This window comes from Zonotrichia leucophrys, chromosome 2 (assembly GCF_028769735.1).
Source record: "Zonotrichia leucophrys gambelii isolate GWCS_2022_RI chromosome 2, RI_Zleu_2.0, whole genome shotgun sequence".
Classification (NCBI taxonomy): domain Eukaryota; kingdom Metazoa; phylum Chordata; class Aves; order Passeriformes; family Passerellidae; genus Zonotrichia; species Zonotrichia leucophrys.
In genome coordinates this window covers 48042660-48169089 of record NC_088171.1, presented here as the reverse complement: position 1 = coordinate 48169089, position 126430 = coordinate 48042660, and the positions used below count along the sequence as shown (strand labels likewise).

Genomic DNA, 126430 nt, shown 5'->3' with positions numbered 1-126430 from the left:
TCCCCTCTCACATTATAAAATGTGCTTACTTATCTCCAGGGAGTCCCATCAGCTCCTTATGGCTCAGCTCCTTATGTGTAAGTAAGGGTAATATTCAAGGGTTGCGGTTCTTTTTAAAGGAAATATTTTCAAAGGCAATTGCTAATTTTCCTTGCAAGCCTGCTAAGTATTATCACACCATATTCCCTTTCCCTCGCTAGGAGGTTTGGAAAACATGGCCTGAAATCTGTTCCCTTCAAAGGCTCCCAAACCACCACTGTTCTCCTTTGCCCTGTGCATCTCTGACAACCCTTGTACAGCATCAGTAGGGGGAAAACAGCCCTCAGCCATCACTGGCAGGTCTATTTCAGTACTGAATAAATCTCACATTTCACAGAGCTGCAGAACCAATGCAGCTCTGAAGTTTTTTTGCAGCACTCAAGTGCCAGGCCTGTGAAGGTGGATGCCCTGCCACCAGTTTGAGAAGCAACTTAAACACCAAGGTTCTCTGAAAGGAGGGAAAGATGGAAATCATTTATGCTGGAAACTGGGATGGAAATCTGGAGACCCATGAGTCAGCATGGAAGCTGAGACACCTTGTCTAAGCCAAGAGAAAGGCAAAAGGAAACAGCTGGAATAATTCTTTTGTCTGGGTTTGTTTGGGGGTATTTTTGTTATTTATTTATTTTGTTGGTCAGTTTGGGTTTTTTTAAGGGAATAGTCATTTAAAAGTGTCTTAATAACTTCTGCAATACATTAACAGAAAATTAAGTTAGAGGGGTTTTTTTCAGTATGAAATTTAAAATGAGTGTCTGAGATACAGAAAGGAGAATCTATTTTGGCTTTGCTGAACAATTAGAGACTTCTCACAGTCTATATTAAATCCAGAAAATCTGGATATTGAATTTTAAACCCTTTCATTTACATTGATTCCATTGCAGAAAAATGTCATCAGGACTACCTTTCAAGGAATATTCTTACTCTTCCCATTAAAATTGTCCAAATAAATTTTTTATGCTGCTACTGAAATGGTTTGTATCCTCCCCAATCACACAGTGCCCCTGAGACACTTTAAACATCTTTTTCTGAGGTGTCTATGGACAAGCAGGGTGAAGTACAGCATTGTTTCAGCTCTGTAGAAGAAGGAAGTGAAGAAGCTGAGGCTGAAGTTGGAACTGCACTGGCCACAGCCTGAAGCAGGAAAGAGCAGGGGTAGAGGGCCCACAAGCAGGGCTCTCATGAGTGAGCAGGGTCAGGTTGTACAGACATGGTTTTGAAAAGAAAAAATTCCTGGAAAAAATTCCTAAAAAAGTTGGTGGCAGGAGAAATGCAGATGGTGGCACAGGAGGGGCTGGCATGAAGCCATGGTACTCCTGCCATCCCCCAGGGTCAGAGTGGGATGGACGCCTCCCTACAGGGACCTTCTCACTGGATCTGTGCAATCCCAGCTCCTCCAATACAGCAGAGCTGGGCTCATGGTCAGGCCTGTCCCAGGAGTGCTCTGAAAAGGACACTTGGAGGGTGTCACATTTATACTTTAGGGCCCAATTTCCATCCTGTGGCACATTCCAAGCCACAGGAGACCTGTCAGGCTGTTGTCTCCAGCTTACTGGCTTATTTCTGTCTTGTCTGACTTTTATCCTGCTCTCTACCACTCATCCGTCAGGCTGCTTTTTTTCTAATCCAAGTCCTTCACGTTCCATTTTATCTAAGGAATATATTCACTGCCATATCATGCATCTCTGAGCCTAGAAAGTAAATTTACTCCCACCCACCAAAAAATTCACAGGTGATCTGGAAGTCAACCTCTTCTTCCTCTCCTCCTGGCAGTGTTTTAAAGCTAAACTGTTCTGTATTTTTGATCTTCCCATAGAACTTTCAGCCAAGAAGCTTTTCCTGGCATGGGCAGGATATGTCACCAGAGGATCATGTGGAGAAACCTCCAGTGGAGATTCACTCCTCCATCTGTTGTCTCATCTCTGTCCTTCCCCATTTTCCAGTCTCTCTAGTGCACACTCCTCCAGCTCCCAGCACCCTTGGTCAGTAAAAGGAACAATGGCTGGGCACTTGAAGGAATCAAGTTAAGGTTCCCCCAAAGGAGGGGGTGCAAGGGTACCAAGGTGCTCTTTGTGGGAGCCTGCTGAGAATTTCAGGCAGTAAGAATGGGGGGAGGTAAATTCACCACCAAGCTGCAAGGCAGCTTCTCTTGTCTATGGACAAAGAAATAAGGAGGTCAGAAGGAAGAGCTTCCCTGAAGGCCACTCCCTAAAATCTGATGGGGAAGTGCTCTGAGACCCTGGTCCTCCTTGTGTTTTCACGTAGTTTGAGCAGTGTTGCAGTTCAGGTCTGTGCACATTCCATTTTTTTCCCCCTTTTTAAATGAGGTCTTCCACACAGCTGATAAAGGGAACTTTGGACATCCCTCAGGCTGGGAACATCTCATTGTGCAGGGTTATGAGATGGCCAGAAGGATGGGTCATGAAAGGGTCATCCAGCAACATATAACCTGTTAGTGTACACCTAACCTGTAGGTACTTCAGAGTAAATCCTTTTAGCTGCTTTGATTTTACAAAGCAGCTTTTTTACCTACAGATACAGAGGTAAAAATTGCTTAAGGCCTAAAACCCTAAAAACCAGCTAAGTAGGTAAAGGTTCTGTCTGTAATTGTGGTCTTGTCCTGCTCTGTGGAATGTGGGAAGCCACCCAGAACTGCTGAGTGGTGACAGTGAGAGCTGTGCTTGCCCTGCTGGCATGGCCCTCCAGTCACCCTGAGAGCAGCCAGCTCACAGAGACCTGCTGCTGCAGGCTGTTTCCCAAAAGAGCCCTGATTCACAGTCAGTGTGACTCCTCATGTGGGGAAGAACTTTTCATTTTGCTTAGGAAAAACAAAGAACATAAGCCTCCTATAAAGTTTTTCCCCTATACAAACTCTGTACAAAAGTGTTAAAGTCAGTGGCCAGGAAATGCCTGCATGACTTTGCCTTGCTTCCTGCAGCTAAGGAAAAGCTCATAACCTAAATATGGGACATTTCCACCTAATTTCTGAGTGCTTAAATTTATGACCTGACATGCTCCCAGTGAACAGCAGCTGCTGACCCTGGAGCTCTGCTTACCATCGCATCTGGCTCCTGCCCATGGCCAGTATGCTCCATCAAAACACCAGGTTTAAAACCAAAAATCAGCTCCATGTCAGAAGGCAGCATTTAGATGTCTAGGAAAACCTTGAAGTCCTCTGGACTGACCCTTTTCTGCCATTTTCTAGGAACACTGAGCACTGACTCCCCTTCGGGTTTAAGAGTGCCAAGACCAAGGCTGATTAACTCGTACAGCCAAGCCTCCACTCCTGCCTGCTGCATCAGGACCACTGCTGCCACAACCTGGTTCCTGGAAGTTCATCTCCAGGACAATTATTTCCTTGTGTTTGCTCCTCAGAGGTTTTTAACAAGTCTCTAAACCCTTCTATATCACTCTTCTTTTTTTAGATGGCTTGCAACACTGCAGTGCAACAACACTGCAAAGCCAAGTGACCAAATGGACATTAGTTCAAGTTAGTTAAGTAAGTTATTTTAGAAAGCCCACAGGACGAAGCAGAGGGTCTCCCATGAAGCAAATGTGTCAGGGCAAATAGGAAAGGAGAATAATTTGGCTGAGAATAATTTAAAAGCTTTCATTGAGAGGAGCAAAGAGGCCAAATGCTGGACATGGCCACCTCAGCCTTGCTGAGCTGGGTGCTGCTTTAAGCTTTTTCCAGGAGATGCTAAAAGGTGGAAACTCAAATGTGTTTTTCCAGGAGCTGCCTCCCCCTGCTAGAAAGAGGAGTGACCTCCCTGCAGAAGCCACCACAGGGATCATGTGCTGTGCATCAGCTGTCACCATGTCCCCTGGCCAGGGGAGGTCTGAGGCTGGCATGTCAGCCAGGGGACAGGAGGCAGCACTTTGCTGTAAGGAAGTGCCCAGGCTCCATGTGCAGTGGGCAGGGAAGAGCTTCACCAGCCTTCACTCTGCACAGCTGAGATAAATGGCCTTACAAAAAATTAAACCCAGACCAAATCATTCTCTAGCCATTGGTGACATTACTAATGAAGCAGGACCCTGCCTCACAAAATTTGGTCTCCTGAGGGGACCCCAAGATGTGTAAGGTGTATCCACACTTCTGTAGGAATGGTTCACTGCTTCTGTACCCCCTCCTTAGTTGCTGCCTTCCTTGGCACTGCCTGGGCACTAAAGCCACAGCCAGCTGGGCCAGCAGAGCTTGCAGTAGGGGCATCTTGAAATAAAATTGCTATTCAGGTTTGCTCCCACAGGGGCAGGAGAAACACAGCCACCACTTCAGCTTCTGAACAACTATAGCACAATAGAAGCTCTTGGGAACTCCAAAATCCATCAAACTCACAACCACCTCATCCTCCTCCAGGGTTGTCAGAACAAAGCAAACTTTTGAAAACCAGTGAGACACAGTGAGACACTGCTGATTGCCAACATGAAGTAACCAGGCACATACCTCATACAGATGCTCCATGCAAGGCAGAATCCCACCTGTAGGTATCCAATTCCTCCATCTTCCTCCCATCTTATCCCAATCCATCTTTTTTATCCACCAAGTAATCATCTTTCCAGAGCTCTCCACTGGGCTGAGGAACCTCTGGACTACAGAGCAGCCTCATTAACTCTCCTTACAGCTCACCCATGGGTTATGAAGGGGGCTCAGCTCATTTCCCACACCTGCAGCCCCTGTTAACTCATGAGCCAAAGCAAGGGCCCCTGCAGCACCTGTGAGCACTGTCACCTGCTCAGGAGGCTGCAGGTGTTTCTCTCAGCTTTGATGCCTCTGCACTTATTTACACACAGCAGAATAAATGGAATCTGGCCTTTCCAAGTGTTATTTCTAGAGCTATAAAATAATTTCAGCCTCCAAACAGATTTATAGCAGGGAAACACTAGCTGGTGCAAGAGAGGGAGTGTGTCTTGGGTATATTACTGCATCTCACCTCATGGAATATTCATCTGACTAAAGCAACTCTATTGCATCTTTGCCTATATTTTTCAGTTATCCACTGAGAGTTTTTTGAGGAATCTGGTGCTGCTCAAATTAAAAGAGGGCAGCAAAATTGTGCTTGATTGAAAAGGACAAAGTTGCAGCAAGGATTGAGAATGAAAGCTGGAGCCAAGGTCTCAGCTACTTTCTTTAATGACCAGAAATAAGTGCCTGCACCTTCTATTTTCAATAAGGAATGTTGAGCAACTAAAGGTACATTTTTTGGGCTGATGTTCTGAGTTCTTAGTCATTCTCTTGACCTCTTGAAATATCCTTGAAATCTCCCTCAGTCTGAGAGTCACCCCCACGCTATGCCACCTTTTTCTGGGTTTAATTTTGCACACAGATAGAAAAGCTGTTCAACTGTGTGTGCTTGCATGGGAATTTATTTAGTTGTTGAAAAATTAGTTATTATTGAGTCGTTAGAAATGAGGTGATATCTCAGAAAGTTACAGTAATAAAAATACTGCAAGAATATTTTACTGTTTTGCTCTAAAACCCTCAGTTACAGCATCTCCTTTGGTGTGGCACTGCTGTCAAGAGTAGTGAGCCATGCCAGAGAGCTTTCCTTTCCTCTCAGCAGCAAAATGTGTGGTCATCTGCAGCCCAGAGCAGCAGGCACTGGCTTAGGGGGCAGCTCAGCACCTTTCACACTCAACCTATTTCTTTTGCAGTTGCTAAAGTGCTGATGATCTGTTTCCCTTCTAGGTTGCTGGCTATTGATTGCTGCATGAAAAATCTCATGTGGGTGGCAAATTCAACGTTCCATTCCTGGCACTGCCAAGGCAGCGACTGAAGTGCCCCCACCCAGAACAAGCCCAGAACCCAAACCTCCTTGGAAGCAGCCCCATGGACAATGACCACACGCTGGATTTGTGGTGGTTGTGGTGAGTGAACCAGGCTTAGGCAGCAGTGAGGCTCAGGAAAGGGATGCATGACTGCCTGGTCTGCCAGAGGGACAAACTGAAACCCTGAAAAAAGCCAATGGACTTTTGGAGGTCAGTGCATCATGTGGGCCAGCCCCTGCAGGGATCACATGAATATGGGCTCATCTACAGACTTCCAGGATGCATGGCCTGCAGAACACCAACTTCTAGACAAAGACCCATGGCTACATCTCACTGATGCCAGCTGGAGGCACAGAGGGCTGTTCCTGTGGGATGCCCAACAGGGAGCAAGGCAAAGGGCACTGGAGAAGTGGACCTGGCTATGCAGAGGGACAAGTTGGTGCTTTCCCAGCTCCCGAAAACTATTGGGCAGGAAGAAAACCCAACACTGAATGTTGCACCAAACAAAAAGACAAAGTCAAGCTCCAGGAAGCTATTCTGGGGCAAAATGACCCTGCCAGCTGTGTAAGGAAGGAGGAAAGAAAGGATGAGGGGGCGCCTACGTGGGGCTGTGGAGGAACAGTGTCTCTCCAGGCTGGGGCAGAGGCACCACTCAGGTCTCACTGCAGATCACATAGGGACCAGCTCCAGCAGCTTTTGCAAGTGCTCAATGGCATTTGAGAGTTGCCAAGAATGTCCATCGTGTCTCTCTTATTACCTCAATTTACAAGCAGGCAAAGGAAAATAACCATCACCTGCCCTTCCCCCTCCCAGCAAAACCCTGTTCAGCTGCATTTCAGCAAAGAGCTTTTCCAATATTAAAAGTACACTTTATTTTTCTGTACAATTCTTATCCAAATTTCCAGGTGTGGAAATGTCCACTGTGTCCCCAGAAAAAGTTGCAGATTTATCTGCTGCCATGAGGCTCCGTCCAGAACTGTCCAGGAGGGGCTCAAAGCCAGGACCACCAAAATCATGTGCTGATGCTTTCTAGGTGCAGGGAGGAGAGCAGGAACTAGAGGGAGGGGAAGGCAGTCCTGCTCTGCCGTGGGGTCATGAGTGACCAGAGCCTTCCCTGGGTGGCAGGAGAGGCACCCTCGAGTTCACGTCATCGTTCGTGCTTCGTGTGGGAGTCGCTGCGTTCCACCGTCACCCCGTTCCCGTTCCGCGTCACCTCCTTCCTGTTCCAGTCCTTCTCCAGGTAAAACTCAGCCAGCACGGGGCAGTGCTCCGAGGCCACCCCACCCCAGGACCAGTTATCGGGGATCCATGGGTTTGTGAGCCCTTCTCGCACGACAGCCCAGTGGCCTGCAGCAAAGAGAGGCACAGGGAAACGTTAGGTGACACTGCCCAAAGTGAGCCTGACACAAATAAAGGTTACACGACTTCAAACAAGCAACTCTACCTGTGAAAACCTTTTTCAAGCTCCGGCTGATCCAGATATTATCCAGCGACTTGGACCCTTGTGGGTTCTTTGTGCTGATGTTGGTGAAGGTGCTGGAAGGGACCAGGTGGTGAAACTTCTCCTTCCTCAGGATGTCATGGTCGCTGCTGTCTGGGGCCTGGTTAAAATCTCCAAGGATTATTACATCTTTTTCTCCTGGAAAACAAGAAAAATAGAGAAGAATGGGAGGAATGGACATCCATCACTCAAGTACAAGAGGATTAATGGAAAGAGGAAAAGTACAAATACTGAATAAACAAAGTGATTGTATTCTGAACTCCTGAAAGAAATGCTGTTTAAAGCCCTTCTCACTGACTGTTCACTCATAGCCATTCTCTTCATGACAATAAAACCAGCCAGTATACATTTGATGCTTATTTTTAAATATAATCTCATTTATTATAGAGTCATAGAATCATAGGAAATGCTGAGTTGGAAGGGCCTCAAAAGGGTCATTGAGTCCAATTCCTGGTCCGGCACAGGACACCTCAAGTCGCACCATGTGCCTGAGAGCATTGTCCAAACACTTCTTGAACTCAGGCAGGCTTTGTGCTGTGATCACTTCTCAGGGGAGCCTGTCCCCAACCACTCTCTGGGTGAGGAACTTCTTCCTAATACCCCACATAAACCTCTAAACTCAGCTTCAGGCCATTCCTCAGGTCCTGTTCCGGGGCACAAAAGTGAAGAGATCAGTACCTGCCCCTCCTCTTGCCCTCTTGAGGATGTTCAAGATCACAATGAGATCTCCCCTCAGTCTCCTCTCCTCCAGGCTGAACAGACAAGTGACCTCAGCTGCTCTTCATACCACTTCCCCTCAAGGCCCTTCACCATCCTCATGGTGTTCCTCTGGACACTCTCTAACAGCTTAATTCTTTCCTTTGTTGTGACACCCCAAACTGCCCCCAGAACCCAAAGTGAGGCCACCACAGTGCAGAGCAGAACGGGACAATCCCTTCCATTGCTCAGCTGGTGATGCTGTCCCTGATGTCCCCCAGGACACAGTTTCCCTCCTGGCTGCCAGGGCACTGCTGACTCATGTTCAACTTGCCATCCACCAGGAGCCCCAGGTCTTTTTCCCACAGGGCTGCTCTTCAGCCTCTCATTCCCCAGTCTGTGCACACAACCAGGGCTGCCCCATCCCAGGTGCAGAATCTGGAACTTTCCCTTGCTAATCTTCATATGGTTGGTGATTTTCCATCTCTCTAGTTTGTTGAGGTCTCTCTGCAGGACCTGTCTGCCCTCAAGGGAGCTGCCAGCTCCTCACAGTGTAGTGTTGTTTTCAAACTTAGTATTTCTTCAAGTCCCATGTCCATTACTGAAGATGCTGAAGAGAACTGGGCCAAGGATGGCGCCCTGTGGAATCCCACTAGTGACTGGATGCCAGCCTGATGTCACCTCATTCACTGTAAATTTTTGGGCCTGATCTGTGACCTGGTTGCTCACCCATCATGTAACGTGGTTATCCACATGTGTACTGGACATTTTGTCCAGAGGGGCACTGTGAGAGACAAGCATTACTGAAGCCCAAAGATTAGTGTCTTTTCCTTGCTACTCCCTGTTAGCGACAAACTCAAAGACAAGCAGTTTTAGTCTCAGAAATTTTTAGAAATCTGTTCCCTTTTTCTGTTTCGTTTTTCTGCAAGAAATATCTTCTGGCTTTAACTTATGCAGACATTGTTTTAAAATATATTTTCTTTAAGATTCAAGAACACTTTTGTGAGGAACCCAGGAAGACGCAGCCTTATGCTGGTATACACCACAATGCCAAAAGTGCGGTGCTCATTCTAACCTCTGCATTAAAAAATCCCAAGGAATAGGACCAAGGAGCAGTCTGCAAACCTGATGGCAGAAGATGAGGTGAGAAACCACACAGACACTCCCTGCCTAGACCAACTTTCTTTTGCCTGGCTGACTGAAGGGATACTGCTCAACTTGAAACAGAAAATTCCTTCAGTTATGTTTTGTTTCCAGCCTTAATAAAGGAGAATAGAAACTCCAGACCCCAATCTCCTAGCCTCACAGATGTGGATGCAAACATCTCACCTGTGCCCTTGGGTAAGAGGACAAAGCACACACCTCTCAAACCACTGCCAGAAATGTCTGACAAGACAACTGAAGAAGAATGCTGAGAGCTGACCAGAGATGCTACCAAGGCACTACTTGGCACTCAAGAAGGATGGTGAAATGAGGCACAAATGCACAAAAAAAATTATCCCAAGTTGACTTCAGAGAAGAGATCTATGAATAGCCCATAGGCTTTTTCTTTCCTGGGATTGAAGTGTGAGAGGGGATGGGATGGACAGACTTTCTCTACCACACTCAGTGCTCTGGATAAACCTCCTCATTTTTTGCTGTTGCTGTAGAAGTCACTTTCCAGGAGAGGGAGCACAAGCTCAACAAAATCTATGCCACTCCTGTCTTGCAGTGCAGAAAAGATGAACTGGGAAAAGGCAAGAGAGCAAGCAAGATTGAAGGGATATTACTCACAAATACTTCAAAACATGGTACTTGCTAAGATGAAGAGGGGTAATGAATAGTTAGTGAAAATATTTGTGGTTTCTCTGCCCTTTCTAAGTCACAAATCATATTGTAAATAAATGAAATTTAAATACTATTCTATAAAGCATTCATTACAGCAGTCTTCCCACCTTTGAAGGAAAAAAACCCACCTGAATCTCAACCTGAGTTTTTTAAAGCTCCATCAGAGCCCAAAAGAAAAATCAGTCTTTTTCTAATGGGATGACCATGCCTACTGTGAGTTGGTAGTTGTGCATACATCTCATGACAAAGATCTTCTGCAAGATTTCTTGTTTGGCAGGACCAGGAATCCTGAAGTGTAACTTTGGTCCTTCCGTGCTAACACTTGCTTAATGGCCCAGGCAGCACTTGGCTCCTTCCATCTCCACACTATGTTGGAAAAGGCCATTACAGAAACCTCTGGAGCACATCCTTGGTATTTAAAAATGATAGACAGGCTGGGACCTTAACAGCAGTACCTTGATTATGCACAAAATCCAATCTATTCTATCCTAAACTACTCATGCTTTTTTTAGCAAATCTTCAAGACTACCTCCCTTACATAAAATATCTATGGAAAAACCCCACTGTACTTACAAGTGAAAATTTTAACTGACTGAAAATTTTAACCTTTCCATTCTGGAGAGGTTAGAAATAGCAGAGGATACATGATCCAGCACTTGGATGCGTGCTTGGAAGGAGGTAAGAAGTCAGCTTGCACCTGACTGCCCAGGGAGGAAATCACTATATTCTTCACCCGTTTAGAATTTGCATGCAGAATAACTAAGCATAAAATCATAACAAAGTGTAAAGTTGACAGAACAGGCTGGAGCTTGTTAAAGAAGCTGAAACCCCACTTGCCATTGGGGAGAGAAGGGAGTACTTTTGGTTCCCCTCTGAGAGGAGCTTCCATGGCTTCTCAGACTGCAGAGGAGTGGGGAACACATCAGGCAGCCCTGTGCTAAAAGCAAAGAAGAGCAAGCCACCAGTTTTCTAGACAACCACCAACTTCATTGCCCCTTTGTCCTGGCTCACTCTCAGCCCTGCTCCTACCTTTGCCAGCTCCTGCAACAACAACATCATGCATGCCAGCACTGCAGTTTCGTGTCTGTCTGTCTCCCAAGACCTTGACAGACATCAGCCATGAGAGGGAAGGAAGTGAACCCGCCTGGATGTGCCCAAGTGTGTGACTGTGTCTCACTGGACACTCCTGGGTCTCTCAGCAGAGGCAGGGAGCAGAGCTGCCCACAGCAGCTGCTGCTCTCAGAGGTCTCATGGATGAGCCCCAATGGCTCTCAGCCAAACTTAGCAAAAGTTCTGGAAGAAATCATGCTATTGCTCATAATGAGGGATGATAACTGATCAAAAACTGCAATCATGATGCCCACAGCTACAATCAGATGGAGAGAAAAACAGAAAATAAGACAATCCTATTGGTGCTGTGCTGTGATTCTCCTCTTTTGGAGAAAATTAGTTTAAGACTGGCAGGGCTTGATTCTGCTCCTCAGGAGCCAGAGGCTCCTCGGCTAATGCAATCTGGTCCTCCTCCTCCTCCAACAGACAGAGCAGCAGGAGCTCTCTTAACAACCAATCTTCTGCTGCAAAGGTCCCTGACACAGACTGCACTGTCCACAAGGACCCAGAGTCTCCATCTGTTGGGACGTGGTGGCATACAGCCCACAGCAGCCAGGCACGTGTCCTGTTCGTGACCTCTCAGCAGTGCTCACACACATTCACACCCTCTGGGCCCAAATGTGCCTTGTGCCTTGTCAATGGAGCACTCCTCAGGTGAAAAAATAAGTCTGGTCTGTTTGCAAAGGCATCTTCAAATTCACTAAAGCACCGGCAAATTTTGGCAGTGCCTGCGGGTGGCTCTTGGCCAGCAAAGCAAAGCAGAAGCTTAACTCAGCCCTCTGCTGCAGTGGCTGAGCTCTGGAGTGCCAAGGCAATCAGCTGAGGGACTGACAGTGCCTGCAGAAGGTCTGCAGTGCTGAAATCTGCCTCTCTGCAGGAGCTGGGAAACCCTCCTTTGCTTCATGGCAGGGCAAGGGGACCTCTGTAGGACACACTTCCTGCCATGCCCTTCATCGTGCTCTGGATGATCTCCCTCATGAATTAAACAGACTCTTAAATGCTCAAATCCTTCCTGGACAGAGTGACACACATATGATGGAAGGATGTGATGTTACATTGGCTGCTAAGAAGTCTTCTCAGAAGTCTTGTAAGCCCAGTCCCTGATGCATGGGTAACCCATGGAACATGGCCAAGCCAAGTGGGAGAAGATATCACAGAACCACAGCGTGGTTTGTGTTGGAAGGGACCTTTAAAGATCATCTAGTTCGAGCCCCCTGCCATGGCAGGAACACCTCCCACAGGACCAGAGCATTCAAAGCCCCATCCAGCTTGGCCTTGAATACAGCAAGGGAGGAGCATCCACAGCTGCCCTGGGCAACTTGTGCTTCGCCACCCTCACAATCAAGAATTTCCTCCTAATATCCTAATACCTCATCTAAAACTACCCTCCTTCAGTTCAAGGCCATTCTCCCTTGTTCCATTACTACATGTCCTTGTAAAAAGTCCCCCTTCAGCTCTCTCATAGGCTCCTTTTAGGTACTGGAAAACTGCTGTAAGATATTCCCTAAGTGTTCTCTTCTTCAGACTGAACAACCCCAGATACCTCAGCCTTTCTTCACAGGAGAGGTGTTCTGGCCCTCTGATCATCTTCACAGCCCTTCTGTGGACTTGCTCCAACAGGTCCATGTCCTTCCTACGCTGGGGATCCCAGAGCTGGATGCAGCTCTCCAGGTGGGGTCACATGAGAGACAGAATCCCCTCCCTCACCCTGCTGGCCACGCTGCTTTTGATGCAGCCAGGGATGAGGCTGACTTTCTGGGCTGCAAGTGCACATGGCTGGGTCATGTCCAGCCACTCATCCACCAGCACCTGCAAGCTCTTCTCCTCAGGACTCTCTCAATGCACCCAGCACCCTGCTCCCTGGGTCCAGCCACCACCAGGACATCCAGAATAACATCTGTGTGTGCCCATGGGCACCACACCGGAGCCAAACTGGGGGAGCTCTTGGGAGAAGACAGAAGAGCTGCTGCAAAGAGTTAGCTGTGAGCAGCTGACAGCCACTGCATCTCTCCAGTACTGATGAAAGGAAGAAAAGAGAGGGAAAAAGGATCCAGGACCCACCAATCTAATGGGAGAAATATGGAGATACTATACCCTGTGTTTAGGGAGGCTGTGGATAGTAAACAATGTTCCTCAAATGCTCACCTGCCTCTTAGTAAGAATAAAAGGTAGTAGAACAGGCATCTGTTAGCAAAATGGGAACAGAAACTCAAATGTACTGCAGTACCCACACACAAACCAGTTCTTACTGCCCATATTTTGTGGACTAATTTGGAAGAAACTGGAGGATGGTGGTCATTTTTAGCATGAAATTCATTTTGGCAGGGTAATTCTGTACTTCAAAGTCACATGTGTGCACTACCATTTCCTTAGGAGACCACATCCCACAAGTTTGGAGGAATCTGAATTTCTTCTTTGGTGAGAGACTACACCAAGAACAAGCATGCTCCAGTAATGTGCTGGCCATATGAAAATATTAAAACATGAAATAAAGAGAACACCAACAGTCTAAATTTAGATGCAGTGGAAGTGCTGCTCAGTTGACTTCAGAAGAGCTACACATTTATCCCATGTTTCAGTTCAGCCTTTGGGGATTAAACAAATGATCCTTTTGTTTACCTTCATCCTTTCCAATTTTAAAGTACGTGGACAAACACTTAAATCAGTAGCACTCAAAATAGCTCTGACTGGCTTCTGCAGCTCAAAAGGAACTACAATAGAGCACGCAGAGAAACTGCAAATACCTCTTGAGTTATACAAGAGGGACATTAACACTTCCGAGTGACCAAACTTGCTGAGCTGGGCCAAGTTGAAAACCATCACGCGAATAACCTTGCAACCCTTTCACATCTTTCTTGAGCAGTAAACAAAGGGCTGGACTTTTTCTGTTCCAATAACAAGATCAGCAATGTTTAGAATCTAAACTGCTTTGTTCTGCTTCGCAGGAAGTTAAACATAATTTGCAAGCTTCAAAGTAAAAAGCAAACTCACAGAAATGAAGTAAAGAAATCCAGCTGCCTATTTCAGTGCTCAAGCTCAGGTCTAAATTCTGGTGTCATTTCATCCTGGTGTAAAGCCAGAGCAACTTATTTCAAATCAATAAAATTATTCTACATATTACGTCCAGGTACCAAAGCAGGATTTGGTCTCTTTTTCCATTAGCAGCCATCTGCGAATTTACATTGGATTTTCCAAAGAGCTTCAAATTATTCAAAAATTAAATATATAGAACTACTTCTCTTGGAAGAAAAAAAATAAAGCTGTGCTCTTATATCAGGTAGGTGTCATTTCCACAAAGCATTTAAAATAAGGTCTCAACTCTAGTGACTTTTCTTTCCTTTGGCAGAACTTGCTGTCACAGTAGCACAAAACCAGAAGGAACTTAATTTGAAAAAATGGTGTCAAAGCCAGTAGGATCTCCTGTGCTGTTTGTGTTAATTAGGAAAGACTGTAAGACAATGAGCAAGGAAAAAGCACGTTTGTCACGCTATGCATCACACAAATATGGGTAAAAGACAATTGTGAGGCTGATAAGGGTATTTCTGAAATGCTCACTGAGACAAAGTTCAGTCTTTTAAAAATTCCTTCGAATTAGAAAGTGTGCATGTGACAGCTGGCAGGAAAAACCCGTGCCTTACCTTTCAGAGTCTCCTGCAAACTCTGCGCGCAGGCTGCCAGTTTGTGGCTGTCGTGGTTCTTGCCGCTGTTCTCCCCCGCGCAGGGCGGCAGGGCCAGGTGCAGGTTAACCACGGTCAGGTCATTCATTCCAACCTGGGGGCAAGGAGGGGAAATCAGTGCCTGCACGTGGGGAATGGAAGGTCACAACACAAAACCACGTGCCTGCTCCCAGCAGCTTCAGTGGTAAATCTGGAGCAGTAGGACTCACACTGCTTGGTGTGTCTCAGTGTGGGGAGGAAGAGGAGGGAGGCATTTGCGTTTTGCAGCTTTGTTTGCAGTAACCTCATACCCTCTCAGTTCTGGGGAAACTGGTTTGCATTAGCAAACAGCTTCCTTTCACCACTGTGGTGAAAAAGTCAGCAGAAAGAAGTCAGCTGCTTATGAAAATCAGTTTATGCCAAACCAGTTGTTAACAAGCTACAAATAATGTCATGGTCATTACAGGGGCTAATTACTGCTGTCTTGTGATTAGCCCTGCCTTGTCACAGAGACTAACCAGAAACTTAATGTACCTTGAAAGGAGCTGTTGGCTCCCTGCAATCTCCTGTTCACCTTCTGGGAATCACTTCAACCTATTTGTATGATCAATTATTACTAATACTTTATTTATTAATAATTATTCAATTAATGCTTCTCTCAAAGCATTACCAGAGATGTCAAGTTCCCTAAACTGGACCCTTTCATCACACCCTGTGTGGAGATGGGCTCTCTCTGCTCATATATTTGCTCCAGCATATGCCCAAGAACTGGTTCCAGAAGTGATTATGTTCTTTTAGATTGATTTGGCCCTAGTGAAAAAGCTTTAAAATGGAAACTCTGAAGTGTGACAGCAACAGAACATAGGCCAACCCAAGTCTCACTGAAGCACTGTGCCTTATACACAAACATACTCATATACATATATATATATATATATATATACATACACACACACACACATATATATGTGTGTGTGTGTGTGTATATAGATATACAAAATTAATCTCCATTCTCCCTGCACTCATCCCTCTTTGTGGCACTGATGAATCCCAGCCCTGTGGCCTGGCTGCTATTGCAGATCCACTGACCCTCAGGTTCTCAAATACTCCCTTGCAGCAGGGTTTGCTCCCATGGGAGCAAGGGAAAGGACTGATTGTGGTGAACTACCACATGTATTAAGGTGCATTAAGCACCTATCCATAACCAAGCCATGGGACAGTGATAAGAAGGGCCAGAGGCTTATGCAAATTTTTATTAGTGAGAAGGCTGTGTCTCTTTTCACCATAGCCAAATTCTTTATAGTCAAAGTTCTGCAAGGTTGGACTGGCACTGTGGCAGTTACCTTGAAATGTGCAAGATAAGGGTGAGGATATGAGTGCCTCCCGTTGCCATTGGTCTGTGCAGTCTCCTGAGACGAAGCATCTTTCAGCTCAATGCCAGCTGTTGTATCCCAGAGGAAGCCAGAATATTCAACTCCCTGGAATTAAAAAGAGAAATGACGGTCACAAGATGGTAAAAACAAAACATTCTGCCCTAAGGCAGCCCCATATCTATCTATCTATCTATCTATCTATCTATCTCTAGGCATGGTGCCTGCCGAGGGCAGGAAGCCCAATTGGCTATGCCCAAGCATAAAGCAGAAGCAGTTTCCTGGGCTTTTAGTGGAAGATACAGAGGACAAATAGGCTTCTTCAGTTCACCCCTACCAAAACTCCCACCAGATGTGGGAGGAATGCTCCCTGGGAAGCTCCACTGACTTCACTGAAGAGTGCATGTGCCAAGCTGAAACACTCAACACTCTGCTACTCACAGCCCCTCACATCTGCACACTGGCTATTGGACACCCAGCTAATTCCAGCACTGCTCCAGTAAAGCCAGGGACTTAACAGTCTGTTTTATCTTCCAGAGGCAGAGCATGGTCAGGACCACTGCAGGGCTGAAGGATGCTGCCCCTCGTGTGCGTGTTTGGGCTGACCTGTCCCCATTTCCTCCTACTCCAGGCAAGGCATTGGATACCTCTGAGTGTGGTCAGTAATGAGGCAGTTTGTTGCCCTCATGATTAATTGTCTAACCATGAGTTTGGTGCCTGGAGGTTTCACCGGGTGACTGCTAGGGCTTGCAGCAGACAATGCTGTGCACAGTTGTTCCTTCTCCCCAGGCTCCACACCATCTCACTGCCTTTTTTCAGCTGCAAGCTATAAATATCCTGGCCCCTTCAGCCTCTTAGTGTGAAATCTGGTCTAGACCTCTCAGCCCTATCAATTTCTCTGTCTTTTCCGGCTTGTATGTTTCATACTCAGCTCTCTGCTCCTTTCAGCTCTGCTTCTATCATCTTGAATGGGATTTTTTTTGATCACTTTATGACGTGGAATTGGCATTTTCAGAAAGCTGTCTATGCTGGTGACACCACCAGCAGTATCTAATTCAAACACTGTCAGCCTCTTCTCCCATCACCCAGACACCGTTTCCCTTGGCATCATTGAGACCCACTTCCCTTAGCAAATCACAATTAAATCTATTCTAAGGGAGAGTTTTCTCCATTTCAGCTGCAATAAAAAAGTGTTAACTGCTCTGCTGACTTCCCAAGAGCCTTGAAGGGATTCAGGCTGGATCAAATTCTTTGGTAGCTCCTTCGATAAGTCACCTTTAAAATACTGATAAAATTATTCTACCAGTAAGAAGCCTAAGGTCTAAAAACTGATACAGGAAAAGATGTGAAATAATAAAACTGCTGTCAACAGCTGTTGGCTATTTCCAGGCTCCATTTTTATCTACATGGCAGTCACAAGTAACTGCCTGGTTGAAATGCTCAAACTGTATGGAAGCACAAGCCAGAAGCACCATCCACCATTTTGTGTTATTTAGCCCCACAGAGCATCCCAAAATCACCTTGTGCCAAAGATGCTGTGTCCTTGGGGTTACACTGTGTTACCTCACTGCATTTGTGTACACAGTGCTCAAACCTGACAGACTAACTAGCCCCAAAAAAAGAAGAGACTTTTTGGCTTGCTGAAGGATTCTACAGCTCAGCCAGATTCCTGTTAAAGCAGCTAAAAGGAAGAGTCAATAGATAAAGTTTCTATTCTTAGTTTGGCTGCACATTTCTCCCATAACTTGGGAAACTGTTCATCCTTATATTCCTGTCCGTAAAACAACGTGGGTGATAATTTTTATTTAGTCACCCTGTAGTCAAAGCTGCCATTGTTATCTTTGGAAGTACAGCTCAAGAAAGAACTGACTAAAGACTCTGAATTTAACATAGAAATTCTGAGATATTTATTAATAATTCTTAGTAAAAAAAAGAAAAAGTGGAGGGAACAACTTTGCACAGCTATTTATATTCAGTGTTTTTATGATCTGGCCTAACAAGAGATCCCAAAGGAAAACTCCAGCCACAAATAAAAATGTCCTGAAGGGCATTTACATTCTGCACTGCAATTAAGTGTGGATTGTATTAAACTTCAGACACATTCAGGCACTCTGTATCTTTCCAGATCCTTCTTTACACTGTGTCTGTCTAGCCAAAGTACAATCCTTATGCTGCCCAGGTGGTGGGTTTTGGTTTGTTTGGGTTTATTTTCCCCTCATTCTTGTGTTTTTCTCAGAAGGGCAATAAAAGGAGGTGCACCTGAGAAAACATGAGTCCAAAAGCAGTGAACGGTGATGCAACCTGATTTGGGAAAGCCAAAATAAAGAAATGTGGATTCTAAGCAGCATGGCTATAAGACACAGCTGCAGCCACTTATTTAGCAATAACAGTGCTCAGAATGGATCATTCTGGATCAATAAATTGCTGAGGACTGCCCTGTGTGCTAACAGGCACTACTTGTTATGTGACAGGTCTCAGATCCTGCTTCTGCTCACAACAACATCCACACTGCAACAACTGCACCATGAGAACAACCCTGTTCAGCAACAACAGTCTCCAGCTCAAGCAGGGCACTGCTCTGGAAACTCATTAGCACCCTTAAAGGTGAAAAAGAGAGATTTCCCTTGGGAGAAACTGCTTTTGGGCACTGTCAGTGATGTCCAGACAAGAGCAGCTACACTTTGAATATTGTCAAGAGTAGGCAGGTGCAGCTGTCACTACCTTATAAATCAGTACCTCTCTGCAGTACACATTTAACCATATATATATATATATATATATACACACATTTAAACACATTATATACATGTCTACATTTCTATAGTTTAAGTACATTTATATACTTAATACATTTAAATATATAAATATATATATACACACATAAATACATTTAAATACATTTATATACACACATTTAAACACATATATGTATATATTCCCAGGGCAGAAGATGCTGCAGGGAAAAGCACAGTGCAGCACGGTGCAGATTTCAAATGGAGCCCACAGTATTTTTAACAGCTGTGTCGAGGACTCTGGGGAACACAAAAGCTAAACTCTTCTAGGTGAGGATGGCAGGCTGCAGGGCTCCTCTGAGGGCTCTTCACTTGCAAACTAGGAAAATGGTAGGAAAATGGGAAGCCCTTCCAAATGCCAGCCAGTGCAGCACCAGGGAGCAAGTTCAGGTGACTTGCACAAAAAATGTCGGAAGTACTACAGTCTGCCAGGGGAAAAACTCAGAACTTTTACCTTGTCCAAAAGCATGGCTTTTCATCTATATATATGTTCTGCTTTTGTCCACCTCCCCCAAAAACACACACACCAAATACACACACAGATCTTCCTCCTTACAAGTGTGCTACAGATATTCCAAAACATAAATTGTAGAGTCAAATTAAAAGCTATAGGAACAGCCAGCTTAAAAAACAAGAAATACAAACCTTGCCAAAAAGTGTTGCCTCGAACATTCAAAATATGTCCTTGGTTAGAGGGGGGGAAAAAAGCAAAGCCAAAGTTCAGACTTAGGGATTAATGTACCTTGTGTAGCTGGCCTGAGGGTTTTTCGGAAACAACACCCTTCCAACATCCTCTAGGGCCCTTCCACTTGCGGATGTTTGGCAGCGTCGGCTGGTTCAGCTCCATACAAAACTAGAGAGAGAGGAAAGGGGAAAAAATAACATCAGCTTGGAGAGGTTTTTTTAAAAATTGCAAAATAAAGTGTGTAGTAAAGCATGGTAAGAGGCACAGAGGAGCACAGGCTGTGCTGTCTGCCTTCCCTGAAGGCTTGCAAAGGAGGTGGTCTGAGCAACATCCCAGGCTGACTCACCCCCAAACTGGAGATAAATAAAAACTAAAGTAACTCCGTGCAAGTCCTGCAAGGAGAACATTTATCCCTCAGACCGTTTTCTTTTCCTCCAGAGCTACTTGTCTGATTGGAAAGGGGTTTCCTCTGTGCTGCCTCCGAAGATGCTGGCTGCACCGTATCCCACCCCGGCCTGGGGCTTCACAAACAGCTGCAGAATCCTCCTGGGGGCAGAAGGCCCCCATAGCGTGGCTGGCCCCACTCCAACAGCACAGCCACCAGCACGACATGAGAGGAAGGGTGTAGGCCAAGCTCAGTAGCTGGAGCTTTGGGGTTAGGGCTCCTCTGACTTTACGCCAGGGACACGTGCTCCATTTCCTCCGTGCATGAAGGAAGCAGCTGCACACTTGCACGCAGCTCTAGCACATCCTTCTCATGCTTCCCAGAGCTGCTCATCTCCCTGGGCACTGCTGAACAGCCACAGCACTCAGACACCATCACATGTCCAAGCTCAGGCTCAGAGCTAGAGGGGCTGCATCCTAATGCCCAGCAGATCAGAGATACCAGAACTGTGGACACTGTGGACAGCCCCTGAGTCTGCCTGTGTAACATCTTGAGATTGAAATAAAAGTAACTAATTAACTAAACCAACTAACTAACTAAAAAAATAAATAAGAAAAACCACCCTGGAATTTCTGGGATCTGAAACTCCTTGGTGCAGACAATATGGAATACTTGTTGTTAGGAATTTTTCAAAACCAGGCTCAACAGGTGCTAGAGTCCTTTGCAAGGCTGATGTTGGCTCCAGGCAGGCTCTGGCTGGAAGCTGGCAGGGATAGGCAGCAGTCAGATGCCCTGGTTGTGGCAGAGGTTCTGGCTGTGGGGAAAGGGGCTGGGAAAATCTCATCCCTGTGAAAGAGCAACAGGGACTTCCACCATGCATCATCTTGTTCTGGTACTGGAGAAACTGGGTTGAAAGGCAGAAGCTTTCACCATCAAGAAGGATCCTCAGACAAAATCTTGGATCCAGAACACCCCTCCAGATCAAGCGGCAATTTAACAAAGGATTTGCAAGGCAAACAATAACCTCATGTGCACAGTGACTCTTTGCAGTGGGATGTTTCTCATACAGTTTGAAGAGCTACAAAGCTGCATGGATATAAGTATTTCCTACATAGATATCAGTAAAATAATGGCATAGTTGTTTTCATGTTTATCTTATGATTCAGAAACTAAAATCAAATCCTGATCTTTTGCTGACTCCCTTGTCTGCAAGTTCAGCACCCTGCAGGCTGAAGCTGTAGGCATTGATTCTCAGACACACACAGCCCAGGCACCCATACCTGCCTCAGAAGACCAAGAGCTGTTCTGGTTGCATACCCAAAGCAAAAACGCTTGGCTCAGCTTTTAAAACAGTTTTCTGACGTGCAGAGGTTGGCTGGGGCTTCTTATTCAAGATGCCACAGTAACATACCACATTGCTGCCCATTATGTACCTTCAGGCAGTGCTGGGGCTGGGCTGATTTATGGAACTCAGAGGTAGGTTGGTGTTTGCACAGCCTGGGAACACAGCTCTGCTCTCAGCTGATCACCAGGTGCTACCCAGCTAACACAATAAATCACAGCAGCAATAATTATTCATTCCTGATGCCATTCTGATGTCTTCAAGCACAGTGGATTTGGTCAATGAGTTTTCTTACACTTAAATAATTTGAATCAGAAAAACAAAATATTGTTGAAATGAGGAGTTTAAATGTAACCTGACAAAAGACTTATCTCTAGGTTGCAGCTGCCTAGAAGGTCCAGCCAGCACAAAGCATATGACTGGACTGAAAAAATCCTACAGAAACCATCATTTTATTAAAAAGAGCATCTGCAGTTGACTAGTTTGAATAGTTTGCTTCCTTCAAATTGATTTTTTTTAAGGCCTTGATTTGACTTTGTGGAAGCAAAAAGACAACAAATAAGATTACACAGTTTGTTCAGAAGAAAAAGCCCATTCTGGATATGGCTCTAGCCATGGAGAACTTGGCCTACAGCAGCTGATTTCAATCTGTACTCATTTTCCAAGGCTTACAGGCACACATATTTGAAGCTGTGACAGCATACTTGCTGAGGTCATGTTTTTTTGCTGAAGTGAGAATGGCATTTTTTAAATCATCTTGTTCTGCCCACAAAACCCAACGTCAACCAACATTACGCTTTCCCTCATGCAGCAAAAATATACAGACAAGCTCCTAGTCCACGTTGGGAATGAAAAAAAAATGCCTTTCCTCTTTTGCAAAGCTAAGTTAGAGCTCTGCCAACCCCTTTGAGAGGCAGTTCTTCAAGTGGTAAAGAAAAATTAAAATCCCAGTTAATCAAAACAACTTCCCCCCTCCAAATCCTCCTAAGGAAAAGAGCTCTAGCTTTATTTTTCCCTAGAGCCTTTCAAGCTGCAAGTTTCCTGAAATTCAATCAGCCTCTTCATTACAGCCTACATATACCAAGTCAAAGCTTACACACACACACACACAGTGAGACCAACAGCACCCAGGCTTATTTGCAAGATGCCCTGTGGTCTCCTCCAGCTGGGTGCTGGTTTTTGTGGCATAGGCAGTGCTGCCCAGGAACAGGTACACGGCAGCACCAAGCTCCAAGGCATACTCTGAACAAAGGGAAGCCTGAGCTTGTGAGTGATCAACCTCCTTGTGCCAGGTAACTACCTGCCCATTGGATTCAGTGATCTTTAAGGTCTTCTCCCACCAAAAATTAGTCTGCAGTTCTATAATTGACCCCTGTCTGGCACACAGGGCACCAATAAGAGCCCCTACCCCAGGAACTGGGACAAGCTCTGTTGCAATTGCTGATAAATAACACGTCATTTTCCCAAGAAGGGAGGATCCAAAGATGCAATTGCTCTTTGTCCACCCTGATAAAGAGCTGGCACCTGTCCCTCCCTGCCTGTCTAGAAGCAGAGACAGGTACTTATGGCTGACTTAGGAAGAGAACAGAGGGCAGCTGGAAGAAGCTGGAGAAATGCACATTTGAGGAGAAGTGTGACTGGAGAAGTGAAGGCAAGGGGTCTTGGACTAATTTGGGAGCAGGGAAAAAAACATATGCTGGGCTGGTACATGCTGGAGACCATAAGGCTGTTACAGTCTTCCTAACACACCTACCTGCCTGCCCAGGGCACTCCAAGAACATCTAACTTGGCCATAAAGTTTGGTCTCGTCCAGTACAGTAACTCTGCCCCCTAGTAGAGCTGCCAGCGAGCACTCTGCAATTCTGCACACAAGCAGCTCCCACCACCTCTTCTCCGCGATGCCCTGGTTACTCTGTGTTTTATTTTGGGGTGCTGTTTGTGCAGCCCACCCCATTTGTGCAGCAGGGTCATCCTTCCCAGCTGATGACACCGCTCCATGCTGAACATCTTGGCCTGCCAAGTGTTACTCCTGCAATGCCAGGTCTGGGGACCCCCCCAAGGCAGCGACCTCCCTTGTGGTGAACATCTTCTGCTCAAAAAGAAGACGGGCTACTCCTAAACCCTGAGGAAACTAAATGTGACCCAGGAAAACAATGCCTTAGGGTTCAATAAATTACACATTTCTTATTAGCCAGGGATTGCTCTTTGGAGGATACCTTTGTTTCAGACCTGGAATCAGAGCAGAGGCTGTGAGAAGGGCACAGGGAGAAAAAGCAGTGAAGGGGAGATTGCAGGGTGAGCCTGTTGTTGTTGCATGGTACATCTAGGTGCAGTAATCATCACCTGAGCTTCAGAAAGGCACTCAATTAAATATCCATTGTGGTTTACCACCACAGAAGCTGCCAGGCTAAAAGGGCACTGCAGTTGAGGTAAACAACTACTTGCTTCATCAAAGAAAAGGTGATTTTGGTTCATCTTAATTGAGAAGAGAGATGAGAATGACAGAATAAATTTTCCCATTCTAGATGTCACATATGCATAGTTACTTTTCTTTAAATAAGCACTAGAGGGAGCAGCTTTAATGAGTACCAAAGATGAGCAAGAAACTTCTATCAATTCCTTATCATCTCAGCTATGTGCAGATGTCATATTAACAAAGATTTGTCTTTCCATGGGGAAAGACACTTGCAGTTTGAGGTAAGGGCTGTTTTGTGCTACAGAGCATCTCCCAGTATGAAGGGCTTGGTGCACACAGAAAGGATAAACAGAAGAGCTCTAAGATAGATAGACCTTGTAAATTGAGCAGTGGCACTTGAGGAAAAGGCCCACAACACTCTCCAATAAAAATCCCATCCTGAAAAATGATCTAATTTATTTCTGATAGAAGATACAACAAAATAGACAGTGGCTTCACGAGACCATCGGGCAATGTTCATTTTTAATCCATACTTGATTTCCCTGCTCTATTCCTATGTACTGTATAAATTAAAAATTAAATGCACATTATCTTTTCTTTATTCATCCAACTGGATGGTTTGTAAATTTCTAATTGAAAAAGCAGACTTGAGCACCCATAATCCAAATCCAGTCTACCACAGGACACAGCTACAGCTGGCTCACCCTAAGGAAGCCTGACCCAGAAAGCCAGGAGCAGAAACATTAGAAGTATTTCCAAGAACCTGAAAACAACACCTTTGGTTTTCAAGAAAAACTTTCTGATTTGACTTCCAGAAGATGAGTGTTTTGGTAGATCACATTTGTGAGGAGGAAAAGCTGAGTTGGGGGCTGAAGAGACTTGTGGGTGCTGTATTTTATTGTACTGGCTATTGAGGTAGGGAAAGGTCAGAGGCTTTGGGACTGTTGGCCTGGTGTAGGCACACCCTGGTGCAAGGCAAGCCAAGAGGAGATCAAAGACACAGCGGGGCCAGGATGCTCAGCACACTTGTGCAGCTGGGTAACACTGAATGCACTTCCCACAGGCTGGAGCAACTCAGGAAGGGGACACAGAGCAGCATCAGGTGTTTCAGTGACATCTCCATTCTCCTATAACCACGTGTAACAGCACGGAAGGAAGCCTTATTACGAATAAAGCCTGACACTGACAAGAATGTTGTCTCAGGCCTTCACTGCTTGTTTGCCTTTCTCTGGAGCGTATCCCTTTCCTGTTTGCAACACAGTTGAAAAACACACACATGAGGAGGAGATGCATCCCCTGCCGTGCAGGATGCACTCACCAGCTCTATTCCACACAAGCAGCATGTGGGAAAACTGGGGTGACCCTATGTTAAGTTAATATATGTTCATTATTCACATGCCCATTCAAATAGTCCCTTTCAGGAAGACTTCATTAAAGACTGCATCATCTTTACTGCTTGTGTTGTTCATGTATTGATATTAGACAAAGGCAGATGGGGGTCTGATAGGCATAATTATAAGTGTTCTCATAGGAGAACAACCCCTCCTTCAGGGAATCAGTTTTAGCCTTAGCCATATGTATATATTTGTGATGGAAAAATTTTCTTTCTCAATATTGTACAAAATTCTACAATGACATTAGAGCTGAGGAAATATTTTTTAAAAATTTAAAAGCTTGGGAGAAAAATTCTAGAACAAAGAAAAAAAATAAAAAAAGGAATCAATCCACTGAACAGGCAAAGGCCGTAGATTCATGCCTGGAAAACTTATCTGCCCCTTTGGTCATGCCAGAGTGTCCTATTTGTACTGGGTCATTGAGACCTGGGGCAATACCTTCCCATCCTTTTCTGTGCTGGTTTGTTGTTCCTAGAACTAAATCAAAACATACAGATTCATGACCAAATAAATTCTTGCTACCTTCCACACTCTTCACATTACCTAATTCGCCCTTCAAAAAGCTCTATACACTCATTGCAAGAGGTGAAATCAAGGCAGAGTCCTTCAGCATAGCCAAATATTCACCCCTTGTCTTTCTTCAGAAATAATACAGGACCCATAGGCACAGTCACCACCTCTATATACCTATGTGTGCTGTGGATATACAAAGCTCATTTGGTGGGATAATGTGCAGATTGGGGTCCTAAAGCTTGGTCCCTCTGAAGGCATCTATAGCTTTTTCCTCAACTCAAGAAGGACTCATTTTTCCTGGAAAAATGCTGTTTCTGCTCCTTAAAGAGTACACCAGTAGTTCAGACACCCACAGAGGAAGGATTTCTTTCCTCTGAAGATCAGATTCTCACTCAGCTCTGGAATGACAGCTCCAGGCACTATGTTACAGACCACAGAGCAAACATTTACCATACCACAGCCTCACCCCTGTTAGCCTTGTGGTGACCTGAATTCCCAGCTTTGCTGCAAAAACCACTTCTAAGCTTTATACTTTTAAAAAAGGAAACCTTCAGGACTGAGCTTCTCAGAGGCGACAGGATGAGGAAGGATAATTTTCCAAGCCCAACTATACATAGGCTAGAAGCTAAGTGGTGCAGTCCCTCTGCCTGTTTCAGAGGTGGGTAATTCCATGTCTCAGCAAAGCAAAGCATCAGAGGAGACCATCATTTAAGGCACCCTGGGGTTAGGCAGCAGCTAAATGCTGCTTGGCAGGACTGGAAGGTTTGTCAAACCTGCCAGCATTGTTTCCCACATGAGGTATCTGAGCCCCTTCACAAGCTTGACTCTCTTTTGAAGCAGCCCCTGGATGTGGATCCAGCTGGACACACGCCCCTCTCCTGCCACTGCTGTGTTACTCACCCATTGTGCTTCGGGAATGTGCCGGAAATAATTATGCTGATAAGTTTAACATTATCTCAGTTATCAAAAGTGGGTGATGGTTTGTTTCCATACACAAACTTCTTGGAATCAGATCACTTTTTCTTTTCCCTATGTCAGGTTTTACAGGATCCATTGGGGAGTGGTAGGAGCCAAAGTCTGCCCTCCCAAGTTACTTGCTTTCCCTTTTGAGAACTTGCTTTGGAAAAACTTATGAGAAACAGCAAGTTTCTACACTGCCCTCCCAGATGAATTATAGCTCACAACAGCCACCCAAATGCTTATTTTTCTGTACTATTTAAGAGGAAATTACTGTTGTAATCTTTGAATATATGATTTTAAAAACATATTGTTGCCCATAAACCCAGTTCTTTGCTCACCTTTAAACACTGTGTTCCCAGGACAACAGTGCAGATCATTCACTGGCCTGTTCTCCTACCTTCATCCTAAACAAAGGTGATTATTTACATAAACAGTGTCTTTTTATAGATCTTCAAAAGGAAGACAAGGAAGAGCCTTTGGCACAGAGCAGCAAAACAACAACTGGAAGAGGCAATACAGTAACTCCACTAACACATTTTTAGTGCTGGGGACCCTAGTGAAGAACTATGGGATGTTCAGCTGCCTATTGTCAAAACTGAATACTCACAATCTTTCATCCAGTTTGCCTTTTAATGGGAAGGTGTCTTCAGAGATGCTTGGTGGAAATCTGTGCTGTCCTTTCCCTTTGGAAAGGGACGGCCACATCTACCAGGCCTTTATGTAGAACATTTGTGGGTTCTTAATTTTTCATGTTTCCATTCACAAGCTGAGCTTTTTACTTATACTTCGCAGGATGGACTCATTTGGCAGAAGACATTTCCTGACTGCTTCTTTTCATACTACTAAAGACCTTTTTTTATTTTAAACATAATTCATAAATTAAGGCTCTAGAGGTCATCAAGAATGGTCACAAACTTCTTCTTGTAGTCTTTTCAATACAGTGTTTCATCCTTAGGCACTATAATCATTAGCAGTTACAATGGCATGCCAAGGGGATTGACATCATATAAAAAGGAATAAAAAGAAGCCCTGGTGACTGTGAAAATATCTTTTTTATCACAATGGTTTTAGCAAAGTTGAGTGAGTTCAAGCAGTTGCACTATGTTGCCATCAAATAGTACCCAACTCAACTGAGTAGCTGTGCTAAAATCACAGAATCACAAAAATCATGAGCATCCATGCAGCAGTTGTCTGGAGACCTAAACTATGTGCTCATTTGGACTGGATATCAGGTACTGGGCAACCAAGAGTCAATGGCTTCTGGAACACCCTTTTTATGGTTTTGGTTTGTTTTTTGTTTGTGTGGGTTTTAGATGTTTGCTGATTGTGGGGTTTTTGTGGGGTTTTAAGTTTGTTTGGGAGGGTGGTTTTTTTTGTTTTTCCATAGGGCCTGAGGGTTTGGTTTTTTATACTTAATCCTGGATCAATTATTTTCCCATGAAACCCAGGAATCAATTTCTGCGGTGTGGTGTAAAATGACACCACTGTGAATAAAACTTTACTCACCCAGGAACTACCAGGAGGTGACAATGGGTTTATCAGAACCTAGCCCTTAATAGAGAAAGCAAACAGAAAACCATCCTATGAAACATGAGATACAAAAGTGATAAGGAACAGTAGATTATTCACTGACTAAAAGCACCCCAAACAAAATGAGCTCTGTCGATTTGCCATCATCTGAATCTCCTCATCTGCATGCCACCTTCAGCCAGGGGAGAAGAGGAAGGGGGGGAAATGCTCTAATGTAAAAGAAGAACAAATAAAACTGAAAGGGAGCAGGCAAATCCCAATATTTGAATGTTATTAATCAAAGAAAGCTGCTTAAGCATGTAAGCTTAGATCTCCCTCCATCTCATGATAATATCTAGAGGTAATAGCAAGTGAGTTGGGTGTTTTGTGGCTTCATTTCTTTCCTACTGTTGGTATTACTGTTTTCCCCAACTGATTTACATCTCTGCTTAGAGCAAGCATTCTTTCCCATGGTAAGAACACAAAAACAAGGAAGAAAGAAACATCTAATATGACTCACAACCATTGCCAGCCTCAAATATTTATTCTTCCTTCAGGCATTGATTACACCACCCTACAGAACACTGGGCCATCTTCTGTAAAGTTATTTTAATCTGCCTCACCTCCTAATTCCTTTTTTTTAATGCTTATTATCTGGAGGACCTCTTCCAGGCTGCTAGCACTAAGCCATGTTATTTTACCTTTAAAAAATTTAAAAAAATATAAAAATCTCATACTCCTTTCTTTTTTGTTTTTACAGCTCTAGCTCTTAATTCAGAGGGCCCAATTTGACATTGATTCCTCTCTGAAACAGCTCATTCTTTATTTATAAGTTTCCATGAGTAATAATACATGCTTTTCTCTCTGTCCTTATTAGCATGCCCTCCACAGAGTCTACAGGACTGTCCTTCAACCCTGACCAAAGTTCTGCTCCAACAGATGCCATGGATTCTGGCTTCCCATAGAGAGCATATGTATCACTATCAAAAATTATTTGGGATGACATTAAAACACCCTTGCTGCCATGTCAATATATTAAAAAAAAAAACAAAACCAAAAAACCACTCTTGCTCAAATTGCTGACTTTTCAAAACTGTTCCTGTTCTTTGAACTTGCTTTGCCTTCTACTGTCTTCTAGAAGAAATCAAGGAAAAAGGACTGAGTAGGTCCCCTCTTACTTTTACTACTCGCAACCAAACCTTAACACTTGACAGCACTTATAAACACATATTTTCTGTTTCTCCTTGCTCTGGAAGTGTAGAGAATGACTTCATTATTGGGTGAGTTTGGGATACGACCAGATGATTTACAAAAAATGCCAAGCTATTGGAACAAGCAACCTCCATACCACAACTGCTCAGAGAGGCTGAGCAGTGCTCTAGGGAAGAAGAGGGCACCTAATAAGGGACAGCATTTTAAGAGAATTTGTGTTCTCTGTAGCTCCCTGTGCTGTGTATAGCGTGGCTGCTAGTGTTTTGGTTATTGAGGTCCACTGATAATCAAAAAAGAGATGGGGAATGCAACTACAGAGAAAAAGCATCCAGCCAAGATCAAAGACACCAGAAATCCTAGTAGATGAAAGCCTGTGCTTCCAATGCTGCTCACCAAGTGATGATAGTTTGCAGGTGAGGGGCCTGGAAAGATAAAGCAGTCACAGATCCTCCTGCAGAGAGCTACTGAAATCATCTTGGACCTGGCCAGAACTGTAAGGACCAATATATGCCCTTAAACTTCCAGCCATCTAGATCCCTGCTAGAGGACAGAAAGGAGGAAAAATATGAAAGGCTGGAAGCAAACACAGTATAGCTGCAGTGCTCCTAAGACAATTTACTAGACATGCTAATGCCAAAAAAGGCACCCATTTAGTAAAAAAATGTCACAGCATTTGCAGCTCCACTCAGCCAAAAATTATTGCTTTCCAATTACAGCTATTCTTTCCTCCACTCTGAGATTTCATGAGCCCATGGGGTGCAGTCTGAAAAAATATTAATATTTTGTATTCATGAGTATTACCTGCACTCAGGTAAACAAGCAAGACAATGGAGAGAGGGGGAAATACAGGAAGGGTGTGGGAAAGCAAAAGGGTAAAGTAATAGGGTATAAGGTGAGAAAAAGAATAGAAGCAAAATCAGTGGGATGATTTGGAATAATCTCCTTTTACTCTAAGTGATCAATAACTGACTCCATGGTGGCTTTGAAGGAACAGGGCAGAAGGACCTACATCAGCTGATGAACTCTGCAGAAGTCCATCCCATAGCTGAGAGACCTGACTCCAGCTATCCTCTCTAAAAATGGGGAGCAGGAAAATGAGGCAGTGACAGGGCTGGAAGAAAGAGATCAAACATCCTGATTGAGTCACTGGCCAAGTTGACATCTCCTTTTCCTGATCTCTGAAAGCAAGACTGCTGTTTCCTTTTCTGACTCTAGGGGACATCCAATTGTACTTAATTTTCAAAGGGGCCAACTGCTTTCTGGAAAGGATACGTCTAAGAACAGGCAGTAAATATAACTCCTTTTCAGCAACTAATTCATTCGTTGCAAATCGCCTTATGATCTTTTTTAACCAACAGCCCAAAGCAAGATTGCAAGATAGGGCTCACACTGTACAGAAGGATTATGGCAATTAAAAACATGCACACAAAGATTCAGTCCCAGACTAACTTCATTTCTGGGTTACATTAAAAAAAAAATCACATCAAATGCACACACAACCACATTTATATCCATGCAAGCAAGATGTGATGTGCCTATGCTTACCCTTGCAAATGAAAACCAGCACCTCTCTTTCAAACACCAAAAAGCTCCTAGGGATAACCTTTCACAAATAAACAACCTGCTCTGCTCAGAGAGGGATTTTATAAAGAACAGAGATTACAATGGGCTTAATCATGATTAAACACTGATCTGGCTCAATCTACTCAAAAGCAGACAAAAGATAAATAAAAACCTCCAGCAGATGCATTTCATACTGGAAATTCTGGAACCTCAATTGACGTCATACTTTTTACGTTCTGATAATATCTGGAGGAAACAGTACACTGGATCAAGAAAACAAAAGCAAATTTTCAGTTAAAATTCTCCACGTGCTGTGTAAAAAGAAGGCGACTACAGCAGAGAGCACACAGGGCAGCTCAGCATTTTACAAACCTCTTTTTGACTGCAGCTGAAATTGCACCAGCAGAGCAATGCTGCTAAAAGTAAACAAGCACCCCCTTTTTGCCTCATCTTGCCCTGTAAAATTGTGCAACAGCAGTCACTGAATTTACCCTCACACAAAAGCCACTTTCTGATCAATGGCAGGCATGTTAAATTTCTTTTAGCAAAATAATGCCACCTCCTCAGTATCACCTCAGTTGTGCTTCACTGATTCCTCATAAACAGTGTGAAAATTCTGTGCGATGGGAAGGGGCTGAATTTAGCAAATATTTCCCAGATACAGACATCTGTTCTTTCCTGTGGGTGAGGAAACCCAGGAAACTGATTCCATATCGTGGAAGACAATAGTACTGCTCATGGAGGTGGGAAAAGCAAAAAATGAGCACAGATTATAGACACTGTCTGTTTACAGAGCTAAGTTTTCCATTTAATGCAACAAAGTAAATATGAAGAAAGAGAAATGGCTCTTTAGATGGTGTGAGGGAATCTACCTGGAGGAGAAGGCTGATCAGAGTTTTCTCATTCTATCTTCTCCAGCAGAAATTCTCAATGGATCACCAAGTAAGGTTAGACCAGCAGACAGAAGAGAGCCCTTCCTGTATTGAGAAGGTGCACGGCTGCCTGCCCTCGTGTCCAGAGAATCCATTCTGTGCTTCAGAAGCATCAGGTGAAAGACTTTCATTCCCTCTTGATTTGTGACCTCCAAAACTTCTCTAGTGAAGGTGAAAATCCCCACACAGACAGTGCAAGGAGACTGATAATTGTTTTGCTAACTGTCTTTTCACTGACCTCTTGGACATAGCTCACATAAGGTCTGCCTATAAGAATGATGGCTAATTTAATAGTGAAACTTGTGTAACTTACACTGATTTTCAAGCTGCAAGTTATTGTCAACTTCAAGAACATCATCCCTTAACAAAATCAAAATTCTCACCCCAATTCCTATTATCCTTTAGCCCACCTAGTGTGTCTCATAGCAGTCTAAGTAGATCTCTTCCAACTCCAGGCAGAACAATCATCACTTTGCAAGTGAATTCCACACTTCACAAACTGCAGATCAGAATCACATGATTTGCATTTCCTAGATGAGAAGCCAACAAACTTCTCTGTGGAGTCAAGTGAACAGTCCTTTGTCATCTTGAGTAACAGCAAATGCATTTACATTTTAATACACAAATAGGAAAATAATGGGTTACTGTTGCTTGCTCACAAAGCAGGCTTTACCTTTTAAAAAGCTGTCAGGGGATTATTGAATTGTACAAATTATTTATTTTCCTCTAAAACCCACCTCTGAAGCAGAAATGAACTCAAGAGCCCCTGTTAACACTTGAAAGTTGCAGTAGGAAATGCTTAAAATGCAAAGAATATTTTTATTTTTCTTGTAAGATGGATGATTCTTCCTGCATAACTAACTGGCATCAAGCACCAGTGAGAACAATTGCTTTGGTGTACATGCTTGCCTATTGAAAAGGGCTGTGAGTTTAAATGCTAAAACAGTAACCAATGAGAAATGTCACCTGGCCAGGCAGTTCAACCTAATTACTTACACAGATTTATTTTTAAACTATAAAAACAGCATGTTCCTTGGGAGAATTATTTTTTCCCCTTCCCCAAAAAAATACAATTAACATTTGGCAAGTAGAATTCTTCTTCTGCAATTAAGGACTTGCCAAAATTAGATAAAGCAAAGTACTCAAACACACACTGGGGGCAAGAGTGTCGCTGGGAGCGTCTCCCAGCGCTGTGCTTCTGGAAGAGATGTTCCATACAGGACTCTGCACCAACAGGCCTGAATGCCTGTGATACTTCTTCCTAAAGCCTGAGCAGCCTTGAACCCTTGTGGGGACGAGGCTGGCATGGCTGGAAGCTCTCCCATGGCACCTGGCCATCTGTGTTCCTCCCTGCCCTCGGCAAATGCCAGCAGCACTGCTGAAGGGAAGGCACGCAAGTAACACAATCCCACAGCAGCAGGGCAAGCTCAGCAAGGGGGCAGGGGGAAGCAAACACATTGATCTGAAGGCTCAAGGGAGGACAAAATACAGGTAAGCACAGGCTTGGTTTTAAGCTGCCTGCAAGACCACTCACATGGAGCCTGTGCCGGAATGGATCTGATGGGCTACGGCCAAAACAAACACAAACCCACCTCTGATACAGAATTTTCTCCAGGTAAAGGCTCTTGTTCTTCTTATGTGACCTGGTTCACTGAAATAAATTATTATTTTCCATTCCTCCTAACAGCAGTAAGCATGGTGCTGGGGCTTAGCTCCACAAGCAGCACCCTGTCTGTGGTGCTTACAGGAGACTGCGGCACCCCAGAAAAACAAACCAGCTCATGAACAGCATCCAAGGGTCAGTCCAGCTTGTCCCAGTCCTGGACAGGCTGTAATTAAACTCTGGCAATCATGCCTCCTGTTTTGGCAACACGAGGCATTAATGCCACCAGTGTGGTAGATCTTGGGCTTAAAGGGCCATTTTGGCCAAATTTGCCAAAACATTGGGGTTTATGAAATTAAACAAATGGAGTCTTTGCAAGACACAAAGCTTCTCACAGTGTGTTAGTTCATTTTCAATAGCCAAGGTGGGAGAAACATTTAAAGACACTTAAGTACCTAAGACAGAACAGCACAAAATCCTTTTCCAGCAAGCAACACCCCAACAGTTCAAGCAAGTTCTCCCAGCCTGCTCCAACAGTCCACTGGCTTCATGCGCCTCCCCTCGCAGTCTGCCTGTGTTATTCATGGCCAGAATAATTTTATGGCACTGCCTCGAGGCCCTGGTTCTCCAGAGACTTGCTGCACATGCACCCAATTTCAATGTGGTTTGATTTCATAGAGCTAATCTGCAGCCCCTAAGTCTGTTCAGCAGGGGGCTGCTGCTCACTCCAGGATTCCATGCAAGTGACAAAAATATATAAGAACACTTTCAAAGCTGGGCAGCAAAATTTAGAAACAAGAAAGTTTCCAAAGTTCAAAACCATCTATGACAGACTGGAAAGTGTCCTACAGGAAAAACAGTTTTAAGTTACCATGTCCATAGCTACTTTAAAAGAAACTTCCCTTTGAAAACCAGTGAAACCCATTTTAGAATAAATATGAAAATATTATAATTTAATAATATTCTGTATTCCTGCAGTATAATGCTAATAAATAATGACTTACAAATACAAAACTCAGCACAGAATTCTCAAAACCTGACTCTGCAAACAGGCTGGACAAGGGATTTTGTTCTATTCTGTGAGCTTCTTTCCCCTCCTGTACTTAAAAAATAAAGACAGCAAATTCCTTTGAACTTACATAATTCAAGCCTGTTATTTTCCATAGGGCTAAACTGGCCTTGTAAATTCTTTAAGCTTGGCATTGTATGAAAGCAGATATCAAATATTCAGAGAGCTCAATTTAGAAAGATCATTTTTCTGAGGCTGAGCCTTTCTGAAGAACTTCCTGCAGCGCTTCAGACAATGCCTCAAACTGCCATTCCCACCAGGCTGAGATCACTTAACCTTGGCAGGCCATGTTTTTAGAGGCATTGGGCCAAAGGGAGGTACAGGTCTGCTGGAAAGGTGGGAAGGGTACAGGGTGTGAGGAGCCAGAGGATCCAACTGCTACAAACAATGAAAATTTCCTAAGATCAACCTGATTTGCACAATGAGTGGTTGAGAACCGTGTCTTGTTCATGTGTGAAAAATGACAATGTCTCATGCGTAGTCCTGTGTCACTGCCTTTTATCAAAATCTACCTCTTCAAGTCAAAATCAGAGTTGACAAACACCAGTGAAGAGATGCCCCACGTCACTGTCATATTTTCTGAAAAAATCCCTTTGCCAGGATTTCTTCTCCTGGGAAGCTGAGAAGCCTCTGAGAAAAATGAAAACAATAATTATCTCATTTGCTTCTCCCTGTTTTGCTGCTTTGAAATGTGGTTGGAGATTATTTATCCAACATGTGAATTGCTTTTACTTAGTGATCAATCACAGTCAGGCTGTGTCAGACTCTGAGGAGTCAGTCATGAGTTTTTCATTAGTATCTTGCTAAGCCTTCTGTAAGAATCCTTTCTTTAGTATAGTTTTAGTATAGCATTCTTGAATATAAGATAATACCATAAAATAATAAGTTAGCCTTCTAAGAACACGGAGTCAGATTCTCAATTCCTCAGTCATCCTGGGGACCCAGCAAATACCACAGCCCTGTGTGAATTAACTGGGGTGTACGAAGGTTCTTGGTGAAATGCATTCCAGTCAGTGGCAAAGCACAAGGCTGAAGCACCCACTGCTGCTCTATCTTGTTTCACTCATTGTTTCTAGAGTGCCCAGCAGATTCAGCCCGAGCACAGCACTGCAGGACATCCTCCCTCACACAGACAAGGATGTGTCCAAGGCAGGGGAAGGGGTGCTCCTTCCTCCCTAAGCCTTGCCACACTACTCGTAGGTATAGAGGTGCTTGGATCAGGACCAGCTCAATGCCTGCTCTAGGACAGCAGTTTTTCCAACGGGGCTCAGAATCCACTTGTTTTCTTTGCATGCTAAAAGGTCTCTCATGCTGCCTCCTTGCTCTCGAGGTGAAGGAGTTAGTGTGAAAAGTGAAGGCGAGCCACTAAACCCAGTATGGGCACTGGGAGTCCAGTCCTACTTGCCAGGCCAGAAGAATCATAAAGCAGAAAGAAATTTGGTTCTTCATCCAGAAGCAGGCCATCATAGGACAGTTTGGGTTGGAAGGGACCTTAAAAGATCATCTGGTTCCAACCCTCATGCCATGGGAGGGACACCTTTCACCAGACCAGGTATCAGAGCCCCATCCAGCCTGGCCTTGAACACTCCTAGGAATGAGGCATCCACAGCCCTGAGGGACCTGTTCAAGTGCCTTCTCACCCCTACAGGAAAGAATTTCTTCCACTTATCTGACCTGAGCCTGCTGTGCTTGCAATACCCTTGGATGAAGAGCAACACTGGAATTATCAGTTACTGATTATTATTAAGCATTGCTTACCCCAGGCTTGCTGTAAAATCAGAAAACACCAAAAGCACACAGTCAGCTTAGACAAAACATTGACCCTCTGCCTTCATGCACTATGTAGCTAGGAAAACATCCTATTCTATGCAGCATGGTATTCCATGAAGTCAGGAAGCATACCTTACACAGAGGGCTTTAAGAGCTTAAATCTGTTACAATAATTGCATTACATGTATTTTTAAATACCTTTTCTAATGCTTCTCTGTCAGCCAGCTCCTGCACAGCCAAAAGCTTGATACTGTAAGAAAAAACAGAGAAAAAGAGAATTAATCACTCTACTGCAAGCATTACAGAAATTGAAGAAACAGCAGAACTGCAGCACTGTTTTTATCCTATCTCTTGAAAAAAGAAATACAAGAAATGCTCATGATAAAACAAAACAAAGCAAGAGAGACAGTGACACTTTGTTTGCCTTGAATTAGCTGCCACAAGCAGATTTTTTGGTTTCCAAGTTACAAGCATATCTGAATTTGCCTGACAGAGAAACTGCATCAATCACTACTATTGCAATATCCCAAATTAACACCAGAGGATCTTCTGAATGACAAACACAGAAAATTATTCCAGACATTTCTATCAGTTGTAGTCAACTTTGTTCCTCAGTGTCAACAGGTTTCTACCAATCCCAAAAAACTATTCCCAGGGATTCACAATATTACATATGAGGTGCAGTAATTAAGACAACCCAGCTCAGAGGGAGAAACAATTTGAGGGAGAGATGAGGGAAATGTGCACCACCATTTAAAGTTAGGGTAGAAAGGTAATCCTCAATTATTATTCTTGTAAGGCCCTTTGTTAATCAATCCCAAATTTCTTCACCTACTGAATCTTTTCTAGGTTTACCTCTAGGGGCTAAATCTTGCACCCTGAATTTCATTCACTTCAACAAGGTTATGAGATTCAAACAGGATTCCATACCTGTACTGCAACTGCACAGGCTCACTTCCCTTACCCAGTCTTAAACCCAGTCACTTAATATATTATCCTTGAACTCCAGAGGATAATTTCCTTTACCCAGGGATACAAAAACATTTTTATGGCAATAGAAGAATCAAATGATGCATATAAATATTGTTTAAATTACTCTCACCACCCTGCACACAGACACAGTAAAAAGCCAGTATAGTTAAAAGCTTATATTCAAGAGGGTGTGAATAGTCAACACAGAAGCCTGCCAAAGGATATAATACAAAAAGTTTTATTAGCCTTTCAAATCCTCAGAGCAATACTGCATAATTCTTGAGCATCCACTGACACCTCATATGCTAATTATATACATCCATCCTGCAAGAGCAGCTGGCAAAGCACAGTTCTAGTCCTGTCTTTCTATGGCTTCCCACTGCAGGTATTCACAGCCTAATCCCTAAGCACCAATGTGCTTTCACTTTAATGGACTTCTAGCTTTCAGTGTCTTCAAGGTATCATAAAAAGCCTATACCCAATGAATTATAAAATAGCCACAGACAATGCATTTCTAGTCTGCAGAGACTATTATTACTAAGACAAAGAGGGTGGAGATGGTTCAGAAAGCAGTGGGATAATCAGAAAAATGAAAAAGGTATTCCATTAAAGCCCAACCACTGTGGTAGCAGGGGATGTGTGATTTGGTCTTACTGTTTGGTGAACACAATAGGCTGCACACACACAAATTCAGCTGAACTGGAAGGCAGCTAGGGAAAGTACAAAACCAATACAAGGTATTTGTAAACATAATTTTCCTTGCAATTCAGCCAGCATGCAAAATAAAGATGGGCCAGGCAGCAAGCAAAGAAGGCAGTTCCATTTAAAAAACACCACAGTGCTGTGTCCAACTCAGAAGCAGCCTTAGCTGATGCACCTTGGAGAACAATAACCCAGGCAGGAACAATACAGGCACAGTCAAGACCTGTCTATAAATTCAGGAGTCACCACATTTTGAATTACTCACCTCTGTTGCAGTGCATTTGAGAAATACACTGGACAGCTGAGAGGGAGGTAGGCTAACACACTCAGGGTGCTCACAGGCACCTGGCTGCTGCCAAGGTGGCTGCAAGTCTATGCATACATGGGTTGGGAGTATGCAAATTACTGTTGTCTTTTTCTTTTTGAAGCTAGACTTTCTGATTACTTAATCAAATCAGTCAAGGCTGTGGATGCCTCTACCATTTGACTGATTTATTTCTAGAATGTTATATGTGAGTTATGTGACACTCAATAGCTACAGAAGAAAGATGTAGACTGCCCTAAAAGCAAGTACCACTTTCATTAAAAATCATCCTCTCACTGTAAAAAGCTATCTTCCTTCCCATTTACACCTGTAAAGCCCCACAAGAACTTTCTCAACTGCTATGTATTTATTTTTTTAAAAAGTATCCAGTCGCAGAGAAGCAAGTAATGAAACAGGAGGCAGGAATCATTTTACTTTGTTTCATTATATTATGGAGATGCTGTACCCTTGTTCAGTGGTGAAGAAACCATACAAAGGGTTAACCTCTTGCAGAGATACTGCATATGCAGGGTTAGAATCAAATCTCAATTCAAAGCTGCTGCATGATTTGCAGCAACTTTGGTTTGATTCCTGGAGAGAAAAAGACTTTCTCTGCTGCTACAAATTAAGAAATCAGTGTTTGCCCAGTACTTTACTCTTTTCTCCTCAGGTGACACCTGAAAATACCTCAGGTATTTTTTCTTGGTCAAAAGGAATCTGCAAACACAAGAATCAGCTGCAAGATCCTTCTTTCCTTAAAGCACCATCACAGACACTCTCTCTGTCCATTGGATTACAGCCAAGAAAATTGCTCTTGATAACTGCTATTTCTTCCAGCAGCTCCAAGCACCATTAGTATGTGCTACTTCGATGCAATGTCAGCTTGGAAATGCAGCTTCTTCCAAGGCTGCTGCTTTGGGCATTTGATGCTTCAAAAATATTTCAGGCTGCTTATTTAGGCACTACATCAGCAATCTTACAACCACTGAGAGCAGCTCATAACTTCATTTGCTGTTTGTAGCTTTTTGGTTCTACAAGGATTTCAAAGGAGATGTGAATACAGACAGTAACTGGGGGAAAAGAGGGAGAGGAATTCTCCAATTAAGAAAAACTCAAATGAAATGCAAATAGTTACCAAAAGCCAAAGCTGAACCCCAAGCTCTTGCAGTCCACAATACAACACTGAAGTACTACTCTATTTATGTATATCCTTGGCATTATTTCTTTCATCCTCAACCATGTTGTGCAACTACTAACTCATGAAAAACGTTGTAGAAAAGTCATATTTCCCAAAGAAACCTTATGGCTCCTGGAGAGTCTGCTCTAACTTACCAGCTTTAAAATGTACTGGTTAAGAAGCTGTAATATGAGTAACTATACTGAAAATGCCTCTGCTTGAATATGAAACTCTATTATAAATACTCACTGACTGAATTACTTATACAATCTATTTAAACAAAGCTATTGAAATTAATATCCTGGCACCCCAGGCACACTGAAAATACTTGAAAACATGCAGTGATCAGGATGAAGGACTCTCCTCCAGCACTGAAAATATGCAAACATGATGTGCTGTCAAGGAAACATGACTCCCTCTTTTTTTGGCCATGGGTGACGCACGGCATTCTCCTCTAAGGGAATTCCTTTTGGTTTCCAGAAGATTAGTCACAGTGCTGAGCAAATGCCTACAGCTTCAACACATTTCTACACCTCAGGGTATCATTGCAATCCTTTCCTCAAAGTCTTCCTACTCAAAAACAAGTAGCATTGGGTTTCTCTTTTTAATCCCACATACCCTGGAGTAATTTAAGTCTTTTTTGGCAGTCTTTTGCAACGTTGCAAACTTGCAGATAGGTCCCTTGCCTGCTGATGGCTTCCTGTTCACCCTGAGCCATCATGACAGCGTTTAATTTGCACCAAGCTTCACTCCCCAGCTTGAATTCACATTGCCCACAAAATCCCATCTGCTCTTGCCGTGGGAAATGTTGGGTCTCTCCTAAGAACCACTAGAGGGGCATTTGCCTGCAAACCAGAGAATCTATGGCTCTGCAGCAAGGCAGATGGGATGGTCTGAGACTGCTGCACAAGGCAGATCCCAGCTCCATCCATGCAGAATGCACCTCACGTCTTTACCTGAGGAAGAGAAGCTGCTTCCTCCAAAATCAGTTTGAAGGGTGCTTTAGGGGTAGGAAGGTTTTTAGAATTACAGTCCATTTCTGGACCACCCCTGCACAGAACTAGAACTTCAGCCATTACAGACACAGGTCACCCGGCTGCCACTGTCAAGAGAGAAGGTCCCCAGAGCAGAGCATCGGTGAGCACAGTGACCTATTTCTGCAGAGCTGAGCACAGCATGGAGCTGGTAATTTTGAGGAAAGGGGAAAGAGGAGAAAGTGAGGAAAATGTGAAGCAATCAGAGACTCAGTGAAGTGTTTAAGTGAACACTTGGCCTCACAACGGTGCCCTACAAAAGCTCAATTACATACCTTTGCTCGAGGCCTGAGTTTTTCTAAAACTCTCGTGCTTTCTATCAGCCAGTGCATAAGCCTAAAGTTAACAACATTGAGAAATGTAATTTGCCTTCTCTTGCTTTTCTGTCGCCTTCTTCAGCATACAGCTGCACCAAATCTTGCTTCAGCTACTCACAGACATTATTATAAATAGCCCATGCAAAAACCACTCAATCCCAAACCATTTTGAGCAACATAAAATAATTCCTTTCTCCCATTCCTCTAATCTACATACTCTTCCTCTTTGCTCTTGAGATAAGATCCCACAAGCATATTATGGTGAAGTTTTAGGGAACATTTATATATCTAAGAGTAGAGCATGAATGCATGTAACTGAAGTGTTTACTGACAGACACATATGTGTGAGTTAGTTAACAAAAAGAACACGACAAAACCACTTGGGCCACCAAATTTGTATGTCAAAATTGTATCTGCAAACCTATCCAAACCAGCCTTGCTCCTAAATCTATTCTGCTCTAAGAGATGGGCATGAAATGTGAGAGTTGGACTAAAAAAAGAAAAAAAATGCAGCTGAGCTGTGTTAATGGTACCTGGGAGGGAGCACTCTCCATCAGCTGCCTGCTCTCCCCATTCCCCACCTTAATCTCCACTTGTGCTGTTGAAAGGGCACACTCATCACCATTCACAGTCCCTGTTTTTCCTTTGGCATTGCTGGATGATGGGGCGAGTAACAATAAGGATGGGGAAGCACCCCAGGCATGTATGTGTTCCCTGTGAGGACTGTGGTGGTCCCTGCTGCCCCAGCTGTCAACAGCCTGAGGTTAAGGGCTGTGATTAACTCTTTTCTGATTGTTTTAAGCATAGTTAGATGCTTAGAGAAATAGATGGAGAGCAGGGAAAGCTAACAGCCCAAAAGTGGCAAACACAGATAAACACAGATCTTGCAGATCCTTGTGGCTTAAACAGGTGTGAGGAGATGTGGGGGGGAGTGGTGTGTATAGAAGGGGTGGGTTTGGGGGTTTTTTTGGGTTTTTTTTGGTTTGTTTTGTTTTGCTGTTTGGCTGTTTGTTTTAAATATAAACCTGCTGCTGGACCTTGCTAATGACTAATGGGACCCAGGCTTCTCTTCCCCGACTCTGCCTGCCCCTGTGATGAATACCTTGTACAAGGGTAGGTGAAAGAACAGCAGGCTCCCACCAATAGCACTTAGCAGACTAAATTTAACACAGTGAGATGATGGGGGAGCAAGTCTGAGCACCCTGGGGCTGCAAAGGGATCTGTGGCACTCAGTTTTTGGGGCTGCCCACGCTGACCAGGACAATGGGTCACTTAAGTGGGATGTCTTCACAGTGAAGGAGCAACTTTTAAGGCTTTCATCAATGTATGCACTGTAAAAATACATCTTATTTTTGCTGGCATATCCCATTTACAAAGTAGTCATTTCCCCCCAAGACCCTGTTTACTCACACCCCCATAAAAACAAAAGCAGAAGGAGGAAAGAAAAGCATGTTCAATGACTTTCAGCCTCGTATACTTCCTTCATCTACCCCTGTGAAGTTGGATGATGAAAAAATCCCCAGTTTCGCCTTTTCCAATAAAAGCATCTGCATCTTCTCAATCACTCCTTAAATGGAAGGAAAAACTGCGTCCAGTGCCACATCTTAACGGCTGCTGGAAGTCACCAGAGAGTTTCTGAAGTCAGCTTAAAGGCTTGGATGGGAATACTATGCCATATTGCTTTGGGACTAACTGCCAGCTAATGACACAACAAAATATGTTGGAAGATTCTCAGGAAAAAATGTATCCACAGTAAGAAGAAATAATGATAAAATCAGGGAGCTGCATTTCCTAGATATTAAATGTATTTATATCTATCTATACTATAGATACACATAAAACAGATCATATACATGTTATATATAATTTTTAAAACATTCATATATATATACACAACTATAAAATAGATTAATTTATTTAGGCTACTTTTTTGCAGCTCCCTCATTGGGATGAAAGCAGATACTCTTCAGAGTCTAGTCATTGCTGATTTGCCTGCAGCATGGTCTGAAACCCAAAAGCAGATCAAGGCACTGCAGTTGGAAAGGGAACCAGGAGTAAATGGAAGGAGCAGAGAAGCCAAAATCCATCAAGCAAATTGGCAATGCAGTGCAGGCCACACAAACACTCCCACCCTGACGTTTGCATTCATGGATCCTATTACATTATGTGAGTGATTGAAGTATATGTCACAGGGAGAAAGGAAACTGTAATGGAACTAGAAGAAGGAAAACATGAATTATGGATGGTTACAACTGAGAGTTGAAGAGGGAGAACAGCAGCATTACAAGGCAGGAGGCAATTGAAATAGTTCATTTCTTTCTTTCCTATTTCAGTGGTTCCCTGGATTCAGGGATGCTCTCCACGTGCTGTTCTCTGCCCCAAATTTGCAGCAAAACCATCCCTTTGCAGGACCTATGAACTTTGCACTGAGGATCTGATTTATGTTTAGCTGATACTGTGGTTCCAGTGCAACTGTATCACTGCAGAGATAGAACGATGATTCATAAACTCTGAGCGCTGTGCATTCCCAAGGCATGAGAGAAAAACCAAAAGGCTGCAAGAACAGCAACCTTCTTCCTAGAATTTTGGAAGGGAATACAACATGCTCACAATGACCCAAACCACAACCAACTGCAGGAAACATGTGAATGATCATGTATAATGAAACCTGGAAGCCTTCTTGACCACCTCCTTGGAAACACCCAACCCAAGCTATTTCCAAATGGATGAAATCCATGCTGCTGTGCATACAGACTTCCACTACATCAGTAAGCAGAGCAAGTCACACTCAGCAAAATTAAGAGGGGAGCTCCTCAAAACTCAGAGAACCTCTGTGAGGCTAAAGAAACATCACCCTTATCCATCTACCCAGAAAAGGTGTGTCCTGAGTTGTGAAGCAGTGATGCTTTATCAGGACAGTTGTGCAAATTCTGGGAGGTTCTATCAGAGAGTAATTTAGGAGCAACTGGGAAGAGTCCTATTTACCTCTGTCTCCACATAGAGGATCAGATCTTGGGCCTAACTGTTTCCTTTTTTCAGGTGAGGGGGGAGAAGACGGGGGGGGAAGAGACTTTCTATCTGTATAAAGTCTCTCAGAAGATTCCCCCAAACTTTTACACTAGAGGAAGTCCCAGAAGGGTCATCCTTTGGGTGCATGCAATGCACACGTAAATACTGTCCTTTCTTTCATTAGTAGGTTCATAAATCTGCATTTGAGGTGCAGAGTACCTTGAAGTCTCAAGCACTGTGCTAACTGTACTTTTCAGAAACACTTGATTAAGTTAGAGGCCATCCTATGGCCTTTTCTCTTGATATCCTGTTATTACTCTTTTCTGTCCTTCTCCAATTCGATCTCTGCAAGCTGGTGCAATGCCAAGAGAGTGGCAGCAGTTAGAAAAGTAAAAGTCAGGGAAGACTTCCAAGGTCCTCAGAAGAAATGCTGGTTATTAAGGGCTGGGATACATTGCACTTGATTGAACAGAATCAAAGCTGATTCCTGAGAGGCAAAGGTTAATTAGGCAAATGGCTCAAAAGGATCAATCTGTTCTAACCCATTATTTGTTGATTTTTTTTTTTTTAAATTTTAAAAGAGAGTTTAAAATAGACTAGGCAGCTGAAAATATGTCCCAAATTCCCAAACGCATGAGATGAAACCACAAAAGGCCCGAGACTGCCAGGAACATAATGACTACAAAATAGTAACCTAATGAATAAAGAAACAGTAAATCAAATACCTATATTAAATTATACTAAACACAGCAATCTTGTCCATGCATAAATACTAACAGGAACCAATTACATACAGTGGCAATGCAGCTGAACTCCCAAAATCATTCAAAACTCAGGGTGACAGTCCAGCAGGCTTCTTTGTCACCACCTCCACCTCCACTGATTGCTCCTGTGACAAACACTTCACTACATGGTAATTCAGGCAACAGAAGAGAGTACTACTGCAAGTGGCGTGTCTGTGTGTATGTGTGTTATATTTATGCACAAAAAAATTACACCAGTTGTTGCAACTCCCTTCTGACAGCAAACCAAAATCAGTTCCCTGCATTAAAAACAAAAGGGGGGGAGTTGCCTTTTAATTCGCATAATGATAAAATGCACTTTTCCTCCTCAGTATTTAATTTCTTATTATATTTAGCTAAGAACAATAATGTCTTCATCCAAACCAGTTCACCTTATGCTCAATTGTTTTGAAGTTGGGCAAAATCCTCCATATAATGTCCACAGTCACAGGATTTTATTTTTTAATTTTTCAAAAGATGCTTTTTTCCTTATAATTCCGCAGGAAGAGAAAGACTCATAGAGAATGTTGTGTCTGTGGCAACATTGATTTCTTCTGAGTCATTAAACTGGACATGAACAGCTTATTTAACTTGCACTGAATTATTCAAATCTGTCCAATAAGGGAGGAGGATCAACACTGAAAACAAAAACTTAGAAGGTCATAAAATCAAAGGTGACTTAGAGCTTCCAAATATAGGCTTTATGTTATAGTGTACGCAGTCTCTGACATTTGGCTCTTTTTCTGGATTTTCTGAATCATTCCCTGCTGGGGTAGAGTCTCCTAGTTCCAGAAACAGCACCTTCTCCCACCCAATCCTGCCCTACAACAGCAGTGGAAAAACTGAGTAGTCTCTAGTTAAATAAATGGATGTACTTGGAAAGGGCACACCACGACACTACCATTCTGCCATGAATTACAAAGCTTCCAGCAAAATTATGGGGCCTTGGGATGCAAAGTGGTTAATTGGGATTTTACTTTAAAAATATGCTTCTGTGTCCCTGCAAAATAAAATGTGATTTGAAATAGCCCACGTCCCTTTCTCTGCTAGGTATGTGAACCATATGCCATCAAGCTGTCATGTGAAAGCTCGTCATGGCCCTTTATTCAGCCTCAGAAACCTAAGGCAGTATTATTTGCCATACATGCACAGCCTCACCTCAGAGAAATGAGTTTACACAGGGAAAGGCAGTTTGCTTTGCAAAATACTTGCTCAAGAGTAATGGTGCAGCCTTATGGCAGTACAACTACGATCAGCCGGTAACACCTGAGTGCCACTAAGATTTATCCTGGTGTTGTGCAAAGAGTATTGAAGCTTCCTGGCTGAATCTGGATACAGAACTCTGCAGTTTTTTACAGCATACTCTTAAGAAAGAGATTGACTCTCAAGAGCTGGCTCCTACCTCAAAGAGGCTGGCGAAGCGCCACAGCCATTGTGCATTTCATATGCGCATCTTTTTCAGAAGACTTCGTGCCAAAATGGAATTGTTTAAGTGGTGGAAGACACTGAACACTGGGTATTAAAACATAAGCATGTGCACAAGAAATGCTCTAAGAGACCCTACAAAATTACTGAGAGGCACTGCGATGAGGGAAAAGGAGCACTACAGAAACCAAGAGCAGTGCTTTGGTCAAGCACTTTTCTCCATGGCTCTTTCGCAAGCAGCTTATGTTGTCTCACAAATTCAAGGACATTTTGACAAAAAGGCTAAAATGAAGTGCATCATTATAACAGGTGGGAAACAAAGCAGAAACTGCATTAGCAGGCAGCCCGTATGTTTTAGGGACTTCCCACTCTGTGGCCAAAAGCCAGCCCACCTGTATTCCTAGAGAGGAGCTTGGGAAGCTGGTGACAAGACCTTGACACCAGTGCTCTGCAAGGGCAAGGGGCAGGCATCCAAAGACTTGTCAAGGTGACTGAGATCTTGTCGCCGTGAGAGGGGGCAAAGTGTGGGTTTAACAAGATAACATTCATGCATTATGACTCCAACAAAAGTCTCCAGAGCAGGCCTAGCCTAACACTATCGAGTCTGCATGTCAACACAGCGCAGCGTCAGTCAGCACAGCCATCTGCTGCTCCACACACAGGAATGGTGTCAGGACCCACTGCCAACAACTGGGGTGCTCTCCTTATAGCATCTATCCCAGATGGTGAAGGAAAGGTCACAATAGATGAGAATTCCTCAAAACTGTCACTCAGCTAGCCCACGCAAAGGTTACTGAAAACAGAGCAACCCAAGCTTTGAATGAACATGAATACTCACCCTCCTAAAACAGAGGTCAATTGCACAGTCCAAAACAAAAAGTGAAGAAATGGAAAACTGTGAAGAGGAGCAGGCCAGAGGCAGCAAAGGCAGAAAATCAGTTTTGCATACCAGTGAAGATGATACTCCTCCATCTTGCATGCACCCAAGCCTTTAAATGTCAGAAAAGGCACAGAAAACATCTCAGCCTTCTGTCAGTCTTCACTTCTATTTACAAGTGGTGTTGATCTTAAGCCATAAAGAATTTTGTTTACACTGATGTAACACTACACTCTTGCGTTGCCAGAAATGCAAAGAATATTGTAGTGAGAAAACAACAGTCACCCAATACTGAGGTTGCATCTGCAAGAGCCCACAGAAAGCACAAATTAGATAAGAAAACTACCTGTCAAATAAGGGTAAGAAGTTAAAAGCCTTCTTTCCAAGAGCTAATTAACAAAAGTATCCTATCAGCTTCATCTACAACATCACATGATACTGCATTAGAAAAGGGAATTTAGCTTATGGGCATTTGGAGTGCCATTTATATAACTTTAACCCAAATAACAGAGCAGACAGTCTTTCTATCAGTCCAGTTGTTTTGTACTTCAATAATGACTTTGAAGTGTGATGAGGGTTATGTGAAGCTTAAGCCTCTGGTTAGCCAAAAGCCACAACCGCATATAGCCTGTGCTCCGAGTATCGGAGTAACACGGAAAGGTTGGGATTTAAACCTCCCGTGGATGCATCACATAGCTGTAACTCTAATCCAGGAGCAAATGCAATCCGTCCTCAGCTCTCAAAGTCAGAAAAACTGGCTGAGTCGACACTCTCCCGGCCAACAGCTGTCCTCAAACCAGCCTCTGCTCAGTTTGCTGGCAGACATACACCAAGCAGAAGGGACAGACCATGCAAAAAGAAAGTAGAAGCAATGCAAACATGCAGTCAGGCAGACTATGGCCTATTTCCACAGGCTGCTACCTTTCACTTTTTGCACTGCATCTCAGAAAATTCCTTGAGACTGTGTGTGGCAAAGATAAGACACTTCTACTAACCAAATCCTGTGTGCCTGTCTCTACAGTACTGCAGAGCCACAAACACAAGAGTATTGGTCAAAAGAGACCATTTGATGCAGCAGTGTCCTCAACTCAGGGCTACCATGAGGTCAGCTGTAGTCTTGAAAACCTCTAAAACACCAAGACACCACGACCTTGAGATAACATCTTCCACTGCTGCACCAGCTTCTGACTGAGGAAGCTTCTTTTAATGTCTGTTTTAAAGATCCCAAACCAACCAACTGCCCACTTGTAAAGCAGGGACTTATTTTACCTGCAGTGCTGAGCTATGGGCTACCATTCGAGCTTCACAAGGTCAGTGACACAGCTGAGTTTCTTCAGGATCTTCTGGATTCAAGGGCTACCATCTGCTACAGTGGCCACTCCCTCAAATTACACACTCTTATACAGCATAATAACTTATTACTCATCATAAAGGATAATTATCCTGCATGGCAAATATCTGCTGCCACAAACGGTCTTTGTTGACAGAGGAACAGGCTTATCTTACCAGATACAGGGGTCAAGTAATGTTTTTCTTTCCCCTGCCCCAACAGCAGCTTGTGCCAGATGCTTTAAAGACACATGGTAAGGATGGCAGAGGGTTTTTCCACTTTCCCTGCTGCTCTCATCTCTCATAACAGGAGACAACAGGACATAACCTCTGTCCATGTAAGCATCTCCTCTGGTGGTTCCCAGGCTCTCTGGGCTGCAGCCTGCTGTCAAGATTGAAGATGCCCTCCACAGCAGATGACATGCTGTTGTGAAATATTTGACCAAAAGATACACAAAAGGGATGTCTCACCAACGACGAGACCACAGTCAAATCAGTCACACCCCAGGAATGAGGTAGGTGGAGGACAACTAATCCTTTATTTGAGCTCCTGCCTAGTCCTAAACTGTGTGCCATTTTCTGGCTAGGGTTTATTAATGTGCCATGTTAAAAGTTTCCTTGACTAAAGCACAGCAGAAGGTTTTTCCCCTTGTTGTATAATGTGCTTAGCAAATAGCACAGTTGAGTTACTTTACATTCACTTATCACAGCAGCCTCTTTGTTCTAGTATCTTATGACTTTGAGATCAGGACAAACTCCATCAGTTAAGGAGCCTCATTAAAGTGATCTATTTCTCCTAGAGAAGAGGAAAAATCTTAAGTTTCTGTGATGGAAGTTATCACTGGGAGTTTTAAATTGTGGAATACTTGTATGTGGAAGAGTAAGTTTCAAATCAAGAGTGTTAAATGTGTACACACACAGAAGTTTATACTGCCTGTGATAACTGGCACTGTTACAAAAGCAGATCTTTTGGTCAATGTCTGCACAAACACTGTGCACTGGAGCCTGCCTAGTAAACGTTTCCCTGCAGCAGAGGTCTGTGCACAGAAGCATGACAGCTCACAGTTTCCCCTTGATCCTAAGGAAAAGCCATGTCCTGTGGAAGCTCAAGAGGAATGCCATCGAAGTGGAGCCTCCTGAAACTCCAGGTGAATGGGCAGAACAGCAATAAAGCCAGAATCCCATGTAATTCCTAGAGCACTTCCTACAATTTCAAGAGCATGAGTCATGACTTTATAGCCAACAGAACCCCTGCCTTTGTCAGAGTGTTCAAACAAATAAAAAGCAAACAAATGAGAATTAGTGTCAGTCTCCAAGTGCCCCTGAATTTGATAAGGAATAGTACAGCACAGCTGAACAAGGCAGGCAGAGCAGCATCATGCTGAAACACAACAGCACTGCCGAGGCACCTGCTCCCAGTGCCAGCACCAGGACCATGCTGGCCACATCCACCCTCCTGGGGTGACCCCATGGCAGGGCTCTATCTCCCTCACTGGGCAGCAGGACTGATCAAATTCCAGAGGTGACCACTCAGAAAACTCACCCCATGCCATGTTCCCACCACACAGTGTTGTAATCTTCGCTGCAGCGTTGTTCTTGCCTCTCTGCTGGGGCTCTTCTCCATTCTCTGCAGCACAGTCCTTCCTGTCTTCTCAGGGGCTCCTCCTGGGCTCTTGACCCACCCCTATTTATTTCAGTTACCTTCACGAGCTACAGCTGCTGCCCAACTAAGGACCCTGCAGCTGCAGCTCGTTTGGAGCAACTCGGACCCACACAGGTCTTACAATACAACATATATTCAGGCCCCCACATTTCCCCCCTTTTCTTTTAACAATTATACAATTACAATACACATACAGTCCCAGCTCTCAGGCTGCCACAGCTCTCGGCTGTCTTTAGATACAACCATAGAATATATACATATCCCTATACAGTCCCAGCTCTCAGGCTGCCACAGCTCTCGGCTGTCCTTAGATGTTCCAAGGCTCTTTTCTTTAAAGGCCATATTCTTCCAGCTTTCTGCTGCTACAGCTCCTTCATTCAAAGGCCATATTATATTCTACAGTCCCAGCTCTCAGGCTGCCACAGCTCTCAGCTGTCCTATCTTCTATAGTCCCAGCTCTCAGGCTGCCACAGCTCTCGGCTGTCCGGGGGATTCCATACCTTCTTTCAATGTTTGGTTGCAGTGTTCTTCCTCACACGGGGCACCAGTTGTTGTAATCTTCGCTGCAGCGTTGTTCTCGCCTCTCTGCTGGGGCTCTTCTCCATTCTCTGCAGCACAGTCCTTCCTGTCTTCTCAGGGGCTCCTCCTGGGCTCTTGACCCACCCCTATTTATTTCAGTTATCTTCACGAGCTACAGCTGCTGCCCAACTAAGGACCCTGCAGCTGCAGCTCGTTTGGAGCAACTCAGACCCACACAGACCTTACAATACAACATATATTCAGGCCCCCACAACACAGCAGCTCTCCTGCCTGGGTAATTTCAAGTTAATGTCTCCATACACCATTCCCTGTGGACTTGCACATGCTCTACAGAGGCAGCAAGCGGTGATGGCCCAAATAGCCAGGGCATAGTCTGGCTGGCTGTCTCCTGCAGCTGCAGACAGCATGGTCTGAGCAGCCACCACTCCTGCTCAGCAAGCTGTATTCAGCAGCTGGTTAAGTGAAGCCAATTTACTTGGCAGACAAGAAGCTCCCAGATTAACCTGGATCAGCTCTGGGTGCTGAGAAAGAGTAACAAGAAGCTAGCAGGAGATCTCAGGGACATGTGCTGCTTCTTCTTCACAGATCAGAGTGTGCTTGAAGCCACAGAGAAGTGAGTGCACTCATGCAGCATCGTGTCAGAAACGAGGTGGGACTGACCCAGAGTGGCTACAGTTCCCAGCCACAGTCTGCTCCACTTAGACCACCTCATGTTTTAGTTCCTCATTTAGACATTTTACATTGCAGGAATGCATACATTTATATAAGTGCTAATTATATCGTGGACAGGGCTCCTACTTCCCACTTAAGGACAGCATTAATGCATTATTCACTACTTCAGCATTTACTCCTCACTATTTGGATCATTCCTCTGATTTTTGTCATAGCCCCCCTTCCTCCTCCCTGTCCCCCGCCACAGTTTAGTCAAATTCCTCCTAGCTAGAATCTTGATTACAAATTGCAAGCCCTGGTTTTCAGAGGATTAATTATGGAGGCAGAGGAAAAACCTGGTGGATGACAAGTGGTAGTTTAGAAGCCCAGGAGAGCAACAGGAAGTGTCAGTCTTCTTCTCAGCAAGGCCCTGTTAAGCAACAGAAGTCTGTTTCTTTCTCAAAGGGCATCAAATAAATCCCCAAACACTGAACAGCTGCAGCTTAATCCTAAATGGCCATATGCTGTTTTAAAAAGAAGCCAAAATAAATAAAAACTCAAACCAAAAGCAGAACACCTAAGAAATCACAAAGGCTGGGAGGATGTAAAGGGGCATTCATTTTATTTCAGAGCTCTCAATAAACACTGATGTCTGCAAACTGTCACAACTGCTGCAGTGCACAGCCAGCATGCAGGTATGTAACCAGTTACAATAAAAAGTTGTAGAAATGACTATTACATAAATCTGTGGAGGAATTCTATTTAACCAGCCTGCTAGTATCCACTAAGAAAAAAAGGAAAGATTTAAGGTCTAAAGAAAAGAGGACTTGTCATATCTGCTTTACCAGATGCATAATAGTGGACAATAAACACGATTCTGCTGTGTCAGCTTTGTCACCAAAGGTTTTTCTTTAGAGAGGGTACAGGTAAACTTAAAAGTAAAATCCTGAATCCTTCTAATTTTAAAAGACTGCGAGCTTGCTGGGGATTTAAAAAAAAAATAAATCTTTTTAAAGCTCTTCAAAGAGCCATGGAAAGAAGATTTTGTTAAACACATGATTCTCAGCATCTTCTTATTTGCGCTACACAGTGTGTGCAGGGCAAAGATTTAAGGCGCTTTGCCTGTGAGTGGATGCAGCCTGCCACGAGCTGCAGCAGTGTGCACTGCCTGAACTGAAATAACCCTGCACAGGCAGGGATCCAGCCAGACATCTTAGGGGTTACTAGGATTCACACTGAAAGAGAGGAAACACTGACTCTCACTCCCTCTCACTAATAAAAATAAAAATTGCCAAAGGCAGCTGTCTCCACATGGTTAAATTCAGCTGGATAGTATTGGGTTGGGATTGCATTGCCACAGGACTGAATAAGAGGAAGTTTTCTTATCTCCCTTGGTTAAGCAAAACCAGCATGTCTTTTTTGCTTTACAGAGAAAAGAGAAAAATAGCACACACATGACACAGCCTCTGTACTACTGTAAGGCAAAGAAGTTCCTGATGTTATGCAAGTTATAGCAGTGTAAGAAAGGTTAATAGAGTTTACTGAACTTTTAATAGGGCATAATTCTAGCATACCTGCACAGCATCAAAAGGTGATTTCATTCCTTTTCCTGTTTATTGCTCCATAACTCAAGGCTCAGAAAGGAGAAGGGGTTTGGAGGCAGAAGCCATTTCTCCTTTCCATTCACCTTGGCTAAGCATTCCAGGTTTTTGCATATGTGCAGCACACATTAAGAGTACTGAAGCTTCCAGACACATTAATCACTTCAGTGGGACTGATGTTGGTTTGCAGTCCAGGTGGCCAGGATACCCAGAAGAAGGAAAGCCTCCACATCCACATTTTCTCCTGATGAAGGGGAGTCCATGGAACAGCAGCTGGGAAGGCACAGTGCCCCATCAGGCTGGCTCCTCTTATACACAATGTCAATCAGGCACTTGGGGCTTCCTGAGTCTTAATCGACAGCTGAAATGCCTGTGGCCCCTTAGAGGCTCACTGGCTTCACTAGGCTAGTCAATAAAACACTGAGCAAATGATAACCCTGCTGTGGCATATACATATAAGCCAGTAAGGAAAATCACAACTGCTTCCCCAATGCCTGAAACTCCAATATTCAGGAAAAGACTGGCCATGTCACAGATGATGAAAAGAGAGCAGGTACAGCAGCATTCAGTCACTTCACTGAATAAAAAAGCTGACTGCAAGATGGCAATTCTGGCATCTCAGTAAGGTCACCATTAAGCATCACCATCCTTGGGGACAGGAGCATGAGGAAACATAAAAATGACCCTTAATGGAGCAAAGAGGTAGGATGGGTCTCTGGGTGACGCCATAGATCATAGTCAACCTCTTACCAAGGATGCTCAGGAAGGCAGTGATGACAAGACTGGGTGGTCTCACTTGGACAGAGGTACAAATGACCATGTAGAGACACAGGAGGATGAGGAAAGAAGCAGTACTCTTGGGGAAGAAAGGCTACAGAGGCTGCAGTCATGCCTTCCTCTTTTAGGAGAGCATCGGGATGAGATCACAGCATATGTTACATATCTCATGATATAAGCACAGAGGAAAATGCTAAGGACAGCTTTCCCAGAAAAGTGGGGTAAAAGAAGGGAGCAGAAAGGAGAATTTTAAATTGTCCTTCTCCTCTTCAGAGAAAAGCAGAAATAGTTCAGGCAAAAAAATTACACATTTTAGTAGTCAGCATGGGCAGAAGAGGCTGAGCTAACACTGGAACAGATCTTCAGCAGTGATGTTCCTCCCTTCATTCAAAAGGATGGCAGGGTGCTCTTCCCAGAGCCTGAGTCACAATAAAACTTCCCACCAGCTGAAGTTTGCTGACCACAGCCAGAAGCAGAGAGATAACCTGTTCTGATGAGCAAGCAGGGGCAACCTGTGCGTGCACAGATACAAAGACAACGTGCAAAGGGAGTTTTGTTACCCCATGAGGCAGAACCAACATTTTGTTGGGATCACTCTACCCCTCCTCTGGCAGGAAAACATGAATTAGTCAACATTGTCACAAACCACCACTTCACAACCAGCTCTGCACTGAAGAAATCCCTCACAAGGCAAACCATCCAATTTCCTAAGTCAGCAAAGCCAGCATGCTGGGCTTCTGATTTCCTCTTTGCCCTACCCCCATCCCAAAACACAATAATGCTTTAAAGCCCTCTTTCAAGAAGGGAAATACCCATCGTGTCTACAGGATGTGAGGTAAAGGGATGTGGGCTAGCTGGAGGAGGTGGAGCCATGTGTCTCCGACAGCTGCGCCCTTTACATCACACCAGGATGTGACCCAAAGCTCACAGTGGCAACCCATAGAATGAGAGAAATGCTTAGGCTGGAAGAGACCTGCAAGATCACCAGCTCCAGCCATTACCCTGACAGCACCAAGTCCATCACTAAAACTGCCCCTAAGCACCACATCTACACATCCTTTAAACACCTCCAGGGTTGGCAACTCAACCCCTTCGGCTGGCAGCCTATTCCAATACTTGGCAACCCTTTCAGTGAAGAAATTTTTCCTAATATCCAATCTAAGATCATGCATATCATTGTGGGATTTGACTGACTATCCACCTCCCACTTTAGCTGTCCTGTCTCCCAGGAACATAGCCTTTTCTATAGGACATGCTCTGAGGGATGAAAGCAAAATGTGTGAGACCACAGATCACATCAGATCTGCAAAGTTGTTAAGTGTAGCTCTAAGTTCATTCTGCTATTTTTTCAGAAACTATCTTCACCATTTTTCATTATTGCTAAGAGGAAAAACTTGAAAGTTAGAGCCTGACACTGCAAAGGAGGCTCCAACATCTATTTAGGGAATAGATAGGACCCACCATAGATCCACCATTAATTAGGGTGCATTAATTTAGTCATGCTGGCTGGTGCTCATGGCTATAGATGTTTACAGGTTCTCATCATATGAAGAAAACCTGAAAAAATCCCAGCTTCAATCCCAGCTTCCCTCTCCTTAAATATCTCCTTCAGTGCTCCAAATACACACAGCTAATGACATCAGAAGGAGCAGCAGAGTGAACAGTAGCACAGCCAGATGTTCCAGAAGTTCTAATTTCACCTGTAATCCTGACCTGCTAGAAGGCAGGAAAAAGTGACAGAACTTAGCTGGAATAAATCCCCTTTACTTTTCTTTCCCTTTGGACCAGTGAATGCCTTGAGGGATGTGCAAAGTCTTTGGGAGCCACACCTTCAGGCCACCATCTTATAAATGACACAATCCAAATCTCCAAGGTCAAATCCCTGCACTGAAAGATGCCCTTGTAAAGACATCTGAATATTTCTATTTATTCATTACCTTGTTCTCTCTCTCTCTCTGCTTGTATCTGGGTTTGGGGGAAAAAAAAAGCCGCTTCAGTAGAAAGCACCCTCCTCCCTGTCCCATTAACCTGCTTTTATTTCCCCAGGCTACCAGCACACAAATGAAACAGCAAACCAGGTGTGGATCAACCTCAGAGTGGCTGCAAGAAGGGGGATGGGGGAACAGCATTTCTTCCTGCTGAAACCCATCCCCACCACTGCTGAACATTTGTGCTTCTTGTTGGCAAGCCAGCAAGCAGATCAATGGAGCCCAGCCACAAGCCAGCCTGGCTAGCCAGGCATCCTCCCTCACACAGCACAGAGCCAAGGGCTCATCCCACCATCACACCATGCAGCCGCCCTCTGCCTTGGCTCATCGCTAATTCAGGGTTACGCTATTCCCAGGAACCGCCGCTTGTGTTCCCGCCTGGAAAGCCAGCAAGGGAACATGCTAGCCTTCCGAAAAACCATGCTCTGGGAGAAGGAGGGGATTAGGAGGGAACAATGTCGGAGTGTCTTCAGTGAGCTGGAAGCAATCCCAGCTCCTAGCTGCACAATGACATGCAGGAAGGAGTTTTGAAAGCTCCTCAGTCACAGAGGACCCCTGCGTGCCAGGCTCGGAGACGTCTGCACATAAGAATGGCCTTTACAGCACAAGGATGCAAGAGGACTACAGAGCAACCTATGCAGAGCAGCCCTGGCCAAGGGGGGAATGGTGGCTCAAGTTTAGCTTTTCCTTTCTTGGCATTGGGTGCTAATTGTGTGGCCCAGATCCTTAACCTTATTTAGGTCAGGGGCTTCAGCACAAAACAGTCTTAGAAACACCAGACTTCTGTGGGAATGAGAAAGTCTGCTTTATGCAGAACCAGAGCTCTCCAAATATTGGAGCTGAAGTGCAAATGTATCTTGGAAAGGGATGACAGGAGGAAATCGTGCTTGATGGGATGCACATACTGGTGCAAAATTATGTCTTGTGCAGCTTTTGATATGATTTACGTGTTTTGTAACAAGATCCAAGGCAAACTCTTAACAAGTTCCAAGTCAAACAAGCTCTTAACAAACTACATGCAGGGCACGAAACAGCATTATGTGGATGCTCGTGAAGATGTTCCCCATAGGTTCTCCCTGATACCCTGGCCCCCCACTGCCATGCCCTGCATGCCTCCAGGTTGCCACTGATCTTCCCAAGCTTGAGCAGGTGGTAACACCCCAAAATCAGTGTTTTGGGGAAATGGTGAAGCTGGCAGTGCAGACATCCCCAGGGAAAAGGAGCAAAAACACTGAATGCTGAGGCCTGGTGACAATTTTATTGAATTCAGTAGTGCACGTAAGGCAACATAAAGAGGGCACCAGTGATTCTTCTCAATGGTGTTTGCAACCTGCAGGTCTAAAAGTCATGGAGGAGAAACTATAAACCTTTAACAATGTTGATCCCAGTCCTGTTTCTTGATTATTCTGAGGAGGAAGTAATCATTGCTCCATGGAAATCATTCCAGATTATTTGAAGAGGTGTGCCTCACACAGACTTTGTTAGCATGACTGACTGCCTCCTAAAGTTGTGCTATAAAAACAGCCTATAAAAACAATCAAACCAGTAATTTAGTACCTATAGGCAATAACACAGTACTAAAATATATCTTGCCATTCATTGTACCCATAAGGCAAAATGCCAGTATGGAAAACAAGACATAAAAATAGGGTGACAGGGAAACATGCAGAAGTATTTGATTGGATGAAGCACTCAGCAGGATGAAAAAAAGGGATAATAAAACTGTCCAAAGTTTAACCACCAATTCAGTGGGAAAAAAAACTTCTAGATATGACAGCCTTTCCAGGAACATCCCAGTTTTGAGGAGTAGACCTGGGAGGTGAAACTTGAGCCAAGCACAGGGAGTAATAAAAAGGGAAGCAACAATCTCTGTGCTCTTTTTGGATGCTGGATTCATGCTGTTGTATGACCCTTGCTCCTTGATAATATGAAATTGGCCTGCAGCAGATAAATACACAAGGAAATCTCATCTCCAGAAGAACTGAAGTTTTTAGACCATCATAGTTCCACTCCTACTGAAAAACACACTTAGGTATGAGTTAAGTGAGTACACACACTTTGTGCTGGTCTGGCTGTAGACTCCAAAACAATAATCCAAAATATCTCACCAAACACTCTAAAAACTGGGGCACAGGGAACCTTGTGTGGGCAACTCAGGCTTTCTCCTACTAATACCAGGGATTAGCCAAATCAGTTTGGCACTGATGATGAACGACATCGCCATGACAAAGCTGATATTCCTCCAGTACTTTCTATTTTTAAGAGATATTCTGAACAAAGTGCTGTGCTGAAGAGCTGCTAGACAAAAAAGATTCTTCTGATATAAATTCATCAGTCTCTCCTCACAGAGCTGACATCTCCAACACTATCTTCAGGAAGATAGGATGCATATGGAAGAGGAACCATAAACTGTCAGTGCAGCACGCACCCGCACAGCACACCCGCATAATCAGATAGGAAAATATACTGACTACTCACACTGCCAAGTGCCTAACGTACACACAAACTCCTTTGAAACAACTGCTCAAAGAAGTTAAAAATAATACCACAACCAACACATCGGGAAGCTAACAATTTATTTCTCTGCAGAGCTTTTAGTGCCTCTGAGGAACAGAGATAGAAAACATAAATACTTTTTTTCTTTAAAGCAATGGCACAAGAGCCTCCTCTAATTGCAAGAATTCCTAACACCCTCAGACATAAAAGGCGAGGCTGCAGTTTTCAGGCAGCTTTTGCCTGAAACTTGATCTATCTTAAAAGGCACTAATTTTCAAACTGCCTGGCAAGAGGCCTCAGCAGAGAAAGAAATGCTGCAGCACATCTTGGAGTAAGAAGATGGCATCAGAATGATTTGGGGGAAGTATCACAGATGATCCAAGGAAACTGAAATCCTCAGCCTTGTAGGTGAGAGATGATTTCATTCAACCCTCATGGTGTGAAAGCAAAGGCTTGATCAAGCAGCATTTGAGATAACTGGATATGTTCAAGGTATGGCAAGACTTGAACATACCAAAAAGCCGAGTAAAACCAGTGAAAAGGCTTTAGATTCAGGAGGGATGGAAAGAGGACATGGAAGGGGGACGCATGTTCAGGCTGCAAGAGCAAGCTTCAAATATGAGGTTGAAGATAGAAGCAAGTCTATGAGGCAACTTCCTTTCAACCTATAGACAACCAGTATACAGATCTCTCTCCAGTTTCTTGCTTTCAGTTTCTTTTTGCCAAATTTCAGAGCTCAGCTGGGCAATATAGGTCACCATCATCCTTGCATCCAGCTCCTCAAAAATCTGCTGCATACACACACGCACAGAAAACAAAAAAAACAAAACAAAAAAACAAAAAAAAAAAAAAAAAAAAAAAAAGAAAAATGGATAGAGAAGCAAGTCAAACCTCAGCCAAGTCCAAGTGCTCCCAGTTTAACATAGAAATGGGAAACACCATATCCTTGGAGGTGGCTTTTGCACAGCTTCCATCCAGCAGCAATGCTTCCAGAACTTTCACTGACAACAGCCCAGAGTCAACATTGTTGAAATGTCTATGAAATATCTATCTGTGTCTATATCCACCAGCTGATGACTGAAACTGTATCTTGTCCTTTAAGCCACGGCTTCCTTTCATGCAGCGCTGCTTTGCACTAGAGAACTCAGAAGCAATAAAAACAAGACCATTGTAGGGGTTTCTTGGTAACCAATGGGTAATCTTCACCAAGAGACCCCTCTGGGATGTGCTGGAAGTACCTCTGTGCTATCTGCCAGCAGTACCAACCCCTTTGCCCTCATCCAGGCCGCATGCTGCTTATTGCTCAATGCAGTGTTTTCGGGAGGGCAGCCAACAGGGACAGCAGTGGGCAGCTGGTAGTCCCCATTAATTATGAAAGGGGACTGTAAACACAGCTACAGATAATGGAAAGAGCTGTACAAAGGACTAGCAGGAAGATATAGACAGATAGATAGCCAAAAATTGCACTGTCATTGCTGCCAGAATCATAAGAAAACTTGGGCCAGCCAGAATAAAGGTTGCAAAGGGTAGTCAGGTAACACTGCAGTATTTTCTTGGTAACAGCATTTATTTTAGCTCTTAACTCACCAGCAGCTCTGGTGTTTTGTGTATGGGGGCAAAATCTCTTGCAGACACAGTGTACTTCCTCTCCTGTGCATTGTGGTGCTGGTATGTGCCTCACCACCATCAGCCCCACACGTCACAAGAGGGGAACAACTCAAAGATTTCCCTAAGGCAATTTTTACCCATCATTGTGTCTGGTGGAAGAGCAGTATCTGCCCATATTAGCCTAAAATGGGATTACCACTGGAAATTTCCTGCCCTATAAGAAGAGCAGACTGTTTTAAAACAAGCCATATGGGTTATTCCTAGCTACGAGTATCCTCCCTAACAGGGGTTCACATTATTCCATGTTTCTGCCTGCTTAGGAGTAAAAAAGAAGAGTAAGGCAGTCATTTAACATTCTACAGGCAATAGGTTTGACAGCAAACCCGAAGAACTTGCCCTGCATGTATGAAAGGAAAACTTGCCTGACAGTTCATTTTTTCAACACCTCATTAAGACCTGCTTTTGACACAACACCCTGCAATTCAATGGCGTTGAGACGGAACCACACTTGGTCTTATTTGTTTAAACAGAACAAATAAAGAACCCAAATATAAGGTTTCTAAGTTAACATCCAGCGTGTATCCAACAGCGCGCTGCTTCCAGTTTGGCAGAAAGGCGGCTAACCTTTACTCCAGCCCAGCCCGAGCTAGAGAGAGCGGGCACTGACCGGCAATTACCTCCAGCGAGCCTGGAGCAAGCCCTGGGCAGCCGAGCGCCTGCGCCTCCGCGCCCGCAGGGCTCTGACCGACACAGCCACACGGAAGCGGAGGGGAGCAGCGCGGCTATAAATAAATACCAGGGAGGGGAAGGATAAGTCCGAAGGCAAAAGCAGCAGCTTCATTATTCCGCCCGCCCCGTGAAGCAGAGGGAGCGGCGGCTCTGCAGGACTGGCGTGCAGCAAGCAGGAGGGATTTGGGGCAGGAAAGCTGCCACTGCCTCACGCAGCCAGAGCAGAGCTGATCAATTAGCTGCTCAGGAACCCATCAACAACCCGTTCAGCTGTGAACGGCTTGGACAGCTGTTGTAGCTAAATTTGCACAGGAGATTGGTCACATTACCTGAAACACCTCTAAAAACAGGGAGAAAAATAGTCACGCAGAAGGAAAAGGAAATTTCCTGGTTCCTCCTCGTTATCTGTATCCGTAAGCCTACAGTGAGAGCTGCCCCCAGGTACAGCCTTGCGCATTGGGATGTTCACCACAAAGAGCAGAAGGGCATTACTGTGCTCTCCCCCCAGCTCCGAGACAGACACAGGGACAGAACAGACAGACAGCCTGCATGAGGCTCCCTTCCAGACGGCCTCAGTCAGAGGGATTCCAATCCACTCTGCACAAGCAGGCTGCATTAATTCCACTGCACTCACAGTGCACATCCAGTATCCAGTGTTCTCAGCCGTCCCTAGCACACACAATATAACCCCAGATGTATTTTTCCATAGGAATCAATTGTTTTTTAAATTATATTTTTACACACAGTTGAACTTTTGGAACATGCACGCACACGGGGCACCTGCAGGGTAAACTTATTTCTCTTACTCACTGGTCTCTAACAATTTTACCACAGGCACTGAAAATAACAGCTTGGTGCCGATTCCGGGCTCCTTCCTGCACAAACCCCCAGCAGCAGGGAGGGAAAGGAGGTCAGCAGCACTGAGCCTCCCCGCCGGTGACCAAGCCGTTTAAAACACTCGTGCCATTTGAAAATGTCACATGGTCTGATCAGGACATGGATAGGCTGTATATGCCAGGGGTGAGATGAAACAGTTCATTGACAGAAAATATCCTTTTTTACCACAGCTGCATATTCCCTTCATATTTATCTACCACTGCCCACCATGCTCTTGGCACCTTACAAGGCATTTTGGAATCCACTGTGGAGCGCCCAGGCCTGAGATGAGGGAGAGGACAAACATGAGCAGGGAGGTCTCTGGAAGGTCTTCCCCTCCCCTCAGCAAAGCCATCATGAACTTTTACTCTCTGATAAATCAGTGGGGATCACCAGCTATTACTCAAACAAAGCACAGTACCTCTGCAAAATAATAACGGGAAAAAAAAATCTGGAAGTGAAGAAGCTATTGTGTTTCTATTTTTAAGCACTGTTATTATTAATGTGCCATGGTTCTTGTCTCCATCACCACACCATATAATAGTCTTAAGAAATTACTGCAGCATATTGTAATTATTTCAGTAAGGACACTGTGCTTCCATCTGTCAGCTTACACTTGCACTACAATGAAGAACAATGAGACTTAAAAATAAAGTTACACGCACACTGTAATCCATGACCTATCACCTCTTCTCTCCTCATCCAGCCAAATCTCAAAAGCATGTTCCCAAAGAAACACTAATTAGAAACTAAAGAAGCAGGGTCCTCCCAACAATGAAGCTGTAGGAAACACATTGAAGCTCAATTACATCAAGAAGGATGCAGCTAAATTTGAAAAAAACCCTGTCCAAAATATTTCTGTTTAACACTGCTAGAGACCTGTGCTCACAGTGAGCTAGACCCAGCACTTGGTTGCAGAGACAGTGTTTCCCTCTTGTAAACAGTGACTGACCAAGCTCCTGCTTGCAGCTTGTCAGGAACTGTGTAGTGCCTTGGTTCTTCTCTCCCAGTAAGAATTGGAAATGGTCCTATTGCTCTTTTCAAGGAAAAAGTTGGAAAACCACCCTTCCTGCAGCTGTACTGCAGGTTCCCAAACCACAGAAAAAAGTCATGAAGCATTAAATATTTCTGTTTAGAGGATGAATCCCTGTGTGTAGGCACCTAGTCTGTCTCCCACAGCCATGTGGCACAAGATTTCTGAGAAGTCAAGCAGAATGAGGTTATAGTCTTGTGGCCTCTGCTTGTGATTCGGGAACAGGCAGTACAGCATCACTTAATAATTCACCAATTTATTACCATAAATCAGCCAAGCCATTTAATCTTTGCCACATGGAATAAAGCAAACCTTGCAGGATCTACAGGAATAAGCTGGCGGCTCTGGTTTACTAAAATACCTGCAATGTGCAACATGAATCCAGTGACACAAAACACGTGCAAAATAGTCAAGCAGGCATGGATTGAAACTATGTGGCCATTAAGTGCTGCCAGATGTATCAATTAGAAAAGTTGGGAGAAAAGCATAATATATGAACCAACTCTTTCCCCACTAATCTGTTTTATTTTAGTCAAGCTTTATGGCACAAGGAACAGTGGCAGGGCATGGTTATAATTTTAAAAAAGAGAAGAATAATGTTTATTTTATATGGATAAACCAGCCTTTAACTATACTATTTTTCCAGCCACATTCCCAACTTCAAAGCAGATAAAAATGACTGGTTGGATACAACTCTTGAATGTTCAGGAAACACGCTGAAACTGCAGTTGTGCAAAGTTAAAACAATGCCCAGACCTCCATTTAAAACAGAAAATCCCTGGAAAGGCTTCTCAGGGGTAATTTCAAGGGCCTGTCCTACATTCCTGTGTCATGTCTGAGGAAGGAAAGCTGTGGGGGCTGTGGCAACAGAGACCAAGCAGGATCAAGCAGCTAGCTCAGTGCATTCACCTCCGAGATCTCCTGCAGAGCACGTGGCTCCAGATGCCGTCTCCAAGTGTCTGGGGACAGGGATAGCATCCACCCTTCAGAGTCTTGCTGCAAGTCCACCCTCTGCTTTTGATCTCTCCTGCAAAGACCCAGGAGTCAAGATGCAAAGTATCCCAAACAAGCAGCCCACCTCCTGCAGGTGGAACAGGTGATGCCTTTGTAGAGGGGCCCAGTACTGCATCCATGTGGAGCAGAAATTTGGAAATGGAATCCAATTAGAATATTTTTGATTCATTGATTAATTTAAATTTTTAATTATTTGATTAATTTAAAACTTGCTCCCCAGCAGCAGTCCTGAAAGGGGCTCCAGCCCCTTAGGGCTCCTCTGAAGTACTGCTACCCAAGATGGGAGCAGTACTTCAGAGGAGCCCTAATCCCCAGGGAGAGGACAGTGCTCTTTAGCATTAAGCTTGGTGGCATTCATGTGATTTTACACAGGCAAAGGAATGGGCCAAATCCGGAACAGGAGTAAATCAGTTGAGTCTCATTTCACTGGAAAATACATTTCTCAGGGTCTGACCTGCTGCTTTCCCATGTCAGATGGTATGCAGAAGGCAGTTCAAGGCTCCTACCAGTCTCCAGTAGGTAAAATATCATTAGCCTCATGCAGGCGGAAGCAAAAAAAATACCAACAAAAAAACCAATCCCCAAAACAACGGCTCTTCCATCACCCCACATTTTTGTCCTCTGAGGCATCAGAAAGTGCAGATTAATGGTGGCTTTATATGCATAATTTTTTCTACTTCTCATTAAAATCCCTTTGTGGAGTGCACATAAATGATATCATCTAACAATTCCTTTTTTTCCTTAAGTTTTCTCTGAAGTTGCAGGAGGCGGGATTTCCTCTCTATTACATAAGGAGAACAGGGTGTATTTGTTCTTCTGCTGCTTAAGACTTATTAGCATGGTCAGGTTACTCGAGCCAGCCCCTCTTTCCTGATCTTTTCTTGCAGGGGAATTATTCTTGGCAAGGCTCCAGACTAACCCAATGGAGGGAAAACCACGTAGCTTTACAAAGAAAGAGATAAAACAGATGCACCTCAGGGCTTTGACTGACCACTGAGAGCTCCAGCAACAGCATAGAAACAACAAATACAAGCTGGTGATGAACCTCTGAAGTGTGCAAGTACACCCATCACTACCACCATGATAAATTACTACAGTGTCTGCTCTGTGGGGGTGCAATCTTTTTCCATCATCTTGACAGGAAATCCAATACAATCCCAGAAGCAAGGTACCACACCATACCCCTTCCCAAGCAAATTAACAAGGCCCAGTAGCAAAGAGCTGCCCCTTGTAAAATCCCATCTCTCAGCTCAGACTAAGAGACTGGAGAGGAAAGTAAAAGCCCCACCCTGTTATTTAGTGTAGAGGAACAACGGGAAAAGTGGTTCTCCTGCCTCCAGCATCTAGTGCAGGGGCCTGAGCAAGATTAAGTTTTCCTCATGTCTTAATAGGAAGAGACTGCTTCAGAGGTTGGCTCAGAAACTTCTCTTTTTATTAGGTGACAAGCTTAAGGTCTCCTAGGGTAGGTAAGGCTAAGAAGAGGAACTTTCAAGCATGGTGGGACAGCAAGGGTTACCCAGGGCCTGCCTGTCCACCCTGACTCCCAGGAAGCAATTTTGGGCTGAGGTTTACCTATTGTTGCCCCAGCTGGAACACTCATTTAAGTCCCAGACACAGAAATTGAGATTATTTTCTTGTCTTTGAGAGACCTCTATGCATCTAACCAAACTGAAAACGGCTCACCAGTTACAAACCTTGGGAAGAAAAAAGGACTGACATGTTCCTAAAGCTTACTGTCCATGCCAAAGAAAAAAAAACCAACACCAGTGCTAAGTCCAAACCTTATACTGCTATTTGTATTTGTTACTCTATAGACATGCAGGCTATAACTCTTTTTATAGTGAAAAGAGTTAATCACTGGAACAACCTCCTAGAGGTTTTCAAGCCTCCAGCCTGTGTGATTGGACACAGGGATAGATAATTTCATCCAGGCTCCCTTTCCCAGGAAAGGCTGGGTCAGATGATATTCTGAGGTCACTTTCAACCTGAGCTCTTCTGTGGTTCTGCAGTTTTTGCAACAAGTGTTAAGGCTTTATCACTTACACTTTTTGCATGTAGAAGATGTAACCACACCAAGAAGCTGCCCAAGGAAAGCAGCAGAAGTAAACAACAGCTTGAACAGCTTGGCATCTGAAAGGAAGCAGAGCTGGGTTCTGTGGACCTTTGGACCCACCATCATCTTGACACATGGTCTTCCTCCTTTAGACAGAGTATAAGTTCTGGCCTTCAAACCTTCTATCAATTTTCATTCAGTCAACTGCAAAGTGTGCTTCCAAGGAAAAAAAAAAGTTTAGAGGTCTTCACAAAGTTGCTGCTCAGTGTTATAAAGCATCATGAAAACCAGTTGGAAAACCTCTACTGAAAACCATGCTGGGGAAGGTGCACAGCTGATCACTGCCCTTGGCTACTTGCAGACTTCGAAGCACAAAGCCAAACTGGAATTTGCACATCTAAGGTGCCCTGTCTGTCAGTGTCTCATGCCTGTGCCACACTTCTTCATGGGATCATCCAGCTGGCACCCTGACAGCCAGAGAAAGCAGTGACAGGGTCTCACAGGAGCCACGAGCTCAGTGTATGGCAAGGAGGGACAGGCGTGAGGCAGGTATGGATAAGGAGTGGCCAAAGTACCCTTCCCTATGGACCTGGGGTATGGGGCAGTTCTGAGGTGCTTCCACCATCCTTGTCCAGAGGAAACATCCTCTGGGGTTGGAAACATGGGGCTACTTATTCTCCACAAAAACACTCACTGCCTTGGACCTGAACTTGCCCTTTTAATCATGCTACTCTAACCCTGCATTTTCCTTTATTTTTTTGGTGAGAAGAAGCAGTTGGCTCCCCCATTCCCCCTGAGAATGGGGAGGACATGGAGGTCAGATAGAGGCGATGACCTGCATCCCCAGAGACAGGCCAACTCTGACTCTTTGTCAATAAATCCCAGATTTTCTGAACAACACCTGCAAGAAACACTGCAGGTTTGGGCAAACTCACCCCAGACTTGATACTTCAATCCAATTATGTGTCATGCTCGCCTCCTCGTTCATCATGTTAAACTCTTCTAAAATTACCCTCTAGTCCTCTGAATGAAAACACCTCACTCCTTCACTTCAAACACTGTGATAAACATAGATCCTTGTAATATGAGAAAAGAGGGTGAGGACCTTGCTGTATTTCATTATTTTTGCACTACAGCAATGAATTTCAAAATAGCTTCGCAGTAGTAGTCATGCTTACTGATTTAGTGTACATTCCCTTCACTACTCTCCAGAAATTTAGCACTTCTGGGAACAAGCATGAGACTTTGAATTAAGTTCTTTTTCTTTCCTCTCCTCCCTTCAGCAGGTTGCAATATGACATTTTCTTGCTTTTTGTTTGGTTTGAATGAAAGTCTGGCCCTCTTTCCTTCCTACACAACTGTTCCCTCAATGCAAAGGGCTGGAAGACAGGAGGAGCACAGCCTTCTAGCCTCACCTAGAAAGAAGCAGTACTGTGGTTAACACCTGAAAGAACAGCCCCAAGGGGTTTTAAAGCTACTTGCTGTGACCATGTCATTAAAACACAAAAAAACCCCAACCAACAAATTTTTAAAAAGCAAACCCCAAAGCAAGCCTTTTAACTGGCATAAAAGACCGCAGTTCATAAAATTTAGATTCTTTGCTTCTCTTTACACAGTTTTACTGATCTTCTTGACTTGTTCTTTATTTCTGGACTTAAGAAACAAGGTGAGGCAGCTCCTCCAGCTGCAACAAGACAGTACTCCAGCTCCTGAGAGCATCCTGGATGACCTGAGCCCAGCCCTGACTGTAAGGAACCAGCATGATGGAGCACACTTATTCCTGCACATCAGGAATGGGCAGCAGCAAGCACAGCACATGAGAGCACCTACTGTCAGGCCAAAGAGCCTTCAGATCCACCTCCAGCTTGGGTCACAGCTGGAGACTTGAGCAACACACGTGGGACATCCACAGAGCACCTTGAAAACACACCCACGGATTTTGTGAGGCTGAAAGCTGGTGAGCCCCCTGCAGAGATATATTCTTGCCTGGAGAAGCAAGAGGTGAATTTCTCCAGCTGACTGTCTACTGAAGTTGATTTAGCTGGGCAAAGATTAGTTTGCAGGGCATTCTGTCCATTCCCAGGGTACACAACCTGAGCTGGGAGTGAGACCACAGAGCTCAAAAGCAGAATGCAGGCAGATTCTGGCCTCAGCTGAGGCTGTTTTACAGCTACAAAGCTCCCCTGACCCCATCAATGCTCACACAAGCAAGAGGAAATTCCTCCCTGAGTTGCTGAGTATGGCTTTTCCCAATGTATATATTTTTCCTGCCTAGTGCTGCTCTTTTCTGTTCCCACATTTATTTTCCCAGGAAAGTTTTGCAGGCTTGTCTGTGGATACACATTGCTCTCATTTCTTTCCAGCTTCTCACGTTATCACAAATTGGATCAAGTACAGAAAACAATTGCATCGCACTCACCCTGTGTGATTGATGACACAGATATGTGCAATAGAAGAGAACAAAAACAAGCACTTCTACCAGGCTCCTTTGAAACTTCAAAGTATCCAGGAGACATTTTACAGCACCCAGCACAACTAAGTGCCTGTTGGCTAGGCTGCACAGAAACTAAGCACCATGCAGTCTCAGGGCAAAAATTAAACTAATTTCCACTCTGCACACACAGTGGCCAGCTTGGGCTAAGATAGCTTTATTTTATAAGCCACTACATCTTCCTGGTTTTTGTAATAGGTGGGTCATCTTGTTTGGAGCTTTTCCCCCAAAAATGCTGAAGCTGCAGAAGTGACAGTTAGTCCTTAAAAATCCCTTATTTATGTATATAGAAAATAGAAATAAATCACCAAACTCACTTTTCTTCAAAACTGGATTATTAGAATTATTATGGGACTAGAGATAATCTGAGTTTCTATCCCTAGCAGCTCAGCTCCACTCCAGCTGCTTACCAAAAAAAAACCTCCAAAAAAAACCCAAAAAACACACACACACACAAAAAAAAAAAAAATAGCAAGAGAAAGTGGAGACAAAGGGGGAAGCACAGGATACCTGAACTAGTGAAGCAGAATATTGACAGATGTTAGGCTGAAGCCATCAGTGTAACATCTCAATAACCCTGCTAGTTTATCATCTTCATTTTGGGTATCAGACAGTGGTGGCTGTGAGATGACAGATGTTTCCTATGTGGGAGCACCAGGCTCCCAAGCAGTGCACAGCAGAGGTATCCCTGGCCACAAATACTGTACTGCAGCACAGGATTTCATATCACTGCCACCATCCTGCTTGCATGCCTGACCTCCACAGCCACACTGACAAGAGCTGTTATTCAGCATATTATTGGAAAAGGACAGAGATAACAGCTCATGAGCACTTCCCCTCCCCACAACATCCCTTTTGCAGAAGCCCAAGAGTCCCCTGCCCCTGTTCATTTCCTGCTGGAAGTCTGAGTCACAGCCAGAGAGAAAAGTAACTTTACCTCTGTTGTAAACTAAATGCCAGATCAGCTGGGGCAGATTTGACACATGAAAAGGAAAGGGCTAGAGTTATTTCAAAACGCTTATTGCAATCTGCATTTCTGTGTCCAGCAGAAAGTTTAGTAAGACAGTCATCCCCAGCACCCTTGACCAATTACACACAAAAAACCAAAATCCAAACTTCCAGCTTTGCATTAGCACCTGAAGTACCGTCCTGTTTGCCACACCACCATGCACTCAGTGCGGTCAGGGCGCAAAGCCTGGCACAAGGACAGCACAGCCTCCCCAGGCAGGTGTCCATGTCTCACATCCCCAAGGATGAGCAGTCCCTCCAGCTCAGGAGATGCCCCATGACCACTCATTAAGAAGCTGTGTCACCCTTGCGGGACGGGACGAGCTGTGGCATTCCACACCTGTTACACAGCCCTTCTCCTGCTACTGCCCCCCAGCTGCTGGCAGGAAAGGCAGCTCTCCATGACCTGTTCAAAAGGCTCTTAATGGAGAAACAATCCTTGACCAACCATTAACAGGCCTGAGGTGACTGTGACAGGCCAGTCTCCCCTGCACAGCTGTGTGTACACACACATACTCCTCCTCAGGAGCTCCAGTGCCTATCGAGGGTTACAGCAGCTTTATGGAGGGACAGCCACTACAGTCCCAGCGTTATGACTCAATCACAGTTTCATGCAAGAAGTGGGAAACACTTAGTAATCCCGGGAAGGAGTCAGTCCCACTAGGATCACAACAAGACTCTACAGTGCCCAAACCTCAAAGGCAGGAGCCTACAATCCTGCGTGGAGCTGGGCCTACAGGTCAGGTACTGCCTCTTACCTGTTCTCCAGCAGTGTCATGCACACGACCTCCCGCACGCCGGGGTTGTTGGCCTTCTCCATGGAGCAGCTTTGCAGGTTCCACGTAGCCACCCTGAAGACAGGTCTGCCGTCCCTCACCCCCCCAAACATCTCCACAGAGGGGCGAGTGGATATGATCTGGGTTGGACCCCCGGGAGGAAAGTCCAAGTCCTCACTCTGGAGACTTAGAGAGGTGGGGCTGGGGTGAGGCTTGGCCATGAAGCTGAGGCCACCGTTGGTATTTGTTGAAGGGGGCCTGGAGCGCTCTGCAAAAATCTGGTGCCTGATTTTGTCCAGAAAGGAGGAATTGATGCAGTCCATCCTCACCAGGTCCTCGATACTTTTGAAGGGCCCGTGCTCTTTACGGTAGTCCACAATGCTGTTGGCGATCTTCTCAGTGATGCCACGGATGCTCATGAGCTGTGCCGGGGTGGCCGTATTGATGTTGATCTTGGTGGCGGACAGGTGGTGCTCAGAGGCAGGGTCCTTGCGCACGGAGCTGGGCGAGTGCTGCGCCGAGCTGCCCTTGCTGCTCACGCAGATCTCGAACTTCACCTGCTCCAGCTTGGCCGCCCCCACCCCGCTCACCAGCGCCAGGTCCTCCACTTTCTTGAAGCCGCCGATGTACTCGCGGTACTCCACGATGTTCTGGGCCACCACTCGGGTGACCCCGGGCAGGGTCATCAGCTCCTCCTCCGTGGCCGTGTTGATGTTGAGCCTCTCCTGGTTGACGAGGATGTTGCTGAAGTTGCACGCCGCGCTGAACTTGCGGCTGTGGCACAGGTCGGCCGGGTCGCGGGGGATGGAGCGGTGGCAGCCCAGGCTGCCCCCCATCTCACCGCCGCCACGGGCCGCTGCCGGAGCCGGGGGAGCGGGCGCGGGGCGCTGCCGGGGCTGCCCGCCCGCCGCTCATGGACCTCCGCGGGAGCCGGGGCGCACCGGGCGGCGGCGGGGCAGCCGCGGACAGACCCCGCTCCGCCACACGCGCCCGGTCAGCGGAACCCTGCGCCCCGCCGAGGGGCCCCCGCGCCTTTCCTTGTTCTTCTCCTCCCTCCTCGGGCACCGCCGCTCTCCGGCGCAGGAAGAGCCGCCGCTGCCCGCCCTGCCCCGCTCCGGCTCCGGCCCGGCGCTCGCAGCCGCCGCTGCCCCGCGCCCCGCCGGCGGTAGTAGTAGCTCTGCGGGAGCCCCCGCCCCTCGGCCGGGCGAGGCGGAGCCGCCGCCGCCGCCACCGCCCCCCGGGCGTCACCCGCGCCGCGCCCGCCCCCGCCCGGGCACCGCGGGCACCGGCCCGGCCCGGCAGGAGCGGCACCGGCACCGCCGCCACTCCCAACGGAGGGATCCCGGCTCGGCCCCGGCGGGGGGATCGGGGATCCTCCTTCCCGCCTGGGCACAGGGGGACTAAGAGCGTCCCCAGTGCCGTCGCCTGGCCGCTGAGGGCAGGCTTTTCCCGTCCCCAGGTCTCAGGTGTTTAGACGCTTCCTGCAGCATTACTGTCCCAGAAGTTCCCTGGGCTCGTCTCTCTGCATCTGGTGGGGCATAGGTGTGTTTTCAGACCTCATGAAAGCCTCATCAGTCATCTCCACTGGTTTTGTGCTCTTGCAGGCGCTATGCTTTTATACACCGGGGTAAAGTCTGCATTTTTTCCTTTCTTTTTTTTTTTTTTTTTTTTAATTTAACATCTCAAGCCATTATATGAGTGCTGAACAAACTGAAACTCCCCACCCACAGAATGATGCTTTTGGACACATTAGGTCTATATACTAGGTCTGCCTCAGCCGAGGTGGTGGTCTGCAGCATGCCCAGCCCTTCTCTGAGAGTAACCACATTCTGCACCAAAATCGTGGCTGTGTATTGCCCGTGTGCCTCAGCTGGATTTAACACAGTTTGTTCGTGTGCTGAGAGCCACAGCAGCCCACCACAGCCCATTCTGGGGAAGCCACTGAAATATTTACCCAGTTTCTACTGCATCCAGTCCCATGCTGCGCTGTCTGCAATGTTATCTGTAGCCAAATTAGCTCATTTGAAACTAGCTTGACTGTGCCCACACAGGAGTGACTGCAATGTCAATGAATCGAAATATAATCGGTGGGTGTAATTGAAAGGAAGGGGGAACTGAAAGAAAGAGCAAACATATGATTGCAGATGCCAGCTATGCGCCCTGATGCTGCCTTGTGCTGACTGTCTCTATGTATTTCTTTTAGCTGCACAGAATATGGTACACATGTATTTTCAACATCAAAACTCTTGGTTGGCCCACTAATGAAAATGAAACTGCAGTAGCAGCTTGTACATGTATTTTTCATGGCATTTTTAATGGAAATTGGCATTTTTAATGGAAATTATTTGCTTTCACCTGAAATAAAAAGTTACATTTATTCAGCTTCTTGGCAAAGGAGAATGTGATGAGCTTAAGGGAGTGCAGGCTGCACCAGGCTTTACCAGGCTCTCAGGCTGCACAGGGGCACGGTTGCTTTAACCCTGGCTCTGGTTACTCTGCTGCGCATCCCACATTTCCCTTCTGCTCGCCCCAGCAGTGGATTTAGCAAATTACCATTACAGGAATGGCACTGGCTGCATCAGGGCATTGGCTCTCTGCTGGCTGCTGGAGTGCAGAAAGTGCTCACTCAGGTGATTAAATGCTTCCACGTCTGCTGGAAAGTGCTCTGTGCGCTGCGATAGCAGCGGCCAATGCAGCAGGAGTCATGCTGGGCCTGTTCCTGCTGGGACCGTACCAGCACGGAGCTGGAAACAATTAACCATTGAAATGAGTATTCTTTGCAAGGCAGTGTTATTGCAGTAATAGCTCCACAAGCTGTTATCTCAATGGAGAACACACTCTTTTTCTTTCTACAGCAGGTTGTTTTGCATTGATCCAGGCTCATTAACTAAGTTTTGAAGCTGAAAAGCCCCAAAATCCATCTGAAGCATCATCTACATTGCAGGCAGCACTTGGTTTTCTGTGTTTCGGAAAAAAAAGGCAGGAGCATCTTCAGAAAGAAAACAGATGTCCCTTTTGTCCAGCACTTTCTGTTGACAGCAACTATTCAACATTTCTTGAATCTGCGGCACCAAATTAACCTGGATGCAGCTGAGGAAGCAGAGCTCAGAGGGATGTAACAAGTGTCCCATCACCTAATGCTGAGTATGACCTCATGCTAATGTGAAATGTGGGCTGGGGGGCAGGGGGAGAATGAGGGGATTGTCATCCATTAGCCCCAAACCTGTATTTTTTGTTCTTGTTGACATTTACAGGAAGCTTGCTGAGATCTGAGTCAACCTTTGGCACATTTCAGGAAAGCACCAAAAGATGTTAAAAGGTCTTGAAAAGTTAAACAGAAAACAAAGGAAAAAAAGATTAATCAATGGCCTGACATCAGTGTTAGGCAATCCATTAATTTGAGGCAATCCATTAAAATGAGGTTCAGTCACTAAATTATTGAAAAAGCAATGGCAAAATTATTGACAGCCAGTGTAGGCAACAGAAAATAAATCTCATGAAACCCAGGGAGGTACCAGATTTTATCTTTGATCCAATCCTGAGCTCAGTGTATGTAAATTTATTCAAGAAGAGATGGATTGATCTTGGTCTCCTGGTGATCACTGGCTGGCAGGTAACCTCTCTGGTCTGCTTGGCACCTATCCTGGCAAGGGGCCATGAATCCAGGATTCCTGAATCTCCGTCAACCCCAACAGGTTTAGAGGGCTCTGAGACACCGTGGGTGGCTTATTCCTCAGGATCTTCAGCTTGTGCCTACTGAGCAGCTGGCTGCTGGCCAGGGCTGGCTTAGAAACCTCTCAGTGACAGCAAAATTGAGTTTCACTGCTCTGAGGGTGTGAATGGGGAGGATCTCACAGGGCCAGGCAGGCTCCAGCAGTGAGAGGTGTGGGGGGACACCCTCAAAATGCCCTGGGAGCAGCCATCACACTTCCTGCAGAGCCTTTTTGTGTTTCACTGGACAGTGCTGCAAAGCAAGGAGCTGGAGAACAATGGTTTTGCCATTGCCCAGCAGCCATTTGTTGATCTTGGACTTGCTTTGCCACTGTCCACAGCCCTCCTCAACTGAACATCTCGCATCCTGTCCCCCTAAGCTGGTAGTGAAAGAGGTTTCTGGACAGCTGAGTGGCATCAGAGCAAGCAACTGGCCACATGAGAAATGCAGGGGAAGGGTTGTGTCACCTGCTTGCCAGCTCTGGAGGTCTCAAATGCCTCTTCCCTTCAGGAATTCTTCAGAGAAGAAAGAACAAAACCAAACATTTTCCATCTGAAGGAGGTTCTGCAGTACTTCAGGCCTATAAATGCAATGTTTAAGGATGATATGGAAGTGCTTGAACCTGATGGAGTGAGAGCAGGTACTGGTGAACAATGTCTTCTGGCACAATTGATGCAAAAAATCTGCCTACAGGCCAATAGATTTTAAAGTCTAACTTCTTAGCATTTTAAGTTGGTCTTAAAAGAATCTATTAATCTATTTTTGCATGTTTTAACATCCCTCATCTACACTGCAGAGGCTCTAAACAAATAAACTGAGTTTTACAATGAGGGGTAGAAGGAGACAGAAGATGTTATTCAACAGAAAAACACAGAGTTTGCCTTCAGTGTTCAGGCAGCAATTGCAGTTCCTACCAGCCAACCATGTGATAGCAGTGCCTTTTCCAGCTCTCACAGCCTTGGGGGGCTTGGCAATCACACTTTTACACCCTGTGTTTTCAGACCTGCTGCACTGGGCTCTTAACGGGCAAGGGCTCGAAAAGGCAGCTGATTAACTGCAGCGCCTGTATTCTTATTAAAGGGAGCTATTAAAGTAATTGTTTTCTTTCTGCAAGGACATCTTCAGTAACACTTGTAACAGATGCCCGAGGGAGAAGACAGGCACTGTTTTTATGAAGACAAGTAATAACAAGTAGGAGTTAGCAATTTCATAAGCTGTGGGACTTACAAAGGCTGATTCTTGGCGGCTCTTTCCCTTTTTGATTTTCTGGTCTTTATTAATAAAACTGAGTCTCCATTAGTGTCTCAGTGGGGTCACTAATCTGGATATCTCTGTTCTAAATGGCCATCAATATTTGTGGCTTTTTTAGAAACTTTGTATTTTTGAGACATTTCACCTTTATCAAATTCACTTGAAATTAGCCCACTCTCTAATAAAATCCCTGGGGAAGGGATGAGGGGTAGAGCAGCAGAGCACACAATCACATGAGGTTTTTCTTGGGAATCCAGTGTCTATGATGTGAGCTCTTTTTCCTGTAAGGCATTCTATACAGCTGCCAAACTTGTTGCAAAAAAAGTGATGTCACCAGTGCCGTGTTGCCAGGTTACGGGTGTCACATCCTACAGAGAAATACAGTCAGAAGGGTGAGCAGAAGTGAGTCATCCTCATACCTTGATTAGGGCTTCACTTGGCTTGGGCTTGAGTCTGAAACGCAGACCTCTGCCTTCCAGAGGAGATCTCAACCAGTGGCTCACCAGTAGGACAGCTCATCCTGGAGGGAAACAAAAGGAGCCCAAGCTAGAGAACACAATCTTCAGCAGAGCGTGGGATGCATTTTCCAGTTTCCATAGACAGCAGGGGGGGATTTGATTCTCATGCCCCACATCTGAGGTGACTCAGATACCCCTTGGGGCACAAGGATAGAAAAGAACTAAAAAATCTAGTCCTTCCTTGACCCCAGGCAGACTCATTGAGGCCACGCTTACAGAAGCTTGCCTACTCCAGGCCTCCAGTGGTGGCATCTCCTGAACTTCCCAGATGAGAAACATGGGATGTGGTGGAGCTGTGACCCAGCTAATGTTCTCTTTGAGGCCTAGTCCATCCAGCCTCCAGTAAAAATGCCCATAAATCACTGCTGTGTGAACGTGGCATGAGGGAGAGTCAGAATTGGTGACTTGTGAGCCAGGTGCCTGAGCTCTCACCCAGGGCGAGCTGTCTGTGGTTCCACACAAAGGCAAGCATCAAGTGGGTTTTTGTGGAAGAGACACAGGCAATGAGATTTTAGGCATCTCAAGAGCCAAGCAGGAGAAGAGGAGAAATAAACCAATATGCTGGAAAGGGTTGTTAGTATAGCTTTCAGCACTTCACACAGCACTTGGGTCATCAGCAGTTGTACCGTCAGCCCCTCAACTGAATAAATTACTATTTTGCATAATTTGTAGTTTTATCCTTTACCTGTAGTTACTAGGTTACCATAATTAATTTTCTTGCTAATAAATTTTAGAGAAATGTGTAAAAAATCCATATAATGTTTACCTTTTACTTTTTAAAGAGTTTCATGACCATTACTTAACTCATGCATACAGCTTTTTAACTCAGTGATTCTGCGGTTACCGTAGCAGCCACTGCAATTCTGCCCAGACTTATATAATACTTATAACTTCTGCTGTTTGGGGGGTTTGCTTTTGGTTTGTGTTTTGGGTTTGGTTGGGAGTTTTTTGTTATAAAGACATAAGGGATTAGTCTCTACTCCTTGAACAGTTGTGTTTCAGACCCTAAAATTATTCAGATAGGCAAAACCTGGACTCTTAGTTCTCCTAATTTTCTCATCTATAAGGAGGGGTCAGTCAGGTTTCTGTGTGGTTTACTTGTGCCATGTTTGTTTCCTGTCTTTTCCTCTTCATATATATAATTCTGTTTGCTGAGAAGAAAATAAGCCACAAAGTAGAGTCAAACTTTCCCTTAGTTCCAAATTCTCAGAGATCTGCAGAGGATAGAGCCCCAGTATAAAACCAGAGCTCTGTTGAGGATCAGATCATTGGTTTATGAAACAGAAAATGTTTTGATGAAGACTCTTCACACAAAGCATAGCACACTGCCTAAATTATCATCTCTGCAATGCTCTCCTGAGAAAATATGTCTCTCACATTTCAAGTCCTGTTTCAACAATTAAAATGGTTTAATGGCTTCAACCACTCCCAGCAGACTTTGAACTTCTCTGAGGAGCCTCCCTGACAAGCAGCACAAGTTGCCTCGTTGTTACAACACCTTCAGTGAAAGCTTGATCCAATTCCCATGAAGACAAAGGAAAATGTCCAGAGTGATTTAAAAGGCTGCTGTGCTGATTTGGGCAAGCAGGAGGGCCTGCACTGTTGGTGGAATTGACTTGTGTGTTTCTCCATCTGAGAGCCAGATTTTATCGAAATGAAAGCATGCAGGAGGAAGAACAGCAAGACAGCATAGAGATCTTCCTCTAGGAACAGGTCCTGTGGGATGGCCACTTGGAGGAGACAGGTGAGCTCAGGTCAGCAGCATCTGGGGAATGGGCAGCAGAGCATCTGAGCAATGCTGCACCAGTGGAGGACAAGGAAGCCCCCGAGCACCTGGAACTGAACACCACTGAGCTAATTAAAACCAAACCGAAGAACCTAGCTTTGATCACTGGAAAGACCCTGGCACAAATAAGGATTTTAAGTCCTTGGAATCTAATTAGCTGCTTAAAAAAACCCCACCAGCATGGCTGTACCAAACTCACTTTTTTCTTTGATGGGACTACTGACTTGAAGGATAGGACAGAAAGAGCTGATTAATGACAGAGGGTGTGAGAGACCATATACTTACAAAGCTTGTGGGTGGAGTCAGAAAGCCTGCAAGGACTTGGGTGGGTAGGTTCAAAATTCAAAAGCCAGAGGGCAAAATGGACAAGATGAATTTTGGTAGAGACCTAGGGAGGAGAAATCAACATCATCCACTCAAATTGAGTATAGCTGAGTCACAGATGGGTCAGGAAAGACTCAAAAACATAAATAAGAGTCATCAGGGGGGCCCATTTAGTAGAGACCAAAGTCTATTTCTAGCTTATCTCACTAATTCCAACAGCATGATTAAGAATATAGCTGTGCATTGACTCAGCTGCACTCAAGAACATGGTGCTAAGAGCCTCCATGCCAAAGTATTGGTGAATTGCTGCCAGATGTCATACACATTGCAAAAAACAGAGTTCTCCCAAAACAAACCCCACAGCCCTGAAGTGCTTACTATTCCAAGGCTAGATACTAGTCCTTGCTTATGCCCAGTAATATGTACTCTAATAATTGGAAACACAGGAACTCTGAAGTTCTGTTGGACAGGAATAAAGCTTACATATCCTGGGGTGAGGAGTTTGCTGCCTAAATAAGGGTTTAAAGTAGGTGAGATATTATTCTTTTTACTGTGTGTGAAGTTTTAGCTGAGGTCACATCCACAGCTCCAAACCTTGTTCCAGCCAAATAACATGTTTTGGAGAGACTTTTTCAAAGTTTTAAGAGGCATGAGGAAAAATAGCTGCCACCATGTTACACAAGCTTTTGCATTATGTCAGAGCACGAGCTCCCCACACTCTGCAGGCCGCTCATTCCTGCTCACCTGGTGTGTGCTCACCACCATGACTCACCACAAAAACAACTCAGCACATCTTGGTTGGCTGTCATTTCTATGCAAACACTCTGCTGGGTATTGTGGGATGTCTGTTTTTCCTGTGATGGATTCTCAGACTTTGCTGTGGTTCAGGAATGGCTCCAGCGCTTCCTGCTTCAAAAGTAATCTCACCAGGTATCCTGAAATCAGATTCTAATCCTTCTCCCAAGTGTCCCAAAGCATGCAGTTGATTAATTCTGATTTCACACCACATGTAGCCATGTCACACAGACACATTCTTGCCAGCCAGTAAACGAGCCACATTCTTCCTGCTTTAGTCACGAAGCATGTCTCCTTTAACCTGTGCACTTGCAACTATGGCATGTGGGCTGCTCCTCCCATGAGTCAGGGGATGTTCTTGTCACTTGACACTGCAAGGTGCTGGGCATCCCTGTCCTGCTACCTACCAAGTGACATCAGGGAATGCTGGTAACCCACCAGCATGACTCTTAAGACAGGACAGAAGCAAGATGGGACACTCAGTGGAGTCAAACTCAGAGAAATGGTTGGATGAATGACTCACTTAAGCTGACTAAGGCCCATCCCAAACGTGTATGTTGCTGACTCTGACTGTTTCTGACTGTGCATGCAAACTGTGGCAATCAAGCACCTTTGGGAAGACAGCTGCTGCTCCTTCAGTTTATGTACCATACTGCCATCCCAAACTGGATGAGAACTCACTCCACACTTAGGATTGACACTGAGGGCTGGCTGCATGGTGGTGTTCCATGGGTTAATGTCTTGGGCTTCAGAGTGTCAGTACCTACTTTGGATGTGTGATTCCCATGGTCTGCCTGACATCCAGCATTGCCTTGGCAAATCACAAGGCTGCCCACACACAGTTCACCTCTTAGACCATTAGATTTGCCAGGTATGGCTTACCTTAACCAAGCAAACAGTTGTTGTTGCATGCACTGTCACCTCCATGCTGCACAGGGATGGGGAAACTGATTTTCACCAAACCAAGTCATCACTCCTACTATTTATTTTTTCACCTGCAACTTTTTTCATGGTGTTTCACTGCTTGCCATTGTTACTCCTACTAGTATCCATCACACTAATTGGAGTTTGCAGGTTTCTAATGGCTGCTGGGGAAGCTCTGCGAGGTCTTTGGATCTGAGCCTGCCTTGCACACTGTGCACGAGGATCTGCCATCTGCACTGCCCTCGTTGAGTCCAGCCCTCTCTAGTGTGATTGTGACTAGCTGGAGAGTTGGGCATTGCCCACTGTGAGAAAGGGTATCAGCATGTGGCCCTCCCAGGGGCTTTTTTGGACAGGCAGCCATGCACACTGAGAGCTAGCAAGGACACTAAACTGCATTCACATTAGTCAGTCTTGACACCACCTGCTTCTGAAAGGGCTGATTCTTCCAAAGACAAACAGTCGAGGCTTCTCACCACCTTTGACATAGGTTGAAAAGAAGTGGGGAAGGAGCTTTGCTCTGTCTGTATTTTCTTTTCTCAATACTTTTAGATAGGGTGACACAAACTTGCAGATTCCCTTTGGATTCAAGCTAGTCATTGTTTAAGGCACAATGATAACTCTGTATCACAAGAACAAGTCATGAAAGAAACATTGTTAGAGAAGAAATCCTACGAATCAGAAAGGCACTGTGTTTTGTCCTGCATTAAGCTCTGAATTTCATTTGGTTTTGCTGGGTGGAGGCTGTGGTAGGGACAATGTTGGGTGCACTGCCCAGCAAAAACATTCCACCAACTCACTGCAGGATCATAAGTCAAAGTGGATACCAGAGACAAATTCTCTGCAGTGTTTGCAAGTCCCTCAGCAGTGGCAGGGACGTTCTTCCCCTTGGATTTCAGGAAGGGTTAGAGATTCCCAAGAGATCAGGCCAGGTGTGGTGCATGAAAACAAAAAGGCAAGACAGGAATTTGTGTTAGCATAAACCAAATAGGGGAAAAACACAACAACAACAAAACAAACAAACAACAAACAAAAAACCTCACCCAAATAGAAAACAGTAAAAACCATCTGTTTATATAAAGATCAAGACAGGTTTCTTTCACGTGATTCAGGAATTTCACAGTGCTTCCTCTAACTCACATTTTTAAATCAAATTGTTCAAAAACATGGCATCAAGAAATTTCAAATTCCAGAACTGGAACATGCAATAAAAAGTCAACTATAATCTTGGTTTTAAGTGTTAAATTAAGCTTTTAAACAAACAAACAAACAAACAAATTAGAAAATTGGAATATCCCAACAGAAATTCCTTGATTAGCATAGTTGCTCTTGCTTAAAGTTTTGGGTGTTTGTGATGTCAAACAATTACTCTAAGCTCATTGTTAAAAATAGCCCCCAGACTTTTAAGGATTTTTTTTTTCAAAGCAGCATGAAAAACCTACAATGTTTGACTGATTTATGTTGCTAAAGGAATCATCTGTAAGGGTCTTCACTCACTATAGTGTGTCACTTTGTATGATCAGATATTTAATGTTCATGTATTTTAATCTGTGGACAAAAAGTACAGAAGCTACTCACAGCTAAGATATCCAACACTCTTCAGAATGTCTTCCCAGTTGCCTCTGACTTCATTTCACAGCTCCTTGATTCATATGGTGTCACCACAAGAGACCTATACTCAGGTCCATTTAATATCGAGGAGCAAATTATCCAGGAGAAACCATTTGCTTTGCTTCCCACCTTCTGTGCCACCAACTCACCTTTCCCTTGGCATCCACCCCTGATCCTCAGATCTGTTTATGCCCTGGAGCTGGCACTGGCAGAGGAGCAGCAGCAAAGCCTGAGCTGGATGAGGAAGCATGGGATGGCGCAAGGATTTCTCTGGGTATCCCAGCATGCTCCCACTTTTATCTCCTCTTCACAGCTCTGCTTGTAAGGCAGTGCCAGCTCACTGCTGTGGCGTTTTTGCTCTTCCTGACAAGGAAGAGACTCCTGCCTATGCCTCTGAAGCATTAAAGCTGTGTTAAGATTCAACTTCAGTGCTCGGATTGCTGAGATGGAAGAGAGTCCCGTATGCCTGGATGCAAGAGGAGAAAATCCATTACTGCTAACCATGGCCTGGCTATTAAGAGTAATGGAACTGATTTTAATAGCATTAAACTCTTGAAATGTATTAAATTTCAGCAGAAAATTCTGAGTGATCTTTCCCCTGCAGATATGCCCATGACAGAGGTGCAGCCCAAGGGCAGGAGTCCAGAGAACCTGAGGAATCACCATCCTTGGAGATATTTGAAGCACAGCTCTTTGTAGTTCCAAGTAACTTTGACCAGCAGACTAGATGATCTCCCTTTCAACCTAAATTATTCTGCAACTTTGTAGAAAATGGTAGTCTTGGACTTGTTGGCATGATAAATAGGAGCTGGGGGAGGATTTGGTAAGCTGCAGAGAGCACAGATATTGAGAGAGAGAAAAGGGAATAGAGCAGGGGTTGTATGGCATTGATAGTTTCATATCCATTCTTTGAAGATCCGTGGGGATAACCATCCCATTTTAAACAATAAAGTGGCTTACAGCTGTATGGTTTGGGATTTTTTTAGTTAAAGAAGATATGTGATCTAAGCTGGATCAAAAAAAAAAAAAAAAAGAAAAAAAGAAACAAGCAGAAAATCCTCATCATCCATCTGTTCTCAAATAATTAAGATTTGTTTCTGATTCTGTAGGAAATGGATATAGTGGTTTGTTAATACTGTAAGAATAAAATCCACAGGTTCTGAGCCAAGGCTCTGTTGAAATGGTGCAGCAGAGAGACTCCCTAGTCAAGGGAGTCACCTTCTGTGCGAGGAGAGGAACCTTCTCTGGAAAAGGAGAAACAAGGCAGCCTGCAACCAGCAGCATCACAGAGCTCTTATTCTGCTCTCACTCTGCATGTTATATGGGGTTAATTTTAAGAGAGAGAAAAAAAAACCTGCAGGGCTTCCTTAGCCAAACAGGGAGAAGTTCGATCTCTTCAGAACAATGGAAGCAAAGAGAACTCAAGGGAATTATTCATCTTGTAAATGGAATTTGATTTTCTAATGCGAAGAGCAGGCTTTAATTACAGCAAATTGAAACAATAGAACATTTCCTTACTAAAAAGTTGGAGGGCTTTTTGTTGCTATGATCACTATGTGAAGGGGATGTTTGTGCTTAGAAGCCCTAGCAATTATAGGAAGGTTTTACTTCAGCCAACTACTTTGTAGGAGTTACCATAATTGACAACGGGAGTGTTTTCCCGTAACTTACTGCTCTTACAGACCAAACACAAATGCCATGATGTGTGATGTACTACACTGGAACAGAAGGGGACAGATACCTCTGGGATTGGGAAAGAAACACTTTCTTCTTTGGAGAGCATGGCCCCAAAGAGAAGCAACACAAAAAGATCTCCATCTGCCACAGCAAATGGAATTTCCCATCCCTCAGAAGAAATATTTCAAACACTTAAGTCACATTATAGTTCTGCCCAGTACTGCATGAAACATCCTTGCTAGCTCATGGTCATTACATTTGTTAGCACCTAAAAAAAAATTAAACATTATTTTATTGTATTTATTATGACTAATTGCATTACTAGGCTAGCCCAGGGCTCAGTGGATATATGATACGCTATGATGTGATATGATACATAACACTCTGGTCTGATGTTCAGGTTTAAAATGTTTATTTTAAAGTTTATGCCATAGCACCACTCCCATCATGTGCTGGGGCCACATGTACTGGTTGCTGGCATCACTTTTGGAAACAGAGGTTCCAAAACTTGAGAAAAATGAAGGAAAAGAAGAAATTCCCACACTACTCTGAGACTTTTTGAGTATGACAAAAATGCATGCTGTGTTTCTTAGAGGCTGCAGTCACATTAGAGCTTAATTACATTAACATTTAATGCTTAAAAATGTCAGGAAAGGACTCGGGGGGAAAAATAAATCAGAACTCGGGGACAGAGACAGATGAGATGCACACAAGTTTAAATGCTGGATTTGTATTCCCAGTGAGGAACTGTTACCATTATTTTTGCCTCATGCCAAACTGTAAAAAACTTAGTGTGTTTAATCTTAAAATGCCCCCACCTCCAACTTGCTAAGCTAGTTGAAGCTAACCAAATTGAACTACCACTTGAAAATGACTTTGTTCCCTGAAATGTTGTTTCATAATGAAAATTGTGATGGGGATAAAACAGATCATGCTCTTCTGAGGTCTCAGGGCTATCAGCCACGCTCCATTTAGCCTTAGCAGTCATCTGAGCAGGAGCTTCAATCTCTTTCACAGGGAGTAGATGTGCTCAGAGCTGACTTGGCAACTGATGCTGTGCCTGCACAACAAGGAGTGAGTCTAGAAGGCTGCTGCTCATGCTCAGCACTTTGTTTCTTGAGCCATGTAGCTCAGAACCTTGTGACTTTGGGGGACTGGTGCCTGTCAGGCTGAGGGGAGACTGAGCATACAGCCAGTGCATCCAGCTGAGAGAATACAGAAGCTCTACATGGGGACAGTCCCTGCTAATGGAAGAGGTTCTATGCTGCCATTCTTTTAGTCATGAGATTTCTTGTCACCATGGTATTTTCTGAAAAATCCTCTTTGCCCAGGATTTTTTTCTGGGAAGCTGAGAGGCCTCAGAAAAGAATGAAAACAATAATTAGCTGATTGCTTGGGAATGTGGTCTGGAGATCATTTACCAACAGGTGCATCTTTGATTGGTTCCATGTGAATTTTTAAAATTAATTAATGACCAATCACCATCAGCTGTGTCAGACTCTGAGGCGTCAGTCACCAGCTTTCATTATCATTCTTGTTTAGCCTTCTGATGTACCCTTTCTCTTTCTTTAGTATAGTTTTAGTATATCATGAATAGAATAGAATAGAATAGAATAGAATAGAATAGAATAGAATAGAATAGAATAGAATAGAATAGAATAATAAATCAGCCTTCTGAGAACATGGAGTCAAATTCTCATCTCTCACCTCATCCTGGGGACCTCACAACACCACAATTTCTCCTATCAGCTGCTGTACAGAAGACTGATCCTGGTTATCTACTTCATAAAAGCCAGATGGAGTATTTTTCAAGCTCTTATTGAGGAACAACTTGGGATTTTTTGGTTTTTTGTTATTGTTTCAGTTTTTTTAATTATCATCCCCTCAAATATTAGTGAGGATTCCTACAAAGTATAAGTTGTGCAGTCCTAGAAAGTCCAGTAAAAGCCTGTGCTTTGTGTTATTTGCTGAATGATTCTCCAGTGGGATCACATTGCCAAGAACTTGGGATTTCATAGCAAAGTGAAATTACACATTAGAAGAAAATGCCCATAAAATATGTTCATTTTTAATGAAGACATTAAAAAGCCACTCAGAGATTTGTCTCCTCACTTCTGTGCCCAGTCTACTGCTACTGTAATGATCCCAAGGGTGGGAACCTGAAGAAGAGAGAGGCCTCAGTGTCTCTATGTTAGTGAGATTTAAGGGTTTTGATCTCTTCATTTAAGAAATGACTTTACAGTAATGGAAAATAATGAAAGTAAAGTGCCTGAAAGATTTGAGCATAAATGTTTTTGAGTGGGGCCAAGGACTGTATGGCTCATGAGTCTTCTCACCTAAGAAGGTTCTCTCTCAGACTTTGGCAAGCAGGGCAGTGGCCTGAGGTCCGAGGCAAATGAAGTAAAGGATCATGAATCTCTGAACACAGCCAGAGGGGTTGTAGAGCAGCACACAGAGTATTTAATCTTTCCTCTCTTCTAACAGCAAGGTTCAGACACAATATGTGGGTATCCTGTGTGTCCAGGATAGGACACGCAGGGGAAAACCCTTTTGGAAACTACCGGGGAAGGTATTTTCCTGGAGGTTTCTGATGATCTCAAGCCACATTAACAAACTGCTCAGAGGCACTTGCTCTGCATGATCCAAAAGGAGCAGGTCTGAAAAATTAAAAACTAACCATGTGGGATTGGGAATCATTTGCTGAGGTCCTTTGCCCAATCTTTCTAATCTACGTGCTTAAGGAACATCACAGAAATATTTCCTCATAGCATCTTTGTTGCAATGGAAGTGCCATTAAGCTCTTTTTACCACTGAAAAACAGGGGAATAAAATAAAATGCCTGAAGTCTCAGAGCTTGATCTGTCCCAGGCTTTCCCCTTGCCCCTGGAACTAATGCAACATACAAACAACCCTGTGAAGTCAAGCTGGGCAGCAATTTGTTTTGAGAAACATCATTTGGGCACTGCATTTATCCTGCATGAGTCAAAGCAAATATTTTCTTCCTTCAGTACCCTCTCCTGCCAGCTCACCAATTTTTCAAGACAATATCCATAGAAAGGTATTTCTGTATGCATGCGAAAATTAAATGTCATTGTACTGTAATGGCTGGTGGCATGGACATATATTGCATTTGAATCCTTGCTCATTATGGTTTTATTTCTGGACCGTGAAATCTTGGCCACCTGACTCTTAGATTCATATATTAACAAGATAAAATTATATACCACAAGGCTTCTTAGATAAAAAGCTTAGCTATGCAGGGGCTTCTCATTATCCCTTTTATCCTTTGCTGTGTCAGAATGAATTATAGCATCTAACTTCAGTTAAACCCCCTATTCAATACCTAATGCTCAACAGATAGGATAACATTTATTTTGTTTTGGAGTTTAACTTTAGATGAGGTGACATGCAACAGAATGGAGCACAGACACTGCAAAACAGTCTCCTGCAGTGTGACAAATTACAGAGTACAAAGGAGCAGTGCAGAGGCAATTAAAAATGGAATATGCCCCTGGAAGCTGGCATGCTGCAAACCCATGATTAACCCATGATTAAAACTCAACCAAGCTGAGTCTTCAGTAATGTTTGTGCTCACATCTAAGCATACAGCAGAGCATGAGGGGAAGAAGTCCAAACAAGGAGAACTTTGGTCTGGTTCTGTGGCAGTGGTTATTTTTCTGTAGAAGAAAAAGGGTCACCCTAAGCAACACCCTTCCCTTCCTGTGCCATTATTCATGCAGTCATTCAAAATCATGCAGTATAGCTGAATAAGCTGGAAGATCTTGCCTGTGCTGAGACCTCCTTCTCCATGCAATAAAGTTTCCAAGCAGCTGCTCATCTTGCAGAGTGTGCATAACCCCACTGGCTTTAGTGGCCTGATGATCCTGCATGCATGTTTGTGTTTCTTTAGCTGGAAAAGGGCCCCTTCACATTCCCCATTTGCCTGGCTTCTAAGAGGCTGCTTGACCTCAGGAACATGACCTACAGACTTACAGGAGCTGGGATTGTCAGCAGCGTCCTTTAAGCCTGGCAATGCATTCAGCAGTTGGCCCTGTCCTCTGGAAAAGGTGATCCATGCTGCAGCTACAAAAGGCAGCACAAGCAGGGGGACAGGTGGATTGAAATATATAAATTAAAACTTTAAAATGGCCATGATAATAGAGCAGGAAAAATGTTATTCCTCCTCCTAGCTTAGACTGGGGGGTGGAAAAGACAATTGGCAAAGTCCACTTCAAAAACATGCTAAGACAAAAAGTTAAGATGGGCCTAACTCAGAGTTTCACATCTGTTACCAAGGCATTGTATAGTCTTGTTCAGCAACTAAGTTATCACACCAAGGCACTGAAATTAGTCACACAACAGAACACTGTAATTCACACTGTCAAAGCTATTTTTATTCACTTGGAGCTGTTTTTATAGACTGACATAATTGGACAACAGGTATGACAAGCCTTTACTGTGATCTTATCTTTACCAAGCCTATTTTGTTGTCTTCACCTTATCTTCACCAAAATCTGTATTTTGTTGTAGGAGAGGTTGAAACACAGGGCTCTGACAAAAAACCCAGCACAAAGGAAGCCTACCTACCTCATTCATGGAAATCAGGGGCCACATTTTTCTTTCTCTGAAGCTAACACCAGTCCCACCAGAGCTACATTATTGTTAAGACAAGACCTATAGTGATGTTTCATACTGAACTGATTATCAGTTATAAACACAAGACATGAACAATAGGGAAGAAGAAAGAGGAGAAGAAAAAAAAAAGAACAGAAAAAATAATACAATATACTTTTTATCTAAATATTCACCTTTCTGCAAGCTCAGCAAGCTTTCTGCAAGACCCAGGCAGCTGGCTTTTGTTTCCAGATTCACCTTCAAATTCCATCTGCAGACCTGACCATACAGAGCCATAGATCTTCAGCACACACGTCATGTCAGTACAATAGGATGTAATTTCTTTACCTTACCACTTGTATGAGATTGGCCCGAGAAGTTGTGGATGCCCCAGCCCTGGCACTGTTCAAGGCCAGGTTGGATGGGATTTTGAGCAACCTGGTCTAGTGAAAAGTATCCCTGCCCTTAGCAGGCGATTTGAATTAGTTGATCTTTTAGGTCCCTTCCAACCCAAACCATTCTCTGATTCTGTGTTAGCCCACACAGCTCGTCTTTACTGAGCCAAGCACTACCCCAAAAGAGCAAGAATTTATCTGGACTCCATCATTATTAGCATGCTTAAATGGTGACTTCTTCACAGTGCTTCCCAACTTGCAGACAGACTGACTTCTTGCGTTGGCCTCATCATGGAAATTGTTAGGATTTAGCCTCATTTCACTCAATGAGCAATTCTAGTGGAGAAATTAAGTGAGAGTTCTGCAGCCACACAAGGCCACAAACACTGCTGCTTGGCACAATAGACTGTGCCTCAACAAAGCTGCACCTACAGGGGCATAAAGTCACCAAAATGAAATGAAATATTTACTTCCTCCTGATTTCAGCCTGGTCTGGAAAAGTAGAAAAGGGAACCTTTGCAAACCATTCCCAGATTTGCTCTGAGAGGCTCTGCTCAAAAGCAGCTGGCAGCCTGAGGCTTAAAATCCACATTGATTAGAGCTGACCTGTGCTGAGTTAGAAAACCTGATGCTTAAAAAAAGGCAGCAAGTAGCTGCATCCCGTGTCATTAGGAGATGTTTCCCCCATAGAGCGCTAATGAGCTGGCACAGCTTTGGCTTTCAGTGGGAGCTCCTCATCTTCCTGAGACTGCCTGACAAACTTCCCCAGACACAGGCTACTTCTTTGTCATCCTTTCTGCGGTGTTTAGCCCTGGCCAGGGATAACACAGGCTGCTTAACATGAATAAGGAAAAAAGAATATCCCACTGTGCTGCTGACACCGGGAGAACTCGCTGCCTTGTGGCGAACGAGGCGATAATAATTCTACCAGTCCTGATGGGGATCACCGAAATGTCAAGGCTGATAGCTGCCCTTTCCCTTCTGACATGATCATTAGCCCCTGGGAAGGAAATAAATTACTGAGCCACTTAACACCTCATTAGGAGTTAAAACTATGTATTCAGCATCTCCAAGTCGAGTTTTAAAGCAGCTTGGGTGTTTAACAGCCAGCTGTGAAGTTAGCTCTGAAAGTATACAGCTGGCTGTTTCCTTAAGGGAAGCTTCTCCTTTAAATGCCTCCAAACCCCAGGCAAACAATGTTTTCCATTCTCCCTGCTTAGCTGTACTGGTTTGGGATGTATAGTCTGTCTGTATTTATAAATAACCCTCTTTGTTTACCAATTCTTTTAAGTATTTTCAGGAAAGGAAGGGAAGGAAGAAAACTAGGAATATTGCAATTGCCTGTCTGCCCTCATTAACCCAGTAATTATTGCATTGTAATTCAATTATTTCTTGTACTCAGTTCCAGATAAGAAGACTGCAAAGGCAATAATAGCTTCAGAAGTTTCCTCTTATCTTTTTTTCTTTTTTGCTTTATTCTCTAAGGCTGTTTTTCTCTGCCTCTGCATCATTCCACGCTCCTCGTTATGTTATACAGGGAGCTTGCTGCTGTGCATTGAATCAGAGCTAAAAATAATTATCTTCCTTTTTTTGTAGCTTTAGATTGTTTTAAAACCCAGATCAGTTGGCGTTTGCATGGTGCATACACTTTGAAAGCTAAATAAGTTTTACCTTATTTTGTCCAAATTAATAAAATTGGCAAACATGTTGTGACCTATTACTGCAAACTATGATGCTTTAATACCCAAATCTGTGATGACTCCAGACAGTGTCAGAGCAAATGCTGTGAAGTATAAACCAGCTTTTGAAGCTCTTTGCTGTAGCAATGGAGGTAGGGGGCACAAACACAGGTCCCATGTATGGAACTCTTCCTACCAGAAGTATGAATGGTGCAAAATGATCAGGTAGGGCTGGAGTTTCTAGGTGGGAACAGCTTCCTTCTGCCAGGGGCAAAAATTACCTGTCAGTCTGGGCTGCTCTGTGGAGGTGCAGTGTTTTGGGCTGAACATCACCTGTCATCCTCATGGGTTTGTTGTGAACAGAGGTGCAACCACAGTGGCCTCCCTGAGGGTGAGGGCACAGAGCTCTTCCTCCCTGTGGTTTCACTGCAGTGTCTCATCTTCCCTCTCCTGTAACCCCAAGGCTATGGCTTGGTTATGAAAACACAGTTGTCATCTACCACAGGGTGTTTTTCTGTCACCCACAACATTCCCTGGCTCAAGAGGGTGTCATTTGCTCTCCATTCAACTTTACATGCAAGCTGGATCATATCCAAAGGCTGCCACCAGTTCATTTGCTAAGGGGTCTTCTTTTGCTGACAGATCCAAGAACAGATTTGAGTTGAAGAAAAGCGACTCTAATCTGCTACTAGGAAGGGGGATGAGGATGTGGTATTTGAATAGAGCTCCTCCTTTTTAAAAAAGCAAGCCTCAGGCTTAACTTGGTTGATGTAATTTCCTCAGTCAGTGTATGTTGGACCAAACTGGTTTAGAATTGTATCTTGAGCCCAGCTGTTAAGCAAAAATTATTAATCCTTCCACTGCTTGATACAGAACTGCATTTCAGAGCTTAAGAGCTTTCCTTACTTGGGGAAGAGTGGTATATTCCTCCTCCTGACACACATACTCCCACATAGCTCATCAGAGCAACTGTGTGGAACTGCTGCACCAAAATCCTGCTTTCTAAACCAAATGGCAGCCACCACCCTTCCTCTGCTTGGTGTTCAAGTCTGTGTCACTTAGATTTGGCAAGCTCCAGTGACATCTGTGTGTGCCAGATCCCACCACAACAGCCAGGTGCCGAGACTGGACCTGTGAAGGGCCATGCACCAGAGCAGATCATGCTCCACAGATCAGCTCCAAAAATGGGGAAAATATCTCTGGTTTCACCCAGAGGATCTGCATGTAATCTCAATGCATTTATCTTGTTCATAAGCTGGCCTCTTCTCAGGGAAGCCAGGATGTTTTGGGACCTCCATGAGAAGGGGGAACTTCCTATCTGATCTTGCTGATGTCTTTCAGATGGGAACAACCTGCATTTGGAGAGCCCAGCAGGGCTTTTTGGTCAGCCAAATGGCTACTGCCTTACCTCTTGTGAGCACTCCAGAGCCAAATGGATGGAGGAAGAAGAAAATGAAGAAAAAAATTTTTTGTTTTTTCCAAAAATAAGTCTGGGAGAACTCTCCAGCTTCCAAGAGTGATTAAGAACTGGTTTATAACAACTGTTCTCAAAGCCAAATCTTCCATTAGCCTCCCTCTCCCCAGAGGCTTTTCTGGGGGATTATTTTTGAGTCCCACCACAGTTACAAATGGGTAACCCATGTCCTTGCAAGCAGTGTTACCTGCCCCAGCAAGAGGGTGTGGGGGAAGCATAACCCAGAAGAGGAAGAGGGGGTGGTGGATTCTGCTGAGCTTGACTTAAGTCAGGCTGAGTCACCAGCAGGGATGACAAAAAGCAGATGGAAATGTCTCCTTCAGAAAGTTTTTGGAAACTACCAGGGTCCTCTGAGACAGCCTCAGGCCTAAGTCTGTGTCTTAATCCAACATCAAAGTCTGTTTCAGGCAGTGCACATCTTTGGGTGCAATGTGAAGTTCTCCTCAGTGCCATGTTTTTTCTCTAAGGGACACACAGGACCATGTTAGCATACTAATAAATGTCCTTTAGCATTGTGTTTCCAGAAGGTTTTAACACCCAGCATCAGGAATGGGAATGGCTTATCTTGCAAAGGAACAAGAGGGAAGGATGCCTGCTGCTGTCCTTGGGGTGGGGGGGGAGTCTGTTCCACTCCTTGCCTTCAGTCCTGCCTTGGTAACAGCAAAGGAAACTATTCTTCATGTTCTGAAACTGCAGACATTGACTTACTTTGCAGATTTTCCTTCATGCTTGGCAGCAAGCACCAAGGCCTGGTGTGAATAAGAGAAACTAGGTCTGGGGGCAGCAGCCTGAGCCTTTTAAATGGTGAGAGCTGCTTTTCCCAGAAAGTCACTGGTGACTTTCTAAATGACCTTGGCATGCAGCAGTGTGACAACCCAGCTGACTGGTTTGCTATAGCAATGTCATTTCCAGGTTTACTGCAAGGAAATCAGAGAAGTCCAACACCACATTCTTCCCAGTGAGGGGATGGCCAGACAGGACTCCGGCTGATTTTCCTGTGCATGATGGACTGTCTCCATTTAATACACCCCAGCTCTCTTATCAGTCCTGCAAGTGTGTCTGTAGCATTTGCAGTATATCCAGCAACACTGTAGTGCAGCAGGATTATCCTGTAGGGATGGCAAATTTCTCTGACCTCATTTCAGGTATTATGGATTGGAAAGTTTGTCTTAGATTCATGCATTTCTAGGGGTGGAATTAAAAACGGTAAACAGGAAGAAAATAATGCAGGGAGGGAATAGTAGTCAGCCTATGAAGCCAACAATATAAAAATTATTATGAAATTAGAAGCTGAGATGGGAAAGAGAAAGTTTAGTAAGTCCCTAGCAGGCTGTGCCTTATAGAAAATACATTGGCTCTCAAAGGAAGAGGGAAGATTACTTCATCTTTGGATCATCATCTGTTCCCTAGTTAGAGCACACTTTCAGTCTAGATTAATGGACCACCCTAGAAACCCTAATGTAACATTTTGAAAGGTGGGTAGATTTGCAAACCTCTTTAAAAAGCATACTGAACAGTTTGTAAACTCTGTGTTCCTCAATATCTACTTTCGGTACCAGAATTTTCAGAGACTGCAGCAAATGACACCAGGCTTTCACCATAGAAGACTCACTCCTTTTTTCCCTTTTATTAATGTTATTTTTAGAGTAGTTCTGAGACTATTGCTTATCAATATCTGCAGTCCTGGGCCAGCTTTCTCCCTCAAGGTGTGCTGACCCATGGCAGTGCTGCCTGCCTACCTGCTCTAAAGTCACATGTGCTTTCTGGGCACTCCTTCACCCTGACAAGGGAATGCAAAGCTCAGGCAGATAGGTTTTTCAGGTGGAAAACTGAGTTGTGGGGAACTGAAACATCTTTAGGATATTCAGCTAGTCAGGGATAGAAGTGGATGTCAAATCCCAGGCTTTTCAAGACCAGGTCAGTGTTTTCTGCTCCGAAATGGAACTTGCTTCTGGAGAGCCAGATGTACTCATTCCTCTGCTTGGGACCCTTCAGCAGCACAGCCCTTCCCATCTCACACCAATCCTGGGGCCACACAGGATGGAGAGGGACCTCAGACCTGCTTCTTTCTCCCAGTCTCTCCTCTGGTGAGTCTCTGGCCCAAACCCCTTCTCATCTACCAAAAAAAGAAAAATGCTGTTTTATGTTCCTGGATAGCAGGAAATGAGCATGCTGCCAAAATCACTGGTATGGTACAGCACCATCCCAGGAGGCAGCCAGCTCCTGTCAGGGGAAGTGCTCTGCAGACACAGAGGGATGTGCTGCCCAGGATTGCATGGTGGCTTTTGGCAAGGCTGCCAATGATGGGCTTTCCAAAATGATTTCCCAAAACTCCTCCTCTGAGGAGTGAACTGAGAAATAAACTCTCATTCTGTTCAAAGACATCCATTAAATTCCCATTTAAAAATGTCTTTGGATGTAATTCAGCATTAACTGTAAACATGGATTCTTGACTATGTGAATATTTTATTATTTCGATTAGTCATCTATATTTTTAGAAATAGAGGGCATAAATGATTGAAGCAATTTTGCTTCAGTTCTTCTATGCCAGAGATATTTTTCTCCAAAATATATTTTGTTAGAGCCTTGTGTTTCTGATGAAAGAAATTGAAGTTAAAAGGGAGACCTGTGCTCTAACACCGGGTCTACCTGGGCAGATGGCAGTGTGTAAAGTTTTATTTAGGCAGGTAGGAAATTCTCCTCTCCAGGTCTCTTCCCAGCACTGACTGTTTTTAATTCCTCCCTTATCACACAGTCATATCCCTAGGGCTTACCCCTTCCTAGATAAAAGCATACCTTTTAATTTTAAGCCACACAACATTTGTGCTCCACTATATTTAAAGACCTACGGTGGCTTTTCTAATGACCCATGGTGCTCTGATGGCTAAATCCTGCAGAAACCCATATCCTTATGCAGGCCCAAGGGCTCCTGATGCTGCTTTAGCCCCAAGGATCCTAGTCAAATACCATTTATCATGTTATAAAATATTCTAATTTTATATTCTAATATAAAATCTATCTAATATTCTAATTCTAACAGAGAGTTATAAAAATTTGGTGCCTTTTTGCCATCAGTGATCTGCTCAGTGGGATTTTTAAATTCCTTTACCCCCCCACCCCAGAGCCATTCCCCTGTAACTAGGGTTTGGTAATATATGGCTGTACATTTTCAGTACATCCTGCTAATTTCCAGCTGGTCCCTGGGTTATAGATGAAATTTTGGAGCTGCTGTAATTCGTACCATAGCTGTTCAAAAGCATGGTGCCACCCCAGGCAGGCTGGAACCCATTAGGCCAGGTTTTTTCACATATAATATTATTTCTCACAGCTGCTGGGGGAGCACACATGTTCTGACTTCTAAATATAGAGCTGGGTATCTTCCACCTCACTCCCATTTTTCCACAGCTTGTTTTATATCTTCCAGACATGCATTCTTCTTTGAGCTTTACATGACTTTCTGAACCCAACTGAAAGAGCCAGCAGGTCCTTGATGGAAAGTCACCACTTCTTAAGCTCAGCACGTGCAAGGTAAAGGAAGACTCAAACTATTGCCAGTTATTTCCCTGCAGTGTTCCTATTCTTTTTGTTTGCCACTGGTAGTCCAGTGAACGTGGCTGAAAGGGAAAATGTTTAACATAGGGACAAATGGAAATAAATCTTTGGAGGTGTTGCCCAACTTGGCAGATTCTCTCCTTTTTAAAACTCTTTACAGATTACACTGTTTTAAAGAGAACCTGATCAACAAACTGTGGAATCACAGACCTTAACCTCAGGGTGCAGCATGAGGGGATGAAAGACAGCCCAGAAAAATGTGTTGGTCAAGATCTCCAACCATGCATTTTTCCCTCCTGCAGCTCCAAGAACCAGACGCAGAAATGTGCCAAAAGGTGGAAACTTCTACACTGCTCATGTCCTTACAGCCCTTTTTCCTATGAAGCCACATCAAGTGACCTCTCAAGGCATATTGGTCCCTTTGTACTGCTAGGAGCCAGACAAGAAAGGGGAAAGTAATTTGGTCATTGACGTCAACACTGTGGAACAGATATTGTGGGACCAACCTCACAACCCTGGGTGCCTATTTCAACTCTCTCCTTGCTCTGCCATGCACTTATCTGTAGTCAGAAGGGATACAGGACAAGAAAGCTACTCTAATTTTTCTTTTTTTTAAAATATCCTGAGTACTTCCCCATGTATCTATGAACTAGATTTTAAAAATTCTCTTACATCTGACAGAAACTACACAAAAAATATTCCGGTGTTTAATGAGATGCCTGAATGCTGCTTTGACATCAGAACTGAAAAGTACCTGCTGGCTTTGCTGCACTGAAGTTTACTCCCCTAACTGGTGCACAAAGTCTAGTTTCAAGCCATTTAGCTTAGCTGGTCAAAGTCACAGGGTCAGTTCTTAAAGCCTCTATCACTCCAAATCTCTGCCAAGAAAGGTCAGTTGATAACAGGGTTTCTCCATGTTGTCCTTCTTTTCATCATTGTTTTGCTGGTGGCCCAAAACGTGTGTCAGCTTTGAATTAAAAAGAAAACACCACCAAAAATATCTCACACACCAAAACAAACAAAACTGAGGGGCAGTCTCAGGGAAGAATTACACCAAGGGCTCATCTTTCTGAGTAAATTTTGCCACTTCTATTAAATATGCTTAACTTTGATGATAGACATTTTACTCCTATTCCTGTGAAGGAACACACATTTTATGTGTTTCAGAACAGCCCATGATTAATTTGGGCCAATGGAGTGATCCTGCTCCCCAGACATTTTACTCCTTGAAACACTCTTCCTAAATTACTTGAGACCAAGTTAAAGGACCAAGCCTGTGACATGGCAAACTGCTGCTGTTGTGAGTCTGAAAACTCAAAGCTTTTTTCCTCCAAATCTGTTCATTGGAATATTTTTGTGTATGCTGGATGTGTCCTATGCCCATGCCCATGAACTGCATGGGATCCTGTTTCCTACCTGGCATGAGGCTCAGGAGGGAGCAGTAAGCCCTGCAATATTTGGCCCAAGGTTGTATTTTCCAGGTGTACATGATAGTCCTTTATGTGCCTGTGGGACTGTCCTTATTCTTACCCTTTCTTTCAATGTCTCAGAAAGCTGCACAATGGAAGCAAGAAGAATCTAACAGAGCTGTAGCTGCTTTGTTGGCCCCACTAAAATCATTTAGAGGCCCCTGGTCAAAATTCACTGCCTTGTCCTGCATAAAAGGAGACAGTATCAGGGAAAACACCTGTTCCCAATTCCTACATCTGCTCCATGACCTTAGCAAAGGCATTTCACCTTTTACTGCCTCTGTGGCCACATCTGTGAGGATAAATTGTGAAGAAACACATGGCATATGAGCAGGGAGAGCTGTAGGAAACTGGAATATCCCATCGGGAAGCACTAGTGATATCAATCAGCAAATGAAGGCTGAACAAGAACTGTCTCTGCAGGACTGCTACATTCTGCAATCCTGCTATGTTATTTTTCTTCTCTTTTCTCTGCATTTTCTCTCCCAGATGGTTCCACTTTTACAAGGGAAGTTTGCAGCTCTCCCCTCTCCTCCCCTTCCCCAGAGAGAAATTACAGGTCTCCTGCCCAGAGCTGCAATGGCAAGGATGCTCGTATTTCACTCTGTGCCTCTGTGACCTTTAAAAATATAACCTGCCAGTGATAGGAAAAAGGTAAAGCAGGAATGTGTCCAGCTTGAAGCACAGGTTTCCACAGCAGTACAGCCTTGTGGGGCACACCTGCATGGAGGGGCTACCAAGGCAAGAGATGAGAGCAGCTGTGCTGCGTGCCCAGCGCTGGAGAGACACCCTGGCACAGACTCTGCAGGTGCAGAGTGAAGAAGCCTCACTGCATTCCCCCCCCCGCAGCTCCCTGGCCACATCTGCTGTGACTGACAGCCCAGTACAAAAGAGGATCAGCAAAGGGTGGGGTGGCATTAGGCAGAAATTCCTGAGCGGGAACAGGGAACATTCAATCATGCACTGAAGTGGAGCCAGCTTGGGGACTGAGATTTACAGTTAATAACACCACATACTATTAATCCCCAGGCTGCATGGGACAGAAATCCACTATGCTGCAGGATTTTCATCCAATGCCTTCTCCTCTGTTTTCAGCAGCAGAGGATAAAAATAGGAAGGAGGTGTAAGAGATAATTAGCACTGTTAACTTCAGCTAAAATCAATTAGGATGAGCAACAGCTGCTTCATTCACTTGAAACAGTTTTTAGGAAAAAAACTCAAAGTCTGCCCAAGAAAGGAAAACAGAAGGAAAAGCAGATCGCAATGCTTCTGATGTCCTCCAAGCCACACTCAGGGAATTGGGATAAACAGCCACGTGGCCCAGTGCACAATTCCAGTGGTATCATCTATTTCAGTAAAAGAAGTTATAATACTTTTGAGAATCCCAGCAGCCACTGGGATTTTTGGTAAGCGAAAGATCCTCAAACCTCAGAGAAGCTGCCCTACAATCACAGGCTCCTGGTTTTCTATTGTCACTGTTGGGTGCTGTAGGAATTAATTTGGGGAAGTATGTGCAAAGAGCAGGGCAGCTGGATTGGCAATTTTATCCCAATGCATCATAGGAGAGGGATGTTAAAAAAAAATTAGTTCCATTTTGATCTGGCTCAGTATGTACCCATTTACACAGAAATGCTGGAGAAGTTTATTTCAAGAAGTGCAACGTTTTCCACATAACACAAAGATCCAATTTCACACTACAGGAAAAATTTTGGAAGAAAACTTAAAACAACTTGAGCATTTTCACAAATTATTTTGAGGGTTTTGATTTGAAAGGAGACATTTTTAAGAAGAAAGACATTGCGTGAAAAATTTAAATCGCCTGTAATTGAATCCAGCCGTGGACTGATATAAAACCCTGAAAAGAGCTTGCCAAATACATGTATCCCATTATTTCTTTCCAGTTTATTGCTAGCACATTTAAGAAATGGAAAGCAAGCAATTACAACGGTTGTATTTGACAAACAACACTTTTAAAATGTAAATTAACAATGCCTGTTTCTGGGATTCTGCCTCCTTCTTATGCCATTTTATAATGGTAGGGAAGGGCTGCTTGGGCAGTGCTGGCAATAAAATATTAAGATGCACCCAGCAAAAAATCGACTTGTCTCATATTTCAGCTTTGGCTTAGACACTACCAGGAGAAGCTAATTTTCCCATCAGGGCCAGCCTGGAGAGCAAAACTTGGTGACTGACAGCAGAAGAAAGCATTGCTTTGAAACCTGTTGAGCCACAGGACCCTTGCAGCCCCTTTGCTACCTTTTATTTTCTGGATATTAAGTGAAGGTGGTAGGTTTAAAATGAAGAAAAAAAGCAACCCTTTATGCAAAGCCTCATCAAGCTGTGTCACCTCATGGTACCGACCCCATCAGTTCACAAGGACTGCAAAGATGACGAGATAGCCCAGAAGACAGAGCACCTGAGGGCCAGGCAGTACCCAGAAAACACCAGTGTGTCCCCCATCCTTATACCTGTTGACAGGCTCTCACATGAGGGTAGGGCGGCACAAAAATGGGGACCACGCTGGTAGCCAGCCACTGGTGTGGGCACAAGGAGAGCAAGGCAAGCCCATCCCCAAAATGAACACAGCAAGATGTAAAGAGTTAAACATATGCTGAAAACAATGTGCAGATCAGCTCTGAGCTTATCAGGGGACAAGGGCTGCCAGGCAGCTGTGGCTCCAGGGTCTGTCCAGGCCACAGTGACACTGGCCGAAAAAACACTTGATTGAATTTTGCCTTGCTGACCTGATTACCTGGCTGCAGCCCAGCTTTTGACATCAGTCTTTCAAGCCAGAAGGGAAATGCTGACCCATGGCCAAAGAAAAAAACCAAACAGGGGGACAGATTGAGTTGGTCAGGCATTAATAACATTTTTTTAAAAAATACATTAAAAGTCCTAAAGTACAGGATTAGAGAGACTAGGGTCTTTCATATTTATTTGAAACTCTTATATATTTTCTTGTGATAAACAGGCAGCTGCTGGGTCAGGACTACCTTGTGATTTCCAGTCTAATTTCAATGTTTTACTGCTGCTTTCAGCTGGTAAAGAGATAAAGGCATCAGCCAAGCACTGGGCTCCTTTTCTACAGAAGTGGGTATTGAATCAGAGCTCAGGTTTGTAATAAAACAAAACAAAACAAAAGGTCTTCAATCTGAGTGTCTCTTTGCAAAGAAAGAAAGCTGACAAAGCAAAAACAATGTATTTTTTGTGCAAACCCCACTGCAAATGATACCTCTGCCTCCATACTGATTTCCCTCTCTGCAGGGGATCTTGATGTGGGCATGCCCTGAGCCCCAGTCGTTGCTTCAGGCACTGCTGTGAAACCATTAGTCCAGAACCAAGAATCCACCAAGTCCCCAAGACACATAATTTCTATACTCCAGAAAGCAGTACTTGAAGAAAACTTAGGGAAAACTTTTCCATTTCCTATAGCATTTACTCTGCACTCACTAGAATGAAACTTCTCAGGGCATTCATAGCTCTCTGCAGGTGACATTGCATATACCAATCAATTTTTACCCCCAGATAAGATCTTGATATAAGGTGCAAGCCATCTTTTTTTTCTGCTTGCTGAGGGCCCTGGCACAGTTCCCACATCCTACTGTGACACATGCAATAAATAGTAAACCTTTGAATTTTTAAGGGGTAATTTAGCACTGGCTTGGGAGTTTCCTCAGATCCTATGAAAAGGACTCAAATCCTACTGAACTGTCAGCTGTTGGATTATGAATGGATGTCAGCTGCAGTGTAGAATGCCCATCCCATGATGATGCCTTTGCCTCTACTGTAGGGCCCTCTGCAGAGTCTATGCCCCACACCAGTGTTGGGGCTCCTTGTCTCCCCTTTTTCTAACATAACTCCTTGTCAGCAAACACCAGAGAATATCTGAAAAGTGAGTTCAGCTTGGCTAGTCCTTCTTTTTTTCCTTTTTTGCTATTTTCCCCCTGCCCAATTATTTTAATTCCTCTAATTCAAGGGTACTAGGGATGCTCAGGTGAACAAAGGTGTGCTGCTAGAGAACAGACTTCAGCAGTGAAGAATAAAATAATGCCCAGCTAATGTCCCAACAGGTCCTTTCCTCACAAAGTGGTCATTGCAATTAGAAACCTCATCCTCAGAATATCCAGAGTTAAAGAGAGTTGCAAGTGTCAAGTTTCCTCCTGCACATGCCCTGAAGGACAATCTTTACTTCTCTTTCTATACAATTCACTTAACATACATTACATTTTGCCTCCTGATTTTTGCAGACCTTATGCAGATTCAAAATAAGAGTCTATTTAGAGAACAATGGATCTGTTGTGCTGGGTTTATAGATCAGTACTGATATGAGCAGTGAAGAGTACCAAATTCAGAAGTCAATTGTTCTTAGATGATGCACACACACAGAGCTATATTTTGCTCAAATAATTTATAAACTCCTAAGAGACATTTTTATCTGTGTGCATCTGCAGGTGTGTCTATATGTAGTTCTGTGCATATATTTGTCTACTTGGCACCTCCATTAGCCTCACCTTAGAAGCATGGTATGCAGCTCCAGCTTCCCCATTTTTTTTCTTTGTTTATCCTCCTACTCACATCTCCTTCCCTTTTGCTCCACCTGCCTATCCTCATTCCCCAGTTTCTCTCATTCCTGTCCTCCCTGCCTAGGCACCTCTCATACCCCTCTGAATACAACTCCCAGGGGTGCTGTGTGTCCCAAAGCAGCTCTCTACACCTGTAGCACAGGCAGCAGCCACAGAAGAAAGGGAAAATAAAGATTTATTCTCCTGCCAGCTCACTGCAGCAGCTAACCCACTTCTCACTGCTAGGAACAAAACACAGGCTCTTCCACCTGGCTCAGAACCCTTAGGGAAAACTACACTTTGTTATTATTTTTTCTCCCTATCTACAAAGCATGTATTCACAGGAAGGCCAACAAAAGCAGACCAGGCAAGCAAGAAATTTCTAAGCCAAGCCAAAAATACAGTTGAGCCAAATAAACTCCCAAATATAACAACAACAACATAAGGAACAGTTTTTTGGGGTTTTTTTTCAATCATTATAAGTTTGAAGTGCCTTCCATAAAATTTTTATAAAAAACACAGATCAACCTGCGTGGGTGAAGTAAAGGGAAAGAACATGTCTATTATTGGCAGACAGTTTGACTTCAGCTATAGAAGAGCTTGAATCTTTTAACATCTCCCAAAAAAAGTCACTGAGAGTACAGAGAAGGGGGGAGGGCAGTGAAACAGCTCTGGATTAGCTTCCTCATGACTCACTTGCCACTGAATTTCCCCCCTCCCTATCCTGCACCAGTACTGTGGGGATACACGGTCTCCCCTTCTGCCATGGGTTCCCTGTGATCCTCTTGAGACACCCAAAAAACACAAGCCAGGAAGAAGCAGGATGTGTAGGAGGACACCACAGCTCCAGCCTTTGCTTCTAAAACTAAAACTTGGCAACTAAAGTTTTAAATGTAACAGGCCCTTGCTGGCAGAGAGCAGCCAGAGCCAGCTGTGTGCAAGGATGAAGTCCTGGCACTTGATGGGAACAGATAGGGCTAAAACTTCCCTGCAGCTCGCTGGGAGGCCAGCATAGCTCAGCAGGCCAGGGGGAAAGGTCTGCCTCCTGGCTATAATTAGCAAGCATTCAGCATGCTAGGAACGGATCAGTGGACCAAAGCAGCTGGCGCCCTTGCGCTATAAGCAGTTCAAAGGTTTTATTTCAGAGGAGGTCTGGTCTCCCCAACAATGTCCCTGTCACAAGGACTTAGAATTGGTCTGGGCCACCCCAGATGGAGCCAGAGCAGTTTTGATGTGCACATGAAGGCAGCTTCTGGTTTGGCTTCCTTCCCAGGCACCTGGGTCAAATACGCCAAAGTACCCTGCAGGTGCATCCAGCCTCTCATCCCAGCACACAACTGTTCTGGGTGAGCAGGAGGCCAGCAGGCACAGACTCAGACTCTCAGACTTGCACCTCTGTGCTGGAGGAAAAGGAGGGTCAAGTACAAAGACAGTCGGCCTGGCTCTGTACTGTTGCTAATATGCAGCTTGGGCAGGTAATGGTTCCTGCAGACTTGGATCTGCCCTCTCCCAGGAGCTGGTCCCTCAGTCCCATCATCTCCCAGATAGAGCAGATCTTGTTGGGATGGTTCTGCAGTTCCTTGCATGCCTGAGACCAGCTGGTATCACTGGTACAGAGCTGGAGATTGCTATAGACCATCACATCCTTTAAACAGAAATGGGAGAAGGAAAAAGGAAAAGCAAGCAAATTTCACACCATGCTACAAACTCAGGACTTGCTATTGACTTCTACCAGGGAAATGTCAGAGCTCTGGATAGCCTCACACCCGAGGTGATAAATGGACACATTCATCACAGCTTGTGGCATAGCTTGACCTTTGGGGGAGGGTTCAAGGAATTTTCTTTCCTTTTTATTTTCCTTCTTGCTTGGGAAGCAAGCTATCTGCATGAGAGGGTTTTAATTAGCTCAAAAATGTCATTAAGAAATAAAGCAGGCCAAGTTTGTGAAGGGAGTAAGTCTCATGAAGTCAGAGTACTCATATTGTACTCTAGGGGTCAATGTTCTGTCTGCATATTTTGTAACTGTGTTATGAAATATTAACGGAAACATATTTTGACTGGAAATAGATTTCTCCAAAGAAGCATTTCCCCATTTTCACACGCACTTCACCCAGGACTAAGCCAGCAGCAGTTGTGGCTCCCCATCAGCTGCAGAGCAAATTCTTGTAGCAGTTTGCATAGCTGAGGCCCCAGATGGCCACTGCCATCCGTGGGCTATTAATAAGGACTGTTTTGGAACAAATGATCATTTCACAAGCAACCAGTCTATTTATTAGCCTTATTATCACTACTGCCAGCTGCAAGGTGTTTCGGCTCCATCATGCGTTGCAGATGTGGCCTGTCTGAGAGACACGATGGTGCCAGCGCAGGTGACGGGCTGGCCCCTGTGTGCAGCTTTGGGACCTGTCTGCCTGCTTGATTCTTTACAGTAATGACCTGCAGCAGCCATTCCTTGTTGCTAGAAGCAAAAGAGATGGTGCTGTTCAAATTATCTGGGTTAGTCCCCTCAGGTATTGCTCCTTCCTGGCACACACTCTGCAAACAGAGCTTGATAACTCGGAGTGGCAGAGCTGCTCCCAGCTGAGTCAAGGCTCCAACTTACTTGTTGCTTTTTATAGATTGAGCTCTCCAAAATATTGTATTCTGCATGTTGAAGAACAGAACCACATGAAACTATTAAAAAAGAAGGAAAAGCAGGAATGTATGATGAGGCAGCATCAGCCCAACACAGTACCTCAAGGGGATCCCTGCTTGGAATTCATCTTGAAACTTTTATTCTTTCAAATTCCTATCACATGAATAGATTGGGTGGGGTTTTTTTGCTATATGATTTTGGTTAAATGCTAATGCTGTCTTGAACTTTTGTAGGAGACACTTAATTCCCCATTTAGTGTCTTCTACAAAATGCTCTTTTGTCCCACCTGCCTCTCAATCCTCTTCACCAGCATTAGGAGGACAAAGGTAGGACAGAAAGATTTGCTAGGAGAAAGCCCAGTTTTCAGACAAGTGTTTCTGCCATCGTGGTTCTGCACAGTGAGGGCTGTAATGTGGGACAGGTAAAATCCACCCTTCATTGCAGTGACAATAAGCCTTTTCCAAGCCAAGGTGGCCAAGAGCAACTGCTCCCCATTCCAGTGGCCACCAGGAGAGCACACACCAGGGTGATGTTCCCAATATCTAGGCTGTTCCAGACACCCTACTTCAAAATTTTCTGGAGAAAGCAAAGCAACTCCCTTATATCTACCCCTTCATCCTAAAGGCTTCCTACCTATGGATTTTGCCTCCTTATATGAAGCCTTTCACAGTCTGGGGGAGAAGCCAGAAAGCAGACTTATAATAGAAACTCAACCGCAGCCTTTGGCATAGTTTGGCAGCTCTAATCCTGTAATAAAATCAAAGCACACGTGAGTCTGAAAAACAGCGTGGTGAATTCTCTATTCCTGTCCTCAGTATTTTTAGCAAGCAGGGTAATTTTTAGCCTGTGCTTTTCTGTTGGCTTTCTTCCCCCCTCCCTTTTGGTGTAAAGATGTTGTCAAAATACAGGCATTGCTCGCAGTGCAAGCTGCAGTCAGTTGATTCAGACAGACACGCCTGACATTTCAAAACACAAAGTGCTCAGCAACCAAATTCCTGGCATGCTATGAAATGCAAAAATGTGAAACTGTTACCTATGGCAAACATTTCTCCATTTAATGTATCACAGGACAGTGGTGAGGAAATCAATGGAAGAAAAGAGAAAAAGTCAGAGTTTATGTTTTGCAGATAGCTTAAAGGAAAGGAATCCTAAATCTTGAGCAAATGTTTGGTTTTGCACTGTGGCAAAAATGTTTGTTTCCTTAACATGGGGTGATTACAATGCAATCTGCATTTTTGTTTAAAAATACTTCTCCTGCTGTCTGGGCTGCACTGTAAACAGGATGCACTGAAATGTCAGCCCATCCGTGGGCTCTGCTGTGGCAGACACACAGAGATCCAACACACTCTCACTCAAATTTAACCTGCTTCCCCAAAATAGATCTTCAACACCCTTACAGAGCCATCATTGTCTAATTACACATCCCCAGGCATGGAAGAACATGGGGATGGGTAACTTGGTGGTTGTAGTTACTGTGGCCTGAGGGAAAGGCTGGGGAATGAGGGGGGGGACACATCCATAGCCAAGCTGTGCAAGAGAGGGTCCTCAGCAAGGAGCCCAAACCTCACTGTCCATGCTACCTCCTCACATCATGCCATTGGAATAAATCCATCCTGGCTGGCTACTAGCAGTTGCCTACCCCTGCAAGATTAGCTGACATGGCATGGGGCTGGATTTGCTCCATTTGCTCCTTGAACTCCCCACCACAAATGTCAGGAAGAGATCAAGATGTTTGCTTTTCACATTGGTACAAACTTAAGAAATAAAAATAAAAAAAAAAAAAAAAGTAAGACAAGGATCCTGCAAACCCCTCACAGGTCATGTCTTTGCCAGCCTCTAGGCAAAGCCGAGTTAAAGCACTAATAATTTGCTAGAATCATGGACATTAAAATCTGCACAGAGAAATACTGCTACTGCTGGAACCAGCCTTTCTATTCTGCTCTCTCCTCCATTGAAAGTTGCTCAAATCTAATCTTCTTTAAAAGACAGATATGTGAGATCAATAGGAAGCGTCAGCTAATAGACAATCAATATTGAACAGACTGCCTGTGACAAGGCCATTGCCCCTTAGGGGGCACCAGCACTTGGCCTGCAAGAAATAATATTTTCCTTGCCATAACCATGATTTACATACAACACACATTTCTCAGTGAAAGCAGCTTCCCCACAACAGCTCCTGCAATGGTCTTCAGTAATAAAAATGTTCTTTCCTTTGTGTCTCCCTGAGCCCTGATCCAAGACAACACTTCAACACAAGGCTACCTCTAAGAATGCCACTGATCAAGAGACTGTAACCAAGAGGATTGCAAGTCACCTCCCTGTGAAAGAGACTCTGGTTTCCAAAGCTCCATCATCAGATTTCTTAGAAATAAATGTTTCTTGGAGCCTGGACTCTAAACACAGCCTTGCATATCTTGACTAATAAGACTCGGGTCTATGAGTATGCTCAAGTGCTTCAGTACTCCAAGACCTTATTCAGTGCAGGAATTACACTCAGGTTGAAAAACCTCAAATATTTTCCTCCATCTCAAAGCTCTGACAAGAATAGCAGTAGGTAGTTCTGATGGGTGCAACCATGTTAAACTGACTCATTATCCCACAAGCTCAAGTCTGCAGAGATTCTTAAAACCACAATGACCAAACTTCTGGTCTCCAGCAGTGGTGTCCAACCAAGCTAAAGCTGGAAAAAAGGATTTGGAAAAATCTATTTCACTCAACTGCCATCTCTTCTCAAAACAAAATTCCCATAAGACCAGCTGAGTTTTTATTGAAAACCTATTTGCAATTTCCTTGGCTGTGGAAAGATATTTGTCAGCATGTCGCAACTACAAGGGGTAAGGATGAAACTAATTGCTTAGAAAATTACTTCACAAAATTAAATAAAGGCATTTGTTTCAACTCAGTGAGCACAAACTGCCTCTTGAACGAACTATCTTCTGTTTTCTTCTTTCTGGTTAATGACTGACCAAATAGGCTTGTTTTTCAGTATGTAGTCAACAATTGTAATCATCATGGTCCCTTGAACCAAGTCTTTGCTCTCTGTATTTCAGCCCAGAAATCAATGACAAATGTAAGGCTATCACCTGATTTGCAGGTGGCTACAAATCTTTTGACAAGACATTTGTCACTGAGATATTCTTGGTCTCTCTCTAAAGCTGCCTTGGACTCTAATGGTACAAGGGTCTGCTCAACAGATTATTGTGTGCTACTTGGTTCCATATGAAAAAGTGGTTTGTAACATGCAAATGCATCTGCTAAAATACAGCACACATGGAAGAAGGTGAAAATATCCACACAGAAACAGTTATAACATCAAAAAAGTTTTACAAGTGCAAGAGAGACACACTCCTTTTGGGAGCTGAGAGCCCTCCTGACTTGTCTTTGCTGGCAGGGAGTGGGAAGGGCTGATGACAGGCTCTGTTAACAACCCTGGGCTGGGGTCACAAATTTGACCATCCACATCTCTTCCAAATGGGGAGCACTGCAATGCTAGACTGTTCCTGGAATTACCAAGAAACCCCTTTCCTCCCAGTGGCCAACATGGGTTTAGGGGTTTTTCCTAATAATTTTAAGGTGTGCACAGATGACATAGACACCTTGTCATCAATAGAAAAAGACTTACCTGATCCAGTAAGCACTGTGTGAAAGTTGAGGAAAGCCAGCTGGGATGGCTAGGATGTTTTGGGTGGGCTGGCAAGTCAGGAAGTGCACTTGGACCTCTGCTGACAGATTTTGGCTGAGCTGACAGGTGTTAGCAACATAAGATGAGGAGGTGGCAGCAGTCAGGAACAGTTGATCAAGCAGTGTTTACTGCTTAGAAACAAAACACAATAGGGTAGGTAGGCCTAAACACTTGAAAACCCAATCTTCTTCTCTTTAACTTTCGTTGAGAACAAAGACAAATTTTAATGTAAAAACAAACCCACAACCCAGTCATAACTTGTGTTGGTGTTACTAACACAGAAGTGAGGCCACATTTCTCCCACTCAATCCCTGCTTGGAGTACATCTATACATGACAGGTGTTTTACCATACCAGACTTTTGGGTTGGGGTCATCCAAACCCAAAACATTCACACAAAGTGTGAGGGATCTGGACACTGATGGAACACACACTGCCTGAAATTTCTACTGCCTCCACAGCTGACAGGCAGCATCCCAGCAGTGGCAGCTCAGTCCCCATGACCAGTGTGGGAGGGCATCAGTTCTCACTCATCAGCTCTGCATTTCTGGCCTACCTGCTTGCAGCGCAGTGCTTGAAAACATGCTCTTACCCCCACCCCAAAAAGAGCCAGGCATTTAGTATTGCTTTCTTCCTGAGGAGATGAGGATGTTTTTATGGAGTAACAACAACTCATAGTTTCAGGCAAAGGATGGGCTGCCTCACGACTTTGAACTCCAGGAGCTGGCAAGGTGGCGAGGGTGAGGAAGCTGGCAGCTAACTCTGAGAAATCAGGCTGCCTTTTTCCCTCCTCCCCTCCCACTCATTCCCTGCACCAGATGTCAACTGCTACATGCTGAAATGCTTGCCATCCTCCCAACTGCCTGCCTGCTGGCTTATGGCACAGCCTTCCCAGCTTCCCAGCACTACCTGCCAGTAGGTCTTGTCCAGAGACAGCACTCGGTGCATGCAGAAAAGGCATCTGTGCTCATTCCTCTCCATCCTCCTCCTCCACCTGCCTGTTATATATTGCAGAGGTGACTTTCAGATGTGATAGCAGATATGCAAAGAGTGCATTAAAAACATGCTAAATGAAAATCCTTACAGGGAGGAAGAGCCCCAGAGGAGCTATAGCAACAAGGGAATATTAATCATTTCCAATTAAATAAAGCCTGGTGAAAGCCTGCCTTCCTTGCAAAGCAGCAGGGCTTCCCCTTTTCTCTTTCCTGCTTTAAACATTGCACAGTTGGGTTGCTTCCCTACCAATTGAAGTGCCATGCTCAAGGACACCTTCAAATCATCCCCAGCCCATGTGAAGATGGGCATGTTCAACCATTTTACAGGGCAACCCATGATAGCCTGATGTTAATTGAAAAGATTTCAGCCAAACAGCAAATCTTCCATGCTCTTTTGGACAGAGAGCCTCTGCAGCAGTTTTGGGCAGAGTCCATTCAGCCCCACCAGCCTTGCAGCATCCAGGGCTGAGCACATGCCATGCTTCATGGAGAGGAGCACATAACCCACCAGCCTCAAGCATTCCTGTACCATGGGACCACAGGTTCCTCACTGCTCTTAGACTGGGGAGGCTTGGAGGATTTTCCATGATGAACAGAGATGCCCACAACTGAGATAGTTTTAAAGGAGTGGGATTTTTCCAAAACTGCTGGGCACTGGCCTAGCACTGTCTCCAGAAAGGTCAGCTGGAGTTACACACCTGACTTTGGTGGAGCCTACCGATGGTTTGTGCTTTCCAAACTCTTTCTTTGAGGTTAGAAACACGCTATCCTCCTGCCTTAACACCCCAAATATGGGGTACCCTGCACAGTATGGCACTCAAGAGGATGGGATTTATTCCCTCCCTCCAAGGCAGGGAGAAGTTTAACTGCTGAATTCTTCTGGGACCAAAGCCTAGATTGAAGCTTTGGCTTGTGAACCAGCCCAAACCCAGTACTAGAAATACCAGCAAGGGAAAAGCGGAGTTTGACAGACACTATCCATGGTCCATGGCTGAGGAACTTCAGTTCCTTTGTCCTTTTGTCTTAAGGATCCTTTTATCCAGACTGTAGTGCACAGCTCTGAAGGGATAAGGGAAGAAAGTAACCTGAGCACGCTTCGTAACAGTGTTCTTTACACAGGGAATGAAAAAAAAAAAAAAAACCCAAACAAACCATCAAGCAGAGCAGGGAGAGAAAGTCCATCTCTGATCTTACCTGTGATGGGTGTTCTGCTAAGGCACTTCTCAGGATTTTGTCTAGGTTTCCTACTCACTCTGAATTAAGCTGGAAGTCCAAGCCTGGATAGCAACACAGAATGAAGAAATAGCTTCCCCGTCAGATGTCAGAGGGTGACAGAATTGCAGAGAAAGTCCAGCACTTTCTCTCCAGCTGTCATCACTGCCTAAAAACAAAACTTCCCTGCACTCTACAGGTTTCAGAGTTTACTGTCATACAACCTGTATCTCCACCTACAGCTTCTTCAGCCTTTCTTGCCATGCTGTTTTATAGCAAGGCAATTATTTAATCATTCTTGTTATAGATCAGTTTTAATAATTATATTTATTAAAGAATATAATTTCTGAAGAGAAAATAGACCAGAATGTGATTCTGAGCAGGAATCATGTTCAGTAGGAACATTTCTCCATCAGCTGCTGAAGTCACCTCGGTATGCCCTGTACCTGAAGGCAGCCTGAGACAAAACATTTGTCTGGCAAATGCTTGCATGGAATGAGGAGCAGCTCAATTCACTCACACACCTAAAGGGTCAACATCTGCCAGCCACAAAGCACCACCACACTGAAGGAATGCCATATGTACTGTTGGTTATCTAAATCCCTCACAAGGGAAAAATAACAGAGAGGGAGGGAGAAGGCCTCTCTGTGTTTTGCCATTCTGCTCAGAAATAAGTAGCACAGCCTTGCTGGGGTTGGTTTTCCCCACAAGCAGCAACTTAAAGGTTTTGCAGCACCTTGTGCCCAGCAAAAGCCTAGTTCTATCCATGCTGGATAGGGTGCAGGGATGTGGGACAGGGACATGGTGCATGGACAGAAAGGCCTTGCATTGCACAGCTCTTCCTTTTGCCAGGAGCAAATTGTCACTTCAGAGAGTCACTCTGAGCAAGGACAAAATATTAAATGGATCCCATCCAATTCTGCCTGCCTCCAGCCCATCCTGCAGAAGCTGGTGGAGAAGAGCAAGGAGAAAGTGGGAGAAGCAGAGGGGCTCTGGAGGAAGGCTGGTGTGCCTGCTGTCTCTGCCAACCACCACAGATTGGCCTTCTTGTTTCAAAGCTCTGATTTAAGATGATGCCATTTTGGGGGGTGCCCAGCATTAACACTGCAAAAAGATCAAAGTTTCAGGGGGCTCTTAATGTTTTGAGAAAGCCTCCAGATGGCTGCCCAAATGAGAAACTGCAGTGTTTTCTCATTTCTTACTTCATCTTCACTCCTGGCTACCCAGAAGATCATGCAAGGAACAGATGCACAGAAAAATGAAAAACAGTTGGGAAAACACATATAAAAATAGCAGCAGTGTCCATTTTGCAATGCAGAGAGCATAGCTATGTGAGGAATACATTTTGATGCCAGCAAAGAAACTCAGACAATCCTGTTAATTAAGAAACCTCAATACCCAACTCCACTCTCTTGCTCCCATGACAGGCAACAGCTGTTCTGGCTCTAGAGCAGCAGCCAGCAGAGGAGCCCACCCAGTGGAGCAGAGAGACACAGGAAAGATGAGTTTAGTGGCCCTTGAGCACCAGCACTGCTGCCTGCTTCAGCTTTCCCACCTGGGAGATGCTCCTCTGTGCACCTCTGAGCTCAGCTGCTGCACAGCTACACACAGCTAGTAACTCTGGAGGATCACTCTAGTAGCAGCAGCAACAATACAGGTAGGTCTGGTGAGTTCCTAGCTTATTTCTCAGACAGCATGCATTTTTTGAAATAAGGACTCCTGAAACACAATCTTGCTAAACTTTGCCACAGGCATCTGGCTTCTTTCATAGCTATGTCAGCTCAGAAGGGCCTTTGCTTCCCTGCATCATGTTTGTAGATCCAGTATCTCACTGCTTCTGATCCAGTCTGTTAGGAAGCACAAGCTGTCCCAGCTCTGCCAGCTGTGCTCACAAAGAAACCTCCTACAGGCAAAGGCAGCAGCTCTGCCTTTTGGGTCTGGCTGTCCCTGCACTTTTGGTAATGCCAGTCATGCACCACCTTGTGCAGGGCTGAGCTTTCCCTGCATAAATGGTAAATAATGCCCTGGCCAGTCACCAAATGGCACATTTATCTCCCTAACAGCTCATTCATCAGCTGAAGCTGAACACTGGCAATGCTCCAAACCAAGGACAACAACCTCCCTGCAAGAGGTACTGCAAGAGCACCAGTTCTCTGTAGGATATCTCAAGTGTGGGTATGTAGGAGGTAGGAAGACATCCCTGGCAAGCCCTGGGGCACTCATGATGGCCTGAGCAATCACCTCCATGGTCCCTGCCTCAGCCATTGATGGGGAACAAGGCCCAACACCTGGAGAGAGGGGACAGCATAGGCTGGCTTTTGCTGCTATCTCTGCAGGAACCAGATGAACCCCCCAGATGAATCATTACATTTCTTTTATTACTCTCTTAAAAGCGTGCAAGTTTTTCCTCTCTGAAGCTGCACTTTGGGATGCTGTTCCCTTTCCTACTCTGTAGAAGTAGTAAACCACACCATGGTGCTGGCTGGACACGAGCAGCTCTGCTCATGAAGAGGGGTTGGAATACTCCCTTGAGAAATGCCTCATTCCTCTTCCCAAATCACATCATAACTTGGGTTTGCCATATCCTTACACACAGGAAAATGTGAAGGATGAAATAACAGTTCATTTCACCACCATAGCCAAGGAGGTGACAAGGGCAGCAGGTAGAAGCAAAAAAAGCAAGTTTTCCTCAGCACAGCAAGTCTGGTGATGGCTGCTACTAAACCCCACACAATCAACGCAGCCTTACTGACAGCCCTGCCAGTGCATTGCCCCACACATCCCCCCACACCGACTGCCTGGGGTTGTGTGTGTCCCTGCATGGGGCTGGAGGTAGACAAGTGCACTCCAGCTTCCTCTCTCCTTTCCTAGAAAGGTTTTTAGAAGCCCCCAAATTTAGTTTTGTCTGGAATGATTGAGGGTATGATGTGAGTGAAACAATAAATGAGGTTTGTCAAGGAAAAGACAAGCTGGGACAACAGGAACAAAGGTCTTGGTGGGAATAAAGAGAAAGCCTCAGATCAAGCAATAAATTGGTAAATGAGGCACAAAGGACATGGGAGAACTACAACTAGCCTATTGCTGCTAATCCAGGCATAGTTTTCAAAGCAGGATCATGAGTCACCAGCACTGTCAAGGCTGGAACAGAAAGCCCAGCTTACCGCATGCAAGAGCAGAACATCCTTTCTTTGGCAAAGCCAAGGGTACCTCAAGTGTGGTCCTGTTCTTGGCATGTGAGAGGCTGAAGGTCTGGAGTCAAGTGCTGCAGGTACATGCATGTGCTATGGAGACAGCAGGAGGGCTGGCTGGACTAACTTGCATGGAGGGATGCTCTGGGGGATAGGGGCTCCCCTGCCAGTTCAGTGCCTGGCAATGTGCCAGGCTGGGGCTGTGCTATGCTTGTTAGGGTTTCAGTCTTACTAGAAAAAAATCCGGGGCTTTTTCTGGGGTTTTCAATGAGGTGAGTGCTCACATTGCTTCCTTCTTGCCCCAGCAAGATTCAGTGCAGCCTGACCTCCCACCCAGCCAGTGGTTTGGACTCTTTCCACAACCCCAAGTCATGCTGGAGGCTCTGATCCTGACACTGGTGGCATGGGGAGATCTGTAGCACCCCTGCTCTGTCAAGGGCAGCCCAAAGGAGCCAGCAACACCTCCCAAATTCTTCTTCGCCCATCACAGGCATCTTACAGGCAATTCCAGGGACCAAAGGGGGTGCAGCTTCTACCCTGTTTTGACACATCCTTATGGAAGTCTTGCCCCTGCTTTTGTGTTGCACCATGTGGAAAACCTAAAAACACATAGACCATCCCACTGCAGATGGTACAAAGAGGTGCCTGCAAAGATGTTGCCATTCCACTGCTTCATGAACCCAAAAGGAAGCTGTGAGCAGAGTGTTGGCCAGGCAGGAGGGCTGTACAGGCTTTGGGTTTGTTTCTCCCCTGCTGTGCACTGCACATTTTGGGTGGGAGCGGTGCTACCTGGCACAATGCAAAGCAGAAATTTTGGCTTGCTCCAACAAAAGCCAGAGGTCTGGCTCCAGGCTTTAAGAGCCCAGGCTGCTGGGGTGCTCGCTGTTGCAGCAGCAGATGTGTTCGTGTGCATGTGGAAGCGTAGGCGTCTGAGAAAGCAGCCACCACAAGGAAATGAAACCTTAGAGATGCACTGAAGATAATTTTGGGAAGCCCAACATCCTCTTGTCATGCAAATCAGTTGAGCAGCCTGGCAGTGGTCAGGGCAGGTAGTCTCTCACTTTTCAGCCATGGAGCACAACTCCCAATTTGGGCTCTGCAGTGTGGCTGGGGTGCACAGGGGCTGCCAACCTGGCAAAAACCTCTTGTCAGCCACCAAGCTGTACTGCACCAGCAAAGCTCTGGGGATGGCTGCCCAGCAGAGCCTGCCAGTTTCAGGTGAATCCCTTTTATTTTAAGTCCAGAAGTCATCATCATCAGGGCTCTGCTGGTTATAAACTAGAAGCAAACAGAAATCTTGGCTATGTGCTTTGAGAGATGCCTTTGTGCTCTTTTTGCAGTGAAGCAGCAGGACACCTCACCAGTCCTAAAGCTGCCTGACTCCTAGCAAGTAGCAAGAGTTCTCAGCCACATTATACATCTATAAAGAGTGAACACCCACCTGCTGGACATTTCCATTGCATGGATAAAGATGTTTCATTTGGTGTCTCACCCTGTGTCTCAGAAAAAGCCCTGACCAGAGTATCCCTACATACCAGGCAGAGGTTTTATTTCTGTCTTGGAGAATGGGATAAGAGAGACTTCCTCCAGATTTTAAAGGCTGCTGAGTGAGACAAGGAGAGCCACAAGACCCAGAAGGAATCAGTCTCAGCTAGGGAACAAGGAGAGAGATCCTCCAGTCATGGTTCTGGCACAAGCCTCTCCTGCCTGCAAGTTCCCAATGGTGCTGTTGGTCACCATCTCTAAAGCACCTTTATTTAGGATAAAAGCACCCAACTGTTACAGAGCCTCTGGAGACAGGGCACCACCACAAAACATGTCCTTCCCTGGCACCCCAGGGCCAAACTCTCTGCCCTATTGCAGCAGGGTAGGCATGGAGGCACAGCTCCTGATGCCTGGGGAATGGGCAGGACAGAGACCAGCTTTCTTTTTAGAAGTCACCCCGTATGTCAGGAGAGATGCAGGGTTCATTGACTCATTAAACAGGGAGAAGCTAAGCCCATCTTGCATCACCCACAGCTGGCCAATACCCTGTGGAGGCAAGAGTGGGGAGACTGATGTTTATTCTCCAGCCCCGCAGCTATTCAGCTTTGAACAAATGACCCCTCTGAGCGACAAGGCAGTAAATTGCTTAAACAAATGCAAAGTTCAGATAGTTGCAAAGAACTCGTCCCAGTTGCCAAAAAAATTACAAAACACCAGTGTTTTCTGAAAAGCAAGGCTGTGCAGCTCGCTCGTGAAAGAGGCAACAAGAAGCCAGGAGCCAGTGGGCAGGGCAGATGTGGAAGGTCTCTGGTTCTTGCCCAGACAAGACCTTTTGGAGTGGGGGCTGATTTTGCTGTTATTGCTCCTAAGAACAGGTGCAAGGTCCCCTGGAGCCCTGCACGTGTTTGTAGGGAGCAGGGCAGCAGAAGTTGTGTGGGCACAGCAGGTGAGGCAATGTTTGATCAGAGTCTCCCTGAGCAGATTTGAGGGATCTCATTTCATCACCCCATCAAGTCAGGAACTGACTCACCTCAGCCCAGGGTCTTTCAAAGTCCCTTGTCCTCAAATCAGTAACAACTTTCCATACAGTGATCCCAAACCACTTGAAGGAAAGGGCCAGTTATCTGGCCAGCATCTCCAACCTGTATGTGCCCTTGTTCCCCATGGGCAGGCACATGGGCATCTCCTACTGCAGCACCAAGCTCTGCCATAGCAATGTTTGAATAGAGAAACTGCTGCTCCCTTTTCTTTCCATGAAGACTGGACTTTTCTCCCCTCTGCACAACACCCCAAGCAGCTGGTAGCTGTTGGTGCTCCAAAAGCAGCTTAAAACCATCACCCCAAGCCAGAGTCTGGGAACTGTGCTGTGCACAAGCCTAGTAAGCAAAAACTTCAGTAGTCAGAGAGTCACAGCCATCAGCACAACTGCTTGTATTCAAAGGCTCAAACCAGTAAGAGAATTGCACCCCAAAATCTCACCCACCCTTCACCATTCAAACTGTTATGCTGGAAGATGTTCTTTTACTGGTTTAATGTGAGGAAAGAAATAAAGAAGGCAATGACGAAGCCTCCAGAGGCCAGAAGGCCACCAAGAGTTTGCACAGCTGCATGAATCAGCTGAGCCAGATTCAGGTGGCTTCCTGAGTTCAGCTGCATAGAATCAAGGATCCAGGTACACAGCTCTTGCACAGCCCTCACTCAGGAGTGCTGCACTCTTCAAGTGCTCCTCCAGTCAAACTGCATTCCTAGGGTTCCATACATCTCCCAAGGCTATTTTCTGAAAAGTTATTTTCAGCCTCTTTTGCATGCAGAAAATTGTCACCCTTTACATCTTTCTGAAATGGTTACCAGGTGAGCCATAAAGCATCTCATCACATCATCCTGCCCTCCCTCCCAATATCTGCCCAGACAAATTTCTAAGCCATGTGCCAGCTAACCCACAGCAGAGGAGATCTAAAACCTTAACCCTCACTGCTTCATTTTTCCACCAGATTTCATAATCTTCTTCTTTTTTGGTTTCCACTGCAGCAATAACAACCTACAGGCATATTTAGAAGGTAAAGCATGCTGTGAGAGGAGCTCTAACACAACAGCTTACAGCCCAAAGCTTTCACAAATAAGCACTGACAGTAAGAGCATGAGCACCTAAAATTTTAGGGTTTAATCTATAGGAAATAAAAATGGGAAATTGTATGCTTTTTTTAAAACCTTACTTTTCTTTCCTCTCTGGAGCCTGACTTACCTGCCACCCCTGCTCTCAGATACTGAAATGGCTTCTGAGGTCCCTGGCACATGAAACAGACCAGAACCACAGCAACAAAAACAACCTCAAACTCTTTACCTGGGAAAGGGCCTTCAGCTCCCTATATAACTTGGCCCCATAACTGGCAGCTGCTGGGGATTAAGCCCCAGCTGAAGGAAATCAGCAGTAACTCACTATTACTGCTCCAGGAAGGGGCTGGGATCTCTGTGCCAGGAGAGGATGGATGCACTGAGCCAGAAGGCAGCAGTAAAACACCCTGGCCCCACCAGGATGGAATGGGGCTGGGTTTCTCTATGCCCTAAGTCTGTCTGTTCCCTCTGTAGCCCCTAGAGCAAAGCCCACCAGGAGGCAAGGTCAGCCCTGCTTGATCAGTAAAACCAGGTAGATGGTAAAAGAGCAAATCATGACTGACATCATATTCTGAAAGGTCTGTGAGCTAGGCTGGGAGCCTGGCTGCCCTACTGCTGCCCTCATGGGATGAGGAGGGATTGGAATGTCCTGTTGTGCCAGGGATGGTATGCATGGGTTTTCTAAGCCCTGCCAGAAAGGGAGAAGGAAAACAGAAAGGGCTGGTAGGGGAGAAAGGCAAGGCTTGCTATTGTCTGCCAGTGCAGGGAAGCAGGAACATCATCCTGCTGCCTGGTGTGCTCCCTGCCAGCTCTTGGGTGTAAAGGCTTTGTGGAGCCCAGAAGAGGTGATGTGCAAGGCTTGTGAATGCCATCCCTTCCCACTGCTGAGCAGGTGGGCTAATTAAACAGGCTGTGCTGCTAAGTGGTACTGAAGTTGCACAATCTGGATCAGCGTGACATACACCCAGCAGGGCCCAACACATCATAAAATTGTGATTGCTTTTCCACTTCTGCCTGGAAATAGCATCTTCATGGAGCATCCCCTGTGGCCACCTGCCACCAGTGACTGAGGGCCAGTGCACGAGCAGCTCCTGCCACCAGCACTGCTTTGGCCCACTTCCCCTTACAGGCAGGTGGGGATGGAGATTTGGGAACATTTCCAGTTCCAGAGGGATGATTTGAACTCTTAGCAATGTCTGACTTAAGGAAAGTATCACCAAGGATTAAGCTACTCAGGCTGAGCATGGGCACATAAAAGATGGAAGCATCCCACACCAGCAACCACGGCAGAGCCCCTCATCCCACACCTCCCCACGGCCAGGACGGGCTTGCTGATTGCTTTGCATCTGTTGTAGGCCATGCTGACTGAAGCTGTAACACCACTGAGAAGGAAATCAACAGGAACACAGAGGACAAGGAGGAAATTCCCTTAAACACCACTGATACTGCTGCTAAAAATAGATGGGAAGGATGCTGGTTCCTGATTTACTATTCCTTCCTGTGACTTCCCATCCACCAGGCTCATTCCTGCACTGTGAGAGCTGGGATGGACAACTTTCCATAGCAGCTGTTCCAGGCCAGCAGCCCGCTGACATTGCACAGCCTGTAGATGGATGTTTTTAAAGCCATTTGGCTTCCCTTGTCCATGCATGCTAGTTAGGATAACCAGGGTGAGCACTGCTGAGAAACTTCATATCTAAGCACAGAGCAAGGCTGTGGTGCTCTCAGCCATGATGGTATCTCAGCTGTCTCCACTGGGCAAAGAGACCTTTTTCCCTGCATGAGGAGCAGGAAGCTGGGCTCCCAACAAGGTGATGGAGAGTAAAAGCAGCACTGCTGGGCGCTGGACACTCTGCAGCAGTGTCCCCAGCTCATTGGAAAGGGAGCTGTGCACCTGCTGGGTGAGCATGAGCAGTGGAGAGCAGTTCTGGTACTCAGCCGAAAGCTGCATCTTGCTTCACCCGATGACTATCTAGCAACTGGTTTTCAAATACATTTTTCACAGGCTGTTTCCTCCCTGAGGTAGCAACTCAGCATTCAGAGTTGCCAAGAAAATGGCATTCACCACATTATTCCTTTGGCTGCAGCCCTGCTGGCTGGGGAGAGGGACACACTCCTCTTCCAGGATTTGATGAGAAGCTGCCTACTTAAATAGCTCAGCCTTCCAATACTTCTCACTGCTCCCTGTCAAGCCTGAGAAGTGACCGTAGCAGGGCTTCAGCCATCACTGGTGTGGGGCAGCCCTGTCAAAAGGCACCTCTTGCCCATGTCCCAGCCACTGGGGTCTCAGCACAACCCAGCTCCTTCAGGGCTTATTTGGCTGCACACCTACCAAATCTGCTTGCATTTATACAGTGGGGAAGCCCAGCTGCAGGGCTCTGAGCAGCCACAGGCAGGGTTTGCAGGGCTGTGGAGAAAAACCCCAGCTTTTCCCCCATTATGTTATTGTCCTTGAGTATTTTCCTTTGCTACATGCACAGGGCAAATCTGTTCAGCCCATATCTGACCATTACAATGCCTTTTCTCCTATGATGTTCTAAACCAGTATGGGATGGTCCAGCCCTGCCTCTGTTCTGCTCCAGCTAGCCTTATGATTTCAGGGCATCAATTTTTTGGAAATGAAAGTCTTCTGTCAGAGTGAATTAAGGCAAAAAGAAAGTTGGGAAAAGGCTGCTCCACCCATGCATCCTCCAGCACGCAACCCCAGGGCAGCACTGCTTTCTCCAACCCTAATCCCCCACACCTCCATTTCGGTGCAAAGCCAGAAGGAAGACTAATTGCTGACAGCATTGCCAAGAAACCCACCATGTCCACAACCATTGTGCTGTTTTTAGCATCCTCCATCCAAGAATCTCGCAAGCGTGTGACTGAAGAGGTATTTTTACCTTCCTCCCTCAGCATTCCAGGCAGGACAGCTGGTGCCTCTGCAGTGTGAGCCAGTCACTGGTGGCTGCTGTGAGCCAGGACCAGCAGCTGCCAGGATTGCCAGCTTCCAGCTCCCAGCAGCCTGAGACCCCACAGCTGAACCAACCACCCCATTTCCATTTCCCCATGGGGTTTAGTCGTTGGGGTCAGAGGCACAGCAGTGTGCTTGAAATCCTCCCCCAGTTCTTCTGTAAACAACACCAGAGAAGATTAGGAACAGCAAATGTGAATTAAGAACCAAAACAGTGCAAAATTGAGTGGGTTTTTTTTCAGATAAACAGTAGGTGAAGGCTGGCCACAGCTCTCCTGCTGTGCAAAACACTTTCCCATACATGCCCAAGCTCCTGTACCCAGAGCTGGGCTCTTATGGACCCCTCCAGATGCAGAGCTGGCCAATAAAACAGCAAATGAGAGGCAGGGGGTCAGACCTCAACCAGCGCCCCAAATCCTCCAAATGCAGCCTCCCTGTCCCCATACCACTGCCCTTGGTGTGACAGAGAAAGCCATGCATTGCAAGCGTCCCTGCAAGGCTAATTCCTCACAGAAAAATCGGAATGGCGAGGCGGGCAGGAGCAGGGCAGTGACCACGGCCTGTACTCGGCACCGGTGAGGCCTCACCTTGAGTGCTGTGTCCATGTCTGGGCCTCGCACTTTACAAAGGACACTGAGGGGCTGGAGTGTGTCCAGTGAGGGCAACAAGGCTCTGAAAGGTTTAGAAAACATGTCTGTGAGAAATAGCTGAGCCAGCTGGGCTTCTTTAGTCTCAAAAAGAGGAGGCTCAGGGGGCTCCTCATGGCTCTCTACGAGCACCTGAAAGGAGGCTGTGGCCATGTGGGGCCGGTCTCTTCTACTGGGCCTGCAGTGAGAGGGCGAGAGGGAATGGCCTTAGGATGAGACAGGGGAGATTCAGATCAGAAAAAAAATCACTGTTGGAGTGGTCAGGCTTTGAACTACACCACCTCCCCCTGCCCAGGAAGGTGGTGGAGCCTCCATCCCTGGGGTGTTTACAGAGTACCTGGATCTGGCTCTGGGCGACGTGGGTTAGGTGTTACAGCGGCAGTGCTGGGTGGACACCTGGACTGAATGATCTTAAAGGTCTCTTCCAACCTCGACAATGATTCTGTGATTCTGGGAGAGTCTCTCTGCACACCTATTCCTTGGTAGGTACTGCCCAGCCCATGCTGGACACTTGTTCATTCAGACTGATGTGTGGGGGAACAGAGGGGTGTAACTCACTGGCTGTCTTGAGAGGCATCAAAATAAAGCCAAGGTCTGTGAAAACCCCTGGGGTTTCTATCAGCCCAAACCCTTCTTTGACAAAGCTATGATCCTGAGGAAAAGGATGCAGTCTCCTGACTCTCATTTGGACAAAGCCAAAGGCCAGCAAGGAAGGATGGGCTTCTTTCTTTCCTTAAGGCAGGAAGGATGATGCTTGGTGCAAGAGTGACTACATATTTTGCTGGAGAACAAGAACCTGTTCCCTCTTTGGGATATATTAATAAGGATATCTCTATTTTTAAGACATCAGCGAGAGCCACTCAAAGCACTCAGCTTGAAGCAGCAGGGAGTTAATATCCCTGACAGAAATCCCTCCTCTGGGAAATCAGCCTTCAATGAAAGCCCAGCACGCCATCCATCCTTTCACGGCACGCAGCAAATCGGCTCAGGGCGCTGGAAAGCACGGCGTGTGCCATCCTCCGGGGCCGGGCACGGCTGTCCCCGCAGCCGGGATGCTGCCGGCGGCACATTCCAGGGCTCAGCAGCGGTGCCCCGGGACAAGGTGCCCTGCAGGGACCTGAACCTGCGGTGATTGCTCCTGCTCTGGCAGCTGCCGCTCCGGGGAGCTGGGAGATGTGGCAGGAAGGGCAGGCGCCAGAGCCCAGATGCCGAATTAGGTCAATGGAATTGGAACATCTGGCCCCGTAGCTGCCTCTCTGCGGGGATTAGGCACAGGCGCCACGCAGGCACTGCGACATAAACACCCCGAGATGCAGCTTGTGGGGGTCGGACATCTGTGCTCTCCCTGTGGCCGAGGGGCCCGGGGCTCCCTCCCGGCAGGGACACTGCGTTCCCTGTCCCATGGTGCTGTCCCCGCCAGGTTGCTCGGAGGGCACTGCCCTTCCCCTGGCCGGCAGCTGGGTCAGTCACCTGTGAGCCACTGCAGCACCACGGGAGGAGTCGCAAACGTGAGCAAACATTCCCGGGAAACGGAGGGAAACCGCCAGAAAGGAGGCATTGTCCAAAAGAGCTACCCGGGAACTCAGGAAACCCGGCTTAATCATGGGACAAGGCCATGGGCAGGGGGGACACCAGCTGCTGAGGGACATTCCCATTCACCATGCAAAACCAGGGCTAACTTTCTACATCCCGTATATAAACACTGTGTCTCTATATAAACTCACATAAATAAAGATATACAGGACATTGCCCTTGATTAGCATTTTAAGCAGCATCAAATTTCCTCATTTCTCAGTCATGAGAAGGTAATTAGGTTTTTTGTGTGGTTTTGGGGTTTTTTGTTTGGTTGGTTTGGTTTTTTTGGTTTTTTTTTGGTTTTTTTTTTTTTGGGTTTTTTGTTTGTTTGTTTTTGGGGTTTTTTGGGTTTGTTTTTTTTGTTTTTTTTTTTTTTTTTTTTTTGGTTTTTTTTGTGTTTTGTTTTTTCTTGACTGCAGAGCAGCAGCAAGCAACACTGCCAGGTGGTCCCTTCCTGACATTCTGCAATGCTCTTGCCAGTTTGGGCTGCTCTGTGTGGCTGTGGATTTCGGGCCAGTTTAGTTCAGGGTTTTGTCTTTGCCACTTCCATTGGAGCAACCCAAGGGGCACAGAGTAAAACAAGCAGAAGGATCATGATTGTGTTTCAACCCCCTGCTCAAATCTCAGAGCAGGGTGCTTGGGATGCTGTATCCAGCTGGGCTGTAAAACCTCCAGGGATGGAGCCCTCCCAGCCCTCCCAACCTCCTGGGCACCTGCACAGCCACCGTGGGGCCCCTCTGAACTCACTGCAGTTCACTGGCATCCATCAGATATCAGAAAAATGTGAAATGTGGAATGCAGCATCCACATGTGGTCTAACAAAGGGCCAAGTGGAGGCAGACAACTCTTTCCCTCAACCTACAGGCCGTGTTTCTGACCACAGGGGTGGGAGGTGCCACTCTCCAAGCTGGGAGCTCACACTCAGCTCCTGTCCCACCTCCAGGACTTTCCACAGTGCTGCTCCCTGGGCAGTTCCACCTCAGGTATGCTCTCAGGAGTTAGTCCTTCCCCCTTGCTGCAAGTAGGAAGGAGCAGGTTAACACCTCTCTTTTCTGAATGTGAAAATTAAATTTCTAAGTACACAAGACCACTTTTTTGGCATGCTTTCTCCATGCAACTGTATTTCTCTAGCTTCATGTGGCTAGGGATTGTCCCTGTAAATAGAATGACAGGAAGACATATAAACTTGGAATTTAGGAAGAACAATGGTTAGAGGAGGTTTCAAAAAGGAAAAGTTTAAGGCAAATGGAAAAGAGCAGTATGAATCACACACCAGAAATACAACCACAACAAGAGCAGAAGGTGAAATAGAAAGTGGAAGCGGGTCTGTTGCCAATGCCCCTAGCAATCCTCACTGCTTACAGTCACTTTGTGACTTCATAAGCTGGCCTCCTCACCCAGATCAAATGAAATCCCCTGAGCTTCCAGGCATTTATTGTTGATCATCTGTCTTTACAGACAGAAATATTTTAGTATCTCTTAAATCAGTGTCATGTGTGTCTCTTCTGCAATTTCCAGGAATTTCTGGGCTGCCTTTACTGTCTGCACAGTTACAGACATAATCTTTGTTGTACCACAATCTTGTGATCTGACATAATTTTCTGGCTGCTTCTTTCTCCATAATAGACTCACTTCATTTGTTAGTTCCTCTGTGTTTAAAACAATATATAACCTTAGCTCTGGCCCTCAAGATTCTCTGTCAATAAGAAGAGTTTGAGAGCAGGGACCAAATATGCTTCATAAGAACACAGATGTAAGATGAAGACAGCACATAGAAGAAATTACTGAAGTTGTCTTTGATTCATTAGAAATCATACAATTAAACCACTTGGTCTGGACTCTGGGCCCTCCTATGCCCAGAATATCGTAATTTTAGGCTTCTTCAAGCAGCTTTCATTTAAAAATTAGCTTTAGCCTTACCCACTTGGAGATAAACACCAAATGTCTTTCCCCATCCCATCAGACTGAGACTGAGCAAGGCAGTGGATAAAGCACACAGAAACAGTGAATTGGGTCAGTGGGTCTACTGAAGCCTTTTTGAGAAGCCGAGGTTCAAAGATGCCTGAATTCGGGTGTGGGCTATTTATGAGTTGGTGGTTCCAAGGATTGCAATAAAGCCACCATATCTCAGGCCTTACCACTGTGATATCAGAGTGGGGCCAGGGTATTTCAAGTTAGGGTTTGAATTCATATTTACAAGTGTTTTGTTTGTGGCCCACTAAGGCCCACACAAGGCTTCAGGAGCATACTGAGATTTAGTGGGAGCAGAAAGAACAGCAGCAGCAGCAGCAACAATACCCTTTAAACAAGAAACTTGATGCTTCATTAAAGCTAGGATGAACAAGGCACATGGAGTCATGCTTTAAAACATCATCCAGAATGGGTGCCCAGCTTGCAATCAGATGCATCCCAAACACGTGGGACTGCAGCTCTGCTACCTCCCATCTCAGCTTCAGGACACCTCTCCCTGCAGGCCAGAGCCAGCCTTGGGACAGCTGAGCAGTCCCTGTGGCCCAACAGCTGAAAAAAAAGGTGGAGAGCTGGAGCATATGAGGAGCCATGAACAGGAGCACAGGAGGGCTGAGTGCTGCTTGTCCAGCACAGCAGCTCGTTCCCAAGTGGCTTTCCCTCATTATCCCCTTGCTCACTGGAGCAGCAAACCCCTCAGTACAAGGAGCTCTTGGAGGCACAGTGTGGAGAGGAAAGATGAGGTAATGGCAGGAGAGGACAGTAGGGAGGTGGAGGAGAAGAGCAGGATGTGTGGGGAGGAGGCAGCTCAGTGGGGTCTTTTTCCACAGACACATCAGTCATTGTAGGAGCAGAAGCAGAAGAGGCTGGGGCAGGAGAATAAGGGCATGACCACAGGGAAGGCAGCAGGAGGCTGGGGAAACAAGGGCAGGATGAGGAAAGTCCTGGGGCTCAAAGCTGCTCTGCAGGAAATGCTGAGAATAGGAAAGCAGAGATGTTTTTCTCAATTGCCGATTTGAGAAGCCGCTAAAACACATCCCTGCTCACATCCTTGTATTTAGGGAAATCTTTTTTTCTGCATCTTTCCCAAACCAACTAAAGCCAGCACGTAGAGAAAGCATTTGTCAGTACACATGGAGGCATTCCTCTGTGCTCTTGCACACATCACTGATTGACTGCAGGTTACGCTCAGTGAAGACCATTCAACCCACAGGGGAAGAAACACCTCCTCTAAACAGGAACTAGAGCACAAAAGTCAAGACACTTTCCTACTGTGCTTCTGCAGACCTTCCTTTGGAGGTACTGGCAAGGTGCTCCCAAGAAAGGCAGAGGCTGCAAGCAGAGCCTGAGGTTTCTCTTGTCCAAAAGAAGGAAAAATAAACCCTTCATAAAAACCTAAGATGAATTTCATCAGGCAGAGGATGTTGCCACCTGCTGCTTAAATAAGGACAGACATCAGTTCCCTATGGTTTGGGTCATTCCTGGGATTTGAATTTTTGTGCAGGGACTAATGGGTTATTTTTTTTCTGCTCATAACTCGGGTGCTCACTGTACTGCTGACAAACACAACAGACCACAAAACACTCCTTCCTCTGCACTCTTCACTGTAATCAGGTTTGCACATCAGGTGGGCTAACACAGCAAGCAAACATCACCTGAAAAGCCTTCAGATGAGCCCAGCTGTGTACTTAGCTGCCACTTTTTCCCTGGTGCAAACCTTTCCCTGGTGCAAATCTTGAGCACCGAAAAGCAAATTAAAGACAGAAGGGACTTTTAAAATTATTTTCAAAGAACTGTTGAAAAGTGTATGGCCTACACACACTAGGAATAGGAATGAAACTGCTGCTATTTGCAATTCAAAGGATTGGGTTCTAACGTTGAGAATTAGAGCATACATTCTTTGTGCAGGATTAAATAAAAATGCTGATGTTTCTGTGAGACAGTAGCTTGGCAGACAATGAGAAGTGAAATAAAATGAGCCTGGGTTGCTCTGCAGTCAGAGCTGATGAAACAGCAGCACTGAATTTCTATTCCCCCTAGTAAAATGCCTCTGGGGAAAAAATCTATTAATCACAACCATCTGGAAGGGAGCCTCAGCTGCAGATGCAGTTGGGATACTGGGGACAGTGGCTGTGGCCAGGGAGGAACAGCAGGGACTGTGCTACACCATCTGTGGGGACAAGGGAGGAACCCCACCAAGGGTCTGGTGCACAGGAATGGAAATGCAAAGCCTTGGGAATCCCACTGATTTAATCTGAATTTAATTTCTGTAAGGTTTCCAGACATGATGAAATTACTCTGCAACTGGTTCATTTTCTGGAGGCTCAGCCAGTTCCATGCAGGGTCTAAAATCACCAACACAGCAGCAGAAAGGCTGGCTCATGCCATGCCAGGTGACCCAACACTCATTCACTGGAGCTGGCTAAATTAGCTTCATCTACTTTGCCAAGACCCCATTGCCCTGCCTACATCTCCTGCCAGTAAAGAAAACTTTGCCTCTGTAGGGAGGCGTAAATCTCTGTTTCCAGAGGGAAAATTGAGGAAAACTACAATTTTTGGTGACCTTCCAAAGTTCTCAGAGGCATTTACTAGTCATGTGAAGGCCTGAATGCTGTCAACACAGCTCTCAGGCATGGCACATATAAAGTAAGCGTTCCTCTTCACCAGGAACCATAGAATGGTTTGGGTTGGAAGGAAACTTAAAGCCCATTAGCCCCACCCCCCTTCCACAGGAAGGGCCACCTTCCACAAGGCCAGGTTGCTCAGAGCCCCATCCAGCCTGGCCTTGAACACTTCCAGAGATGGAGTACTTTTCTGGGCAACCTGTGACAGTGCCTCACCATCCTCACAGCAAAGAATTTCTTCCTAATCTAAACCTACTGTCTGTCAGTTAAAAAACATTATTCTCCCTTCTCCTGTCACTCCATGCCCTTGTTAAAAACCCCTCTCCAGCTCTCTTGCAGGGCCCCTATGGGTACTGGAAGTTGATCTTCAGGTCTCCCTGGAACCTTCTTCAGGCTGAGCATCCCAAACTCCCTCAGCCTGTCTTGACAGGAGAGGGGCTCCATCCCTCTGATCATCTTTGTGGCATCCTCTGGACTTCCTCCAGTAGGTCCATTTTCTTCCTCTGCTGGCATCCCAGAGCTGGATGCAACACTGCAGGTGGGGTCTCACCAGAGCTAAGGGCCAGAATCCTCTCCCTCTCCCTGCTGGTCACACTGCTTTGGATGCAGCCCAGGACACATTTGTTTTCTGGGTTGCAAAGGCACATTGCTGGATCACACCCAGCTTCTCACCCATCAGCACCCCCAAATCCTTCTCCTTAGGGCTGCTCCTCTGCCCAGCCTGAATTTTGCTTGGGACTGCTGCAACACATGCAGGACCTCTGATGTATCAGCAGTTGCTCAGATGAGTCAAGTCTGGGGAGAAGTAATTCAGCAGCTCCCCAAGGAGAGAAGGAAATTCTTAATGTTTCCAAATGAGAAAGTCTTGAGAGCAGAAAAAGGATTCCTCTTGCCTCTGTAATCTTGCTGCACTACAAAAATCTGGTCACTGTGACATGACTGCTTTTTCCATTTCCCTTCATTGTGAAAGGCAGACTGGGCTAGGGGGTATCTGAAAAGTCAGAGGAATTATATTCCCTTAGTAAAGCAAAAGCACAAGTTTTATCTCAACCTATGTGGTCGAGCTGTCCCAGGGCAAGCTGAAATACGATCGCCTTCATTAAAAAACTGCCCTGTCTGCACAAAGCAAACATCTTGGCTGCCTCAGAAACCTCCCCAGATGACAGTGCAGAAGTGATATGTTACAGAACCAGAGCTGCTTTTTCAACCAGGAGGGGAATGGATAAAAATTTTGGACTTGTTTTCCTGTCAGTCAGCAGTTCCTTCTGATACTGCTCAAAAATCTGTTCCGCTGGTCATCCCCTTTTAATAGTGCAAGGGAGGAGAACAGGGTGGAGCATGCAGCTGCAGCCACCACAGCAGCACTGCCTGGCACCCCAGGCCACTTGCAGGTCCCCCAGTGCTGCTGCTGGGTTCCCACCTGTAGTCTCAGATGCCCTCCTGCATCCCGTCCTGCTCATGCAGAGACACCCCAGGCAGCTGTGGATACCCAGTGAATCAAACTCTCCAGGCTCACAGCTATGTATTCCTGGGACCACAGCAAGGGAAAGCCTTCTGTTCATTGGGCTTCCTCTCTGCTGCCCAGAGCCAAAGACAGCCAATGATCTCCATCAAGCCAATAGGATGGGAACAGTGTTTTTTTCCACCACCAGCAGGCACTTAGATCTGGGTGT

The 126430-nt window shown here is 45.1% G+C and overlaps 1 protein-coding gene and 1 long non-coding RNA gene across 5 annotated transcripts; both read right to left on the bottom strand.

The window, feature by feature from the left end:
• Nucleotides 1–6649: 6649 nt before the first annotated feature.
• Nucleotides 6650–70301, bottom strand: EEPD1 (endonuclease/exonuclease/phosphatase family domain containing 1). Its single transcript, XM_064704890.1, has 7 exons — nt 69322–70301; nt 36306–36357; nt 19497–19607; nt 15936–16070; nt 14575–14707; nt 7247–7441; nt 6650–7149 (listed from the first exon to the last, which is right to left on the bottom strand). Exons 1-7 carry the CDS (start codon nt 70173–70175, stop codon nt 6950–6952), a joined length of 1680 nt encoding a protein of 559 aa, XP_064560960.1. The 5' UTR covers nt 70176–70301; the 3' UTR covers nt 6650–6949.
• A 21393-nt stretch (nt 70302–91694) lies between these two features.
• LOC135443140 (uncharacterized) lies at nt 91695–115218 on the bottom strand. Of its 4 annotated transcripts, XR_010438836.1 has the most exons (7): nt 115118–115199; nt 108185–108267; nt 107935–108049; nt 106905–106993; nt 105937–106124; nt 102948–103061; nt 101958–102352 (listed from the first exon to the last, which is right to left on the bottom strand). It is a non-coding gene; the product is annotated as an uncharacterized LOC135443140 (long non-coding RNA). The 4 variants fall into 4 exon arrangements; XR_010438835.1 differs by lacking the exons at nt 101958–102352; nt 107935–108049 and adding an exon at nt 100785–101324; XR_010438834.1 differs by lacking the exon at nt 107935–108049 and having other exon boundaries at nt 101925–102352; nt 115118–115218.
• Nucleotides 115219–126430: the final 11212 nt, after the last annotated feature.

What these genes read in the sequence shown, in the direction of transcription:
- EEPD1 (XM_064704890.1), bottom strand. Translation starts at nt 70,175, where the DNA reads ATGGGGGGCAGCCTGGGCTGCCACCGCTCCATCCCCCGCGACCCGGCC. An exon ending in ATGACACTGCTGGAGAACAG is followed by an intron (nt 36,358 to 69,321) that starts GTAAGAGGCAGT and finishes TTTTTCTTACAG; the next exon opens with TATCAAGCTTTTGGCTGTGC. An exon ending in TTTGCAGGAGACTCTGAAAG is followed by an intron (nt 7,442 to 14,574) that starts GTAAGGCACGGG and finishes CTTGTTTTCCAG; the next exon opens with GAGAAAAAGATGTAATAATC.